Here is a 143,324-nt window from a genome sequence, read left to right on the forward strand (position 1 = left end):
CGCCGTCTAGGGGATTTTCCAGGCAAGAATACTGGAGTGGGCTGCCATTTCCTTCTCCAGGGGATCTTCCCAATCCAGGAATCGAACCCGGGTCTCCTGCATTGCAGACAGACGCTTTACCGTCTGAGCTACCAGGGAAGCCCAGAGTACTACGTAGTTAGCAGTAAATACCTACTGAACTTTAAAATTTTAGATGTCCCGACTCTGTGGGAAATGACCACCAAAGATGAAACACTTGGACCTAAGAGTGTTTCTTTTCATGAGTTTTAAATTATGCAAATCAAGGTATAACTTACTAAAGCCATCAACAGTCTAGTTTGAAATCCTTAAAAAGCTGGTTTCTAGTCCATTTTCCTAAAGTACCCCCAAATCACCTGCCATATTTCTACACCCCTACCATGACTTTCTCCACTTCAATATATCAGAACTTTAGCCTCACTCATTACCTACTTCTGAGCTCTTTTACTTCAAAAATAGCTGACTTTAGAGAAATAACTTGGATCTTGATACTGTTTCAAACCAATAACTACAGATTTTATTATCCATTTCATTATTTTTGCATTCATAGTATGTGTCCATTTATTCATTGTATCCATTGTTCACAGATGTCTTTGCTTCTGCAGCTGGATTAGGAACACCACATGAACAATAGTTACCATTTATCATCCTTCTTCTAGTACCTAGCACACACTCATAATCTATTAGGTACTCAAATATAGGTGGAATTAATCATGAATAAATTAATACATTCTTTGCACAAGGAATGGTTTAATAATTCCAAAAAAATAGAGAAGCTTCTTTCATCGTGGTCTTCTTGGTTTGCAAATGACAGTCAGGAACCAGGGACCTGGGCCTGGATGGGAACAAGGAGGAAGCCCTAGAAAACCATTTATTCCTGGGGCTCTGGTCAGTTTTATTTGTAAATGGGAAGGGAGGAAAATAACATGAAGTGGAGGCACGAGGAAGAAGAACTGAAGAATTCCCGAGTGAGGAGCGGAGTTCTGGAATGACTCCACCACAGGCCTGCTCCCTGCCTCATGCCAGGTGACAGCCTGTCATCCAGTAGGAGAGGGGCCGGCCGGCACAGTGCAACCTCCATTTTACCCTGTGAAGAGAAAGAAGAGTGGTTCTTGCTTCCTACTTGGCAGCTGCTTCTTAACACATGACCCAGCGTTACGTGAGTATTCCATACAGAGCAACGCCCAGAAACCCCTTCATTCCCAGCTCTCTACTGGGTCCTCCTGTGGCCCATCTGATTCTTCCTTTAATTTCTGTCATCCATAGTGTTTGCTCCTTCCCGCTACTTAGAATACTTCCACATTTTCAAATCCTCAACTCCTTCTGAAGGGGGGAGCACTTTTTAACAGGGCTTACTAAAAAATAAATAAATAAATAGTAACTTACAGAGTTACTAAAAAAAAAAATCCCAGGTGTAACTATTGACTTTCCCTTCAGAAAGGGTCAGCCCTAACAGTCATCAATGCCCCCTACTCTCTCCCTCTCTCTATTTTTTGGTAAAGTTGCTATGTGCATTCATTAAAAAAAAAATTATTTATTTGGCTGTGCTGGGTCTTAGTTGCGGCATGTGGGATCCAGTTCCCTGATGAGGGATCGAACCTGGGCCCCCTGCTTTGGGAGTGTGGAGTCTTAGCCACTGGACCACGAGGGAAGCCCCAGTGCCCCTTATTTTGCATGGTGTTTTTGGAGCATGCAGGCTTCCCTGGTGGCTCAGGTGATAAGGAATCCGCCTGCAATGCAGGAGACCCAGGTTTGATCCCAGGGTAGGGAGGATCCCCTGGAGAAGGGAATGGCAAACCACTCTAGTATTCTTGCTTGGAGAATTCCATGGACAGAGGAACCTGGCGGGCTACAGTGCATGGGGTTGCAAAGAGTCGGACATGACTAACACTTCACTTCACTTTGGAGCATGCAAGGCACTTAACTCCCGTTTTCAGTTTCCGGTAGAGGCAGCCATTTACATTGTTTATATATCCAGTTTGAGGCTTAGAAATGTTAAATAATCAACTCAACATCCACCATAGTTAAGCTGGATCTGCAACACTCATCCAGCTGATGAACAATACTTTTTTTTTTATAGAAATGTTGCTGCCAGTTATGGAGAGAGGGTCCCATGGCAGCCATATTTATGTTGCTTAATTGCTTCCATCCCACAGTCCGTGGGGTTGCTGAGGGTCGGACATGACTGAACGACTTCACTTTCATGCATTGGAGAAGAAAATGGCAACCCACTCCAGTGTTCTTGCCTGGAGAATCCCAGGGACAGGGGAGCCTGGTGGGCTGCCGTCTATGGGGTCACACAGAGTCGGACACGACTGAAGTGACTTAGCAGCAACAGCAGCAGCTACAGCTGAATGGAGCTGGGTCACCAGGTCCAAGTTGAACCCAACAGATCCTCTATCTGGATTAGGACTAAGCCTTGTGGGTCTCCATGGTCATTTAGGACATTAGCCCATAGATTCAGGGCAGACATAGTCTTTCTGGTGGACTGTAGATTAGAGAAAGCTGGTCTGCAGAGGGAGTAGTGAGGCCAAGGCACCGAGAGAAGCAAAAACCTGCCACGGAAAGTCCCCAGCCCTGCTTCCATCCCTTTCCTGAGGCCTAACTGCACCCCTCGTGTGGGCCCAGCAAGACACCTTGTCCTCTCAGCCTAAATCCACCGCCCCCCCCCCCAACACACCCCTACTCCCAGCTAGCTAAAGTCATTCTGTTACTGCAACCAAAAGAGTTTTGCTGGATATAGCATCAAAGAAAGAGCTAGATAGATCCCTGCTGCTGCTACTGCTGCTAAGTCGCTTCAGTCGTGTCCGACTCTGTGTGACACCACAGACAGCAGCCCACCAGGCTCCCCGTCCCTGGGATTCTCCAGGCAAGAACACTGGAATAGGTTGCCATTTCCTTCTCCAATACATGAAGGGGAAAAGAGAAAGTGAAGTCGCTCAGTCATGTCTGACTCTTAGCGACCCCATGGACCAGGCTCCTCCAGCCATGGGATTTTCCAGGCAAGAGTACTGGAGTGGGGTGCCTATCCCAGGTGCTACTGAGTCAGAGTTCCTGCCACAGCCCCCATTTTTCTAGACTGTAGAGAAAGTCCTGACCTACTGTCTCCTTCTCTGTCACCACATCTTTCTTAAGGCTCTGCCCACTAACTTCGTCCCAAAGTGACCTCCTCACCAGTTCTTCATCCCCCCCGCTCCGGACACAATCTTTTTTGCACAGTTGATAATTGCGAGAAGATTGGGGCTCAGCAGTTCTGAAAGAAGAGGAGAAAGAGAATATCCATGAAAGTGCCGGGGACAGTCCCAAAGACTGGCTGTTCCTGCAAGGCACCTCCCACCCAGAGGCTGAGAACTTCCAGTGGAGGCATGGCCTCCTTCTCAGAGGCCCATCTGGGCATCCATACAATGGCTGGTGGAGGTTCGGGGTGGCTGGGGAGTAGGGGCAGGAGGGTCAGGAGGACAGAGATTTGGGTCTGTTTACTGCCATACTCCCTAGTGGATGGTGGTTCACCCCAAGTGTGGAGGTTTCTAGGGAAAGAAGAAGCCAAAACAGGCTGCACAGAGAGCAAGGTGAAGTCCTGCCAAGAAGTGAGGCTCTTCAGGTGAAGAGCCGAGGGCCATTCATCAGAGTTCAAAGGAGGAGATGAGGTCTCCTCCTCATCACAGAGTCATGGACCTGTGGAATCTTCTGGACTAGCCCTGAGGTGGGGACTTTGCACTTGACCTTCGGTCAGACCATTAGCCAAGGACAGCACTGCTTGCTGACAAGAGCTGAGCCTTCAGGGCCATCAGTGTGGCATTTGGCACTGGTTCTATGAGCCTCAGTTTGCTCATCTGTAAAGTGGGGATCATATTCGTCTCTATCACATAGCAAGTTGGGTAAAATGAGCCATGTGTGCAAAGTACTGAGTATGTAATACACTCAATAAATGTTGGCTGCTGCACTGCTCTGCTCTACTGACTGTGCAGAGCCTTTGTGGATCCTGAGAGCACCCTGCAGAACCTCCTGTGGGCATCCAGGGACACAGTCACACCCCTTGCTCAGTAAAGGAATTCGCTGATTCCTTGAGCCATCCCTCTGGGGGCGTTCCCGGGCTGTGCATGGGAAGGGAAGTCCCGTGAGTAGAGCCTGGTCATCTCTCTCACCTCTCCCACCCTGGGGCCCCTGCCAGACCTTGACAGTCCACTTGGCAATTGTTTTCCGTGTGACTCTGGTAATCGTTGCACCAGTAGTGGCTGTTGATCTGGAAGATGCCATAGTCAAAGCTGCCATCTGTGTTTTCATTTACCTTTGTTATGTTGAAATCACTCTCTACGAAAGCCAGGCACAGCCCTTAGAACAGGGAGAAGAGGGTTTTCAGAGGGGGTGGCCAAGCTGAGGGAGAAGGAAGACGGAGGAGAAAGGGATGAGGAATCAGAAGAAAGGAACAAGGACAGAGGCTAGATGGGGCTGGCAGCCCAGAAGCATCCATCAGCTTCTCCTCTCATTTTTCAGTCCGTTCAGCCAGCCACCCATCAGTACAACCACTCATGCATCCCTCGGTCCATCCAGCCTTTCTGCACTTAATGATCACCTACTGTGTGCTAGAAGCTGTGCAAAGCTCAGGGAGGGACATTTAGCTGGGTCAAATGCAGATGCTGCCTTCAAGGAGCCTATAGAGTAAGAATGAAACTATGGACCTAAAAACCCACAAGGCAAAATAAAAGGAGAGAGTGTTGTAAGGCAGATATGTGCACAAATTCTGGGCCGAAAGGAGCTATCTCTATTGTGGAGCGGGATAAAGCCTTTGCACTGGCTGTTCGCTCTGCCTGGAATGCTCTTCCCCCAGACGTTTGGGGGACTGGATCCTTTTCTCTATTCAGCACTTCTCAAAGTCACCTCCTCAGAGAGGCCTTCCTTGACTTCCCCTTCTACAACAGTGTCACCCATCACTCCCCCTGACTTATTCTTCTGCATAGCATTATCACCACCGGGAGGCACTTCATATATTTGTATGTTTTTTGCTGCCTCTTCTCCTAGGATGTGAATTCTGTAAGAGAAGGAGCTATGTTGAAATCTGCACCCCCAGCACCTAAAATCATTCCTGGGACATAGTAAGTGCTCAGTTAATAATGGTTGAACAAATATGGAATGTTGGGAAAGCCTTCTTGGAGAGAGCTGCTTTGTTCACTTGACTTTGAAAAAACAAATAAGGGAAGAAAGAAAGATGGCCACCAAGGGCACGACCATGGGAAGAGGGAGGAGGGAGTGAGAAAATGTCACTCACAGTCAGTCAGGGAGTAGCCCTCAAACCCATCCAAGTCCTCCTGGTGCAGCACCTTGGCCAAGTCACAGCGGCCGATGAGGCTGGCTTGATCCACAGCAACGAGGCAGCTGACCAAGGAGATGAGCAGTGGGCTTGTCATCCTTGGAGGGGAGGAGGCACGGTGGAGGGTGAGCGGCGCAGGCCCTGCGGGTCCTGGAGTCTCCCAGACTGCCTGCTGGTCTTCTCCCGGGGAATCTGGAGAGGGCAGCCAAATGTCCTCCTCACTCACTGCTCCCCTCCTGGCTATTTCTCTTTCCTTTCATGTATTATTCTATAAATACTTTGTTTGTTTTTTTTTGGTCTCCTCTTTGGTTTTTTATTCCCAATTTAAAATTAACAGTGCTGGGGCATGTCAAATAGACATGTGAGCTGGCCTAAAGGGGTACCCACTAGCCAAATCTGGAATAACATTTTTGAGGTAACAACTTGACTGAGATATAATTGACAATATATAATTCATACTATACACTTAATTCAGTTAAAGTGTGTAATTCAATCATTTTCAGATAGCAGAAAATCATTTTCAGAATGCAGTACTGTGTGACTCTCACCACAGTCAACTTTATGCTGTTTTCATCAACCCAAAAAGAAACCTCATATCCATTAGTTGTGACTCCCTCTTCCACTTCCCTCCAGACTCTGGCAACCACTAACCTACTTTCTGGGCTTCCCAGGTGGAGCTAGTTGTAAAGAACCCGCCTGCCAATGCAGGAGACATAAACGATGCGAGTTCGATCCCTGGGTGGGGAAGATCCCCTGGAGGAGGGCATGGCAACGCACTCCAGCACTCTTTGCCTGGAGAATCCCATGGACAGAGGAGCCTGATGGGCTACAGTCCAGAGGGTCTCAAAGAGTTGGACACTACTCAAGTGACTTAGCATGCACGCATGCAATCTGCTTTTTATTTCTATAGATTTTCCTGTTCTGAGCATTTCATAGACATGAAGTCATACAATATCTGGTCTTTTGCATTTGACATCTTTCACTTAATGTTTTCAAGGTTCATCCATGTCATAGAATGTACCAGTATTTATTCCTTTTTCATGGCTGAATACCCTTGAATGGTGGCCCACTCCAGTATACTTGCCTGGAGAATCCCATGGATGGAGGATCCTGGCAGGGCTACCATCAGTCCATGGAGTCACAAGAGTTGGGCATGACTGAGTGACTAAACCATGGCTGAATAATATTACATTGTAGGGATATATCACAATTTGTTTATGTATTCATCAGTTTATGGACATTTGAGTTGTTTCTATTTTTTGGTTGTTGGGGAATAGTGCTCCTGTGAACATTCATGTACAAGTTTTTGTGTGGACAAATATTTCCATTCCTATGAATATATACCAAACAGTGGAATTGCTGCATCACATGGTGACTTAAAGTGTAAACTTTTGAGGAACTGCTAAACTTCCAAAGTGGCTATACCAATTTACATTCCAGTCAACCATGTATGAAGATTCCAACTTCTCCACATCCTCACCAATAGTTATTAACTGTCTTTTTGAGCAAAGCTGTCCTAATGGGTGTGAAGTGGTATCACATTGTGGTTTTGATTTGCCTTTGCCTGATGGCTAATAATGTTGATTGTCTTTTCACATGGTAATTGGCCATTTGTATGACTGGCAAAATGTCTTTTCATATCCTTTGCCCACTTTTTCAGCTGGGTTTTTTGTCTTTTCATTATTGAGTTGTAAGTGTTCTTTATATATTCTGAACCTTATCAGATATGTAATTTGCAAATATTTCCCCACATTCTATGGGTCACTTTTCACTCTCCTGATGGTATTTCTTTGAAACACAAAAGTTTTAAATTTTGATGAAGACCGATTTATGTGTTTTTTTCTTTTGTTGCATGTGTTTTGGTATCATATCTGTATCATATCTGTGAAACCAAAGAATAACGGTTTCCATGATAATCTAGAACAGTTTGGCCATCAAAATAAATGATGATAGTTATTACCTGTGATAACCTTCACTCTATCAAATGATGATAACCCATTGAGTGAGACAGGAATCCATGAGTTCATAACAGTAATAGATAGACAAATAGGTACTTAATGGGGATCAAGGCGGGGCGGGGGGGGGGGGGGCGCTCTTTCTGACAAGAAAATGCTGACTGATAAATGTGGAGGTAAGCATGAAGTTGAAAATCACCATCCTGAAACCATCATAGATTGATCTGAGCAAGAAAGAATCAACAGTGGGTGCATTTAGAGGGAGTGGGAAGCTTAGTGAAGAACTGAGTATGTTCATGGTCCTAACGTGTCTCCCCACAGATTGCATCTTAGTTGCATGAGAAAAACAGTAGCAATACAGTGGAGAAACCAGACAGCATTTTGACTTCAGTCATATTGAGTGAAGTAAGTCACAGTAGCAATACAGTGGAGAAACCAGACAGCATTTTGACTTCAGTCATATTGAGTGAAGTAAGTCAGAGAAGGGGAAATATCTTATGATATCTGTTATACGCAGAATCTAAAAAGAAATGATAAAAATGAACTTATTTACAAAACAGATACAGCTCACAGACTTAGAGAAAGAACTTATGGTTACCAGGGGGGAAGGATGGTGGGGGGCGGGGGTGCAGAAAGGGATAGTTAGGGAAGTTGAGATGAACATATACATACATATACACTGCTATATTTAAAACAGATAACCAACAAAGGCCTACTGTATAGCACAGGGAACTCTGCTCAATGTAATACACAAGAGGGGAATTTGGGGGAGAATGGATACATGTCCCTTTGCTGGAAATGGAGAAGGAGGAAGGGAAAACGTCTTGCCCTGTGATCATACTGCTGCTGTCTTGTTTAGACCCTAAGTTGTGTTCAACTCTTTGCAACCCCATGGACTTAGCCCATCAGGCTCCTTCATCCATGGGATTTCCCAGGCAAGAATACTGGAGTGGCTTGTCCTTTTCTCCTCCAGGGGATCTTCCTGACTCAGGAATAGAACCCATGTCTCCTGCATTGGCAGGCGGACTCTTGACCACTACACCACCTAGGAAGCCTCGCGTGTGTAGGGGGGTTTCCTTAACTAGGTGTATGTTCCTGAAGGTTCCTCCATCCACTGGCTTCATGAGTCTGGCAGTTTCTTGGACAAGATGGCTACCCTGACAGTCTGTCTCCTCACGAATGTTTTATTCTATCTCCTGAGACTCATTCCTTAGCAGCCTGAGCTTGGGACCATTCTTTTGCTTCTCTCTCCCACCCTAGAGTTGCCAGATTTAGTAAATAAAATCACAGCATGTCCTGTTACGTTAGAATTTCAAACAAACAATGGTTATTTTTTTAGTATAAGTGCATCTCATACAACCTTACTTGGCCCTGACTCAGTAGGATCCTTCAGAGACAGATATCACTGAGCCTTGGAAAGCAGGGAGCTCCATCTCTGCCTCTGAAAGCCCCTCTTGGGGTTCTCCAGGGAAGATGGTGGTTTGGGCAGGTACACCCCAACCTCCCCTCCTGAAGCTTACCTCTCACCTATACCTTGCTGACCCCAGGTCCCAGCCTGCCCAGGGCTTTCCGTGAGAATCTATAGAACAATGCCTTTTGGGTGGGAGCCTCCTCTTCCTCATGGACTATCCTTTAGCCCCGCCCAGCTCACTGCTCTCCATGTTCTAAAGAAGATGGGAGCCCTCAGTCACCCCCGCCTTCTGGAACCCCAGTTCTGTGATGTCATCACTCTCCTGGAAATACTCTGGTCTTAACCTTGCAAACTGGCTCAGTCTTGAGGCAGAAGCGGCAGGTGGGCCTGGAGGGATTGGTGACAGCTGTGATGAGGACCACTGGTGGGACAGGGTAGAGAGGGCGCATTGTTTGGTCTGACCACCTCCCTTCCCTCTGGGCACAGTAACACCTTTGAGGGAACTCCTTCCCCTATGGGTTTTAGGCAGTCTGCTGGTCACAGAGCCCTGCCCTCCAGGTGAGAGGATTTGTTCGTGCCCCAACCCGTGTATCTTGAACTGAAACTAAGTGGTGAGGCTCAGCTTCTCACAGGAAGCCTTCAGGTGTGGTGCCTGAGGCTGCTTGGAATCTCATGGATACAGCCCATCTGAGCGAATAAGCCTCCTTGAACAAGGAGCAGAGTCCAGACTGGACTCTTGTCCAGCATCCACCACTTCTGCAGCCTAAACTCACTTTTGCCCTTACTGCAACCCTGTGATTCAATAAATGTCCTTTCTTGTATAAACACATTTGAGTTGAGTTTCTGTCACCCATACAACCAAAAGAGACCTGCTTAGTACAGGTAGGATGGAGTTAACCATCCATGGAATGGTGACCTGACAACCTGTCACCTCCCCATGAAGGACACACATCTTAGTATCATTTGTCACCAAGGAAGTCTAGGAGACATTTCCACCAACTATAGCAAAAAGGAAGGGCTTCCCAGGTCGAGCTAGTGGCTTAAAAAAAAAAACCGCTTGCCTGCTAATGTAGGAAACATAAGACACAGGTTCGATCCTTGGATTGGGAAGATCCCCTGGAGGAGGCCACGGCAATCCACTCCAGTATTCTTGCCTGGAGAATCCCATGGACAGAGGAGCCTGGCAGGCTACAGTCCATGGGGTTGCAAAGAGTCAGGCATGACTGAAGCAACTTAGCAGCAGAAGCATAGCAAAAAGGAGGCAAGAGAAACTTTTGTTACTGATGCTCACTTCACCCTTGAGACAGGGTGATAGAGTCTACCAGAAAGGAAGTAGGAGGAGTTTTCTAAGTGGGCAGTGATGCCCTGTACCCTCGGCCTCTGGACTCGTCTCCCTAGCGGGGCAGCAGCGCATTGCGTCTTAGGATGTAAAGACAGCAGAAACTCTGTTGTTCAGTTGCTCAGTCGTGTCCGACTCTTTTCGACCCCATGGACTGCAGTACGCCAGGCTTCCCTGTCCTTCACCATCTCCTGGAGCTTGCTCAAATTCATGTCCATTGAGTCAGTGATGCCATCCAACCATCTCATCCTCTATCATCCCCTTCTCCTCCTGTCTTCAATCTTTCCCAGCATCAGAGTCTTTTCTAATGAGTCGGCTCTTTGCATCAGGTGGCCAAAGTTTTGGAGCTTCAGCATCAGTCCTTCCAATGAATATTCGGGACTGACTTTCTTTAGGATTGACTGGTTTGATCTCCTTGCAGTCCAAGGGACTCTCAAGAATCTTCTCCAGCACCACATCTTGAAAGCATCAATTCTGAAGCTCTGGTGGGGATTGTACCCTGGGAGGAGGGCATTCTCTGGCTATCACTTTATGCAGTACCATTTGTGGCCAAAACGGATGACCTAGATAACTTCAGATGATCCAAGTAACCTCACCTGTGCAGAATTAGAGCCCTGGGTGACAGGAAAGGCTTCCAGGACCACATGCTGGGAATTGGACCTGCAGGCAAGGGTCTCCTTGCAACATGAAGTCTTAGAGGAAATGATGGCAGCACTCACAAGGGGACCATAGGGACCCTCCAGCCCCACTCACCCCCAACCATGGCACACATGACCCCTGGATGGATTCCTACCCATTCAAGGAACTGGCACATCCAACCTAGGACCCATGAATAAAGTCTGAAAGTAGTATCCTGGGGCAAGAAGACATGGCCTCCACGTATCACTTGTCTAAATAAACATGTTCAAGTTATAAATCAAGCGACTTCACTTTCACTTTTCACTTTCATGCACTGGAGAAGGAAATGGCAACCCACTCCAGTGTTCTTGCCTGGAGAATCCCAGGGACGGGGGAGCCTGGTGGGCTGCCATCTATGGGGTCGCACAGAGTCGGACACAACTGAAGCAACTTAGCAGCAGTAGCAGCAGCAACAAGCTATTAAATAAAATATTTTCTATCCTCATATTCTGACAAACATTCCTTAAAGGAATAAAATTTTAAAATGTGTATAAAGCTGTGTGTGTGTGTGTGCTCAGTTGGGTCTGAGTCTGCGGATCCAGGGACTGTAGCCCGCCAGGCTCCTCTGTCCATGGAATTTTCCAGGCAAGAATACTGGAGTGGATTGCTATTTCCTACTCCAGAGGATCTTCCTGACCCAGGGCTTGAACCATGTCTCTTGCACCTCATGCATTAGAAGGTGAATTCTTTACCACTAACGTTGCCTGGGAAGCCCATATGAAGCTACGGCTTATATTAATATATGACTGAAAGTTAGCAAAATGTCAAAGATCAATGAATTTAATTTTTATTCCACATGTCTGGATGCTCTGTTAATGGACTAATAATGTTGGGATGAATAATAAGTGTATACATAATTCATAAAGGATTAAAATCTTTCATGAAATTTATTTTCTTATCTTCCTTTCAGCACAAACACTAGTTATATTACTATGATCAACTTTTAAATATATTTAAGAATTAAAAGCATAATTATATTCAAAGTATATGACTTTAAATATATTTTCATCAAAAATATAAATTTATGTAGAAAATGTACTAATTTTTTCTGTTTTCCAAAAAGTTAGTTTCTTCAAAACATTAAAAACTATCTAGTAATTTGAAAGTCAAGGGCTTTTCTGGTGGCTCTGTGGTAGAGAAGCCACCTGCCAATCCAGGAGACACAGGTTCGATCCCTGGTCCGGGAAGATCCCACATGCTATGGAGCAGCCAAGCCTGTGCACCATGACTACTGAGCCTGCGCTCTGCAGCCTGGGAGCTGTAACTACTGAGCCGTGTGCCACAACTAGTGAACCTTCCACACCTTAAAGCCTGTGCTCCCCAATAAGAGAAGCCACCGCAAGGAGGAGTCTGTGCATCGCAACCAGAGAGTAGCCCCCGCTTGCTGAGACTGCAGAAAAGGCCGAGCAATAACAAAGACCCAGCACAGTAAAAATAAATAAATAAAATTATTTTCTTAAAAGTCAAAATACAAATTAGAATGACTGTATATTAAATTTTTATTACAAAATTACAGAGATCCATTTTATTTCACTCTTTGAAAGTTTAACTACACTTTACTAAGTAACTTTGAATTTTAAAATTTAACTTAAATTTTATATAAGTTATAAATGTAATTTAAAACTTAAAGTAACTTTTCAAATTAAAATGTCAAAATTCATAAGTCTAGCATTTAATGTCCATCTTGTTGTCAATGTAAAGAATTAGTATTATATTATGTCTAAAGTTTAGACATATATGAAAACGTAAGAGTAACGTGTAATGTGAGTTTTGCAATATTACAAACATTTCCTCAGCTTTTTACAGCTGAGGTAAATATTGTACTAATTCATGGATACTTCCAGAACCAAGAATAGGAACACAAAAATAAGAAACTGTACACTCAGCACTACTAGCAAATGATATCTCATTGTGTTCAAATCTATTGCCTTCAGGCTACCTGGGAGGGAAGCTCTGAAGAGTTAATTTATTAGTCTTTTCTCTTACCTAAATACTTTTCCGCTCAAAGCCTCTCTCAACTTCAGAATAGTGCCTCGCAAGAGCCCAAACATAAAACAGGAGCTATATTGTAACATTCACCAAAACATAAAACAGGAGCTATATTGTAACATTCAATAAAGCTTTAAAAATGGTCCCTATAAAAATATCTTAAAAAAGGCTGTCATCACACAGTTGGAAGTCCTCCAAATCCTGAGCAGAAAGGCATGTGGAAAACGGTGAAACCGAAAAGGATGGAAAGGATGGATGTGGATGACAAAGATCAGAGACAAACTGGGAAAAGACAACAAAGCTGAAAAAGGTGAGTTTGCAGACCTGACATGAAAAGGCAGTCACCAGTGAGACACAGTCAAACCAGACGTTCATAACCGAATTTTAAAATTTATTTATTTGTGTATTTTTGTTTGCGCTGTCCTCACTGCGTGTGTGGGCTTTCTCTAGTCGCAGCGAGTTGGGGCTGTTCTCTGGTTGCGGGATGCGGATTTCTCGTGGAGGTGGCTTCTCTTGTGGAGCACAGGCTTTAGGTACACGGGCTTCAGCAGCTGCCCTGTGGCATGTGGAATCTTCCCAGACTAGGGATCAAACCTGTGTACCCTGCATTGGCAGACCGATTCTTATCCACTGGACCACCAGAGAAGTCCAAGACTGAGTTTTTTATTTTATTTTTAGGCTGTACTTTACCTCACAGAAAAGTATACCTTCTCAAACACTTCAGGAATAGTTACAAAACTGATTATAAACTAGGCTAAAACTACTACCTCAAATTGTCCCAAAAGGAGGAATTATATCAGCTCCATACTCTGGCTACAATTTAAAAACCTCAATTTCTTATAACTTTAAAAGAAACACATACACAGACACACAGACACTTTCTCCCCTGCATAATTATTGGGTCATTGGCAAATTATTAATAAAATCTAGAGTAACAGCTTTCTAAAATGAAAATGACATTAATATATCGTGTCTGAAATTTATTTAGAAGTAAATTCATAGTCTTAACTGCTTTTATTCAAGTAAAACAAATTTGAGTGTTTGACTTAAGAAGTTAGAAAAATTAGAAGAAAAACTTTCCCAAGGAAAACAGAAGGAAGCAAAGCATAAGAATAAAAGCATAATATATTTAATTGAGGGATTCCCTAGTGGCTCAGATGGTAAAGAATCTGTCTGCAATGAGATAGACCCGGGTTTGGTCCCTGGGTGGAGAAGATCCCCTGGAGAAGGGAATGGCTACTCACTCCAGTGTTCTTGCCTGGAGAATTCCATGGACAGAGGAGCCTGGAGAGCTACAGTTCATGGGGTCACAAAGAGTCGGACACGACTGAGTGACTAACACTTTTACACTTTCATATCGAATCAGATTCAGGGGAAATGTTGGGTGACAAATTAAAAATAGAGTTAAGAAACAGCAACGAGAGAACATGCATATCATGTGTCCCACTTTGGACTTTGGATTCTTCTCTGTGGCACTACTGCGGTGTAAGCTAAATCCTTCAAAGTTTCTGGAGTGAATTCCTTGCAAGGACAGGTCACTCTGAAGCTACAGGTCACCACAAAACTCAGTAGGTTGATTATCCAAGAAGGTAGAATAACTGAAGGTTCTAAAGCTTTGTTACTTCAAAATCATTGCCAAACATTTTCTCTCATAAAATCATGTTCTGACTCAAGAAGGCCTCCAGTGGGACAGAGGTACCGTTGCCGGAGGCTGGCCTTGAGAGCATGGGTAACAGAAGAAGACTTCCGTTTCTGCTCAGGAAAGTGCAAAGGAAGCTTCTAGATTGCACTGTAAAACACAAGATGAATCAAATACATGCCTTAAAAAAAATCAAGTAGGGACCTCAGTGAGCTCATAAGCTGGAGTAATTAACATTTCTTTACTTACTTGGCTGCACCGGGTCTTAGTTGTGGTATGATGGATCTTTGATCTTCTTTTCAGCATGTGGGTTCTTTTAGTTGTGGCATGCAAACTTAATTGCGGCTTGTGGAATCTAGTTCCCTGACCAGGGACTGAACCTGGGCCACCTACATTGGGAGTGTGGCGTCTTAGCCACTGGACCACCAGGGAGGTCCCTGAGTAATTAATAGACTGGAGAAAATTCCACAGTGGTCCACACCGAACACACCAATCACATAATTCAAAAAGTAACATGCCACCCTAATGATCAGTCCTCTGAGAAATTAATCCACTGAACTAAAATCTGCCTGTGTCCACCTTCTCTGCTCAATCTCAGCGCCCATGTGTGATCCACACAGCATGTACCCTCCTGCATGGAGTGGCCTTTGAAGCCAAACCAGCCAAAGTTTCTGGCAAAGAACTGGGCTCAGCTAATTTCATGTATAGGTAAAGCCTGGGACCACATCATTGCATGTTTTACTGTTCTCATGAATGAGCATCTACTTGGGACTTATCTATTATTTTATTACTTTCCTCCTGTTTCTTTTCTATATGATAGTTAGGGCATAATGCTGCTTTTTAAATTTACCATCACTCTGAATGGATAAACACGTCAATGAAAAGAGAACTATTGGTTAATTCGTTGAATGGATAAATGTCAAAATAATTATGCTGAGTAAAAGAAGCCAGACCAAAAAAAGTATATACTGATTTCATTTATAGAAAACTCTCAAAAATGTGGACTAATCTATATATATTTTTTAATTCTAGAAAACATGGGGGGAATTCCCTGGTGGTTCAGTGTTTAGGGCTCCACACTTCCACTGCCGGGAGCAAAGGTTTGATCTCTGGTCAGGGAACTAAGATCCCACATGCCTTGTGGCATGGTCAAAAAGATAAATAAATAAAAACTTTTAAAAATTATAGAAAGCAGGAAGCAATCATTAGTTGCTTGGGGACGGGGTAGAAAGGGGGACAAGGAAATTTGGGGGGAGTGATGGAGATGTTTACCATCTCGATTGTGATGATGGGCATGGAAATGCACATAAATCAAAAATTATCAAATTGCACCCTACAAATATGTCATTTATTGGCATCAAAGACTTGGCAGGCTATGGGGTCACAAAGAGTCGGACGTGACTTAGCGACTGAACAACAACCTCAATAAAGTGCTTAAAATCTTTAAAAACTATTATCATTATACAAAATGTATTTTATGACGGAGGAGTTATGGGTCTGTCATGGTTGAAACCCCCAGCATCAGGAAAATTCAGAAATGGGGGAAAGTTTTTCCCACACTCCGATTTTCAGGCCAACTCTCTGTGCAAGTTACCCAGTGGCCACTAGGGGCCAGCAACGACCCATGTACAGGAAGTGGGGCTGCAGGGGTACCAAGTTAATTGATTGATTCATTAATCAATCCATGGGGTCCTAAAGAGTCTCATATGACTGAGAAACTGAACAACAACAACAACAAAATTATTTACTAGCTGTACTTTTTCTTTTGTATTAGCTGCATATTCTCAATACATCTCAGGAACTGGCTGCTGTCTGCCCCCTGGGGAAGGTACAGCAGGCATTGGTCCTGCTGTAGATGTCCAGAGAGCAGCCAGCCTGTCAGGTACAGGGTGGGAGCCACAGGTAAGAGGATGAGAGGGAAGAGGGAAGTGGCAGGGCTCACTCTAGGAAAGCAATTGGAGCAGCAGGCTGTACACCACTTGGCCAACACATGCAGGCAGCATGGATAGGGAGCACCAGCAGGTTGCAGGGTTCAACCATTCAGGTCGGACTGGGGCAGAACTCCAGTGCCCAGGGGGAGAAAGGCAGGACCCTCATCCTCATAGTGGGCAGGTGACCAAGGCTAGAACTCAGGCCAAGGATCAAACTCAGAAGCCCTGGGATTTACCTGGTGGTTCGCTGGCTAAGACTCTGCACTCCCAATGCAGGGGGCGGGGGTTCGATCCCTGGTCGAGGAATTAAAACCCACATGCCACAACTAAGACCTGGCACAGCCAAGTAAATCAATAACAAGTATATATATTTGTTTAATCAGAAGCACTGAGTGGTAACTAGGCTTAAATTGGGGTTGAGAGGAATGGAAAACGCCAAGTATCACTGGCTCAAACAGAGTAGAAGCTCATTTCTCTCTCATGTTAAGAGACCCCCAGGGAGTCAGTCTACTACCAACAGGGTGCCCCATAGTGCAAAGGAGATGAAAAAGAGAGAGGCTCTAGTTTCCCCTGTCTTGTTCTCCTATCTTCAGTCATGACTTTGCTCCTTGGCCCAAAATGGCTGCTAGGACTCAGCCTTTCCTTGCCATATTCCAGGTAACAAGAAAGGAGAAATACAGTTTCCTTTTTTAGAGCATTTCCTAGAACTATGCAGACTACTTCACTTACATTCTATTGGCCAGAACCAGACCTAGCTGCGAATGACAAAGGGAAATACAGTCTTAGTTTCACACATTCACGGATGGGCCCAGCTAAAAATCAGACAGTCTATAAGTGAAAATCAGAGAACATGTTTCAGGGACTCAAATTATGATATAAGGCAGAAGTGAGCAGGGGGCTCACCCTTAGACCCGAGTGCTAGGGTGTAGCTGTTTCCATGTCTGCTGCCCTAGGTCCCAGGGCTTGGGTGGAATGGGGTCACATGAATTCAGGTGCGGGGAGGGAGGAGGTGTTGAGCCCAGCCACAGGGCCTCACTGTCCCTGAGTACCTGCCACTGCAGCAACAGTGGGCCTTTGCCAGCTAAGTGCAGCATCAGCCCTGGAGGAATTGTCTGCTCATTGTCAAGGACAGGCACAGACTCAAAGGCCAATAACTGCTTGATGCTGTGAAAGGAATTCTCAAGATGAGTCCAAGAGTCACAGACTGCCTTCTCCCAGGAGGCGGCGATGTGGTTGAGGACAACTGCCTTTTTTTTTCTTTACTTAAAAAATAATTTTTAAAAATTTACTATGGAATAAATGGACAAAGAAAAGTACACAAATCGTAAGTGATCTTCACACACACACACAACGAACACACCTAAGCACCCAGCATCCAGATCAAGAAGTAGAACCTTACCATAACCACAGAAAACCTGAAGGGTCCCTTCCAGTGACTCCGCATTCGCCCTCCTCCCACCTCCACCCTTCCCCCGCCACACCCTTTAGTATCCACCCCTATCATTAGCATTTAAAAATCTCTCTGGGAGATTCCATAGTTAATATTGAGAATCACTGCTTTTGTAAAAACAGTTCTCTAACTTGGCTGTTCATTAGAATCACTGGGATAGAAAAGGGAACATAAACAGCTGCTGGAAGGCAGTGTGGCACAGTGGGGAAACCTGGGGACCAGACAGACCTGCCAGTTATCAGCTGTGTGAGCTTGACTGAGTCCCTCCACCTCTCTTACCTGTGAAATGAGGATAGCATCATCCCATGCCCAACAGAGCTGAGGCTGAGAGACAGAGGATGTAAGCATGGGCAGATGTAGGGTCCAAATATGGTAGGTACAATTGTCATTTTTATTAAAGGTGAGCAGCCCCAGGAAAATTGAAAGCCCTTCTTTCTGTATGCAGATGGGACTCCATCTGGGGATGGTGGAGACAGGCTATGTTGATAAGAGGGTCAACAGGTTGGTAAGAAGCCCGGGTCTTTCTAGGGAGTCCAGGAAAATTCCACAGGCAGCAGAGATTCCAAGCAAAAGCCAGTGAGAGGTGGCCCCCGGTTAGCACAACTGCAACAGCACCGGGGACCAGCAACTGTAGACGAACTTGGGCTAAACTAACCCCTCTCCTTCAGCAAGATGAGCAAGGAGCTGACTGGCTGCAGGCTGACTCTGAGAGCTGCTTATGGAAAAAAATGCAATGTTGTTGAGCACCTGCTTTGTGCCAGACGTTGCACATTCATGTCTTTCATCTCATGAGGTGGACAAACTCATCCCATTAATCTTTTTTTTTTTTTTTTTTAAGATTTATTTGTTTATGGCTGCGCTGGGTCTTCATTGCTGAGTGAGGGCTTTCTCCAGTCTCGGTGAGCGGGGACTACTCTTTTTGCAGTGCTTCTCATTGGGGTGCCCGGTGCCCAGGCGTGGCATGTGGAATTCTCCAGGACCAGGGACGGGACTCCTGTCTCCTGCATGGGCAGGCAGATTCTTAACCACTGGACTACCAGGGAAGCCCGCATCCCATCTTGAGGACCCTGAGGCTTAGGGCAGCAGCGACTGCCTAACTCACAGAACCCAGCTGTCACCAAGAGGCTGGGACCTGCCTCTCCACTGGGCTGCGTCACCCCTATGGGTGAGGTGTGCACACAAATGACCTGTGAATACCTTGATTAGATGCTCATTTCTCTTTTTCTCTTGAAATGAAAAGTATATGACTTTTTAAGCTGATGACTTTATCTCTTTTTTGGTACTTATTACAAGATATAATATTCACTTTAGAACATATAGGAAATACAGATAAAAATATTAAAATATCTTACACAGAGATGAGCACATCTATGTTTCACACCTATTGTTCACCTGTGTGAGTCTGTGTGCATGTGTGTGTGTATAGGCAGAAATTTACCAAAAAGGAGTCATGAGGGATACTCTGTTAGATAATTTGCTTCTCTTCACTTAACAATACAGTTGACCTTGAACAGCACAGGTTTCAACTGCGCGGGTTCATTATTGCAGATTTTTTTCAAAACAAGGCAGGTTCCGTATCTGTGGATATGGAGGGCTGGTTGTGGGACTTCAGCATCTGGGGATTTTTGTATCTGAAGCAGGTTCTGGAACCAATTCCCTATGGAAATGGAGGGACGACTGCAAACAGTGGGCCTATTTCTATGTCATCGAATATTTTTCTCCAACAGTGGCTCTTGTTAGAAGCCTCAAGTAAAGCTTAACAAATATTCATGTCTGGGTTCCACTCTCAGGGAGATTTAATTGACCCTGGATGGGGTTGGTTCATGGGACTTTTAAGACTCCCCAGGGGGTTCCAATGTGCAGTCAAGCTGGAGCGCTCCTTGCCACAGCCTCACTTTCCCATGGTGGCCTTGCATTTTCTTTACTGAAGGGATATGCTGTAATTTGACCAACTCCCTTCCTTGGACATTCACTTTGGTTCCATTTTTTTCAATATTAGAAACCAGGAGTTAGCAAACGTTTTCTGTAAAGGGCCGAATAATGTTTTAGCCTTTATAGGCTATAAGGTGTCCGTTTGACCCTGCCTTTGTAGCACAAAGGCAGCTACAGACAATGCATAAAAGGAGTGTGGCTGTGTTCCAATAAAACTTTATTTACAAAAACAAGCAGTGGCCAATTTAGCCTCGGAGCCATAGTTTGCTGGATCCTGCTATAAGCAGTGCTGTAGTGAGTATCTTTGAAGCTACACCTTCTAGCATAAAATGACTATTTTCTTGGGATGGTGATACCATTTACTTTGAGAAGTAAGACCCTTTCCAAATAAAACTTGAACTAGAAGTCATATAAACAACAGGTAAGAGGGGCATCTTGTTAGTTACATATATTTTATAAATTCAAATGTACATTTTCTTTTTAAAAAGTCGGGGTTGTAGATCATAGTTATTTTTGGTTTTGTTTCTGATCAGCACCTGTGGCATTCAAGTCAAAGTTTTGTAGAACCAACCAAATGTCTCTATGAAACCGTAGTGCTCCATGAGGAATACAGTTTGAAAACCATTGCAATGTGATCAATTCTTGGAAATATAGCTGGTGGAAGGCCTGAACCATTTCAAAGCAGCTTATGGAGACTTCCCTGGCAGTTCAGTGGTTAAGACTTGTCTTCCAATGCTGGAGGTGCAGGTTCCATCCCTGGTCAGGGAGCTGAGATCCCACATACCTTGCAGTCAAAAAACCAAAACATAAAACAGAATAAATATTGTAACAAATTCAATAAAGATTTTAAAAATGGTCCACATTTAAAAAAATCTTAAAAAAAAATAATAAAAGCAGCTTGTGTATGTCATTTCAGCTGTCAAATGACCCTGAAGAAAAAGACCAAAAAAAAGACATGTTTCTAACATTCAAACAGGTGTGAACAGCTTCCTGTTGTTCAATTGGCTTTGCAGGGTGAATGTTTTAGACACTGGTTCCTAGTGTGGTATGAATCACTTCCTTCCCTATCTCATTCCTTTCAATGATTTGTAGAAGGTTCTCCAAGGTTCTCCCATTGCACATGCTCATTATGGCTTTTGGAAACATCAATAAAATGATCATCTTATTCTCTTTTTCCTTCTAGTCTTACTGAGATATAATTGACACACAGCACTGCCTAAGTTTAAGGTATACAGCATAGTGATCTGACTTACATACATCATGAAATGATTATCACAGTAAGTTTAGTGAACATCCATCATCTCACATAGATACAAAAGAAAAAAAGAAAAAAAAAACTTTCCTTGTGATGAGAACTCTTAGAATTTATCCTCTTAACAACTTTCACATATAACACACAGCAGTGTTAGTTATATTTATAATGTTGTAACTACATCTTTAGTACTTCATTATCTGTTTTTTTAAAATATTTTTTTAATATTGTGTGTGTGTGTGTGTTTTAAATATTTGCCAGGTCTTAGCTGTGGCATGTAGGATCTATTTTCTGACTAGAGATCATACTCAGGCCCCCAACAATGGAAATGTGGATTCTTATCCACTGGACCACGAGGCAAGTCCCCTCCTTGCCCACTCTTCAACCTTCTCTCTCGACACTCCACAGCGCTGCAGCCTCACCCCGGGTCCCTGTGACCACAGCCCTGGGCTCCCTCAGGTTTCAGAGCCGCAGCAGAGGCTGCTTCCCCTGCAGATTGCTCTTCCTGCCCCTTCTGTCTGAATTTTCCTATGTACCTTTTCTGACTCAGTTCTCCTGTCACTGTTTCCCTTAGCACATCATACAGAACTGTAAGTGGCCAAGATCACTGTGCCCAGACAGTGGGAAGGGGTGGCTGACTCATGTGGGATGCCGTGGGGTTCTTCCACTTGACCCCAAAGCAGCCCTGGTCCTCCCCTTCTCCTCTCCACAGTCTGCGCTATTCCCCACAGCATCTGAGCTAAACAGGGAACCACCGACTCCCTAGAGCCTTGTCATTAGGAGCTGGCATTTTGCTGCAAGCCCCCTGTTGTGATGACTGGCATTGAAGCTGGTGCCAAATGGGCAACCCAGAAGGATCTTTCTCTTCCTTTTTTCCTTCCTCCAGGCTTGTTCTTTAGGCTTGAGAAGCCAGATGCTTTGGGGTTTAATTACACGCTGCAGTTAGAAGCACAGAATGTCAGAGCTGGAAAGGAAGAACCTTATTATAAATAATCGCTGCCAGCATTTATTGAACACTTACTCTGTGCCAGGCCCTGTGCCAGGCCTGTTTCCAGGCATTACCTCGCTTACCCTTCCCAACAATTCCGGGAGGCAGAAACCATCATCACCCTTATTCTTCAGGGAAGGAAACAAAAGGTTTTCGGGAGATTACAGGGCATTTCCCAAACTGTGCTGAGTGGTACACAGTGGCAAAAAAAAAAAAAGTTTATTCGGGTTTTTCCACAAGATGGTATGGAAAAGTCCAAATGAACTATTTGGCCAACCCATATTAGTTGCTGGTGAGGAAAAAAGCATCCCACTGTTACACAGCACAACCTGCAGGAAAGTCACAATGCACATCAGTATTCTAAAGGCTCTGAGAAGTCCTGTAGTGAAGAAACCTCTTGGGGTCAGTGTCACTTCTGTGGGCACCTCGCTGGGACTGCTGATCCAGAACACAGTTTGGGGAATGCAGATCTTCCCCTTGCTTCTCATCTTACAAATGGGGTAAGAAAGGCCTAAGATGATGGCATCTGGTCCCATCACCTCATGGCAAATAGGTGGGGAAACAATGGAAACAGTGACAGACTTTATTTTCTTGGGCTCCAAAATCACTGCAGATGGTGACTACAGCCATGAAATTAAAAGACACTTGCTCCTTGGAAGAAAAGCTATGACCAACCTAGACAGCATATTAAAAAGCAGAGACATTACTTTGCCAACAAAGGTCCGTCTAGTCAAAGCTATGGTTTTTCCAGCAGTCATGGATGGATGTGAGAGTTGGACCATAGAGAAGGCTGAGTATCAAAGAAGTGATACTTTTGAACTGTGGTGTTGGAGAAGACTTGAGAATCCCTTAGACAGCAAGAAGATCAAACCAGTCCAAACTGTGCTGAGTGGTACACAGGAGTTAAAAAAAAAAAAAAGGTTTGTTCAGTTTTTTGTTAGTATCGATTGCCAGGTGGACCTATCCGAACTAAAATATTTAAATCCAAAGGTATTTTAGATTGTCAACCTTTCCAAAAAGGTTAATAAAGTGCTCCCTGCGTTTTATCAATTCTATCAAAACTATCAATCAAACTATCAAAACTATCAGTCCTAAAGGAAATCAATCATGAATATTCATTGGAAGGACTGATGCTGAAGTTGAAACTCCAATACTTTGGCCACCTAATGCAAAGAACTGACTCATTAGAAAAGGTCCTGATTCTGGGAAAGATTGAAAGCAGGAGGAGAAGGGGACAACAGAGGATGAGATGGTTGGATGGCATCACTGACTGAATGGACATGAGTTTGAGCAAGTTCTGGAAGTTGGTGAAGAACAGGGAAGCCTGGTGTGCTGCAGTCCATGGGGTCACAAAGAGTCAGACATGATTGAGTGACTGAATAACATCAACAAGAAAGGCCTGGGTAATGCTTGAGGTACAGACCAGGCACAGATTTTGGGCCCCATGCTCTCTGCACATCCACCCCACCCCTTCCAGGAAAGAGAGAGTGGAGAAACGCAAACCATGACCCATCTGGCACCACTTCCTGTTTTTATAAATAAAGTTTTATTGAAAATGATCAGATTCAGCTCCATTGATTTACAGATGAGCCAATCAAAGCCCAGAGAGGATAAGTGATCTGTCAAAGGTCATGTAGACAATTAAGGGCAGAAATAGATTCTAGATCTAAAACCAGAAATAGATCTCCAAAAACCAGGTATTCTCTGACACACAAATCAGACAGGTGGCAGGAAGTGACGTGTGAAGTTCCTGATACCTGTGACATCTGCTCACAAGTTCTCCACTGTACAGTACTTAAAAAAATACTTCCCGCTTTCTGCTATGGCACGAACACCCCCTAAGGCATTTCTCTCACTGCTTTGGGCAAAGCCACCTTTGCATGAACAGTCAGGCTCCTCTGTCCTCCACTCTGTGTGCATGAACAGAGTAGGGGCCAACCTCGAAATCTCTGGAGGGGCAAAGGCTGAACAGGGCAGTCCATGTTTATTTAAATTCTGTACCAGATGCAGGAAATCATTATTAACTTCCCCTCTGCCAATGTGAAACGTGAGATCATTTGGACAGGACCTGGGCATAAGGCAACCTTTGCCCGCTCCAGGAAGAGTTTGCCAAATGAATGACTGGCATAAACAGGAGCCCCAGGGCAGCTGTTTGAAACCACTTCAGAAAATAAATTCCTTTCAAGGGTTCTTGGGCCTCCCTGAAACAAGCCATGGTACAAGAGTCACCTATTGATATTTCGTGCGTGTGTAGTCATATACAGATGTGAGAGGTGGACCATAAAGAAGGCTGAGCACCAAAGAACTGATTTCAAACTGTGGTGCTGGAGAAGACTCTTGAGAGTCCCTTGGGCAGCAAGGAGATCAAACCAGTCAGTATAAAGGAAATCAACCCCGAATATTCATTGTAAGGACTGATGCTGAAGCTGAAGCTCCAATACTTTGGTTACCAGATGCAAAGAGCTAACTCACTAGAAAAGACCCGGATGCTAGGAAAGATGGAAGACCGGAGGAGAAGGAGATGACAGAGGATGAGATGGTTGGATGGCATCACCGACTCAATGGACATAGTTTGAGCAAACTCCAAGAGGTACTGAAGGACTGGGAAGCCTGGTGTGCTGCAGTCCACGGGATTGCAAAGCGTCAGACACGACTGAGCAACAACTGAACAACATGTTCATCTGTACAGTTGAATATGCAAATAAAATCATTCTGACCTCTTCATTAAAATGCAGGGAGCACTTTAGTAACCTTTTGGAAAGGTTGACAATGTAAAATACCTTTGGATTTAAACATTTTAGTTCGGATAGGTCCACCTGGCAAGTGATACTAATTGGGGAGGTTTGATTAATCTCTGAATCTAGGGGAGGAGGTGTCTCACCAATCTTGGATGGCCAAGGCAGGCCTGAGAACTAAAGGTTCATCTAGAAACAGCTGCGGGGACAACAGTGGCCTCTGGGTGGAGGTTCTTCCTGGGGCAGCCAGACTGCCCAGATGGCCTTTCCAGATCTGGGAGAGGCAGGCTTGTCACTGAGGTGGAGGGTAAAAATAGTGCTGTGTGGGAGGCAGCTGGGCCCAGAGGCACTGGCTTCCTGGTTCTAGGGCAGGAGACAGCCCGCAGACAGGCACCGTCTTGGGCTCCTGAGTCCTGGGGCCTGGATGAGGGGGGAGTTTTTCTCCAATATCAAAGCACACTCCTATATTCACCATTCATCCCCCTGCCCTCCCTGCCCCCATGAGCAAACAAATTGCTGGAACTGGAATGAGCTTGGGCTGGGTTATAAGGTAGCTAAGGGCTGAAATTCTGGCTGTGTCAGTTACCAGCTCTGTGACCTCAGGCAAGAATTTTCTCCTTTCTGAGCTTCCATTTTCTCATCTATCCAAAGAGGCTCATGGTTTCTCTCGGTAAGGCTTGCTGTGAAGATTAAATAACAATTTCTACTATCCTGCAGCCTCATTCTTCTGTCTCTCTCCCTTCCACCAGGTGCTCACCTTCCTGCACATGCTTTTTCTTTTTTTCTTTTTGACTCCACCTTGTGGCATGTAGGATCCTAGTTCCCGGACCAGGGATGGAATCCACACCCCCGTGCATTGCAAGCGTGGAGTCCTGACCACTAGGACGCAAGGGAAGTCCCTCCAGCACCTTCTTCAAGAGTGGCTCTGAGGCAAGCTAACCGCATGTCATGAGGACACTCAAGCAGCCCCTCGAGAAGGTCTACACAGCCGGGAACTGAGCCTTCGAGACAACAGCTGTGTTGAAGAATCACGTTAGAAGTCAATCCTCTACCCCCCACCATGGAGCTTTTATGTGACTGTGACCCCAGCCAACCCCTTGACTACAACCTCATGAGAGACCCCAACCCAGAACCACTCAGCTAAGCAGCTTCTGGTTCCCTGGCCCTCAGAAACTATTGCAAGATAATAAATATTTGCTAAATTTGAGGGTGATTTGTGATGCAGAGATAAATAAGTAACGTACTTACCTTTCAGGGTTATTGTATGAATTAAGAGTTAACGCAGGACTGCCCTAGTGAGTGACTCAGTGGTACAGAATCCGCCTGCCAAAGCAGGATCCCTGATCTGGGGAGATCGATCCCACATGCCACGGAGCAGCAAGGCCCGAGCCCCACAACTACTGAAGCCCAGGCGCCTAGAGCCTGTGCATTGCAACAAGAGAAGCCACCGCAATGAGCAGCCCGTGTCCCACGGCTAGGGAGCAGGCCCCACTCACTGCAGCAGAGGAACAAAGCCTGTGCAGCAGTGAAGACCCAGCACAGCCAACAATTAATTAGTTAATAATAAAAAGAATTGAGGGCCCAAAAGAGCTTAAAAAAAAAAGTTAATGCAAGGAGTTCCCTGGTGGTCCAGTGGTTAGAGCTCTGAGCGTTCACTGCAAGGGCACAGGTTCAGTCCCTGAACAGGGCACTAACATCCCACAAGCTACATGGTGTGGCTTAAAAAAAAAAAAAGCCAATCAAATGGCAACCAGACTTTCTGGGACCAGTGCCTCCAGAAAGGGCAGAAGGAGGGAGTACCTGGCTGGGTCCAGGCTAGGTAGGTCCCCACTCCTGAACTCTGGGGAGGAGTCTGACACACTGAATATACAGACAGTGGCCAGACTGTATATAAAAACAGTGCTCTGACTCACTACCTATAGCAACAGCCCAGGAAGCCAAATCACAGCCCTTGTAGCAACCAGCCCCAAACGGCCAGACATGGATCAATAACAAGCTTCTCTAATTTTGCCCCAACTTTCAACATAGTACAAATTGGAGAAAGTTAAATATGCTCCCCTAACCAATCACACGGGACGCCCCCCATCTAGTCTGCCCACCTACACCTTTTCCAAGGCAGCAGTCTCCAATCAGGGCATATATGAAGGCTACCATCACCACCCCCCGCCGCCCCCACTATAAAGCTTTCCCACTCCTCTGCCTGCCTCTGTGTGTCTGTCAAACTCAAGTAAATATGGCTGACTTCCTCGCTGCAGCAAACTCTGGAAAAATAGAATGCTCATTCTCCTTTGGGTGATCTTTGCTTATTTCCACAAGACCAAGTTCTCTCTCTCCCTTCCTTCTCCCAGGTCACAGACGTCTTTCTCTCCCACCAGGTGTCCAGAGAAAGCTGCTCAGGGATGATGGGGGACAGTTACAATTGAATGTAGCTTTGGATGTGGTATATACACACAATGGAATATTACTCAGCCATCAAAAAGAATGAAATAATTCTATTTGCAGCAACATTGATTGATCTAGAGATTATGATATGATATCTATGACATCCCTTATAAGTAGAATCTAAAAAGAAATGATACAAATTAACTTACAGACAAAAAAGAAACAGACTCACAGACTTTGTGAAGGAGCTTGATTGCAGAGTGGGAGAAAGATGGGGGGAAAGGAGAGTAGGGAGTTTGGGATGGACACGTACATGCTGCTATATTTAAAATGGATAACCAACAAGGACCTACTGTATAGCACACGGAACCCTTCTCAATGTTATGTGGCAGCCTGGATGGGAGGGGAGTTTAGGGGAGAAAGGACACGTGTAAATGTATGGCTGAGTCCCTTCGCTGTTTACCTGAAACTATCACATTATTAGTCAGCTATACCCCAATATAAAATAAAAAGTTAAAAAAAATACTGTATGATATACACATGGAATCTAAAATAGATGATACAAACCAATATATTTACAAAACAGAAACAGACTCACAGATGTAGAGACCAGACTTGGGGGGGTAGAGGAGAGAAGGAATGGGAATTTGGGATTAGCAGACACAAACTACTATATAGAGGATGGATAAACAAAAAGGTCCTACTGTATAGCACAGGGAACTATATTCAACATTCTGTGACAAACCATAATGTGAATGAATATGAAAAAGAATATATTATATATATATGTATAACTGAGTCACTTTGCTGTACAGAAGAAATTAACACAACATTGTAAATCAACTAATTTCAATAAAATTAAAAAAAGAAAAGTGTAGCTTTGGAACAGGATAGATCTAGGCTCAAATTGTGACTCTGATGCTTAACTAGTTGTGTGGGCTTAAGGAAGTCAACCACTCTGAGCCTCTATTTCCTCACATCAAGGATATAGTCACTGTAAGAATTCAGTGAGGGACTCCCTGGAGGTCCAGTGGTTAAGGTTCTGCACTTCCACCACATGGGGTATAGGTTTGATCCCTGGTTGGGGAACTAAGATCCCACATGCATGCTGAATGGTGTGGTCCAAAAATAAAAAACATTCATTCACTGAGGTAATATATTTGATGCACTGAGCATACAGCAGGTGGTTAATAAAGGAAAGGGCAGACTTCATAGATGGCACAAGTGGTAAAGAATCTGCTTGCCAATATAGGAGACATAAGAGACACAGGTTCGATCCCTGGGTCGGGAAGATCCCCTGGAGGAGGAAATGGTAACCCACTCCAGTATTTCTCACCTGGAAGATTCCATGGACAGAGGAGCCTGATAGGCTACAGTCCATGGGATTGCAAAGAGTCGGGCACACAGAAAAGGCCAGCCGTCAGCCTCCTCACAGCCTCTTCCTGAAGTAGGCAGGACCCCGTGCCTCATCTTTACTTACCCTCCCCCACCTTTCTGCGCATCTGGCAGCTTGACTGACCAGCTGGATGGAGTCAGTCATGGGCTAAGTCCAGGGTACATCAAAGGTCAGAGGTTTGTCTCAGAAGAAGGATGGACAAAGGGCATAAAAGTATTTCTCCAACTGGTCAAAAGCAGAAGAGAAAGTGTCCAGGCCGGATACCGTTCTCATTCTGTTCTGTCCTGGCCCTGAGGGGTAGTCAGGGCAGGGAGACCCCTGCCCAGAAAACTCTGAGTGCCCTTGTGCCAGACTGTGTTCCTAGGACTGTGGAGGTGATCTGGGTGTTTCTCTAATTTCTCCTCTGTGTGTGTGTATGTGTGTCTATGCATATGTGTCAGTTTCATCTTTAAAATGAAAAATTCACTAGCTTCGCAGGACACAGACACACAAATTAGTGTTCTGCTAATAATGAGGGGGTAATTTTGAGATGCTCACCTGCTGGAGACAGCCTGAATTCCCTCCCTCCAATTTGCCAGGCTCTTTCTTTCCATCCATGTTTCTCTCCTTCTCCTGCCATCCCTGGAATCCAAGCCTCCAGCCAGCCATCTTTTGCCTAGACTGTTGCAACAAGTCCTAAAGGCTTTCCATTTTTTCTTTTGATTCAACAACCAAAGAATACAAGGGTGAGAAATTATCCCCTATCCCCTGAATTCACACAATGATTTTTTAAATATTGACAATGACCAGGCCTGGGAGCAACGCACTCTTTCTCCCAGTGGAAGACTGGAGTGGAAACTGGTACATTTCTGGAGGGCAATTTAGTCAGATGTAATTTACTGATTCTGCAGGTCCATTTTTCAAAATATGATAGAAATAAAAAATTACAGGTCCTGTACAAAGATTTCTCACCAAGTTCTTTATGGTAATATTGTTTCTGATGAAAGAGAAAGAAGAAAGAAAACAGGGAAAGAAGGAACAGAAACAAATCCAATATCCAAAAATAGAGACTTTGGCTCAATAAATTGTAACAGTATAACAGTCTATACTTTGAAACACAACTCCTTCTCTGAAAATGATATCGCAGACCAGTAATTCTCAAAGTCAGTCCAGGAAGAGCAGAAAGAGCATTTGTTTGAAATGCACAGATTTACCGATTGGGAAACTCTGGGCTGGGCCCAGGAATCTGGGTTTTAATAAGCTCCTGTTGTAGATGAATATTTATCACCACGAAAGAATAAACTGTTAAATGACAAAGGATTACAAAACAGCGTGTATGAACAGTGCACCCTTATTCTGAATACATATCTAGAAACATAGAAAAAGGCCAGAAGATTTTGAAGCAAGGCGGTAATATGGACACTCCCTGGGTAGTAGCATTATGAGTTTTTAGATTTTTTCCGTTTTCCGAATGTGTACGTTCTAACTAGTTTACAGTAATGTGGCTTTGTAACAAGGAATACAGAAAAAACGCAATAACCTATTTTTAAGTTAAGAAAAACCACGTGGGGAGGGGTGGGGACGAGGTGGGAAGGAGGCCGAGAGTACTCCTCATATTCATGGTGGAGGCGAGGCCGGGACGACCTGAGTCGGGGCAGTGGGGTTTGGCGGCCACCCACGGCCACGGCCCAGTGAGGGGGGGAGGGGGGATACGGCGCAGAGGAAAGGAAAGGCTGCGCTGCGGGGAGAGGATGCGGGGCGGTGTTCTCTGCAACTCCTCTGACATCTGGGAAGGCTTACCATGACCTCAGTAAAGAGCGGAGAAGAGATTTACGGCAGACTTCAGGAAGAACTTAACTGCAGAGGGCATCAAATCCCAGAAGGGGCTCCTTGGGGCGATTTTTTCCGGCTGGAGCAGACCAAGGATGCCTTGAGGGTGTCGAGCTTCGCCGACTGAGGGCGGGGCTGCCCTGATCTCCCGACCCTTCCAACCTTGGGACACAGGCGGAGATGGGATCGCTGCGGGATCTCCCACCTCGGCTTGGATGCGGCCGGGCCTGGGGGAGCTGAGGGGGAAGGCAGGAAGGAGAGGGGGCGGGGCCGTTGCTAGGGGAGGGGCGGCTGGGCGGGCGCCGAGCGCAGTCGGTGCCTAGAGGCGCGCTGGGCTCTGCGGCTCCAGCTCGCGCGAAGCCTGTTGCTCGCCTCTCCGGGCCGCCGCTTCCCGCCAGGTGCCCCGGGGCCGGCGGCCGGAGGGGGTGAGGCGCGCCGGCAGCCCCCAGCCCTCTCCCTCTCCCCGCGCTTCTCCTAGAGCGGGCTTCTAGAGCGCCGACGCCGGAGAGCCTTCCAGTGCGCCCCGGACTGCGCGCCGAGACCCCCCGGGCGCCGAGCGGCGATGAACTCGACCTTCCTGAACCACAGCGGCCTGGAGACAGCGGGTGGCTTGGGCGGCGGCGGCGGCGGGGCTGCGCTGGGGAACCGCAGCCACGGGCTGGGCACGTGGCTGGGCTGCTGCCCCGGGGGCGCGCCGCTGTCCGCCAGCGACGGCGTCCCCGCGGGGCTGGCACCGGACGAGCGCAGCCTGTGGGTGTCGCGCGTGGCGCAGATCGCCGTGCTCTGCGTGCTCTCGCTCACTGTGATCTTCGGCGTCTTCTTCCTGGGCTGCAACCTGCTCATCAAGTCCGAAAGCATGATTAACTTTCTGATGCAGGAGCGCCGGCCTTCCAAGGACGTGGGCGCTGCCATCCTGGGGCTGTACTGAGCGCCGCCTCTGCCCGCCCTCGTCAGCGCGACTGGAAGACCGAGGAGAGCCCAGGACCCTAGATCCTCCTTCCCGAGCTCTGCCGCCGCCTTCGGGAGGGCAGCTCGAGGGGCTCCCCCCATCCCCGACCCGCAAAGCGCCACGGGGCGCCCACCCCCAGGACACTGCAGGACTCCAGGCGGCGGCGCGGGAAGGGACTTCCACACCAGACTGCGTGCGGTCCAGCCTTGGTGGGCAGGATGGGGGTTTTTACACTGTTTTGTTTTGTTTTTTAAGCTCTGGACTGGGTGGTGGGAGAGGCTGTGGGAAGCAGCTTGGGGCTGAGGTCACTCGCGTGGGAATTTTGTGTGTATGTAGGTGGGGTGGGGTGGGGGCCAGTTCCGAGCAGCATGGCGAGGTGGGGGAGAGTGCAGTTGTGGATGAATCTGAGTCACTGAGCTTGTTGGGCTTGTTGGCCTGATTTCGCATTTGAGAAGAGATCTTATAATAAAGCTACAGCCGTCGGGGGCTTCCTCTGTGGGATGTTGTGTGTATGTTGAGGCGTTTGTTGGCGGCGAGGGCGGTGTGTAACCTAGGAGCACGTTAAGCAGGTCACAGGACGCCTGGCCTCCGGACTGGGCAGCTATGGGGGATGGTCGGGGTCTCCTGAGACCCCACTCCAAAGCCGGGAACGGGGGGTGGGAGGGAAGTGCCCGTTTTCTACTGCTGCCAGCCCGGGCAGGCAGGTCCTGCAAGGACGGCTGGACAGCTGGCGAGGTAAATTGAATCACTGGGAAATTTGAATCTATTCTGTGAGATGGAAAAAATAAATAAATCAACGACTTGAATTCAAAAGGGAGAAAATAGCAAAAACAATACATCAGGAGAGTGGACAAATGAAATGTAATTGGTGTGTGGGGAGAGGTCTAGATGGAGGTAAAATTTTCATGATAGGGCCAAAAGCCCCAGTTCAGGGCTTGTTTGACTCACGCTTGTAGAGGGTAGGTGAGCAGATTCTGAAGATTTGCCTTTGCAGTGTGGGGAGGGAGGGTGTGGGGGAAGGGGGATGTGAACTTGGGAGAGGGTGTTGTGGTTTGAAGGACCCAGGATGTCTATTTATTTATTAAAAAATTTTTTTGGCTGCAGCCCTTGGCATAGGGTGGGACCATAATTCCCCCAGCCAGGGATTGAACCCACACCCCCTGCACTAGAAGGTGGAGTCTTAACCACTGGACCGCTGGTGAAGTCCACACCCATGATGTTTAAAAGGGAGCAGATGGCCTCCAATGCAGCTGGGTTCGGAGAATTTGGAACCTGCCATTATGAGATTTCCCCTGCTGCCTAGAACCCTGGCATCTCTTACAGGTGCAGAATTTCCATAAAGCCACGTTAAGCAGTTAGAACCTTGGCACTCACCGGCCAAGGGGGAATGAGTGGCTCTACTGTCTGCAAGTGTCTGGTCTGGGGAAGAACTGAGCCTGGGGTCGCAGGGACAGGAGAGAAAGCTGGGCTTTGTGGCCCATGTATCCCCCTGAACCCTAGTGCCAGCCCGACTCAGGCACCCTGGTGCTTGGAAGATTTGAGGGGAGGGCTCTAGTTGATTTCTCTCTCTCTCTTCTCCCTTTCACCATGTGTGGAAGTAAAGATGAGTGAGATGGAAGGGGACTGAAGCCTTACTTGGCTTTGGGAAGAAATGTATAGGGCACGACTGAAGCAACTTAGCACACACACACACACACACACACACACACACACACACACACACACAGGGCACAAGGCCTCATGTCTTCAGTACTAGTTCCGTACGAGATTGGGGGAGGGCAGGGTATCTCAACAAAACGGTAGATGCTCACTGATTATGAAGGACCCAGTATGTTCCTGGTCCTGAGCCCTCCTGTGTAACCACAGTCATCAGCATCAGGATATGTCGCCTTCCCACCCACCCCCACCCCACCACCCCAATCTCAGACCTAGGAGAGTTCAAGTTCATCCAATTAGGCCAATCCAGTAGAGGCTAGGGGCCAGAAACTATTTATAAAGGATAGTTTATAAATAGTTTTGATCTATACTTTTGGATGGATCAAATTTGGATGGCTCCATTTGATCCACAATGTGGAGAATGTTCTGTTGTTGATGGCTTGGGGTGATTTGCAGGCCTGATCTGGGAAGAGCAGCCTTGAGTGATGGGGGCAACCTGAGTATGTAGCTTTTTGTAGCACAGGTGCCTGGAGCCCAGGGTGATGAGATGACCTGGAGAATGTGGTTCAGAGAGCTGCAGGCATTCGTGGGAAACCCAAATGACCGGAAAACGGCAGTTTCAGGAGGGACACTGAAACTTAGTTTTCTGGCTGACCAAGTTGGAGCAAACAACTATGAGAACTTCCCTCTAATGAAATGGATCTACGCCTAGGGCAAGAGGAGGGGATTTGAGAGTTAAGTTTCCTGAATTTGCTGAAAAAAGAAAGCCTTAGTGGGGAAGCTTTGCAGGATTTTCTCACTGTAAAGAAGAAAAAGGACAACGAAGACATCCCTACCAACATGCCTGTTTGTCCCCTCCATGACTGGCATGCCCCTGTGCACAAGTAGGGACACACAAAGCCAGGCTCAAGCCCCAAAGAGAAAAACAGCAAGTGTGAGTGGCGTCCTGGGAAGGAGTGGAGGGTAGATCTCATTTTTTGTCCATCTCAGTTCTCCTGAAGCCCTGATGCCCTGCAGTGTGTTTACCAGAGTTGTCTTATATAAACCTCGGGGGCGGGCACACTTAGTTACGTAAGAGGAAGCATCATGCTCTGGGGGAAAAGCAGGACTAGATCAGAATCCTGAGGCTGGGGCACGGGGTGCTGGATCAAGAAGGGGTCTAGCTCTCCAATGCTGTCCCCCCACTCCCCATCTCTGGGCAGAGAAAGATCTTCCAACAAAGTCTGCCCAAGTTTGAGGGGCCAGGTCTCTGGGGATCCTGGGTTCAGAAAAGAAGTCCTGGACTATTCTTTGAAATTCTAGTCACCCTGCTTCCTAGCCCTGAGACTCTGGGGAAGTAACTCGACCTCTCTGTGCCTTAGTTTTCCTTAGTTTCCTCTGTGCCTTAGTTTCCATTTGTAAAGTGGAAGCCAGGGACTTCCCTGGGGGTCCAGTGGTTAAGAGTCTGCCAGCCAATGCAGAGGGACACAAGTTCCATCCCTGGTCTGGAAAGATTCCATATGCCTCAGGGTAGTTTGGCCCATGTGCTCCAACCACTGAAGCCCACACACCCTAGAGCCTGTGCTTCGCAACAAGAGAAGCCACCGCAATGAGAAGCCTGCACACCACAACTGGAGAGTAGCCTCTGCTCAGGGCAACTAGAGAAAGCCCACGGGCAGCAAGGAAGACCCAGTGCAAGCAAAAATAAATAATAAATAAATAAACATAAAATGGAAGCCATAGAGCCCATAGCTCCCATGAGATGATGAGTTTAGGTAGCCAACATTGTGCCTAGCACGGAATAAATAGCAAATAAAGATAATTACTGTGACTGTCGTGATTTAGGGTATGAACGCTTCCCCAGCAAGATATATTTGGTTCTCTGAAAAGGGATCCTGGACAGAAATCCAGGATCTACAATGTAATTTGTTGTTTTCAAAGCACTCTCCTAAGCAGGATAAAAACAATGTATCACATGTCTAGCCTGCAGAGCAAGCACTGAGCGCCCACCCCGCAGAGGACGGTTTCATCACTGCTCCATTTTGCATGCTCTTGTTTGCTGTCCACAATAGCGTGGTGAGTAAGAGCAAACACTCTCCCGTGCGCCAGTTTAAAGAGTGGAAACTAAGGTTCTGTTTAAGGACCTTGCCCCAGTTCATCCTTTGTACCCGTGTCTACTGGGAATCTCCAGGGCCAGGTACTGTGCAGGCACCAGGGTGAGCAAGTGGGTAGCAGAGCTGGAGTCTAGCCTGGCCTGCAGCCCTGGAAGCCCCAGATTCTTGCTGCACTCCTCAGGGCAGCTAGCCCTCGGGTACTAAGCTAAGGGTCTCGGGGATGAGGTCAGACCTTTCACTTTCCTCCTTCCTTTGAGTCAGGGCTGGACTCTTTGGGGTCAGTTACGCCCTCACTAGTACGAGAGGTCCCCTGGAGTGGGAGACAGTAGGAAGGGCTTACATCACAGCATCCACTTATCTTCCCACTTGTTTGTCTGAATCACATTCACACAGAGCCAGGCTGGGCTGGCTTCCAGGAGTTGCCCTGCCTGATCTCTCCCGAGACACCCACTCGGCAGCAGACCAAGAGCAATCTGGAGTGTTAGGGAGGTTTAGAAGGGAGAGGGAAACATGAGAAGTGGTGGACACAGACAAAAAAAGGCCACAGCCAGCATTCCAGTGTTGGGGGAAAAGGGGTGTGTGTGTAGTTTATATTGCATTGGCCAAAAATTTCATTTGGGTTTTCCATAAGATTGTATGAAAAACCCAAACGAACTTTTTGGTCAACTCAATGCAAAGGAATTTAGTAGGATCTCTGAGTAGCATCCCTTGAATGCAGCTCACAGTCCTCTCTTGTCAATCAAGATCTAACCAAGTACATGGGATGTCCAGACCCTGAACCCCAGCTCAGGCCATGCCAAACCAGGCAAGTGTCCAGGACTCTGAGTGGGCAGCTGAAAAGTGAGGGGGCTTTCCTGAGGCAGTACCTGCTCACCCCTGCAGCTCCATGGTGTAACACAACTCCATCACTACACTACCCTTGAGGATCACAGCTGTCTTCTCTGTGTATGTATTTTCTGTGGCAGCAAGCATGATGCTTTATTTTGTTTAGGGACATCACAAAACTGGGTTGAACTGAAGACACAGCCTCTGCTTTCAAAGAGTGTCATGGCTCATATGGATCAAAGACATATAATCAAATAAACAAAACACAAGGCGGGTGAGCGCTCACTTCAGTTAGATGCAAATAAAATTTCACAGTGATGATTCCCCTTTTAGGTGCTAATATTGCCATTTAGTGAAGATCTTCCACATGCCAGGAATAGTGTGGAGCACTTTTCATATTTGATCTCATAATCCTTTCTGATTTTTTCATAACCCAGATCTAATCATTCCTGCAAGGCAGAGATTGCTGTCATCTCTGCTTAAGAGAACAAGGCTCAAATTGTTTAGGTCATTCCTCTGAAACCACAGTTAAGAATCCATAGAACCAGGGACTTTCCTGGTGGCCCAGTGGCCAAGACTCTGGGCTTTCAATGCACAGGCCCTGAGCTCAGTCTCTCGTCAGGGAGCTAGATCCCACATGCCACACAACTCAGAGTTTGCGTGCTACAACTAAGACCCAGCACATCTAAATAAATAAATCTTTTTAAAAAAAGAATTTATAGAACCAGAGTCCAAATTCAAATCTGGTGGTGGTGGTTTAGTTGCTAAGTCATGTCCAACTCTTGTGATCCCACAGATTGTAGTCCACCAGACTCCTCTGTCCATGGGATTTCTCAAACAATAATACTGAAATGGGTTGCCAATTCCTTCTCCAGGGGACCTTCCTGACCCACGGATCAAATCTGGGTCTCCTGCATGGCAGGTGGATTCTTTACTGACTGAGCCACCAGGAAAGTGGTGGTAAATTCAAGTCTATCAAGATCAAAAGATATTTGACAGGTTAAAGGATAGTTTGGGAGTTTGGGATAGACATGTACCCACTGCTATATTTAAAATGGAAACAAACAAGGACCTACTGTATGGCACATGTAACTCTGCTCAGTGTTATGTGGCTGCCTGGATGGGAGGGGAGTTTGGGGGAGAATGGATACTTGTATATGTATGGCTGAGTCCCTTCACTGTTTATCTGAAGTTACCACAACATTGTTAATTAGCTATACCCCAATACAAAATTAAAAAAATTTTAAAGAAAGATATTTGGAAGGTGAAGAGCTGGCATATTTCAAGATTTTGATTAAAATTCTGAAATTAAAACATGCCTTGATTTTTCTGTTTCATTGTTCGGGATATGAGGATTTTCGTGAGCACTTCGTACTTTTGTTTGTTGCAGAATGTGATGGTGACTCCTTAGTCAAGAACTAGTATTGTTACTGATGATGAAAATAAGGAGGAAGTAATGAATGACTCACGACCATCATTAAACATTAAGTTGGCAAGGAAAGCTACCCAAGACACTAAGAGTACAAAGAGAAAGAGGGTTAGGTCTTAATGGTGCCCTAGATACTCACTCCAGCCAGCTCTATGTCATCATAAACATCAGGATAGTAAAGCAAATCCATAGCATTGCTGGGAAACAGAAGGGGTGTCCTCATGGACTAGAAACCACAAAGATCTCCTGGGAGATAGGTGGCAGGTTAGGTCATGTTGAAAGGGGTGCCCACAACCCACAGATCATGCAAGATAAGGTCTGCCACCAAAGAGGGGAACAGCTCTAGGGGTGCCCCACACTGGGCGGCACGGGCAAGGGAAACAAGAGGACACTCTTGGGGTACTGCAGAGGTTGCAATCAGAAGAATCAGCCCCCTCTCTCCTTGTCCCAGCATTTCTTGCGATCAGAGGCAAGTCTGAGGCTTTGTCATTCACAGGACACTAGGGACAATACAGAAAAGGAGACTTTTTTTTTTTTTATGGCCATGGTGAGCTTAAGATATACTGATCTGTGAAGTTTAGAAGAGGTTTGCAATGACAGTCAGAGGGCATATCTGCCCCCAAGACTGCTCTGGGTCCTTGATGCCGTGGCCCATCTATGCTGAAACCTGCCTTGTTATACTCCTGACTGCATACTCAGAATATGAGATGCTTCTAAAAGTGTGGTTTTACATTAATTTTTCTGCAATGTATGTATTGGCAGTCACATGTGTACTTTCCCAGAAGAGTGATCTGTAAAGTGATCCAATGAAATGCCATGGAAATGAAACCTGGAATGAGGTTGCCATGGTAACAAAACTGTTTCTAAAAGGCCACATCACCTTGGGGAAACAGTGAGCTCCCATCAAAGACTTGAAGTTTAGAGGCCAAATCACAAACTTTACCATCAGGGCCGGGTGCTCTTTCAGTTTCTTTTCGCCTCTCCTTTTTTCTTTTCTTTTCTTACCATCCCCAAAGACAATGGACTTAAATTTTGAAGACTTGGATTCAAGCTCTGGTTGTATCATTAGTAAGTCATGAGAATCAGGTATCTGAGGGCCCTGAAGAGGTACGAGGAAGTGGGCTGCTGGCGCTCCTTTCTATTGACCTGTCATGTGACCTTGAACAAGTCATTCTATCTGTTCCTGGGTTTTCTCCCATGCAAAGTGAGTGGCTGGACTCTAAGATCATTCCAACTCTTTTCTCTCTCTCCCATGACACTCTGCCTTGACGGGCAACTGATCTCTCAAGTAAATTACTCTATAGGTCAGAGGAGCTGTCTGTGGTGCTGAACATCTGTCCGTTGAGCTCCTGGGTCACATCTTGTTGTCAATAGATCCTGGTTATTCTCAGCACTTCTAGGGTCTGGTGGACTCAGGAGGCCTCTATCAGGAGTTGGGAGACCTGCTCGCAGCTGGAGAGAGACTCCAGAGAGTCTTGGTGTTCAGAGAGCACTGGAAGAGGAATCTGGAGAGGGTCCTAGCCTGATTCTGGTATTTGCTGTCAGTGGATTTTTTATGAAGTCACACCTTCTCTGTGGACCTTTATTTTCTCATCAGTGAAGCTAAGATGGGGACTAAGATGATCCCTAACACCTGATGGGCCCAGAAGCTTGCCTGGGCTACCGGGGAGAGGACAGCCCATAAAGATTCAACCCTTCCCCATCTGTCCCAAGGCTCGGGATTCTCTAGTGGGGCTGAGGATGAGGAACAAAGCACACTCCCTTGTTAGGAACATATGTTCTTTCATCTGGAAGAAAAGACAGGCAGTGAGCAGATGTAGCATTTACATTTTCTCAAGTGACAACTGAACACTGAGGATGATTAGTGCTTGTTATGTGTCAAAACTATAATAAAATCTCCAACTTATATCCTCTGCCTACTTATCTGATCATCTTTCCAGAGTCTGCTTCACTCTACAGTAGCACAGGATGAAAGAGACAAAGAAAGGAAAGCTCAAAGCGAGCTCACCCTCTAAGGGACACAGACACCACAATTTGGTCTGAAACACCTTGTGTTTTTCACTCTTCAATGCCCCCACTTGTCAACATAAAGGGATGGTTGGGAGCGTGGAGTCCATAATCAAGAAGGGCCCTTGATACAAGCCCTGCTTCTGCTCCTTATTAGCTATAAGACACGCTTTCCAAACTTCTGTTTCTTCATTGGTAAAATGGGGGTTAATGCCACAAACCTCTAAGTGTTGTTCAAGGGATTAACTAACATCATTTATGAAAATGATTAGCAAGCACAGTGTCAGCACACATTGAAAGTTATTGTCTTGATTATTTATAGCAGCATAAAAAGCTACCCCCAAAACTTGATGGTTTAAAATGACCCCTGTTTTGGGACTTCCCTGATGGTCCAGTGGTTAGGAATACATCTTGCAATGCAGCGAACAGGGGTTCTACCCCTGGTCAGGGAACTAAAATCCCACATACCATGTGGCACCTGAACCCACACTACTGAACCCACATGCCACAACTAAGATTCAATGCAGCTCAATAAATAAATACCAAAAATAAAATAATTGCATTATCTTTCATGGTTCTGTGGGTTGACTGGGCATCCGCGGGTCAGCTGGGAAGTTCCTCAACTGCATGTGACATCAGCAGGAGCTGCAGCCATCTAGGGGTCGTCTGGCTAGAGTGTCCAAGTCGGTGCCTTGGTGGGGACAGATGGAAGTCAGGGGTCAGCTGGGATGGCTGAGATGGGATGGGACTTCTCTTCTTTCCTAATAGGCTCATGGCATCTTCTTTTCCATGTGGTTTCTCCACATGGTCTCTACAGCAGGATGGCTGTACTTATTATTGACACATAGCAGCTTTCTTCCCAAGAATGTAGAAGCAGAAGATTTCAAGCCCTCATAAGCCTTAGGCTCAGAATTGGCATATTTTACGCCACATCCTACTTATCAGTCTGAGTTCCAGGGCCAGTCCAGATCCACTGTGGGAGAAGAGACTATATAAGGGCATCAAATCTGGGAGGCACGGCTCATTGGTGGATGTTTTCGGAAACCAACTAGTACATTGATCAATAAATGATTTTTGTTATTGAAATTCCAAGTATGCCACTACCTTATCTCGTTCTCAGATATATCACCTCTTACTGGGTTTGCAGAGTCATTGAACAAGTATTTGTTAAGTGTATCATCTATAGTCATGTGGTTACCGCCCTAACTAGTCCCCTAGGACATGCATCACATTTCTGCTTCTCACTTATCACCCCACAGGCCTAGGACAGGGCTCTGCATACAGCAGGTATTAAATAAAGGCTTCACTTTGTTGGATATTAATATTTTATCAACTTTATTTTGGTTAATATTTTGTGTATCTTTTTTTTTCAATCCTTTCTTTGCAGGTTTCTCTGGCAATATATTTTAGGTTAATAAAATACAGCTGGATTAAAACATATATGATCTTTTTACTGGTGTGTTTTCTCTGGTTTCATTTCTTGTGATAACCAATCTATTTGGATTTATTTCTATCATCTTACTTAGTGTTCTGTTTTCATTACTCTTTTTATTTGCTTCCTTTCCCCCCTTCCTTTCATGCCTTCTACTGGGTTGGAAGTTATGCATTTTATTCCTGTTCTTATAGCAGTTACCTTCAATTTTAAATAGCATCTTTGATGAAAGAGTCTAAAATTAATATCTCTGTCTTCATCCTGGACAAAACAAAGACTTCAAATGTTTGATTACCTCACCCATCTACCAAGTTTTCTTCTCTAGTATTTTATTTCCACCCTATTTTTTTAATTCTCCCCAAAGTAGTCAGAAATATGTCTCTTTTTTTTGGCCACACTATATAGCTTGTAGGATTGTATCAGGGATTGAATCAGTGCCCTTGGCAGTGAAAGCACAGAGTCCTGACCACTGGACTGCCAGGGAATCCCCACAAATATGCCTTTTTATTTTTAAAACTACATACAGTGAAATTTATGGGTTTTTTGGTGTATAGTACGAGTTCTGACAAATGATTCAAGTTGTGTAACCACCAACACAACCAAGATACAGAACAGTTGTACCAAACACACATCCTCCTCATGCTGCCTCCCTCCCTCAACACCTGACAATCACTGATTCATTCCCTGTCCCTAAGGTTTTTCTTTTCCAGAATGTCACATCAGTGGAATCATATGATTATGTGGCCTTTTCAGTCTGGCCAATCACACTTAGCTCACTGCATCCACATTGCTCCGTGCATCAGCAGTTCACTCGTTTTTATTGTTGAGTAGTATTCTACTACATGGACTTATCAAAGACTGTTTCAATCAAATCTTGATTTGCATCTGTCTTCCGCTGAAGTACACTTGGGGTGTATCAGTATTTGGTGATTATGAATAAATTCAATATAAACAATCATGTACAGGTTTTGGATGTGTGGATGAGTGAAGCTTCCTTTTCCCTTCTCAGTACCTAGGAGTGTTGGGTCTTATAGACTGTGGGGTCATAAATGTTTTCAGCTCTGCAAGAGGCTGCCCAGCTGTTTCTCACACTGGCTGTCACGTTTTGCGTTCCCATCAGGAATGTGTGAGCGTTCTGGCTGCTCTTCATTCTCACAGCACTTGGTAATGTCAGCGTTTTATTTGTTGCTTTTGTATTTTGTTTCTTTGTATGTGTGTTCTTTCTAGTATGTAGGTTGAGATATCTCACTGTGAGTTAAATTAGTATTTTCTAAGGAAGGATGGTGTTGAAAATCTTGTCATAGGGTCGTTTACCATCTGAATATCTTCTTTAGAGAAGTGTGTCTTGCTCATTTTTTAAAGTTGGGCTGTTGGTTTTCATTATTAATTTTTGAGCGTTCATGGTAGATGCGTGATTTGTGAATATTTTCTCCCAGCCTAGGCCTTGCCTTTTCATTAACAGAGTCTCTCAGAGTTCCACACCTCTCCCATCCATTGCCCACTCTCACCCCTACTGTGCCCCCAGTACCTAGTTAGTGCCTGTGTAGTAGGAACACCACAAATACCTGTTGAGTGGATGATGCAATGAGTGAATGGGGGAGCTGAGCCTTCTGGTTACTAAGGAGGTGATTCACTTTGGTCCAGGTTTACATCACTTAGGTCTATTGCGTTTTAAAAAAATAGAATTTCCTTAAAGTTAATTTTTACTGAAGTATAGAAGACTCTTGAGAAGCCCTTGGGCAGCAAGGAGATCAAACCAGTCAATCCTAAAGGAAATCAACCTTATGTATTCATTGGAAGAACTGATGCTGAAGCTGAAGCTCCAATACTTTGGCCACCTGATGCGAAGAGCTGACTCATTGGAAAAGACCCTGATGCTGGGAAAGATTGAGGGCAGGAGGAGAAGGGGGCAACAGAGGATAAGATGGTTGGATGGCATCACTGACTCAATGGACATGAGTCTGAGCAAGCTCCAGGAGATAGTGAAGGACAGGGAACCCTGGCGTGCTGCAGTCCATGGGGTCACAAAGAGTCGGACACAACTGAGTGACTAAACAATAGCTGCTTTACAGTGTTAAGGTAGTTTCTGCTGTACAGCAAAGTGAACCCGCTACACGTATACATGTATCCCCTCTTTTTTTGATTTCCCTCCTATTGCCTTCTCTCTCTGGTTCTCTGTTCTACAAGTGGCTTCCTGACCTTTATTTTGGTTTCCCTGGTCTCCTGACTCCAAGAAAGGGAGCTACTAGAGCATGAGTCGGAGAAGGCGATGGCACCCCACTCCAGTGCTCTTGCCTGCAAAATCCCATGGCTGGAGGAGCTTGGTAGGCTGCAGTCCATGGGGTCGCTAAGAGTCGGACACGACTGAGCGACTTCACTTTCACTTTTCACTTTCATACACCGGAGAAGGAAATGGCAACCCACTCCAGTATTCTTGCCTGGAGAATCCCAGGGATGGAGGAGCCTGGTGGGCTGCTGTCTATGGGGTTGCACAGAGTCAGTCACGACTGAAGTGACTTAGCAGCAGCAGCAGAGCATGAGTAGTAGTCCAGTGACTGAAAAGGCAGCCTCCATACCTTCCATCCTGAGTTTAGAAGTGGCATTTTGGTTGCTCCTCATTGAATTTGGTCAGTCCTGAGAGACTGGCCACTTTTGAGTGTCCTGGGCAAATAGGGCCTAGGACCTAGGGACCCTTCCTAGGGTCCTGACCCTACTGAAGCCAGGACCTTGGTGAGTACTCTGAAGTCCACCCTGTAAAGTCCTGCCTGAGGGCCCAGCCAACACTTCTTGGAAGGCCTTACTCTTGCATTCTCTTCCCTGCTCAGTCCAGAAGGCGGGGTGTGTGTGTGTGTGTGTGTGTGTGTGTGCGCAGAAGGCGGGGTGTGTGTGTGTGCGTGCACGCACACGTGTATGTGTGCAGAAGGCGGGGGGTGTGTGTGTGTGCGTGCGCACCCCAGAGTGGAAAGATTGGCTTCTGGGGACCTCCAGGGGATGAAAGGACTTTCCACAGGTAGGAAGATATAAAGGGAACAGAAAAATTTTGCAGGTGGAAAGTGGGATGGCAAAGGAGAAAGCTGAAACCAAACGAGGGCTCAGGAAATACTCTGGCTTAATCCCTTCTCACCATAATTCAGTGTAACAGAACTGCTATCCATGGGGGCTGGGAGACAAGTCCAAATGCAGCACAGCCTTCTTGACTCTAGAGATAGAGCCAATTTGTCTCTTTTCTTTGTTCCCAGAAGAAAGATGAGGAACCTGTCCTTTCTTCAGGGTTTTTAGCGCAGCCTGATCTATAGGATCTGATAGTCAGTGGCCATCAGAGTCAATGGCTCTTGAGCACTACCAGACAAAGAGAAATAATCTTAGAAGTAGGGGTGGGTGTGGGGTGCTACTAGTGGATTTGGTTTTTTTCCAAAAAGAAAGCAGGATACTTTTCCTTTTGATCCAAACCTCTTCTTAAAAATTTAAATATTAGAGGTCACGCACTTTGCTGCCTGCCCTTAGTCCATCTGTCCACCTGTCTGCTGGTAGGAAGCAGATGATGCTTCTGTTGCTAAGATACCCTCTGCTCTCATCTTCCCGTCAGCTCCTGATGCTGCTCTCTGACCACACTTAGGTGCCCCCCTTGCATTCCTGATACTGACTCCCTTGTCCTAGGATGCTCTGCCTGTGGAGGAGAGTCTTGGTCAGATTTTGTTAAGCTGTTCTGCATGGATATGTGGAGACCTCTTGTCTCTGCACTGGACTTGACTTTGGTAAAGCATTTCCCATCTCACTTGACTCACTCAGTCTTCTATTGGTTCTTCAAGGTAGACTGTACATTCACTTCTGGGGAAACAAGGAAGAGGGGGTGGAGTGAGCTAGATCCCAATCATGTGTGGAATCTTCATGGACTGGACTCAGTCTTCAGGCAGGCTCAAACTCCCTGGAGCCCCTCACTTCCCAGGATGTTGGGTCCACCCCTTGTCCCCATCCCACAACCTCCGGGAGGCAGGGAGAACTCTGGGCCACCGGAAGTGGGTGGTGGGAGGGACGATGCACTGATGGCCCAGCCCTCACCCCTGAGCTGACGCATCCCCTGCAGGACACTGAGGGCGCTCTGCAGCCAGGCCTCATCTTTAAGGCTCCTTCCAGCTCCCCCTTCCAAGTGTTCTTGGCTGAGTCAAGCTCTGAGACGCCTTGGTTTCTGCCGTCAGCATTTCCTTCAGTTCAAGAATAAAAGGAAGCCATCCTCTGAGTCCCCACGCCTGTCTCCCACCCCCAGTCTTCTTTGCTAGTTCCTGCTGTTGCGACTGTCAGGAGTGGATTTTTGGGTAATTGTTGCCATGGAGACCCTGTCTTGAGCTATTGGGCAAATGCATCCCATCTTTATCCTTATTTGGTATGTGATAGGAATGCGGGTAAACGGTGAGGCTGAAGGTGCTTCACCTCTCTCCTCTGCCATGGAAGTTGGTTTACCTGGGCCCAAACTTCTTGGTAGCCTGTACCCCATCCCTGCCTTCTTCAAGGTCCCTTGAAGGCCAGTTGCTGCCAAAGGAAAGAAAGTTCTGGGCAGCTGAGGACAAGGAGGCCTGCTCTCCAAGGGTTGAATGGGATGGTCCAGATCTGGTGAGCTCTGGCAGCAACTGATCTCCAAAGCAGCGGCCCAGGCTCCTGGAGCCATCATCCCCTTGGGGAATTAAGCCTGAGCTCCTAGTACCTTCTTCCAAGAGATGAAGCCTGTCTAAAAGTCGAGGAATCACTCACCTTGACCCCAGCTCCAACCCACTGCCATAATCCTCACCACGCACGCCTACCCCGCTGCGGCACCCAGGCTTAGCACCTCGCCTCCGCTTCCCCCAGCGCCCGGCCTCCCACGTGCAGATGACTGGATCACCAGCACTATTTTTATCACATCTCTTTCCTATTCAAATGTGGCCTCGTCTCCTCGTCGCTTTTTCCACCCAGTACAGACTTGACTTGCATTGAAGGGCTTTCATCAATTCCTTCCTCTCCCACCAAACTAACCAGCCCTTTATGTCCTCTCTGCCTCACCCCTCCTCACCTCGGCTCCCTGCTCTCTGTAGTTCCAAGTCAGTTCTCCGAGGGCAGCCTCTTCCACCCCCTGCCCTTCCCCGCCCACACACTGCCTTTTCCCAGGTTCTGTCCTCCCCCAGTGACTTTCTCTGACTCTCACTGGGAATCCATCACCTTCTTCAAGACCCTACCTTAGCATCCTTTCTCCATCACGGTTCATTGCACAGCTGCTGCTAAAAAGGCTTGAGTGTTGGGATGGGGGCAGGGGGTACCAAGACAGAAAGGCGTGTTGAAGAGAGCAGGAGGGTGGTATCACGTCCCACCAGCACTGTCAGCTACACAGGCTACTCCAGGGCTGCGGTCCAACAGGAGCCAAGAGATGGAAAACATATGGCCGCCCCCTCGGTGTCTACGCAGATTTGACAAGCTTCCCAATGAAGGCTTCATTGTTACCCAACAGTCACGGAACAAGGGAAGCAAGAACGCCTGTAAGGCAGAATTCTGGCCTCGTGTGGGGAGACTTCTGTTTACGTTGCTACACAGGAGGGAACAGGATCTGAGTTAGAACAGAGCAGGAGCTGGTGAACAGCAGATTCTGCTCTGGGACGAATCTTGCGGACTGTTCTTCAGTTTTCCCTTGAAGGTTAAAGTGGATCCTCCTGTGAATGAGGAGGGTCACTTACTTGTCTTCCTCCCACTCTCCATTTATAATATGATTCAGACTGGATTTTTCTTGCCTTGCTGATGAGGTTCATGAGGCATGGAAAGATGATTCTAAATTGTGCAGTGCCTCGTCTGCTGTGAGCAGCAGCATCTGGGTTCCCAGACTAGCAGGGGAGTTCTGCCCCTCTACTAACCCCTGCCCCCAGAAGATTCCTAGTCTGATGGTAGAGACACAGCCCCTGTCCTGAAGAGCTCTGAGTCAGTTGGCAAGGGGTGGGGCAGGAGGGATCACACACACACACACACACACACACACACACACACACACACACACACAGAGCTATGCTCAAATGATACATCTAACCAAGAACAGCTGGAAGAAAATGTTAGCAAAAGCAAGGAATCGCAAAGGTAGGCAGGATGACGATGTTAAGATCTGGTCTGGAAGGCTTCCTGGAGGAGGTGAGTGCTGAAGGAATGGTTTGATGACGAGGAGAAGGGATTCCAAGAGAAGAAGGCAAGCATGCGTGGCCTGAGACATCTACAGAGGACAGATGGGTGTGTGTCTTTTAATGAGTTTGGTTCAGAAATCAAGTCCTTCCAAGCTCTACTCTGAAGCTTGATGAGATAAAAAATTGGGGTGGGAGGCTCAAGGCCTACTTGAGTTAATGTTTATTGTGTGCTAGCTTTGCAGGTAGCATCTTATAATGTAAATATTAATAGCTTGGGAGGCAAGAACAGAGACAGACAAAGGCATGGCTTTGGTCTTGTATAGGATTTCCTTCTGAGCCTTCAGTGAGACAGAAACCCAATGTAAACCTGCTTAAGTAGGAAAGGGGTTTCCTGGCTCATGAAATTAGGAGGTTTTGAGGGCTCAATCCAGGGGCTTACCTGACATTGTCCTCTTCCTCCCCTTTCTCCATGTCTCTCTCCCAACCCTCTCAGCTTTGCTTTCCTCTTGGAGGGCTTTGTTCAGGCAGCCTCTCCACATGGCTGGAATTCAAGCTCCAGGTTAAGATGCCTTGCTCCCACAGAGCCAGTGATTGGTTAGAATTAGTGCTCAAGGGGCCATGCCGGTCTGAGTTTGTTCCTTCTGAAAGTCTTTCCCAGAAGTCCCTTCCAGCAATTTCTTCCCATCTCCTACTGACCAGAACGGGGTGACATGATTTACCCCTAACTGCAAGAAAACCTGGAGACTACAGTATTTTCTACCGGGCTTCCACTAAAAGTAGGGTTTTGTTAGTGAGAATCAAGGGGAGAGAGGACATTGGTCTGTGAGCCAGCACTGTCTGCAGGAATACCAAGGAAGATTCCAATTGGCTCCAATTGATCATGTGGTCATTCTTGAACCAACCCACTAAGGCCCATGGATAGAGTTCTCCAGTTGGCTGGGCTACTTCAGGTGCTTGCCCCCTGCTGGAGAAGGCAGCCCTGGCGGCATCCTGTGGAACAGACTTTTCCATATGAAGGGGAGATATGCCCCCGGCTGAAGGGGATACTGGCTTGTAGTCTGAAGAGGGGATGCTGGGCAAATCAACAACATATGCCCATGACAGGAATTCTCCAGTATAGAAAGAAAATATACCAAAAAATAGCTTTAGAAAGAAAAAATAGCTTCAGGAATCTCCTTCCCCTGACATAATATATGCAAAGTTATATTGCAGGAACCAAATATAGCCATGCTGAGAAAAATGGTTTAGAAAGACATCCTGGTGCAAGTGAACTTGGAGTTCGGGTGTGAAGGAGCTGACAGCTAGAGAGGAGAAGGGAGGTTAAAAGCCCAGAAGGATAAGTGCTACGCAGAGGCCAGGAACAGAGTTGCCTGGGAGGGAAGGCAGGGCGGACAGCCCACCCTGCGGCCGTGGAGGCTGGAGTTCCTCCCTGCCTGTACCTGGGCCCCAGAAACCTGAAGGCTTCCCTTTCCTCCTGAGTCAGTGTCTGGCTTTCACACAGCCCTAATGAGCATCGTCTTGGCCTGGGAGGGTGGGCAGAGGGGAATGGGGAAGACCCCCAGTGCTAAGTTCCAGGGGAGAGGAGGGAGGTGGCTCTGATACGGGAGCAAGTGTCTAACACAGTTAAGTGACTGTGGTGGATTTCCCTGGTGAACCACTGGTGGTTCAGCGGGTAAGAATCTGCCTGCCAACGCAGGCGACGTGAGTTTGACCCCCGGGCCAGGAAGGTGCCACGGGCCGCAGAGGAAGTTCACGCGCCTGTGCCCCACAGCCCAGGAGCCACGACGATCAAAGTCCGCACGCCCTAGAGCCCAGGCTCTGCAACAAGAGAAGCCACCTCAATGAGAAGCCTGCGCACCACAGCTTGAGAAAAAGCCTGTGCAGCAAAGACGACCAGCACAGCCAAACACAAATAAATCATCTTTTCTTAAAAAGTGATTATGGGACTTCCCGGGTGGTCCAGTGGCTGACTTTGCCTTTCAAGGCAGCAGGTGTGGGTTCAATCCCTCGTCAGGGAGCTAAGATTCTACAGGCCATAGGTGGCTAAAAAACGAAAACATAAAACACACGCGATACTGTAACAAATTCAATAAAGACTTTAAAAATGGTCCACATCAAAAATCTAAAATAAGAGAAGTGATTATATAGTCATATTCAAGGGCTATGCCAGTTACCAGACACATCCCAGGAGGCTTTGCTGGCAGCTCGACAATTCACTGTTAAACCTGGGATCTGGGGCCGGCTGGTGCGGCAGCAGGGCGAGGAGCCCAGGCACAGACAGCTGGGGTGGAAATCTTTAAGGATGAAAATGATGGGTAAGAAACTTGCTGTTTCCATGGAAACTGACTCTGGGAGGATGAGACATCGTCTAATGGGTAACCCGAGGGGAGAATGCCACCCACCACCAGGCTTTCACTGTGGGTGGCAAGCAGGCACCTCTGGAAGCCACCGTTTCAGCTGTGTTTGTGGGCTCTGTCCACCTCTGTCTGCATCCTCTTAGGGACAGCACTATCTGGCAATGTGTGTGCCAGTTCACATCACTCTCCAAGGGACCTGGGGAGATACCCCCAATCAGAGAAGACCTGGCACGGCTTCCGCCACCCTGGGTTAGCTGTGCGTGGCAAGAGTACGGCAGAGCACCAGGTCATGGGACCTAGCTGGGGTAAACGCCACAGACAAGGGTTAGGACAAGCTGGCAAGGCGAGAATGCCCATGGCAGGGGTGAAATGGCATGAGCACTGGACTGGGAGCAGGGCACCTCCACTCTGATTTCAGATGCTATATTACCAGCTGGCTGAGTGACCCCCTGGCACGTCACTCTCTCCCAGAAGGTCCCTAAGACCCCATTCAGCTCCACTTTTCCTCTGTTCTTGGATTTGGAACCTGACAGTTTGGATCTCATCAGCCCCTCATCTCAGCACCACCCACCATGGCACAGGCTGTCCTCCCCCCAGAGACCAGCCCAGGCTCTTCTGAGGCTGTCGCACAGGCTCTGAGGCAGGCAAGACGCTGCGGCAGCCCCCGTGCCCCAGGCCTATGCTGCATGGGGCCACCTTGCCCCTGAGCTTGGGGTGTCTGAGCATGCAGACAGATGTTCCCATAGCTCCTGGTTGCCCCCGCATGCTCCCAGAGATGGGTTTCATAAGCTGCCTGTTGCAATTATGCTTCCATTTCCAATAGGTGCTATTTTAATTGGACCTTTCCCTGGGATGAGTGTGAAGGAAAAAGCAATTTGCGGTGAGGGACTTTGGCTCTGGCCCTGAACATACACGGAAGGATTCAATTTTCTTTCCCCTACCCCTTCTTCTTTCTCTCCCCTCCTCTCCATCTCCTCCCTCCTAGCCCTTCCACTCCTCCTCTGCCATCCCCATCCCATCCTCTTCATCCATGCGGGGCAGCAGAGTGTGATGGGGGTCTCATGGGCAGGGAAGAGACCCCAAGAATCCTTCTAGCAGCAAGGAAAACAAAAGGAAAGTGGTTCAGGCACTGCTACCAGCTCGTGCAGGCTCTCTCAGAAACACTGACAAATACTGGAAGGCTGTCAATTAAGGCAAAAGACCCCAAGTTCCTACAGTAAGACAGTGACTTCTGGCTTGTGTTTAGCCCATGCCTCCTCCAGAGGCCCCATCTTATGGCTCTGGGATATGGTTTCCTCTTGGACACGTACTGTTCATTCCAGTTTCAATCAATATTCATTAAGTGTGTACTGTGTGCCGAGAGGCAGGGTACGAAGGCGGGCAGAGTCATGAGCCTGTTCTCTGGCACCACGTCTGGCCCCAGCAAGCCCTCAACCCCAAGCCTGAGCCCGTCACAGAGATACTCGTGCTTGTTTCAGGATATAACCCTTTCATACGACTCCTTCTGCTGAGACTTTCCTCCCAGGCTGCATCTGGTCAAGTCATGCAGCTGAGATTCAGCTCAAATGCCCCTTCCTGTGTCTCAGATGAGTAGACACTACCCGGTACCTACGGTAACAGAGTTTGTGTGTTTTACTGTTGTGAGTTAGACGTGCATGTTATTGCAGAGGAGTTTGGCAGACTATGGGGTTAGTTAGGTGGCTCAGTGGTAAAGAATTCACCTGCCAAGCAGGAGACGCAGGTTCGATCCCTGGGTCGGGAAGATCCCCTGGAGAAGGAAATGGCAACCCACTCCAGTATTCTTGCCTGGAGAATCCCATCATGGAGCCTGGAAGGCTACAACCCATGGAGTTGCCAAGAGTCAGACATGACTAAGAAACTAACCAACAACGAAGCAACATGGCTGACTGTACTATCCAAAGAAGGCCACACACATGGCTTGACCCCTCCTACCTGTTCTTCTTAACACTGTGACCAACACCACCCCCTCTGAGAGGCAGTGGGGGCTTGTGCCTGCCACTGCCCAAGGAGCAGGGAGGAACCGATGGCGTGGGACTTCTGAGGCTCGGCCATAAATAAGTACTGCTCCACCAGGCTCTTTCCCTTGGGCTGCTCACTCTTGGAACCCAGCCACCATGCTGAGGAAGCCCTGGCTGCATGCAGAGGCCCCAAGAAGGTGTTCTAGCGGACAGCTTCAGCCAAGGAGTTCAGCAGACACCAAGCATCAGACCTGAGAGCGAATCGTCGGATGATTCCCTCCCCCGGCCCTGGAACCTCCCAGCTGAAGCCTCAGACATCACGGAGCATCCCAACCACGCCCTGTCCTAGTCTTTAGAAACGGTGAGGGCGTTGTTAAGTCCCTATGATTGTTTACTTCAGACTTTAAGCTTTTTATTTTGTATTGGAGTATAGCCGATTAACAACGTTGTGTTAGTTTCATATGAGCAGCAAAGGGACTCAGCCACACACATACATGCATCCGTTCTCCCCTTAACCCCTCTCCCATCCAGGCTGGCATGTAACACGGAGTCGAGTTCCACATGCTATACAAAAGTTCCTTGATGGCTATCCATTTTGAACACAGCAGTGTTGTCTGTTCATTTTTAAATCTTTATGTATTTATTTGGCTGCACCAGGTCTTAGTTGCGGCATGCAGGATCTTCAGAACTAGATGTGGGATCTAGTTCTCTGACCGGGGACCAAACCCAGGTTCCCTTTATTGGGAGCACAGACTCTTAGCCACTGGACCACCAGGGAAGTCTCTAAGCCCCTATGTTTTGTGGTGACACATTATTTGAAACTAATGCAGGTGGGACGTTGTGAATCACATTTGTACTCCAAGGCCCAGCTCCATGACTGGGTACATAGCAGGTGCCCAATGAGTGTTTACTGAATGAATGAATCCATGAATTTCAGCAGGTGACAATTCCAGTCTAACCTTTCAACCATCACTCCCACCTCTCCTACCTCCTCTCCCCAGAGTTCTGCTGTTCCTGGGGGACCTATGCAGTCCCAAGCCTGCCCTGGATGACATCGGAGCCCTGAATCGATAACCCCCGCAGCCCACTGCAGCTCCAGCAGTCCTTTAAGCTACTCGGAGTTGGAGCTGCTGGTGCTTGCAGCCCAGAGCATCCTCACTGATCCACGTGATTGATCGTCCTGTCCTCACCACAGTTCTAAGCAGGTCATTATTACCATCCCCATTCGACACACAAGGACACTGAAGCTGAGAGAGAGCATAAGCAAGTGACGGGTGTGGTGCGCTTAGTTGCTCAGTTGTGTCTGACTCTTTGCGACCCCACGGGTTGTAGACCATCAGGCTTCTCTGCCCATGGGATTCTCCAGTCGAGAATACTGGAGTGGGATGTTAAAACGGCACAATACTAGGGTTGAGCTTTTTTTTTCCCCTCCTTAAGTGAATATCCCAGGCCTTCTACATCGTTAGTTAACGGCTATTGCCTCCAAATAGATGATCTCAGAAAATTCGTTTCAATGTGTTTTCTCGTTCAAGAAGGTGGCCATGGTTTCCCATTCCGGAATTCTGCTCTGGGGGCTGCCTGCCAAGGGTCTCCCAGGGCCTCTGTGCTGAGCTCCCTGAAAGAGGCCGCTCCCTGCCACAGCAGTGAAGGAGGGGAAGAAATGGTTTCCTAGACACTGACTGTGTGCCCACCCAGGCATACTGCAACAAGAACTCAGACAACATGAAGGAGCATTCAGGACTTTCTCTTTAGAAGTTCACCACCAGACGGAGAGAGGTCTGAGGGTCAGCAATGATTACTCTCTGTTCCTATGGAGGTCCCAGCTCCCCAACCCGTTGCCCCATCCTTGCACAGGCCCCGGTGTGAGAAACTCTTAGCAGAGCAGAGAAGTGACCAACTCAAGCTTTTACCAGATAAAACTCTGATATCTGGGACTTCCCTAGTGGTCCATTGGCTAGGACTCTGTGCTTCCAGTGCAGGGGGCTGGGTTTGATTCCTGGTCAGGAAATTGGATCCCTCACGCCACAGTTAAAGATCAAAGATCTCGTGTGCTGCAACTAAGACCTGGTGCAGCTAAAGGCATTTTTTTTTTTAAGTTTATCTAACACTACTACAGATTTTGGCTGATCATGGTAAAGGCTAACTTTGGAAAGGGATGGAGGACTCAGAATCCCAAACTGACAGCCTGAGTAAAGTGCTGAGGATCATGAATGAATGAATATCTATTTCCCAATTCTCTGACACAAACTGGGTCCAACATTTCAGTTCAATCCTGACTTCCAGATTTAACGTCAGACCCCACAGGTTAAGGGTTCTGTCTCACAGGCCTGCTCCCCCCCTCAGATGCCAATTGCAATGGAGTGCCCAGGATATCGGCACTTCTATCCAGCTTGGCTGGAATGAGTCACAGAACTTTGGAAAATTCTGGACACAGTAGTGTCCCCGCCACCCCCCATCCACAGTTCCACCTCCCATGGTTTCAATTAACTCTGTTCAACCACAGTCTAAAATCATTAAATGGAAAGTTCCAGAAATAAACAACTCATAAGTTTAAACTGCATGCAAAAAAAAAAAAAAACAAAAAAAAAAAAAACCTGCCAGCAGGTCCCAGGAGGAGTGGAGCCAGAGGATCTGCCCAAGCTGTCTTAGGTGAAAGAATATGCAGCCACGGCCTTGGGTTGGAAGGGGGAAGAGGGGTGGCAACACCTTCCTTAGGCACAGCCCACACCGAGCGTCTGTCCACCCAGGACTCAGCTCCACTGCAGGCTTCTTGAGCCTCGGAGCAGCAACCACTCCTCAGATGGGCCCTGAGCTGACGCACGAGAGCTGTGACCCTAACAGGCAGCCCTCCCAGCAGCACTCCCTCACTGCCTTTGACAGTCACAGGCTGATGGATGTTGCTGTTGTTTAGTCATTGACAAGATCTCTGAGATCCCATGGAACATAGCCTGCCAGGCTCCTCTGTCCATGGGATTTTCCAGGCAAGAACACTGGAGTCGGTTGCCATGTCCTCCTCCAGGGGATCTTCCCAACCCAGGGATTGAACCCAAGTCTCCTGCACTGGCAACCCTTCAAATTCCCCATATCCAGGCTACAACCCCAGCCAGTTAAATCATAATGGATTGGGGTAAGACCCCCACACAGGTGTCTTTAAAAGGTCTGGAGAGAATTCCAACATGGAGCAAAAGTTGAGAGCCCACTGCCAGTGAGCTGTGGGGATGAGGCGGGGAGGTGCACACAACGGAGGTTTCATGGTGGGGGGACTACCGATGGCACCCAAGGGGGCCAAGGACTGCAGAATCCTCTGCCGCCCCCCTTCCCCGGCTCCAATATGCTTTATGACATGAACAGACGCAGAGAGAGGGGAAGGGGCTGACACACCGGGGAGCATTTGCCGCATCTGTTCGTAACACACCCATGTGCTGTGCCCTAGAAATTATATGAACTGAGATCTCAGAAGGTACTGCTGGCCATACCCTGAGAGCAACAAGCGCCAAGCCGCTGCTCAGCAGTAATTTCTATAAGGAAACAAACTAAATCTGAAGATGATTCCTCCTCTTGCAAATGCACCAGGCCTAAGGCAGAGTGGAGTGCTGGGCAGACCAGCCGGAAAGGCTTATGTCTCCCCCTAGTGGAAAGATTGAGTACAGCTCCCATTCACCACTTCCAGACCAGAGAGTTCAAGAGTTACTCAGTCCCGTCTGACTCTTAGCGACCCCATGGATGGCAGCCTACCAGGCTCCGGCGTCCATGGGATTTTCCAGACGAGAGTACTGGAGTGGGCTGCCATTGCCTTCTCTTTCCAGGAGGTCCTCCTCAAATTCTCCACCCCTGCCCTCTAAATTAGGAAAATATTTCAGAGCAGAGAACCTGCCATGTAAGGTGCACCAAATGTGCTACAGCTCTTTACCCAGGCTGCCCCAGTCTCCTGCATCATGTTCCGAGCATGGGAGGCAGGCAGGCAGGCGCCATGGTTATGTGCTTGGGCTGTGAAGTCAGAGGGGCCGGTTCCTCCAGGACTCCTTGTGGGGCTTTGTGAAAGTCACTGAAGCTCAGCCTCTTGATCTGCACAAATGGAAGGACTCTCAACCTAACTGATAAGGTTTCTGAAGATTACACAGGTGACCCAGAAACCAACCATGTTCAACTTACAATAAGGGCCACAGGGAAGCAAGCAGTCGTCAAGGTCTAGGCCCTCCTCTGAGCAAGTACGACATCCTACCCCTCAACAGACTAAACAGGCCATGCTTCTCTCCTCGCTGGGCCTCCTGTGCCTCCAGGCCAAGTCAGGGACCCCTCAGAGCCTTCCTGCGGGGTTTCACAACGTGCACGTGAGTGTCCTTTTCTTGGCACTGACATTCTGCTGAATTGTTCCTAGTTTTCACTTCTTTATTCACTTATTTTCTCTAACTCTCCTCAAATCTTTCCTGGAATAAGACAGAAACCAATTAAGACTTTATTTTGGACCTGGTAAGTTTGCTTTCCACTCACATATGCTGAATTAGTTCAGCAAGTTTTCAAATGCTCTAGTCTTTAGGAGAAAAGCTTCCAAGACACACATCAGAATAACTTTAGAGATATAAAAATATTCTAATTCAGAAGGCCCAAGGTAGGCCTGAGTAATCTGTAATTTTTTAAAAGTTCCCCCGCTGCCACTAAGGCAACCAACCCCAACTTTGGTCTTGGAACAGTGTTTCGGAATCTCTGGCTTGAGAGAAAAAGGGGGCCATTAGTTATAAAGATGAATGTCAAACTCCTTTACAAAATGTCATTTTCTAAATAAAATACATGGCAACTTTATTCAATTGATGTGTTTCAAAAACAAGGAGCATAAAGCCAAATTTGCAAGTCAAACCCATTTAAACTCATCAGGGTGAAGGTCTTAAGAGAAAACCCAACAGAGAAGCCTTCTATAAAACCAAGACTCTCCTACTTACTTGGTCTTGGGAGTTTGGCTTTTCTTAAGATGATCACACCTGGAGTAAACATCCGTGGAACGAAAGTTATTTCCAAGTTTCTGGACAACCCACCTCTCTTAAACCACAACAGGAACACCAAAATTCTTTACAAGATCCCAGAGGCTGCTGCTGGAGCTTATGTTAAGAATTCACCCCGTCTCCACTAGAGGGCGCTCCTTCCCTGCTCTGGGACCCTTCCCTGTACTCAGGACTGCGGAGACAGAGCACCCAGTTAGGCACAAGGGTGCTTCTCCCATCACTGAAAGCCAAGCATGGGAGGACACGAGGGCTCAGCGCCCCAGGACCTTACGACATACGGTGGCTGCTGTTCCTTACCCCACCAGCAGTGAAGACCCACAAACTCTCTCCTCCATTTGTATTACAAAGAAGGAAGAATGGCACTGAAGGTGCAGACCTTACTTCTGGTTCATTGAGGCCAACAATCACTTGTGGAGGCCAAGTGTGGAAATACACCGGTGTACACTGCAAACAGATGTCACGTCAGCCACCAGAGGGCAGAGGGTGGGGGGAGCTTCTGCCTCCCCTGAGTTCAAGTCCAAATGGCTCAGCTGCTCCTTGCATATCTTCCAAAGTGCACCGTCTGCTGGGATCCTCGAGTGCCCAGGCTCACAGCCAAGTCTGTGCAGTTTAAAGACCCATTTTGTGGACTGGTAAGAAGCCTGTGCTGGGTCCCTGGGATGACAGGGGTGCTGACGTGAGGGACATTTCACACTGGGCCTCCCCGTGTCACAGGTAGGTCGGAAGATGCACCCACCCCCGTCTGTCCACCAGGCCAGTCTTCATGCTGGTAGGGCCCTCAGCCTTTTATGAAGGGACTCTGATCAGAGTCCCCTTTCCTCGGAAACTCAGGGCCCGTTTAGCCCAGACGAGCAGGAGCAATGGAGATCCAACCAAAAGTGTGAAAACAGTACCCAGAAAACTCATTTAAAAATCTGTGACAATTAAGAAACCTTTCCCCAAAAGGGATCTATGCCACAGATGTACCTGGAAAGACAATACTGCTACAGAGACAGGTGGAGGGTAAAAAAGGGAGGTGGATGAGAACACACAGAAAAGAGAAAAGAGGAGGGAAAGGTGACAGAAGATAGTCCAAATGACAAGCAACAAAGACAGGAAGTAGCTAGGGCAAGATGTTCAAAGGTGGGGTTAATACCGACCAGGTTCATAGTTTCTCTGGGAAATTCTGAGTGATATTTCTGTCTTTCCCTACTGGGCCTATGGCTGGGAGGGCCTGTGATAGATGAAAAAATATGCTAACCAGGTCTTTCTGGTATTTTCACTGATGACTCTCTTTGAACAGGCTGGCTTTACAATAAATTTCGCAACACGTTGGGTATTGGTGCAGCCTTAATCCAGGGTTGGTCAGAGAAGAAAAAAGGTGCTGGTCCCTTAAGAGAGTCTTACAAGGACATACACACCAGGAGCATCCCTAGGGTGGCATCCGCCCTCACTGGCTGGACAGAATGGGGGCTTGACTGGCAGCTGCTAATATATTTCAAGAAAAGGAAAACAGTCTATTATTAATTAGTGACGCTAAAACTCGAGATGAGATTGCAATAGACGAATCACTAACCTCTGTTCACAGCTACTTTCTAAGGGGCAAAGGCCCAGGCTCTAGTCTTAAAAGTCAACTGTTCTATTAACTGCTGAAAACAAATCAGTGACTAGGGTCTTCAGTTTCAAGACAGACCAGGGAGTAACAGTGGCCTTACTTTATAAAGGAGAAACACCCAGCGACCGTGATGTGGAAAATCTTATTTGCTGTCAGCAACAGCGCCCATGCCTCTGCTTCCTCTAGGTGGCGGCTTCCAGGTAAGGATGACAAGTATTAGCAGTCAGCCATCTGCAGATCATCTGGGGGTGGGGGGTTGGGGTGGGCACAGTGGCTAGTAGCAAGAGCATATGAATCCACCTACTATAGTGAGTGTAGAGAAAGAAGGCCCCTTTCCCCCTCCTGTCTGCTTCTGTTCCAGACCGCCTACTAGGAGTCAGAAAGGGTGGAGGACGACAGAGCATGGAGTCTCGTCTGCAAGCTTGAGTAGCTTCCCAGGCGCCTATCAGCTACAAGGACAGAACTGCCAAGGCCACTCTCTTCCTCCCCTTTTCCTCCTCCTCCCTCACCCTGGCTTCACTTCCTTCCCCCAGTGAGAGCGAGCGAGCGTGAGCAAGAGAACTGGTACTTCATTTCCTAAGCACCGCGTGTCTTGGCAGCATGAGCTTTCCCTCCAAGACGTCACAAGAAACAGAGGTCTGAAACTCCCACCAGCCCACAGGTCACAATTATTTCCGAGGGCTCTTCACAGTTAAGATGGGGACACACATTCCAGAGGGCAGCCCCGGGGCCCCCCCTCTTTCACGCACACACACTCACGCACACTCTCACGCCCTGGGACCGGCATCCAGCTGCGGGGCCTGGCCAGCTCAGGTCAGGTACTGCACCACGAGGAACATGACCGCACAGGTGAGCAGCATCCCACCGATCATGAAGTACTTGTCCTGGAAGGCCCTCTTCTCGATGAGCCGCATCACCGTGTTGGACAGGCCGAGCATGTTGGCGATGTCGAGGATCTTCTTCTGGGTCCCCTGGGGCAGACAAGAGAACGGAAAACCGTGATCACCTCCTTGTGCCAAGGTTGGTGAATGTCATCATGAACTGCGATGGACCAACAGTCTCTTGGTCACGCCCAAAGTATACAAGCAGCAGCAACCAGACATAGATCAGGCTCCTTCAATCAAGGTCGCAGAGCAAAACAAGGGGGACAGGGAAGTCTTTTCCACAAACGTGCTGGAACAAATGGTTGGATAATGGGCATCTTGCGCACAGAGCATATATACACACATATACATAAACATGGGCTTCCCTTGTAGCTCAGTCGGTAAAGAATCTGCCTGCAGTGCAGAAGACCCGGGTTCAATCCCTGGGTGGGGAAGATCCCCAGGAGAAGGAAATGGCAACCCACCCCAGTATCTTTGCCTGGAAAATCCCATGGACTGAGGAGCCTGATGGGCTGCAAAGAGTCGGGCAAGCCGGACTCTTGAAGGGAGAGACTAACACTTCACTTTATATGTGTATGTCCAAATGTGTAATACACAAGAACGTGTGTTAAAAAATGATCACTGCTTCATATTATACACAAAAATTTCATCATGAAGTTAAACATACAAGCTAAAACTATAGGCTTCTAGAAGAAAACAGGAGAATATCCCCAAACCGGAAATAACCCAGGTGCATATCAACAAGCGGATGGATTAACAATGTATGTTCTGTGCACGATGGGATACTGATGCACAATAAAAAGGACCCAACGACACCATGTAATGACATGAAAGAGCCTGGAACACTCCTGAGAGGAAGGAGGCACACACGCAAGAGTAATGCGAACATCAACATTAAGTTCAGTAACAGTCAAAACTAATTTATGATGATATAACAAGAGTGGTTGCCTAGGGGGGTGGTGTGGGGTGGGGGGCAGGAGCAAACTAACCTGGAAAGGGTGCAGGAGCTTTTTCAGGGGTGATAAAAATGGTCTATGTCTCGACAGCAGGGAGAGTTACAAAGGTGTATGTAGGCATCTGTCAAAACTCCATGACCTGTACAAGTTAAGATCTGCACACCTCACTGTATGCACATCATACCTCCACAAAGAAGTTCTAAATTAGAATATTTTATATTTAAAAAGAAAAAATGGGCTTCCCTGGTGGCTCAGATGGTAAGAATTGGCCTGCAATACAGGAGACCAGGATTTGATCCTGGGGCCGGGAAGATGCTCTGGAAAAGGAAATGGCAACCCACTCTAGTATTCTTGTCCATGGACAGAGAAGCCTGGTGAACCACAGTCCATGGGGTTGCAAAGAGTCAGACACGACTGAGCAACTAACACTTTCACTTTTCATATTGAAAAATGAAAGGCAACATCAAAGAAACTTTTCCTCTGCTCCCTGGGTCTAAGATGCTTGCTATCAGTCTGTGCGCACTGTGGACACCTCAAGAACTCTGCTGAGCAGAGCCTATGTCCACGTTCAGGAGAGGGTCTGAAGCAGGCAAGGTGGAGCCAGAGAAACACAGCTGCCAGACCCCAGTACCACGACCTGAAACCCCACATATACATGTCACTGCCCACCACCCAAAACAAAAGGGTATTTTATTCCTAAACCAACAGTCCATACCACCCAGGCTGCCCTTTCTCCCTGCTTTCTAATTTTCATTTTTAAGCATATTTAATTTTATATGAAGTAATAGATGAATGCTGGGTGGACCTCAACTTACACGTCACCCATTGTATTTGTATGGAGGCATCTAACCTAAGGTCCCGTGTCTACTTAAGTGAACACAGTATCAGGCAACTGAGAGAAGAGGCTCTCAGGTCAAACTTCATCTCTGCCAGAGGAGGTCAGAGACACGTTTTCGCCACAACAGTGATGATCAGCATTAGACTCTCACTCAAGACTCTGCTTAGCTATGAAAGAAGAGATTATTCCATCACTCTATGAAATTCAAATATCAACTTCAAAAATCACTGGAAAGTTAACATGCATCTCAAAAACACTACTCATTTTCTACCACCAATTTCCCCAAATCAAGGTCTGGCTCCTTCATGCTTCCTATGTTCTTTTCAAATGGTTTAGGCAGAAGCTTGCCAGGCAGAAGCTTGCCTGACAGAAGTGGGGCAGGTAGAAGGAATCGGTACAGCAGATCTGCAGAGGAAACAGATCAGAAACCTCACACTCCAACCCCTGACTGCCCACCCGCCAGGCTTCCCAGCGCTTCATCTCTGGGGACGGTGTTAGGGCAGTTGTTTGGGCTCTTTGGTGACACCAGACTTCGGTAGGAACCTGACATCTGCTTTAACAATAAGCTCTGAGCCCTACCAGGTTGACGCTGAGTGTTGAGGCTATGAGTCTCATCCTAAAAAAGAGTTTGACTGTTTTTCTGAGACATGGGGAGGAAGCCAGCAGCTTTCTGAAGAAAGGGAGGATTAACCCTCATGTATTAGCTTAGACTGGGGTTCCCTGATGGCGCAGTGGGTAAAGAATCCGCCTGCAATACAGGAGACAGAGGAGATGCGGGTTCGATCCCTGGGTCGGGAAGATCCCCTGGAGGAGGAAATGAGGAAATGACAACCCACTCCGGTATTCTTGCCTGAAAAAAAACTGGACAGAGGAAACTGGTGGGCTACAGTTCATGGGGTCACAAAGAGTCAGACAGGACTGAGCAACTAAACACACACACACATCAGCTTAGATGACTGCAGGTGGCTGTCCTGAAAGGGGGCGCCCGTGGAGCTGTCAGAGACCACGCTTCCAGACTGTCTGAAGCGCTGCGACCATCAGCAAGATAAGTGTCACTCGAGGCCTGCCTGACCTCCTCCCAGGTAAAGGTGGTAGGCGATGCTCAGAAACATACTAAAGTCCTGCAGAGCTGACAGGCTCAACATGGTCCAACAAAAACTAAGATAAAGCTCACACTTCCGAGTGACTGCTTCTCACAGCTCAGGGGCTGGGAGGGCTCTGTGCACAAGGGACCACACCCTGATAACAAGCACAGTTCACACCCCATTATCCACCAGGGTTGATACAGGAAAAGGGCTGAGGCTGAAACATCATGACTGACATCAGAGGCTGTGTAATGTTTCTGTAAACCACTCCCTAGAGGTCTGAGTCTCAGCCAATGGGGCAGGGTTTCTAGGAATACCTGTTACTAAAGAGAATGAAGCAGAGTCACTGGGGGTCACTAGCCTGTGCTCCAGAAGCCACTGCCAATCAACCCGGGCAGCCCTAAGACCCTCCCCTGGGGGGCTTCAGCTACTGCACAACAGAGGTCTCGGCCCACCACAGGGGCTGCACGGCAAATACCCAAGAGTGAGTGAGACGCCAAGTAAAGCCGTGTCTTCCTTCTTCTGAGAGTGAATTCTATCACAGAATTTCTTGGCCCATTACTGCTTCCTCTCACAGTGGCAGTCACTTTCTGTTCAGTTCAGGAAATGGAAAAACACCTGGATACTGAGAGATGCCACATTATGGTTCACTGTAAACACAGTAAATACCTACTGGCAAAGGGAATTCGGCTACTTTTGGACTCATAATAATCCACTTCCAGCAAAAAGGATCCCAAACTCAAAGGCTCTGTCTCACCATCACAGCATCACAGTTCAGGGCTACGTGACCAAAAGGTAAATGCAGGTTCCACACTGCTGGCTAAAGTCAAAACACAAGGCCTTCTCCCTGTCCCCCCGAAAGGGCCCCCACCTTCAGGGTCACTCTCTGGGCCCTCAGTCCCTCCAGAATACTGTGCCCGCCTCCAATGAGGTCATCCATGCCGTGGTGAATTTTCTGGAGGGAGGAGTTAAACTGCAGTGATTCATCCATTGGTATGGTGGTGTCAGAGTCCTGTGAAAGAAACGCAGGCACTTGATTAACGTTGCTGCTGCTCAGCTCCTGGTGTCCCCACCTCAACTGACCACTCTGCCTCTTGGTCAAGCTCAAGCTGGAAGAACTGCCAGAGGAAATGGTTCAAGAATCAAAGGAACCTGACGGAGACTAAAAAGCAAAGCGGAGATCTGGGGCAGCCTCTGTTCACTCAGAGGAAGTACAATTCTCAGACTTCTCAGTCTCCAAATGGGTTCCACCACACAAGTTTGTTCATCCCTGCCTCCTCTGCATCATTCCCCCAACTCAGGAAAAAATTTTTTATTTTACTTTTTGATGTGGACCATTTTTAAAGTCTTTTATTGAATTTGTTATAATATTGCTTGCTTCATGCTTTGGTTATCAAACTCACTCCCGCTGCACTGGAAGGCAAAGTCTTAACCACTGGACCCCCAGGGAAGTCCTGGAAATACTACACTCCCTAGGCTTCTCCTAAAGGTTGTCTCTAACTCCTTACTAACCTGCCTTCTTCCGATTGTTCCTTTACCTGGTTTCCCCTTGGTGCAGTGGGAGGTTTGCTTTTGCCCTTTGGCTATTTTATCTGTAGCTTATTCCTCCCTCCGATTAGACAGACAGACTACGGACAGCAGAGACTGGTTTCTATTAAAGGCCCAACAGTGTTCACAATGGGACTATCCACCTGAGCAGGGAAGAAAAGTCTGTAAAATTGAAGGGAGGAAAGAACTAATACTGATCAATGCTTTCCACTTCGCAAACTCTTCATTCTAAGCTCGCTTAGGCCCCACTCTAAGCTTATGCTGTAGTTATGGTATTATCCTTGTTTTAGATGAAGAAACAGAAGCCCAGAGACATGGAATGACTTTAAGACCCCGCCAGTGAGACGTCCAGAGGGGCACAAATCCCCATGCTGGGTAACTGTCCTGTAGGAAGAAACATCAAAACCAATGCCAGCGCTCCACTTTCACCCTGCAAGCGGGAAGGACACAGACGCATGGCACGGCCAGTCACTGCCCTGTCCTCTTTCCAGTTCCCTGACCCTTAAAAACCCTTCTGCCAAGCAGTACCACTTTTACCACTTTCTGTCATCATGAAGAAGTTAAACCACCTTTTCTTCACTGCTCAAGTTCACAATCTTTTTTCAGGTATATATTTTCAATCCCCATGCTGCTAACATGGGAGTTTCTCAGGAGTAGGAGTCAAGGTTTTTAATTTAAACACACTTTACTTTCAGCACCTTAAATAGCATCCTGCACAAGCTGATGCTTGGTGGGTGAAGACCCCAGTGTTTGGGTACAGCTGATAGGCTGTTATTTCTCAGAAAAATGTACTATAGCTCATGATCATAAAAAGACCAGGAAGAAGTTCATTCAGCCAGATAATTTTTATTAAGGGCCCACTGTATGCACAGCATCACACTAGGCTGGTAAGATGTAAAGTAATTTGGAGCCATCATCCCTGGCCTAAAAAAGCCCTATAACCAATGCCACAGCTATCAAAAGCCCACACAACACCTTAAATGTGTCATATAGCTCCCTACTCTTTTGAAAAGAGGCTCTGCTTACTGACCAACACATATTTGTTGACCTTTTGAATTGTTAATCATTACTACCTGACTGCTTACATCAGAGAAACCAAACTATGCCGGCATATTCTGAAGCACCTGGGGAAATTTACTGCATGTGTGGACACAGCAAAGAAGGTTCAACATCTTCAAAGTGGGAACTCATTTGAATTCTGAGGATGGGCTTAGAAAGCGTAAGTCCTCTCTAGAAAATGAACCTCTGTAAGAAAACAAAAAACCAACCAAAGAAAAAGCCCCTGAGACCCATCTTATTTGGTGGAATACATTATGGAGGACACAGGAAAAGCCAGTAATGTTCTATAGCCACGTGTGAGAAATGATCCCATTGAGACCAAAGGACAGGGACATGGGTATCCTAGGAAATCAAACATGCAAACCAACAGGCAACTTTCAAACGGGCTCAAGTCAAGTAGTCCCTCTCAAATGAAATACCTGTTAACAAATCCCTCCTAACTGCCGCTCAGACTAGGGGCAAAAGCATTTTAACGCATTAAACACTGGAACTACACACACACATACACACACACACTGCTGCTGCTGCTGCTGAGTCGCTTCAGTCGTGTCCACCTCTGTGTGACCCCATAGACAGCAGCCTACCAGGCTCCCCCGTCCCTGGGATTCTCCAGGCAAGAACACTGGAGTGGGTTGCCATTTCCTTCTCCAATGCATGCAAGTGAAAAGTGAAAGGGAAGTCGCTCAGTCGTGTCTGACTCTTCGAAACCCCATGGATGCAGCCCACCAGGCTCCTCCATCCCTGGGATTTTCCAGGCAAGAGTACTAGAGTGGGGTGCCATCGCCTTCTCCACACACACACACCAGCAAGGGGCAAAAACATTTTAACGCATCCAACACTGGAACTGCATGCATGCACACGGGCACACACATGCAAAAACATTTTAACACATCCAACACTGGAACTGCACACACGCGCGTGCACACATACACACACAGAGACAATGCCTGAAGGCAGCTTTGAAATGCTGCCCTCACTACAAATCGTCTAAGTTCTCATTATCCTTCTTGATCTGATCAAGAAAATGTTTCCACCATGGGAAAGTCGACTACTCTGCATCGACCAGTCAAACCAGGTAATTTTCACCTCTGCCTGTTCCCTCAATTTAACGACTTCCTCTGAGGGTTTTTGTGACAGAAAAAGGGATGCAAGCAGTGTTTTGGTCTAGTCTCCGTGGCAACGCAGAGTCAGCCATTACTACCAGTTGCTCTCCTCCCATCCCATCGGTCTGCTTCAGGGCCCCCCAGAGGGCTCCTGTCAAGAGTCCTGAGCTCCAGCTCCAACCAATCGCCCAGTCCCTGCCAATCCCGCCCAGGCACCGGGCTTACGTTTGTGGTGAAGGTGCGAGACAGAAGCTCCTCTCGCTGTCTCTCCTGCTGCTCCCGTGCATACCGCCGGTGCTGGAAATTTCGAAGAGCAGTCTGCAAGTGTTGGACGTCGTACTTTAACTGGTCGACACGGCTGGAAATGACAGAAATATTAAATTCCAGGAGCCCAGAGGAGTACAACTGGAGGCTGCTGGACTTTGTCTTCAGGGAGGAAGACAATTCCTTACTTCCCCCTGTACCCCTCCATGCTATCCACCCCCCCCGGCCCCAAATAATCTGATTTGATCAATGATGTTGAAAGTGAAAAGGGAGCCTGTAGTTAAATCAGGATGGTAGCAAATGAGATTCCAGCAGCTTTCCTTAACTATCTGCTGGTCTCTGATTCTGGATGCATGACAGGGAACAGGTGACAGGAAGCAGGTTCGATGACCTTTTCCTGACCTTCTAGGGATTATATTGCTCTCCTGGAAGAAGCCCAAGGCATCTGTGGAGTAGAGCATCAATGAAGTTTCATAAACATTTTGGAAAGAGGCTGGGGTGGAGATGGTGAGAGTGGTTTCACTTTGATTTCATGGGGGTGTATCAAACATTAGATCAGTATTTCATTACAAATACACTGACTGGAGTGATTAAGAGCAAGATAATTCAACCCAAGAATGAAGTGGGAATCAAAAAGCAGAGTGAAACTCCCTGGTGGCATTAGGTTTCAAGTGGCCATGGGTCTGGTCAGAAAAACAGTGCTGGGGGCAAAATTTCAAAATGACACCAACAAGGAGAGGAGACACCAGGCTTCTGAGCTGCTAACCTCACCGGGTTTTTATTCTTTAACTGAAGCAGGGGTGATGTACAATATTACATAAGTTACAGGTATACAATAGGGTGATTCACAAGTTTTAAAGGTTATAATCTATTTACAGTTACTATAAAATATTGGCTATATTCCCTGTGGTGTACAACACAGGCTTTTCATTCTGAGGGAGAATCATGCAAATAGAATTGTGGTCTTTAGGGGACTTTATCTTTGCATAGTCTTACAGTTGTTCAACGTGTAAATGGATTTTCAGAATATTTGATGACCTCTCCGGGAGGAAGGCCTGGCAGGGTAAGAGCACTCACAGTTTGGCATTCTGTCTTTTGTGGGGGGGCTCCTTGCTGGACAAAATCTCCAGACGCTCTAGTTGGCTGAATATCTGGTCTATGCTTGCTTGGATTTCATTTTCTACTACTGCACAAAAGAAAAAAAAGAATAATTACTAGAAAAGAGACAGTGAACTTAAATTAGAATGATAAACATTTTTTTTATATCCAATAAACTCAAAAATATATCTTGCAAAAGAATAAAAATGCACTGAGAACAGAAAAAAATTCAAATTATACTAAGTGACTTTCTAAATGTTTTTATATATATACATATATATGCGTATATACATATATATATACACACACGTATATGTAGGTGTTAATGCCATAACAATGTTATTTTAAAAAAAACAACCTAAAGATAAATCTATAGAAATAAATTTCCTGCCTTTAAAATAAAATGAACATTCAACGATTGCCCAAATAAATATTTTCAACAAAATGCAGTATTTTCTGATATAGAATGAGGCCTCTTTTCCTTAGAGATTATTCTCAGATATGGGTTATAAATAACTAGTAAAAAAAAGACTGCCAAATGAATCCTCTACAGAAAATAATGAGGTTAAAAAAAAAGCACACAGGGAAAAGATTAGTAGGTGAAAAACAGAGGCGCATTCCCTTAAGAATAGGCCGATTCTAGAGTCACCAGAATAGACAAAATACCAACAGGGAAGGCCCACGAAAGAATCCACAGAGGTAATAATATGATAAATACAGTCATTCTCCTTAGCCCCTTTACTAAACAGTCAAAATGGCCTCTTTTCCATTTCTAATCATGTATCAATGAGATTGCTGGAAAGCCAAAGTCGACGGTCAGAAGCTAAACTATGCACAGAAAAAGGCATCCAGACTGCCTTGTGTCCAATAAGGAAGTGACGGTAGAGACAGAAGTGTTGCTGCTTAGAGGAGCCCAGAGCCAACAAACAGCTCAGAACAAGGCAGGGCACAGGACCGAGAGAAGAGGTGCTTGGGAGCAGCAGAAAGCAGACTTGAGAAAGCAGGAGAAGGGGCCCAGCGCCAGCGCAGGAGCGAGAGGAGACGACCTCGGCAGTGGTGGGAGGGGCCAGCGGGGTCTGTGTGATGGACTCAGAAAAAGCACTTTTTCTTTTTCTTTTGGCCACGCCACGTTGGCATGTGGGATCTTAGTTCCCTGACCAGGGATCGAACCAGTACCCCCCTGCGTGGGAAACATGGTGTCTTAACCAAGGGACCACCAGGGAAGTTTCAGGACTTTTTCTCATAACAGAAAAGAAACTAAAACACAAACAGCAGCACTCTTCTCAAATGAAATCATGGTGTGGGAACTGAACTAATTAATATTGCCCTTCGCTTCTGAATAATCCTCCTAGAAAGCTGCAGAATTCTCAGCTCAAGAAGAAACGCCCAGTTCCAGTTAAACATCTCTGAATCTTTATGGACCACATTCCTCTACGGACAGGGTAATTAGATTAAGACAGATGGAGGCAAGTACTCCCATTCCCATCGGGCCCTGTCAGGTTGAGTGGAGGGGTAATGGGGGATAAGACTTGTGGGATTCCAGAGGGCACGGTCAGGGAAACCAGTGACTTTGCCATAGGGTTTTTCTGTCCACCCTCATAACAGAAATCATTCCACGCTGACTCCTTCAGCCCCTGAGGCAGAAACACAGTCAGGAAACCCAGCCCATTAGCAGCGTGTCATCAGAGACAGGACTCTGGTCTCCGTAGTTAATTACTCACAGTGCAGAGCCTGCTTGTCTGCCGTCTCCAGGCGTCCCATGTGAGACTGGATTTCATGGACATGCCTATCAAAGGGAGAGGGAGGAAATGAGTGAGACATGCGTAATCAACAGTGCTTCGGTCAGGAAAGACAATTTTTCTAATGCCAGCATAGAACTGATCTAAATGGACAGTGTCGCTGAACTGTGAAATTTGTATGTGGCACTTCAGGTCACATGTTTTGGCACGGTTTCTACTATTTTAACGTTAAATATTAATAACAAGGCAGACAAGCGGCATTTAGTGAGCGCTCACTGCATCTGAGACGTTCTGCAAGGTCAAAAACCCTATGAGGAAAGGACTATTATCACCCTCTTTTTGTAAATAAGACAACCAAAGCCCAGAAAGGTTACGTAACTTGTTCAAGGTCACACACCAAGTGATAAACCTCCATGTGGACCCGGCCAATCCCACTCTCTGTTCTTTGACCCAATGTGCTGAGCGCTGCTCTGTACTAGAGAGAGTCAAAGGGCAAGAGAGATAGAATTCTTGTCCTTGAGAAACAGTATAATTAGGAACGACAGGCCAGATACACGCGAAAAGTCCCAAGAAGATTTAAGAGAACACTAACACGCACAAGCGTAAACAAAAAGAAAGATCTGAGCAGCAGTGCTATGCAAAGGCAAAGAATACAGAAGACTGAGCTGGGGGCAGCTCTGTGGGCAAAGGGAGTTCAAAATGTGATTTGGTGAAGGAAAATGTGGAGAAAACAACGTGCAAAAATGCCTGCGAGGCCTGTTCTGTGGGTGACCAGCAGGCTGGCCTGCCTGAGAGTTGGGGTCAGAGAGGAGAAGGGCAGGAGGCGGATTAGTGGGAGGGAGCCATCAGAGGAAGGCCCAGAGAAACAGGGATCTCCTGTTTGGTAACCCTCCTCCCTGGCAACAGGAGGCAATTTGGAAACGCAGCACTGTACCTGGGCCCTCTGGCCGGTCCTGACACCAGGCCCAGGGCAATTCCCGATGGCTTCCCAGGGCTTGGCCAAAGTCACCCTCCGAGCCCTTCTGAGCAGTCCTCTGTGATAAACCCTGGGGATGTTTTCATCCTACCCAAAAACTGCCTCCTGGGGCTTCTGGTCTCTTCACAGAGAGTCACAGGGCCTTGAAGAAATGTTAGCAACCATCCTCCACTGTGAGCACCACAAACTGTGACCCCATATTTACCAACGCAAGCCAGGAGCCTAAATTTGGCTTGAACTTGCCTCGAGTCTTTTCCAGGGCTTCCCTGCGGTCTTGAAACATGACCCATGGCTCCAGAAGCAAGGGCAGACCCTCAGAGGTTCCTGGGCAGACCCAAGGTCCTGACAGACAACCAGAAATCACTCCTAGAGTCTGAGGGATGAGGTCGCTACCTCAGGAAGGTAAGTCCAGACGCTTTAGAATGGAGACACATGGAGATACGGAGGCAGATGAAGGACAGCAACTTGAAGAAACTGGTGTCTGGATCAGGAAACGATGGGAACAGCCAGACAGCACTGAACGGCAGTGCTGATGGAAAAGAGAACGAGGACTTTCCTGAAGGCCTGATGTGGGCAGTGAGGCAAATTTCTAATGGAAGCGGGGAAGGAACGGACTGCAATAGATGCTGACGGCTCAGCTTGTTAACCGTGACACCCCATATAACACACAAAGGTAAACTCAAGGCGTGCCTATTATGACTGCAGGTTAAATAAGGATTCCTTAAACAAGACAAAACCCAAAACTACCCCCAAACCCCACAAATCACAAAAGAAAAGACTGACAGATCTGACCACATTAAAAAACAAAAACAAAACCTTTTTACACCAAAGGCACATCTGGAAAAAAAAAAAAAGAGAAACTGGAAGCCACCTGCAGCAGATAACAAAGGAATATGTTTGAATCTATAAGGAACTCCTACAAATAGGAAAAATAAAATGTAACAGTTTTTAAAATGGGCAAAGGGCAACTGAGAGAAAAGGAAATCCAAATGGACAAAAAATATATGAAGAAACACTCTTCTAGTAATCAGGAAAATGCATATTGAAAGTAATAACATCACATTTCTCCCGTGTGATTGACAAATATTTTAAACTTTAAGGATGAGGGACCCCTGGCAGGCATAACAATGGTACCCAAGGGATCCTGGGGAAGATTTCCAGGTTCTATCACAGGACTGCCTTTGGCTCTGTGTTCTGTTCTGGTATTTTTTAAAAAATCAACTTACGGCTATGAAATCTGCACAAAATTCTGCACTCCAGTGACTGGTTAGGATATTGAAACACAAAGCAAATACGAGCGTTTTTCATTTAGACTGTGGTGTTGGAGAAGACTCTTGAGAGTCCCTAGGACTGCAAGGAGATCCAACCAGTCCATTCTAAAGGAGATCAGTCCTGGGTATTCATTGGAAGGACTGATGTTGAAGCTGAAACTCCAATACTTTGGCCACCTGATGCAAAGAGCTGACTCATTTGAAAAGACCTTGATGCTGGGAAAGATTGAGGGCAGGAGAAGGGGACGATAGAGGATGAGATGGTGGGATGGCATCACCAACTCCATGGACATGGGTTTGGGTAAACTCTGGGAGCTGGAGGTGGACAGGGAGGCCTGATGTGCTGCGATTCATGGGGTCGTAAAGAGTCTTGACAGGACTGAGCGACTGAACTAAAATGAATACAATAAAATTTGTCGAGGATAAAAAGCGTTTTAAGATTTTTAAAAAAAATCAAATGCACAACAAAGAATGGCATTCAGGTTTGGGTCACTTGCTAAAGAAACCCTACCAAGTCAAGATTTCCCCCAGTGGGAGATGAGCAAGATGACTGGGAAAGTTTAGAAGTCAAGTTGCAAAGAGGAACAGCCAAAAGAGCTAGTGATAATGATCCTTTGAGAAAAGAAAGGAAAAAACAACTATATTAAAATGGGGCAGCTGGGGCTCTTCAAGTATCTAGAGATGACAGGAAGAGGAGTGGGCTTGTTCTCTGTTGCTGCTCCTTAAGGGAGTGCGTGCATGGGTGCTCAGTTGCTTTAGTCGTGTCTAACTCTCTGTGATCCAATGGACTATAGCCTGCCATGCTTCCCTGTCCATGAGATTTCCCAGGCAAGAATACTAGAGTGGGTTACCATGCCCTCCTCCAGGGGATCTCCCTGACCTAGGGATTGAACCCAGATCTCCTGCACTGCTGGCAGATTCTTTACCACTGAGCCACCAGGGAAGACCCCCCCCTCCTTAAGGGAGCCCCAGAACCAAAGGGTACAAATTTCAAGATGACAGATGTCAGTTGAACACAGGGGGAAAAAACGAGAACAAACTCTAGAAGAAGAGGGAAAAAAAGGACTCTGGCATGTTTACACACAGAATACATGAACTGTCTTGGGCTTTATAAAGGGTCTTCCTGATCAAAGTGAACTGAAATGGAAGATCTTGCCAGGCACTTTCAATTTTTAAATTGCACGACAGCAGCAGGAGAGATGATGTCGATAGCAAGGAAACCCTATAGCCGCTCACCAGCTGGTTTTTACTATTTTCTAAGTGAAAATGGATATTAAATTGCAGCGAAACATGACTTTTCCCAACCAATCTCTTTTTGCTTTACATCAACTAGAAGAGATAAGAGCCAATAAAGTGATACCGATCTCCACACGCCAGGCCTGAGGAAATAAATGAAAACAACAGAGCAAGGATGAATGGCAGTGCGAGAACTACCACATGCCAAGTGGCAAATCTGTTTTACATGGAACTGGGAATCCAGACAACACATTTGAAGCCAATAAGGAACAGCTGATATGCAAATCTGACATGGGAATGTGGACACTAGAAATCAGAAGTCCTAGCCTTGACTAGTGTGGGGTTCATGGTGGGAGTGGGTGAAAACACAGCCAAGCAGATACCCAGTAGCAAATAAACAATTGTCAACGTTGCTGAGTTTTTTTTTAATGTCTGTAGATCTAGGAAGCAATTTTTTAAAAAATAAAGCTTGTTTATTTGGCTGCATCGAGTCTTGGTTGCATGGGCTCACAGACCTTCCAGTTATGAAGTGTGGGCTTAGCTGCTCCACAGCACATGGCATCTTAGTGCCCCAACCAGAGATCGAACCCACATCCCCGGCATTGCAAGGCAGACTCTAAATCACTGGACCACCAGGGAGGTCCCTAGGAAGAATTTTAAAACAGAACTGCTTTTTAGAAGTCCATGGAGGGACTTTCCTGGTAGTTCAGTGGCTAAGATGCCACACTCCCCAGTGCAGGAGGCCGGAGTTTGATCCCTGGCCAGACACCTAGATCTCACATGCTGCAACTAAGAGTTCACACAACTAAGAGTTTACATGCAGCAACGAAGATCGAAGAGCCCATGTGCACAACCAAATTAAAAAAAAAAATTTTTTTTTAAGTCCATGGAACTACCTGACGCCCATCATATACACCCACTTTGCACATATACTGTTTCTGCCTAACTTGAGCGGGAAACAGGGTTTTAGAGTTAACAGATGTGAGTTGAAGTTAAAGTTCCACTATGCAGTAGCTGAGGGGCACTGAACAAGTTCATTTAATTCCTTGGTGCCTTAGTGTTCTCAACTCTAAAATGGGGCACTGATAATCATAATTATTTAAGGGGTCATAGATCCAAAGGCAACATGAATCTGCTGCGGTACACCACACAGCACCATAGGGAAGTCTGTTGTTTTTACTTCGCTTGGTTTATTTAAAAGTAGTGGAACCATCTGGGCACTTTCACCTCACCCACTTTGCCTTCACTATATTTAGCCTCTCATCAGAAGGCAAAATCAAAAAAAAAAAAAAAAAAAGGAAAAACTGGTCTTGAGATAAGGTAACAGTCTTTAAACCCAGCTGTTCATCAAAATCACCTGGAGAGCTTGTTTAAAAATAGAGCTTCTTGTGCTCGAAACCTATTGAATCAGAATCTCTAGTGATAATAAGGTCCAGGGCACTGAATGATCCTGGACAAATATGGGCACCTTTACAAGCACTGCAATCTCAAAAATAGAAGCCTGGCTATTAGCTCCTACACAGTATTGTTTAAGTGTAAAATGTTTACCCTGCTTTTCATCTGTTTTTTTCCCCCAATGTTCAGGCATTTTTAAGATAAATGCAACTTTAAAATGCTGATGTAATTCCAATGTACTTTCAGGGACACAGCAAGAGATAACCACAAACTGGTTTCAAAGTTCCAGTAAAATTAATATGCTCAGTTACTGTTGTATCAGTTCAGCTGCAATCATTAATTTCTGCAACTCCAAAAGTCAACTGCGGATATGCACAGGATTCTGTTTCCTTTTTAAGACAATCACCAGTGTTATGGAACTGAAAGGAGACTTACAGTTTAATCCGCCCCAGACTTTTATTTTATAGGTGAGGAAAACAAGGTGATGAGGTCTAGAACCAGAATCCTCAGTCCTGTTTCAGTCCTTGAGGGGAAAGGAGGCAGATCAGAACATACTGCGCCACTAATAATAATCATGAGGATACTGATGAATACACTGCGGCACAAACCAATTTCCGGAGGGCAGGGCTGCACTGTCTGCACCGGGAGCAGTGCCTAACACAGAGCAGGTGGTCAACCGATACCACCGAATAAACGAATGACTACATAGCAGGCCTAGCAGTGGCCAGTCAAATCTTGTCCCTTGTCTGTTTTTGTAAATCACATCCATTTGTTTACACACTGTCTACAGGCTGCTTGTGCACTAATAATAGCTGAGCTGAATAGCTGCCACAGAGACCATATGGCCTGTAAGACCTAAAATATTTACCATCTGGCTCTTGACAGGAAAAGTTGGTGAGCTCTGCTATAGAGTCTAAGGGTCTACAGAGCTTGAGGGTAGGTCGTTGGAGGCCTGCATAGGTAAGGAGTTCATCTATGCTCCACAAATCTTGTTTGGGACACCGTTTAGAATTCCTCCTCTAAGCTGACATATAATTGAGCTTCTGAGTTTACTCTGTGATCAGCTACCTGCTGCACCAGTAACAGGTAGCATGAGACACTATGAACAAAATTCTTCTTAAAAATAACCTGGGTTGCAAGCTCCTTAGGACTATCCTTTAACCAAATTAGCTAACCAGATGACACTGTACACAAGATCAATTTCAAAGCACTACTCAGTCCACTAAGCCTGGTTATTGTAAAAGATCTGCCCTTTCTTAGTGACATGGGCACAATTTCCTGGTTCATTTCTTTTCCAATTGACTCACAGATCCAGTTTTTAAAGTCCCTTGTCTGTTTTTGTCCCTTGTCTGTCCTTCCTATAATTTTTACATGAGAATAGGGCTCATATAATAGTGTAAGACCAATTCTGTCATTTCAATACTATTACCAAGTAGGCTGGAGAAGGCAATGGCACCCTACTCCAGTACTCTTGCCTGGAAAATCCCATGGACGGAGGAGCCTGGTGGGCTGCAGTCCATGGGGCCGCTGAGAGTCGGACACGACTGAGCGACTTCACTCTCACTTTTCACTTTCCTGCATTGGAGAAGGAAATGGCAACCCACTCCTGTGTTCTTGCCTGGAGAATCCCAGGGACAGGGGAGCCTGCTGGGCTGGTGTCTATGGGGTCGCACAGAGTCGGACACGACTGAAGCGACTTAGCAGCAGCAGCAGCAGCACAAAGTAGGCTCTCCATTTTCACCTGCCTAAACCAAACGCTGAATCAATAAAGTAAAAGGAAGTAGAAAATAAAACAGTAACTTAATGAAACATAAATGAAACACAAAAGTAGAAAATGAAACAAGAGGATCATCTCCCTCTTATTCTAGTGCTCTAAAGTATTTCTTTTATTGTGAATTCATTAAAGAGAGGTGGGTTCCCAGTTTCTTTCTTTCCCGGGCCTTAGGGGTGTGATTTTAAGAATTTTCATCAGCACAAAACTACACTGTAAGTTGAAAGGTGTGAGAACAGGACAGGGATAAGTAGGTATATATTCCGAAAAAAATCTGAAAAGAGAGACTCATACAGACATTTGTACACCAGTGTTCTCAGCAGTATTATTTACAATAGTCAAAAGGTGGAACCAACCCAAGTGCCCATCAGTAGAGAAATGTTTAACAAAACTGTGTGTGTGTGTGTGTGTGTGTGTAACTCTGCAAAAGAATATTATCCAGCCATAAAAGGAGCAACAGATACATGCTATGACACAGATGAACCTTGGAAACCTTATGCTAAATGAAATAAGGCAGACATGAAAGGACAAATATATTATTCTACTATATGAGATATCTAGATGTCTAGAATAGGAAAATTCACAAACAGAAAGTAGAACAGGTTACCAGGGACCTGGGGAGAATTGGGGAAGTACTGCTTAATGGGTACATGAGTTTCTGTTTGGGATAATGAAAAAGTTCACGAAATAGATAACAATGGTTACACAACACTGTGAATGTACTTAATGCCGCTGAGATGTATGCTCAGAAATGAGTATCATTTTAAATAGTAAACTACATGATACTGGTAACTTAATTCAAAAATAAACGGTTAGCTTTAAAAAGGTAAACTTCATGTTATTTACGTTTGACCATAATAAAAGATAATTCCTAAAAAATTTCCTCCCAAACAGGATAGGTATGACCTTATTTCCCTATTCAATTACATATTTCGGCAAAGTCCAAAAACGCAGGGCAGTTTGAATAAGGAACACTACCAAGGAATTTTATGAGACGCTAAACCAAAATTCAACTTCCTTAAAGGTAACCTGGAACCAGATATTTGGAGCAATTTCTTTTATCAGAAAAATATGGTCTTTTGGTGTACACCGAAATCAGAACAAAAGAGAAAATAAAAATCACAGCGTAGTAGCAACAAGGTTTGGGCCAATCAAAAGAAAGAACTAATATCATTTAGGGGCTGTGAGTCATTAATTAAACGTTTTCTGACGACCTTAGACCAGTGATGGATCCTTCTAAGTTGCTTAAGGAGATCCTGTTGGTAATGTTCATTTACCTTCCATCTCATGGTACCCCATGTTAGACCTTTTTTCGAACACCCTGGCTCTCCAACTAAACCGTAAACGCCTACGTGCAGGGGCCCTCAGTCCCCACCGGTTCTAGCAATCCGGACACAAGAGTTGGCTGGAGCTGGACGATGTGAGACTCTCCCTTCACCTAGTCTACCCAACAGCTAGTCACGGCCTTGGAGATCCCGGAAGGCATCCGGCCCAATGTCGCCGGCACCAGGTCGGACCCTCCGGCCGCCGCAGACCTGGGCATCACGGCCAAAGACTGAGCCCTTCCGAGCTGGTCCCACGGCAGCGCCCGGACGGAAGGACTAGGCCTCCATTCTGGCAGACGACCGAGGCCCCAGCCCAGGGGTCTAGGGCTCGCCCAGCCTGGCTTCGTCCCAGCCCGTGCCCGCCGCGTCCCTCACTTGTGCGTTTGCTGGTACAGCGGCTCCATGTTGCCGGCCCCGCCGGGTCCCGCTCCGGCTTCCACGAAACACGTCCTCACAGCCCCCCTTCCGGCTTCCGGCTTCCGGTCACAGGACCCTCCTCCCCTGCCCGCTAGGGCTGTCCCAACGCGCGCCACCCTGGTGGCGCCTGCGAGAAGGGAGAAAGGGAACGAGTAAGGAGGCCTGAAGAAGGCTAAGTGTAATCAGAGGTTCTGCCTCAGATGAGGGACGAGGAGGTATAGGTTTTGGCAAGAGACTGTCTGCAGCTTCGAGTCAGGCATTGGTAAGGGCAGTCTCAATGTATCGGCTTGGGGTCCTCAGAGCAAGGTTGGAGGTCAGCGGACCACAGCTTTTCTTTGCTGGAGACAGGCTGGAGGGTTGCTGCTTGGCTTCGTGTTATTTAATTGTGTGTCTGGAGATTTCTCTTTTCGCTGGAGTCTCTGGTGCAAGCATCTGCTGTCTTGCCTCCCCCCGTCCCCCCCATTCATCTAATAAAACCCGGAGTAAATGAGCGGTTACCATGTATCGCATATGCTGTGGGGCAAACCGGTTCTTCTTGTCTTCAAAGAGGTCTCCGTATAGGAAAGGAAATAAGATGTGTGCACAAATAAACGTCTAAGGGTAGACGGTCTAAAGAGATCAAGCGAGTTAGAGTTGGCTCCAATGGGAGATTCAGGAAAGACAATGTAGGAGGTGATATGTGACTTAGGACTTGAAGGATTTGGACACTTGAAGGATTCGGACACCACGTAGACCTAATCCGTTTCCATCCTCCCATACTTATCTACAGTTCCTCCCAAGGGAGGTGATGTTCCTCTTCCTTTGACAAGTTGATGCTTCTATTTTCCTGTATCCTGGATCCCACCCAGTTTTGTGTCCCAAGAGACTGTCCACCCATGTACATTCTTTCCTTAACACTTGCCCATTTATTCTAATATTTATTTCTTAATGATTACCTACTGTTACCAGGCACAGATATTGGGGCGGGGGATGAAAGACAAGTAAGACACTATCCTAAAAAAGCAGATTAGAATGATCCCAGTCACTCAAGGAAGACTTAGAAAAAATTAAAACTAGCGCTCCAAAGTGTAGGACCCCCTGAGATCCAGGGACTTTGCTTGCCTAGGCCCCTAGGATAATGTTGTGTGGTAGAATAAAGAGGGTTTCTTTTTCTTTCTTTTTTTTTTTTTTTTTTTGCTACTGTAAAGGAAAAAATTGATTAAAAGGTGGAGTCTAATTCTTCTGAGTGACTTCCTTGACCAACAGAATGTAGTAAAAGAGAAATTCTAGGATTTCCAAGGTCAAGTCATAGGAAGCCTGGCAGCTTCTACTCACCCCTTTAAAGGAGCACTCACTTTGGTGATCCTGAGCCACCTTGGTAAAAGTTTGACTCCTCTGAGGCCATCATGCTGAAAAAACCATGTCTATGTGTAGTCTAGTCAACATGCCCAGCTGAGCCCACTCTTTCAGCAAAGGCACCAGACCTGTAAGTGAAACTATCTTGTCCCCTCAATAGTAGCCTGTTCATGGGCTGACTCCTACCTAATGACCTCTATAGACCTCTGTAGACTTCACATGGAACAGAAGAACTGCCCAACTGAGGCTATGCCTGAATAGGAAATCAAGAGATAAAGTAAAATTGATGATATTTTAAGCCACTGAATTTTGGGGTTGTTTGTTTTTCAGGAAGAGATGCTCGACCTCAAAAAGTTTGTCAGCCAGTTAGAGAGGGTACAGGGATTATGGAAAGGTAACAGCGCAAGACAATGTATGAATGTGTAATGAGTAGTGAAGACAATCACGTATGTCATAATGTAGGGAAGGAAGAGATTCCTTTCAGTTCGATGATGAAGGAAGACTTTGCAGAATAGATGAGATTTCAGTTGAACCTTGAAGTACAAGAAGGATTAAGATGTTTGGAGAAGCAGGCATAGAGGGCTCTTGGCAAGCAGAGAAGTAAAGTTCAAAAGCTGTAGGTAGTCCCAGGCAGTCTGTGTGGTTCCTCTTGGCTAGAGCAGAGAAAGATGCTGCAGACAGGAAAGACGTTTTGCTTCCATCTTGTGGAACATCTGGAGGGCTTTGAGCCTTGGGAGAAAATGAAAGTGAAAGTGTTAGTTGCTCAGTCATGTCCGACTCTTTGCAACTGCATGGACGAAGCCCATCAGGCTCCTCTGTCCATGGAATTCTCCAGACAAGAATACTAGAGTGGGTTGCCATTCCCTTCTCCAGGGATCTTCCTGAGCCAGGGGTCAAACCCAGGTCTCCTGCATTGCAGTCAGATTCTTTACCATCTGAGCCACCAGGGGAGCCTTGGGTAATGGAATAAGATAATATTTCAGAAAAATCAGTATGATGACTTCATGCTCTCTCCTTTTATCTGAACTTTAAGAGGTGTCCTACTGTTCTACAGCTCCAGAATTTGGTAAACTAGCCTACGGTCAGCCTGTTTGTTCCCTTCGTGGTGTGATAAACTTCAATACTCTATTGAAGTTTGTGTATCTGTTTATTTATTTAGGCTGTGCTGCACACATGCTCCTTTCTAGCTGTGGTGTGTGAGCTTCTCATTGTGGTGGCTTCTCTCATTGCAGAGCACAGGCTCTCGGCACACCGGCTTTAGTAGTTGCATGCCGGGTCAGTAGGTGTGGTGCACAGGCTTAGTTGCTCTCTGGCATGTGGGATCTTTCCGGACCAGGGATCGAATCTGTGTCCTGTGCATTGGCAGGCAGATTCTTAACCCCTGGACCACCAGGGGAGTCCGTGAAGAGTATTTTTGATCTGTCCAATTTGACGAAACGTAATTATTTTCTCAGAAACCATGAATCTGTTGTGTCTCGCTGGTCAATTAGATGGAATAGAACAGCTCTGTTATCCTTTTTATCAAACCATCCCTGCTCCCTATACTCCCCCTACTCTGGTCTCTACCCTGCTCCTAGTGTTCCTTCTGATCTTGTTGTCTCCTAAGCCCCCTTCCCCCTGCTGTCTATCTCACCTGTACCAATATTCATTCAGCACCTCGCACAATTAGCACCAGCTTTGAATGTCTCACTTACCAAACCTAAGAGCCTGTTGAGAGGCCTTCATTTCCCTCCCCTTTCCAATCATTCTCTTCAGTGTTGAGCCTTTTGATAGCTCCCTGGTGCCTCAGGAACACCACAATAAATTCTTATCTTGGCAGACAGAGCCCTGCTTACTGGTTACATCTATGGCCACGTTCCCCATCCTGACTACGGTAATTGTAGTTCTCCCCTGAAGTGCCTTTGTGTCCTCTGGCCTTTGCACGCACTGTTCCCTATGCTTCAAACACCCTTCCTTCTGCCTCAAGCCTGATGAAATCATTCAAGTTTCATTCTGGTTTCACCTCTCTTGGGGAGTGCCCCTGACACCTGTGCTGGATCAGGACTCTTCCCCTGTACTCCTGTGGCACCTGGTGCTCTTTCTCAGCACTTTTCACATGTATCTCAATTCTCTGCCCACCAGCCCAAGGGCAGGAGTTGTATCTTTCATCCTTGTATCTTCCTAGAATCAAATCAATAACTGGTATAAGGTACATGCATGCTCAGTCGTGTCCAACTGTTTGTGACCACATGGATTGTAGCCCGCCAGGCTCCTCTGTCCATGGGCTTTCTTAGGCAAGAATTCTGGAGTGGGTTGCCATATCCTTCTCCAGAGGATCTTCCCTACCCAGGGATCAAACCCACACCTGCTGCATGAGCAAGCAGATTCTTTACCACTGGCCACATGAGAAGCCCTGACTGCTATAAAGTAGGTGCTTGTTAATGTTAATACCTTGAAATAAACTCCATTTAATCAACTCATTCTTCTAATTATGGGCTTTCCTGGTGGCTCAGATGGTAAAGTGTCTGCCTGGGTCAGGAAGATCCCCTGGAGAAAGACACGGCAACCCACACCAGTATTCTTGCCTGGAAAATCCCATGGATGGAGGAGCCTGGTAGGCTACAGTCCATGGGGTTGCAAAGAGTCAGACATGACTAGAGACTTCACTTCTATTTATTCCATCTGCCTGCCATTTCAGAAGCTCAGAATTGTCTGAAAGTTGACTTTTAGGCAATTATAAACAGTCTGCCCCAGAGGAGCCATTCCTGCTGAAAGACTCATCACTTGAAATTGGTGCAGAGTACTAAACAAAATACCTCCTCTTAAGGCACTTTCACAACAGTTTCTCATTCTGTGCTTGTCACCACCCGGTTGGAGGCAGGACAGGCATCACCATCCTGGTTTTCTAGACAAGCATCTTGAGCTTCAGAGGTTAACTTGCTTGCCTAAACTGACTGTGGGAGAGGGGAACTAGGTCCAGGCTGTGGTCTCACACTGCCCTCCAAGCTCTGTCACTCTGCCTTTTTGACTCAAAGAGGGCCTTGCACAGATAAGTAAAACACCTCTGAAGGATTCTGCTTTGGACAGCAACAAAACCCTAGTCACCACCCCCTCAAAGCCGGAGAAACATAATCTCATCGCCTCTGGGTTTTCTCCCCAGCCCCTCCGATTAAAGCTGAGCAGACAGGATGACATTTCTGAATTCAGAAGCTGCAGAGAGTTGAGAAAAACAAGCATCTGCGGCCCCTTCCAGGACCCACCAGGTGGAGGAGATGTTGCCCCGGGTCCTATAGGAGGTGGGGAGAGTTCTCCAGGAAGCTGCCCTACAGAGAGAGTCCATCAGCAAATTGTCTCCTGTAGCCATAACAGCCAGGAGCAAGGTTGAGGGGAGTGGGGTTTGGTCCTAGGAGAGCCACTGTATTGTAAACAGGATAAAAGGGGCTGCAAAGCCCCACTTATCACTGACTAATGTGCCCCCAGGTCATTGGGGAGCTGGACCCCCACCAGCAGCCCTGAGGGAGTGAAAGAGAATTCCCGATTAACCCCATCACCTGTGAGTGGAGCCGGGGCAAAGGTCTGCCTTTCCTCTTACTAAGTGATTTCCGTGGTGGCATTCGTGGAGCTCTACATGGTTTCTAGGAAGCCCCTTCCGAGACTGGAGAAACATCTTCTGAGCCCCATGCTCTCAGGGGCCACCTGGAGCAGGGTGCATGTGGGGGCATCTTTGGAAGGTGAGGAAGTCAGAGGAAGGCAGAGGTAGCTGGAGGCTGGGAGCAGTTTCAGGGGAGAGTGGTGGTCTCTTTGCCACTGTGGGGGAGAAGGAGAATTGGGGATCAGCACATGGAGCAATGGGTTGGCTTAATTTAGACTTGAGAGATTGACCAAGGGCTTGGTCTCTCTGGGCTGTAAGGATTTCATTCATTCCTTACAACCCCTTTTGTGTGCAGGTATCTTAAGTCATAGAGGAGAAAACTGAGGTTCAGAGAGGTTAAGTGTCCAAAGTAAACAGTAGGTAAGTGACCAGCTGAGACCTGAACTCAGGCCCTGCATCACTGACTCTCAGTGAGGGCACTTCAGTGTTGGTTGGACCCGATGTACTGCCTCCACGTTTAAGTGTGAAGACTTCCAAAGGATGCTTAGATGAAGTGAGTTCACCTTTCCTCTGAACGTACTCTGCCCCTCCAGGGAGCCTTCCTTGGTCTCTGCCTCTTCTTTTCAGACCCCCATTTTCCTGGACCCTTGAGCATGGGATAGAAAAAGTTAAGAGTTTGATACAGAAAGCCCAAGTTTGATTTTCCAGCTCAGATGACCTTTTGGCCAAATCAATCAATTCCTGTGAGCCTCAGTTTCTTTATCTCTTAGCTGGGGACACTAATATCCACCCTTGGTATTTCACCAGGTAGAAGGAGGATGGAATGAGATGGGCTGTTCACACGGTTTGAGTGTTAATTTCATAGTGGTTGTTGTGGAACTTCCTGAGTGAATTTCTTGCCTCCAGTTTTCACCCCCTTGCCCACCTGCCTCTCCAGGAATATCGCCTTCAGATTCACCTGCTTAAAATATAACCTTGTGCATGTCTCCTACTCAGGAACCATCAGTGACACCCTGCTACTTCTTCCTGGATCTGGTGCTTACCTTTCAGAACTGGCTTACCTCCCACTCCCAAACCTGAAGCCTCTGCTCCCCTGCCCCACCTTGGGCTCAAGTCACGGATCCTACTTGGGGTGTCTAAACATTCTCTGTGTTCTCATACCTGTGGGCCTGGGCTGGCTCCTTGAAGAGATTTGTCCGCTCTTCCAAGTTGGCTCAACTCCCAACTACTCCTCCGGCAGGCTTCCTGACCACCCATCCTGTCTCACCCTCTCCACTCTCTTGTCTTTATCATTCTCTGTGACTTCGTATTCACCTCCTGGGAGTGTTGGCTTTTCATGTCTCGACATTAGATCATAAACTTCTTGAGGACAAAGACCTGCTTGCGTCTTTCAAGTAAGGTGCTCAACTGATCGCAGAGAGACAGCGAGCTAAAGAGGATGTCTTCAGGAATTCTACAAGTCAAGAGTGAGTGGCCTACCTGACCCAGGAGCCCCTTGAGCAGTGGTGCTTTGAGAATCTGGCTTCCTGGAGGGCTGAAGGTGCATCTGTGAGTTGGCTCGAGACATGGCAGGCCAGGTAGAGGTGGGGGTTGTTTCTGGCAGGTGGCCATTTTGTGGGACCTGGCCAAGAGGACCAGCCTGGACCTCTATTCTACAGCCCCACAGGGCTTGCTCTGAGCATACAGGAGCCTCTGTGTCATCCCCTTTCATATCCATCATTCAGTGAGTCCTCAGGGTTTCAGGGGTGGAGTAGGAAGCAGGAATAGATAACCAATGAACTGATGACCATTCAGCCTGCTTATCTTCCTAGAGAGAAACCAAGGCCCCAAGACAGGTGTGACCTGCCCACATCACAGAGAGGTCAAAGCCCAGCTGGGGTTGGAACTTGCATGTCCTGACTCCAACTCCCGATCTCACACTAGCTCCTGGGCAACACACACAGGTCAAGGCCCTGCAGACAAAGATTCCAGAAGTAAAGTCCTGGGAACCAGCCCCCCCATCGCAATTGCACTCAACCTGCCAGGAAGTGGAGTAGGCCCACCCAGATGGAAAAGTTTCCAAGAAGGAATCTCTAAGCCCCACTCCAATGCCCCCAAACCTTCCACACCTTGGTTCATCCTATCTGGTTTTTTTTTCTCCCCTTGAAAGGAAAGTGGAGTCACTGTAGCCCAAGCCACTTGGTCCAGGGCTACCCTGTCCAATACACTAGCTACACATGGCTATTGGGCATTTGAAGTGTGGTCAGTGCAAAGCAGCTTGTGCTGTGAGTGTAAGATATCAACTGGCTTTCAGAAACTTAGTACAAAACAATGCCAAGTACTGCAATACTTTTTTACATTGATTCATGTTGAAATGATAAAGTTTTGGGTGTCTCGGTTTCAATAAAATATACTATTAAAATGAACTTGACCTGTTTCTTTTTCCTTCTTTATTATCACTTCTAGACTATTTAAATATGTAGGGACCTGGTAGTCCAGTGGCTAAGACTCCATGCTCCCAATGCAGGGGGCTTGGGTTTGATCTCTGGTTATAGAACTATTTCCCATATGCCACAATTAAGAAAAAAACAAAGATCCTGTATAATCAACTAAGGGTTTCTGTGGTGGCTCAGTGGTAAAGAATCCAACTGCCAATGCAGGAGATGTGGGTTTGATCCCTGGATTGGGAAGATCCCTTGGAGAATGAAATGGCAACCCACTCCAGTATTCTTGCCTAGAGAATTCCATGGACAGACGAGACTGGCGGGCTACAGTCCATGGGATCACAAAAGAGTCATTCACGACTTAGCGACTAAACAACAACAGGATCAGCTAAAGATCTCAAATGCCGCAACAAAGATGGGAGATCCTGTGTGCCTCAGCTAAGACCTGGCACAGCAAATAAATGAATCGAATAAATTAATATTTAAAAACCTCACTAGCCCACATTTGCAGTTTGTGCCGCGTTTCTATTGGACGGCGCTGATCTAGAGGGTGCCCTTTGGCTTCCCTAGGAGACTGCAGGCTCCTGAAGGCAGAGAGCTGATTTGGTAGTTCTTCGTCTACACAACACACCCCCTCCCAGCCTGGCATCCCAGGCCTGGCATACGCTGATGCACAGATTGGGTCCCCAGTTCTCCAGAGCGGACACCCCTCCATATGGGCTCCTCTGAGGTCCCCTAGATCCAGAGAATCTCAGAGATGGGGTATGAGGGCAGTCAAGGCAGGCTTCCTGGTGGAGGTGAAGGGGGCTTCAGGACAGGATGAGGCAAGCCAGGCACACAATGTAAGGGGGCACTCACTCTCAGGGTGGGGCAGGAATGACCCCAGGAACCCTGCTTGCCACTCGCCCTGCTCCCAGCTCTGTCAGGCTCCAACATGGTCCCTCCAGGAGGACCCGAGTGGGATTGCCACAGAGGTCTGCAGCTGAGCTCCCTGCAGTCCCACGGTGGTCCTAATAGCCCCCATCTCCCAAGGGCAAAACCTCACTCAACAGCCACCTCCCTCCCTGGCCTCAAAGAAGCTGGATCAAGCCCAGGCTCCTCAGTAGCCAGGGCCTCCTTGTCCTACCTCCAGTGCCTTCAGGAGACAAGCTGCATTAATGGCGATAATTTTGCAGCTTTGAAAGGGAAGCACCCAAAACCCAGAGGCCTGGGGCTGGAGGAGCCCTCTGAGGAGAGGGCCAGATGGCAGGCGTCCCTCAGAGGCCTCAGTCCTGCTGCAGGCCATGGGGCCAACGTGTCCCGACACCGACAGGCCTCCTCGCACAAGCCAGACCTCACAGAGTGAGGAGGGGAAGAGGGGGCTCGACAGGAGGGTTGGGGGCTCATCCATCAAGAACCGTCAAACAGCGGGGCCACAGGCCTGCCTGAACATTTGGCTTTTTTAAAGGGGCCTTCTGCAGCTCCCCCCCACACCCCCCAAACCTTAGCCTCCTGGAATCAAGCACATTCCACTGGTGGGGGATTAAGGGGTCGGGCAACCCAGGCTGGGCTGCCCCCACCCCACTCCTTCCTGCTCACCCACAGAGCAGGGACCCATCTCCTGTCCCCCTCCCCCCAAGCCAGAGCTGCGGTTAAGGGGCCCAGGGCAAGATCAAAATTGGTGGGGCCTTGTTGTCTGCCCCTGCTTTTAAGAAAATAGCACACAAATTGAGAGGTGATCTTGACTCTCTTTTCTTTTTTTAAATCAGGAGAGTTGACTGGCACTGGGTGGCAGGGGCGGGAGTTTCTCCAAACCCTTGTTCAGGCCAAGTGAGTGAGAACGGTCCCTCAGATGAGAGAGCAAAGGACCACCAATCTAACATCTGCACCTGGGTCGCCCTCCTGACCCTCCAGGCGTCAGCTGGCCTGCCTGGCCAGAGCCTGCCTGGCGGGTGAGACAAGAGGATGGACTTCCCTTCTCTCCTTTCTTCCTAATGAGCCCCTGACTGGGGGACTGTAGTCCTGACTACAGCAGGGCCAAGAAACACCACCCCCCTAGCCTTGCCAGTTGCTCACTGAAGCATCAGAAAGGCCTAGGTTCAAATCCTGACCCAACCCCCTCCTGCTCCTTGAATTCTCTGAGCCCCATTTCCTTAGTAGTGCTCCTAGTGAGCTACTGGTATAGTGGAACGTTATCTGGCTTTGCAACCAGAGAGATGTGCATTGGGCCAGTGGCTAGCTGCGCATCCTTGGATAAGTCACTTGACTACTCTGACCTTCATTTTCCTTAAGAGAGTTTTGCAAGAATTCAGTGAAATCACACATTTGAAAGTAACTGGGGCACAGAGTGAGAGTGGAAGGGAGCTCAAGAGGGAGGGGATATACATATCAATTCAGTTCAGTTCAGTCACTCAGTCACGTCCCACACTTTGCGACCCCATGGACAGCAGCATGCTGAGCCTCCCTGTCCATCGCCAACTCCCGGAGTTTACTCAAACTCATGTCCATTGAGTCAGTGATGCCATTCAACCATCTCATCCCCTGTCATCCCCTTCTTCTCCTGCCCTCAATCTTTCTCAGCATCACGGTCTTTTCAAATGAGTCAGCTCTTCGCATCAGGTGGCCAAAGTATTGGAGTTTCAGCTTCAACATTAGTCCTTCCAATGAATATTCAGGACTGATCTCCTTTAGGATGGACTGGTTGGATCTCCTTGCAGCCCAAGGGACTCTCAAGAGTCTTCTCCAACACCACAGTTCAAAAAGCATCAATTCTTCGGCGCTCAGCTTTCTTTATAGTTCACCTCTCACATCCATACGTGACTACTATAAAAACCATAGCCTTGACTAGAAGGACCTTTGTTGGCAAAGTAATGTCCCTGCTTTTTAATAAGCTCTCTAGGTTGGTCATAATTTTTCTTCCAAGGAGTAAGTGTCTTTTTATTTCATGGCTGCAGTCACCATCTGCAGTGATTTTGGAGCCCCCCAAAATAAAGTCTGACACTATTTCCATTGTTTCTCCATCTATTTGCCATGAAGTGATGGGACCAGGTGCCATGATCTTTGTTTTCTGAATGTTGAGTTTTAAGCCAACCTTTTCACTCTCCTCTTTCACTTTGATCAAGAGGCTCTTTAGTTTTTCTTCACTTTCTGCCATAACGGTGGTGTCATCTGCATATCTGAGGTTATTGATATTTCTCCTGGCAATCTTGATTCCAGCTTGTGCTTCATCCAGCCGAGGGTTTCTCATGGTGTGTTCCCTGGTGGCTCAGATGGTAAAGCGTCTGTCTACAATGTGGGAGACCCAGGTTCGAGCCCTGGGTTGGGAAGATCCCCTGGAGAAGGAAATGGCAATCCACTCCAGTACTATTGCCTGGAAAATCCCATGGACAGAGAAGCCTGGTAGGCTACAGCCTGTCGGGTCGCAAAGAGTCGGGCATGACTGAACAACTACACTACTCCGCATATAAGTTAAATAAGCAGGGTGACAATATACAGCCTTGACGTACTCCTTTTCCTATTTGGATCCAGTCTGTTGTTCCACGTCCAGTTCTAACTGTTGCTTCCTGACCTGCATACAGATTTCTCAAGAGGCAGGTCAGGTGGTCTGGTATTCCCATCTCTTTCAGAATTTTCTACAGTTTATTGTGATCCACACAGTCAAAGGCTATGGCATAGTCAATAAAGCAGAAATAAATGTTTTTCTAGAACTCTCTTGCTTTTTCGATGATCCAGCAGATGTTGACAATTTGATCTCTGGTTCCTCTGCCTTTTCTAAATCCAGCTTGAATATCTGGAAGTTCACAGTTCGCATATTGCTGAAGCCTGGCTTGGAGAATTTTGAGCATTGCTTTACTAGCATGTGAGATGAGTGCAATTGTGTGGTAGTTTGAGCATTCTCTGGCCTTGCCTTTCTTTGGGATTGGAATGAAAACTGACCTTTTCCAGTCCTGTGGCCACAGCTGAATTTTCCAAATTTGCTGACATATTGAGTGCAGCACTTTCACAGCATCATCTTTCAGGATTTGAAATAGCTCCACTGGAATTCCATCACCTCCACTAGCTTTGTTCATAGCGATGCTTCCTAAGGCCCACTTGACTTCACATTCCAGGATGTCTGGCTCTAGGTGAGTGATCACACCATCGTGATTATCTGAGTGGTGAAGATCTTCTTTGTATAGTTCTTCTGTGTATTCTTGCCACTTCTTAATATCTTCTGCTTCTGTTAGGTCAGTATGTTTTTCAGTATGAAAAGGATATACATATACATACAGCTGATTTACTTTGTTGTATGGCAGAAACTGACACAACATTGTAAAAGAATTACACTCCAATAAACAAGAATAACATAATATATATACATATATATAAAGAGATTACCTGGCACAATACATAGTGAGTTTTGCCATCAGGTGGAATTCATCCTTCTGCTTCCTGCCCTCCACCTTCCCTTGGTATGTTCACAATATAGGTCTGATCACACTTATCACCCCAACCACAGTGCAGCTGTGGCATAGTTCTACGCTGGGCTCCCACGTGGTGGGCTCCAGGCAGGACCATGTGACAGTACCTAGTACACAGGCAATGTTCAGGCAATGCTCTTCTTTTTATCCCTTTGAGAGGTAGCATTGCATATTAGCTTAGAACATAACTCTGCAGCCCAAGTTCAAATCCGGGCTCTGCCACTTACTAGCTGTGCAATCTCAGGCCAGTTGCTTAACTTCCCTGTGCCTCAGCCTCCTCATTTGTATAGTGGGCATAATGATACCACCTTCCTCATAGTGTTGTTGTTGAGATTTTTTATGATTTTTTTCTTATGTGGATCATTTTTTTAAGTCTTTATTGAATTTATTACAATATTGCTTCTGTTTTATGTTTTGCTTTTTTGGCTGTGAGGCATGTGGGATCTTGAGGTCCCCAACCAGGGACTGCCCCTCCTGCATGAGAAGGCAAAGTCTTAACCACTGGACCACCAGGGAAGTCCCTGTTGTGGGGTTTAAATAGGTAATAATTATAAAAGGCATGCGATACATGCTACAGGGATGTTCTGTCAAATGAAATTTACTGACCCCAGTTCAGGCCTTTTTGCAGAAACTGTCCTATTCAGGGAAGTCCCTTCTGTCCCTGTGTCTGTTTTCTTACAGGATGGAGAGGGAGTCGAGCTCTAGAAGGGGCTGGGTGAAAGCTTTGGCTTGGCCTCAGGTCCTGGCCTCCCACCCCACCCATCAGTGCTGGGCAGAAGCCAGGACCTGCAGCTCCTTCCCTGGGCTGGTGTTCTCCAGAGTAGGGGCTGGGCGGGGCTGGAAAAGCTGCTTCTTGCAATTCAGGAAGAGACCGACAGGCAGGGAAGGCGTTCGTACCCGCCCAGTGGTCAGCACAAAGGTGGCTGCAGGAGGGGCTTCCTCTCCAGGAGGAAGGGAGAAGGTCAGCGGCCTGCATCCGGCCCTGCCCGTTCCTCCCAGCTGCTGTGGAAAGATGTCCTAGCCACCTCGTCATTGCTGGGAGGGGTCTTCCCTTCACACGAGGGCAGGCCCCTTAGAGGACCCTGGTCTGCAGGGCTGGGCACACACAGGCACGCATACACATACACACATACACACACACACACACACGCACACACAGTCCTGGGGTTGTGGGATGAAGCAACCAGTTGTTGACCTGGCCATCTGCTTGACGTTCCCAGGCTGCAAGGCCCCACAATCCGGATGCAAGATACGCAGTTGGGAATGATGGCTCAGCTGTCAGTGCTCATTGCCCAAGAGGTCAAGGTCATGGGTCAATCCTTAGATAGGACCATGGGTTTCCCTCTCTTAGCCACAGATGTCACCCTACACCAGAGTCTGCTCTCTCACACATGTGCAACAGGTCCAAGAGGGGCCCCCTCAAGACTCAGCAGAAGGAGAAAACTCTCTCCTTGCTACTCCCTACTCTGGCTGGGTGGGTGGTTGTGGGGGGTGGTTATTCCAAGAATCGTCTTCGCAGGAGATGCTGGGATGCAGGCTATCAAGGAAGGTCATCTCACTAGGACCTCTGTGGCTTTGCCCATTATCCAAGTGGCCATGGAGGCTTTGGGACACCTGGAGACCAGCTCCCAGATCCCAGAGCTGGTTCCTTCGTCCACGAGGGACGGGGTGGGTGGGTCCTGCTCTGCATGTTGAGAGGGGACTCCAAGGAAACACAAGTGCCTCACCTCCATGGGAGAAGCAGAATTCTGGGGAAAGGGCTGTTTCTGAGATCTTTGCTATGAAGATCACCATTTTCCTGGCTGCCCCAGGCACAGCTCAGGGCTATGTTTATGTGGAGGCTTTGTGCCAGTCTCCTGAGTTTGAGACATCATGCTTCTTCAATGCCCTCTGAACTTGACTGAGGATAAAACGTGAACTAGAAGAGCAGATGCTAGAATCAAAATGTGGTGAGAGACAGTGAGTTCTATCCATCCGTCTGTCCATCCATTCTTCCATCTGCTGAGCACCTACAGTAAGCCAGACTTGGTCTTGGGTGCTGGAGATCCAGAAGTGAAGAAGCCACGATCCTTGCTTTCAAATTGTTTTCCAGTGAGGAAGACAACATTGATTAGGGTAGAAGTACCTGGAAGCCCTGCCTGAAGTGGCTCAGATAACAAGGAAAACTTATCTCACCTGGGAAGAAGGCCAGAGGGAGGAGGCTCTGGGATTGGTCAATTTAGGGACTCAGTGATGTCATTGAGAACTTGAATTAAAAAAATTTTTTCCACCTGACTCCCCTCCAAGAGCCAGTCAGTTCACCTCGTGGTGTCAGAATGGCTGCCACACACCCAGGTACTGCAGGCCAATACTGTAAAGAACTGAAGCATAAGAGGAACAGTTTCTTGAGTCCCTTTTCACAAGAGAGGAGACTTTTCCCACAAGCCCCAACAGAAATCGCCTTCAACTCTCATTGGCTGCCACTTTGTCACCTGCCCAGAGATGACCACACCTGGCTTAGGCGAATCAAGATTTACTCCAGAGGTAGAGATCCCCTTCCTTAGGGAGGATGGCTGTCTCACCAGAACTCAGGTTCTCTTTACCAAGAAGGGGGAGCTGGCTACCCATAGTATCTTTTGGCAACCAGACAAAAAAATCCTAGCACTTTGTGATTCTTCCTCTACCCCAGCAGCAGCTTGGGAAACCCATCTCTGCCTTTCTCAGCTCCCTGGTCTGTTTATTTTTCTCTAAACTGACTGCTTGGCCACAAACTGCTCTTTGTTTGTTGTTAAAACTTGGCCGTGTGAAAACTTCCTGTCACAATGTTCTCTCTATCTCAGTCTTACAACACACACACACGCACGCACACACACACACACTACCTAGGTGTCCGTTGGATTACTCTAAATCCTACATCTATATAAGGAACACGCCTATTTTGGTGCATTGCCCCCTGCCCAGTTTAGACAGCACCATCCATTTCTGACAAGGTTTGCACAGGCAGGCATCTCTGAGCCACATTTCTTCATAAGCAATTCACAGCCAAAGACTGGGCTTGATCTAAAGCAAAGGAAAAATGACATCTAACCTCATGTGTTCCATGTGATCCGTTCAGCGGGGAAGCTGCTTAGCCAGGTGGGCCCATAGCAGGCACCGGAAGGAATCTCAGTGGTAGAAGCCCTGCTCCATCTAGCCCAGAGACAGTGCATGGCAGCAGGACATTGCAAAGAAAACCCAAAGATTTGTTGCAAACGACTCAACCCTTTTACCTCACTGCCATAAGCAGCAAGCACAAGCAGACAGACACCAGCCTAGTGTAGTCCATGGGATGCTACTGTTGCCTTCTGGTTCCTCGTTATAGGACATCGAAGAGAACCTTCCCATGGCAGTCAAGCACACTAGGTACAAAATCAAGCTCTTGATGCAAACCTACTGGCTGTGTGACAGGGGCCGTGCCTACCTTGAGACCCCGCCCCCCCTCACTCCCCTTCCCTGCCTTAACTCCAGCCACTCTGGCCTTCATGCTTTTCTTGAAATGTACCAGGCCTGTTCCCTCTACCTCAAATGCGCTCTTCCTATCATAGTTCAGAAGCCAGCTTTTCAGAGAAACCTTCCTTGAGCACCTAGATAATAAAGAAGTCCTTCTAACTTTCTTTGTCTTATTTTAATTGCATTATAGCTAATCAGAAAATACATTCTTTCTAGGCTTTCTTCTTTCTTATCTGCCTCTCCCCACTATAATAAAAGCCTCATGAGGGCCAGACCCTTGACTCTCTTGGTCCCTGGAATACAGAGCTTGACCTGCAGATAGTGGTCAACAATGAATGAATTAATGATATCTCCTGCCGGGATCACTTTTCTGAGATGAAATGAACCAAAACAAACCAAACCAAAAACAACAACAAAAATGAATAAACATAAGTCTCCTTCCAAGTGCTGGAGAGAGATTAGCTACCACTGTAGTTTTCCCCACCCTGCAACACTGATCATGCAGAAGTGAGCTGACAGAAGAAGGTGGAAGACTGACTCATCACTGCTTCTCCTTCTCCTCTAAGGGTGATGGCACTTCACGGGGCTGGAGAAATAGAAGATGAGGGGAAGACGTGGGAAGGAAGCATCTCTAATGGTGATCATGCCTACACACTCCAGGCACGGTGCTGTGTGTGTGACATGCAGATCGGTGTGCCCACTTTACAGATGAGAGCTCTGAGTCTCATGAAGGTCAAGAGACTTATTCAAGGTCCCTGAACTCAAAGAAGGTGGAGTTGAGGTTGCGTGCATACTCAGTTCCTCACTCGTGTCCAGCTCTTTGCAATCCCATGGATTGTAACCTGGCCAGTCTCCTCTGTACACTGGATTTTCCAGGCAAGAATACTGGAGTGGGTTGGCATTTTCTCCTCCAGGGGATCTTCCCAACCCAGGGATCGAAAGGAGTAGAAGTTATACATTAGCAATCACTCCCATTTCCTCCTCCACCTGATTCTAGGCAACCACTGCTCTATTTTCTGCATCTATAGATTTTTTTCTATCCTAGCCATTTCATATAAATGGAATCATACAATAGGTGGTATTTCGTGACATGACCTGTATTCTTGTACTCAGCAGGATGTTTTCAAGGCTCACCATGTTCCAGCACATGTTTGTACTTCTTTTTCTGATGGCCTAATAATATCCATCATATGGATGGACCATGTTCGTTTATCCATTCACCAGTTGGTGGACTCTGATTTGTTTCCAGGTCCCCACTATTATGAATAATGCTGCTAAGAATATTCTTGTACACGTTTTTGCATAGACATATGTTTCCGTTCTCTTGGGTAAATACCCAGGAGTGTAATTGCTGAGTCAAATGGTAACTCTGTGTTTAACATTTTGAGGAATCATCAAAGTATTTTCTAAAGCAGCTGCATCATTTTATGTTCCCACCAGCACTGGAGGAGGGTTACAATGCGTAAGGGATGCAGGGTGCTGTTATTATTACTGTTAAACTGTACAGTTGGCTAGAGCATCCTGAATTTTGAGGTTCTACAAGGCAAAAAAAACCCCAGCATGACTTTTTTTTTAAACTTTTTATTTTATATTAGAGTATAGCCGGTTAACAATGTTGTGATCATTTAAGGTGGGCAGCAAAGGGACTCAGCCATACATACACATGCATCCATACTCCCCTCCCATGCAGGCTGCCACATTACATGCAGCAGAGTTCCCTGCGCTGCACAGGAGGTCCTGGTTGGTTACCCATCTTAAACACAGCAGTGTGTACATGAACATGGCTTTTATTTTTGTGTCAGTTGTCTCTCCCCTTCACGGCCTCCTTACCTTCCTCTTTGCCCTAATCTCTAACTCTCCTCCAATCCTGTTGTCCCCACGATTCTCACCTTTGCCCTGCTCACACATCACGTGGTGGCTGAAGGCCCTGGTGGACTGGAGATGAAACCAGGCTTCATGAAAACAGCCGTGGGCATGGGCCATGGCCAGAGTGGAAGGAGAGCAGCTGAGCAGCCCACTCCCTGCGGAACCCTTGAACTCGGCAGTGCAAACCCTTGGCATAGCAGGCCAAGGCACCCCATGGGAATTATTTAAAGTGTACAACTTTTAAATCACTATCACTAAGATTTCAGTTAAGAGCTTGAAACTTTTACTGTGTACATTTGTGACATTGAAGGTGGAGCTAGCAGTAAAGAACCCATCCTCCAATGTAGGAGATGCAGGTTCACTCTCTGGGTCAGGAAGATCCCCTGCAGAAGGAAACGGCCACCCACTCCAGTATTTTTGCCTGAGAAATCCCATGGACAGAGGAGCCTGGCAGGCCACAGTCTGTGGGGTCACAGAGTCAAACACGACTGAAGCGACTTAGCATGCATACATTTGTTGGCTGGGGGAGGGTGGGGAGGTGGTAAAAGTCCTTTCCCACATTTGTCTGGGGTTATCTCAGGGAGGTCACAGTACTGTCCAAGGCTGAACAGTGTGGAGAAGTATTGGTCCTTGGGTGGGTGGAATGGAGAAGGTGTGGCTTAGGGAGGTCCTGGCCCCAGTGACCAGTTCTCTGATGATGTCTGCGCTCTCTCTGAGGCATTAATGCAGCCTCCTCCAGGAAGTCCTTAGATCCTACTCTCCAAGGTACTTTCTGTAAAAAGAGGAGAACACATTGGTGGAGACCATGCTCTCCTTCCTGGTGAGCAGGCCCCACTCAGGGGTGGACACTGGGTGTGTAGGACCCACCTCTCTTTTCCCCTCTAGAAAGTTCACAGTGAGAATCCAGCACACGGTGGGCAAGGAGCCCTTTGGTTCAGGCAGTGGAAGAAGAGGCCCAAGAGGTCCCGGGCTATTTCATTGCTGAGCAGTCAGTAAAGGGAAATATTCCCTGAGCCTAGCTGAGGAAAGGGCTTCCCTGGTGGCTCAGAAGGTAAACCATCTGCTTGCCATGCAGGAGATCTGGTTCGATCCCTGGAACGGGAAGATCCCCTGAAGAAGGGAATGGCAACCCACTCCAGTATTCTTGCCTGGAGAATTGAATCCCATGGACAGAGGGGCCTAGCAGGATACAGTCTGTGGGCTTTGCAAAGTCAGTGCTGAGTGACTAAGCACACATCTGAGAAAAGCCATTTCACTAAATGCCAACAGAAGCTTACTACAAAGTTCCTCAATCCTACACATGTCCAAGGATGGGTGACACGCTGACAAATCTGTAGCTCAACATGCTGGCTCATGGTGACCCTAGTTTATGGCAGCCCTGGGTGGGCCCTTCTGGGGTTCCAGATGCCTATGTCCTGTGGGTATAGGTGGCTCCAGGTGGCTCCAGGTGTCAATTGCACCAGGCAAAGGGAGTCCTGGGTTTCTAGGTGAAGCTGGCTCTGGCTAATAATGGTAACCTCTGATTCTAGGCATCACTGGCCTGTTAATGACCCTGGGAAGCAATGGCTTTAGCCATTGGGAGTCCTAGGCAACCTGGGTGCTGGTGACCCTGTGGTGTTACTGACAGAGGCCTCATGGTTCTAGGTGCTGGCAGCCTCTGGGACTAAGTGACTGACAAGTCTGTGGACATCAGCCCGTGCTGGTCAGAGAGAAAGGGTAGGGAGCTTAGCCAGAATTGCCCCTGCTCCTGGGGGGCAGCTCCTGAGACTGCATGGTTAAGTCCTGGGCTGCAGGGCTAAGTGGAGCGATTTGGAAGCATTTCATCAGGGACCGACCCTGTGCACAAGTTATTGTAAGGCACTGATGGGGCGGGGCCAGGGGTGGGGTGGGGTGGGGGAGCATCCCAGCCAGCAGCCTCACACTGACCGGTGGCTGAACCCGGGCTGGGCTCCCTGCCCTGGAAGCAGAGCGATGCCTGGGGACGAATGGCCCCGCGTCCCCTCGACCTGGCCCCGTGGGAGCCTGAGGCGACCTCCCAGTGGGCTCTGCCGAGGTCCCGGAAGGGGCTGCGGCTGAGGAAGGTGGGACCCAACAGGTCCGGGCAGGTCTGCTCCGCCGAGGCCGGGCCCTCTCCCGGGTGGCTGGGGCACCCCCCCGGAGCGAGCACGTCCCGCGTGCGGGCTCCTGCCCGGGAGGCCTGGCTAATGACCCCGCGCATTCCGGCCTGCATGGACCCGAGAATTGGCTGAGGGCAGGCCCATTAGCTGGAATTCTCCCAACTGCTCACACATCAGAGTGGAAAAGAGGGGGTAGAAGTGAAAAGTTGAAAAAGAGCTAATTATCGCTTTTATCAGAGCGGGTGGGTTGATGGGTCCTGCCCGAGGGCAGCTGGGGCTGCATTAAAGATTAAACGCCAGGTAGAGGGGAGCGGGGCTCGTCATTCCACAGGAGGGAGGCCGGCGGGCCGCCCCGTGGAGACCTGGTGGCAGGCGGCGGCCTTAGATCTGTCAGCCGAGCCCCCGGTCCCAGCGCCCACCATGGCCGCATTCCACCAGGGGACCCTGGCGGCGCCCAGCGCTTCTGCCCGGCCTCTGGGGGGAGGGCAGCTGCGGTCCCTCCAGGGACGCGGGGTCGAGGCAAGTCTAATTATCCAATTGGTAGGTTTCCTGGCACCTGTCTTAAAGAGACTTAAATGATTCCTGCTCATCACCCAGTGACCTTAAGTGTGGAACCTCCAAGGACTCAGGGTCAGGGAGTCTGATCCTCCTTGTTATTACAGAGCCAGAGCCCAGGGCCCAGAGAGGAAAAGGGACTAGCAGTCAGGTTACCTTGCGGTTAGTTCCATGTGGTTGTAAGGTCCTCAAGGATCCTCATCCTTGCATGTTTTTTTAAAGAAAATATTTATTTGTTTGGCTTTACTTGTGGCAGGCAGGATCTTTCCTTGCAGCACATGGATTGTGAAGGCTTCGTTGCTCCACCGAATGTGGGATATTTGTTCCTGGACCAGGGATTGAACCTGCATACCTTGCTTTGCAAGGCAGATTCTTAACCACTGGACCATCAGGGAAGTTCCAGGACTACATCTCTAATTCTCTTAATACCTAAAGTATGGGAGTTATGGGAACTGGGGTGATTAGCTTAGAGTAATTAAGGCCAGCATGACTTCATTATGCCATTGAACCCTACAGCGTCTGGGACATGCTGGGTGTTCAGTGAGCATTTGTTGCTTGTGTGGATGATAAAAAGTTTGTACCTGGAGCTGCCCTGGTGGCTCAGTGGTAAAGAATCCAGCTGCCAATGTAGGAGACATGGGTTTGATTCCTGATGTGGGAAAACCCGCAACTAAGCCCATGCGCCACAACAATTAAGCCTGTGCTCTAGAGCCCGGATCTGCGACTGCTGAAGCCCATGCACCCTAGAGCCCATGCTCTGCAACAAGAGAAGCCCCCGTAGTGAGAAGCCCAGGCACCACAGCTAGAGAGTAGTTCCAGCTTGCTGCAAATAGCGAAAAGCCTGAGCAGCAATGAAGACCCAGCACAGCCAATAAATCTTTTTTCAAAAAAAAAACATTTGTACTTAAGACGTGTGATGATCATTTGGAATATTCTCCAAATCTTGGGGGCTCACTCACTGGCCATGAAGAGTGGATGTAGGTGAGAACCATGGTCTGGAGTCACGAGAACAAACCAAGCTACCAGTGGGGAGTGAGTAGCTGGATGCCACAGGCAGACTAACTGCAGACAGTTGGTGTCAAGGCAGTAAGCCTTGCCAATCCTGCTGTGCTGGTCTTCACTGTGTGTGTTGGCAAAGATGTCCACTAAGCCACCTCCACCCCCACAGAGACCCTGGGAGCATGATGTCCCCTATCTGGCCCCACTGGGGATCCACAGCTCCATTTGGCCAACTGGGCTCTGAGGATCTGCCCTTGCCCCTTGCTTCTTTCTGTCCTCCTAGCCTCTAGAAGTCAGAGCCTTTCCAGTTTGGTTTCTTCAGGCTTCTAACCTCAACTTCAAACTTGATACTGTTCTTACCTCTCCCCATGGTGAGTAAATCCTACAAATGACATGTAGGTAAAAACCTGTCCAAGTCAAACAGACCCTGGCCTTCCCAGCATTTCCCATACACTGTTACACTGATGTGATCTAGACCAGGCTAGGAGATTCCCTATGAATGCCATGTAGAGGGAATGAAAGAGTCTGAGCAAGAATAGATAGAAAGGATCTGGGGTTCATAAAGGACCACAAGCTGAAGGTACGCTGGCCCCATGGGTCTTCTGAGAGTCAAGCCAACAGGATGCTGGATTGCTAGGAAAGATTTGAAGGTAGCAACCTGCTCTTCACTGTCAGGTGCTTCCTCAAAAAAGCTCAGCTAGTTCTCCTAGCCCATATAACATCTTCAACAGGCCACTTACCACAGTGCTAATTAATCTTTTGATTAATTGTATAAATATTTGATTATCTACCTCTTCCACTAAATTGCAAACTCCATGACTACCAGGATTGTGTCTTTTTATTCACCCCTGAACCCCACCTAGCACCTGGCTTGGCACATTGCAAGACTGAATATATATGTGTTGAAGGAGAGAGGGGAGGAGAGAGGGAGGGATGGGGAAGAACTTTTTCAGAACTTTCTCCTTCCAAGAAAAGAAGCTCACAGTCCAGTGTCGGGGAGTGAGAGAGAGGTGGACGCGCATTTGCCCACAATGCAGTGTGGTTGGTGCAAATGGAAAAGAAAATACAGCCTGATGGTGGGAGCTCATAGGAGAGAGTGATTCACTCTGGGAGCGGTGGAAGTTTTCTATAACTGAGTCTTTAAGGCGGATCAGGATGAGTCAGGTGGACAAAGGGAGGAGGGTCATTCTCAGCAGGACTGGATGGGAAAGGCACAGAGGTGGGAAAATGAACCACATTCAGGAAGAGGTGAGGTGACTCAGCTGAATGGGGCATGGGACACTTCAAGCGGGGCCTGAAGACCTAGACTGGGAGGGTAGGGGAGGTTGAGGAACTCACCTCAAGAAAAACAGCCAAGGATTTCAAGCAGGGGTGTGACATGACCAGCTACCAACAAGTGTAAATGAAGGGACTCTGAAACTCTGAGGACCGAAATCAACTTTCACTAAACACAGAGACCATTTTGGGACTTTCCTGGTGGTCCACCGGTTAAGACTCCACTTTTCCAGTATACGGAGAAGACAATGGCAACCCACTCCAGTACTCTTGCCTGGCAAATCCCATGGACAGAGGAGCCTGGTAGGCTGCAGTCCATGGGGTCGCTAGGAGTCGGACACTACTGAGCGATTTCACTTTCATGCATTGGAGAAGGAAATGGTAACCCACTCCAGTGTTCTTGCCTGGAGAATCCCAGAAACAGCAGAGCCTGGTGGGCTGCTGTCTATGGGGTCGCACAGAGTCGGTTATGACTGAAGTGACTTAGTAGCAGCAGCAGCTTCCAATATAGGGGCCGTAGGTTTGATCACTGGTCAGGGAACAAAGATCCCTCAGGCTAAGTGGTGCAGCCAAATTTAATAAATAAAGAAAAATAGAGATCATTTTGTTTAGAGCCAAGAAAGCTCCGGGGCCCTGAGGCCCCTGCAGAGGGTGATCCTTTGGCTTGTGTGAACAGAGCTCAAAGAAGGGCTGGAACCTGGCAGCAGGGTGAGATGGGGCCACATGAGGATGTTTTGGAGGGAAAGCTGTTGGGCCAGGTGGAAAGGGAGACCTTTCCTGGCAATTTCCCCCTGGCGTTCTCTACAGGCAAACTGACATCCTCTTGACTGACCTGACGGACTGGGGCAGGAGAAGATTTGAGGTGCCCAGACGAGATCCTGCCCCTGCTTGGGTACCCGTGGGAAACATCTCAGCTCTTGGGCAGTACAGCTGGGAACTCTGCAGAGGGTGGGGAGATCAGGGTGCAGTGTCCCTACCCTGCATACCTGGACACCGAAGACCTTGGATTGAGTTTTGGGTCAGTCACCTTCCACCTGTGACCTCAGCAAGGTGGCCTTCACCTCTCTGAACCTTGGGCTCCTCATCTGCAAACTGGGGTGACGAATCCCTGTTCACCCTGTGAGCTATTATTGGAGGGTCTCCTGTCTCTCCTTTCTTCATGCTCTATGGTGGAGACCAAGCAACTTGAACTCCCACCCTGCTTTCCCCCTCTAGCTGTGTGATGCTGAGCAGGTCGCTTCCCATCTCTGTGCCTCAGTTGCCTTACCTATACAGCAGTGACAGCGGTGTCTACACCAGGGGGCAGTTGCGGGAATTAAGACGCAGCCTGCAGAGGCCCGACATACCACCAACACTGAAAGTGCGCATCAAAGGGGTCATTTGTCTTCTTTCCCGCCTCACGATCAGCCCCCTCCTCAAGCTCAGCCCCCTCCCATTCCTCTGCTCCACTTTTGTCTCTTTCTGGGAGCTTCTCCCAGATTCCCCAGGGCTCCCTGGGGCTGTGGAGGTCCCCAGAGCTTGGGCCTGAGGAAGGCAGGCTTGTGGGTGAGGTTTGAGGAGTTCTGAGCAGAGAAGCCTTTTCATACTGTTCATGGTGCTCTCAAGGCAAGAATACTGAAGTGGTTTGCCATTCTCTTCTCCAAATCACTGCAGGTGGTGACTGCAGCCGTGAAATTAATAGACGCTTGCCCCTTGGAAGAAAAGCTATGACCAACCTAGACAGCATATTAAAAAGCAGAGACATTATTTTGCCAACAAAGGTCCATCTAATCAAAGCTGTGGTTTTTCCAGTAGTCGCGTATGGATGTGAGAATTGGACTACAGAGAAAGCTGAGCGCTGAAGAATTGATGCTTTTGAACTGTGGTGTTGGAGAAGACTTTTGAGAGTTCCTTGAACTGCAAGGAGATAAAACTAGTCAATCCTAAAGGAAATCAGTCCTGAATACTCATTGGAAGGACTGATAGTGAAGCTGAAACTCCAATACTTTGGGGGCACAAAGAGTCGGACACGACTGAGCGACTGAACTGAACTGACCAGAGAAGCCACACCTATGGCTGAAGGAACTGGACCCCAACACAAGTGCTAGGACTGGTGGCTCTGCTGGGAGCCTTCCAGGCACAGGATTCCAAGATTCTGGGACTCTTCTCAGACTGAGAAACCAAGACACAGTCCTCAGCGTGGTTCCATCTGTCATAGGACACTGGGCTGGGAGTCTACACCAGGACAAGGAGGCTGAGCTTCTAAGACCTCCAGTTCCCTGAAGTCTGGAGCACAGCCCAAGAGGGACCACTCCTCCTGGTGCCCCGCCCCCTCCCAACTCCAGCCGCAACCTCTGACAGGCAGGAATCCTGGAAAGCCCACCTGGGGAACTCACAGACTCGCATTCTTCCTCCCAAAGCTTCCTCCAGCTGGGCAGCCCCTGCCCCTCGCGGAGCATTTTGGGCAGAGCTGGGAAACCACAAAAATGTTAAGCTGAGATGAAGGAACGTAATGGGCTCTAATCTGAATTGACAGTAGCGTGATTAGCCAGCCCAGGGCTGCAGGAGCCAGGACAGCAAGGAGGGAAGGGGAGAGAGGAGGAGGAGGAGGAACGGAGGACAAAGACAGAGAGCAGCCACAGGCAGGGCCTCAGGGAGGGAGACTGGTGGGGCTGACTGACGTGGTGTGAGAGGGGCTACCCAGGAATCTGGAGGACAGAGTCTTACAACAACAGCAATGATAATAATAGTAGTGGCAGCTAATGCTTCTTTGGAGCGGCAACAGCCCAGACTCTGTTCTAAGCTCTTGTATTAACGAATGTCATCCTCACGATGTAGGTAAGGTGTTACTATTACTACCCCATTGTACAGATGATGGAGAAATTATGCAACAGAAAAGCCCATCAATAAAGAACACCCATCCTAACTACAAGGCTAGGGTCTGGCTGCTCACAGAGGCCATCTTTTTCCATTTGAAGGTCAGAAGTCAAAGACCTACCTCAGGAGTCAGTATGCAGCTACCACGTACTAGGCTGTGTGGGGGCCCCTGTGCAGGGTCTGGGAAGGATTTGTGCTCATAACCATCCCCCAGGCATGAATAATGGGGGCCAAGGGAGAACAGGGAGAGGAAGGAGCAGGAACACAGAGATCAGAGGTCTTCCTGAGCCCTTAGGGGTTGAAGGTCAGAGGTTCATGTAGTCAACCAGGAGCTGGAGGCCATGGCCAGTAACATCTGCTGAAACCATGATGAAATGGTAGGTTAAGACATGACTCCCACTTGGGACGTTCCTGGCAGTCCAGTGGTTAAGACTCTGTGAATCCACTTCAGAGGATACAGGTTTGATCCCTGGTCAGGGAACTTAGATCCCACATGCCCTGGCAGTGCAACCAAAAAAATAAAAGCTCTAACTCCCACTTTCTACAGAGGAGAGAGGGGACATGGTAACCAGCATGGCTTCCCTAGGGTCAAGGTGGTTCCTCTCTGGCCCCCAGCCAGTGGAGACATGCTGATCCCCTCCTGAGGGAAGCACTTCCTGTTGGGCTAAGGCTATCCCACCCTTCAGGGCCTGATTCTGAAGGGAGCACCCTTGAGTGAGGAGTGCACCCCCGCCCCATCCTGCATCTTGATGGGGTCACCTCCTGACCATCTGACCTCCCTGGAAATCAGATGTTCACACTTTTATTGATGCCATCATGGGTTCTACGTCTGGGACACAGAGAAGGTTTCGGTTTTGCTTAGTGAGCTCTCCTGAGATGGAGGAAATGGTTTCCTTCCTGTTGCAGGGGAGACCTAAGCAGGCAAGCAGAGAACATTTGAGGTGGTGGGGGCTCTGCTTTGGGGCTAGCATGTGGCTAAGAGGCCGCCTGGGGGGAGGCAGTGTCAAACTCTGATCTTGTGACCTCATGAAGGTTCCTTAACCTGTGTACACCTCAGTGTTCTCATCTGTGAAATGGGGACAGTGATTGTAGCACCTCGCTCCTGGGAGGGTGTTTGTGAGGATGAGGAGTTCATTTGTGCATCGTTCATGCTCACAGCACTGGTTCAAATTGCTATGCTTTGTACCGCCTTGGGCCTGCGGCTGGGAGGGGACAGAATCCTTTCTCTTCCCAGCTTGGGAAGGTCTCCTGGTCTATGAAGTGAGGTGAAACAACCTGCGCAACCGTCCCCTGATCAGACAGCTCAGATTGGTTTTGGTGTTGTGTCTGAGGAGGAGCAGATTCTAGAAGAGCCATGGCCTCCCCGCAAACACGGCACCCTGAACTCAGACCTTCTCTGGGCTTTCCTGCCCCTGGGGCTGGATCCTCATAAACCAAACCACACTGCAGCAGCACCTAGTTGCTGTTGCCAGGAGACCCCCAGACACCCAGGAGTGTATCAGAGTCAATGGCAGCATGAGGGCCCCTTCTCCCTAGCCCCTGCCAATGGCAGCAATCATAACTGGGGAATAATAACAGCAGTGGTGGGCTTCGCTGGTGGTCCCGTGATTAAGAAGCTGCCTGCCAATGCAGGGGACACGGGTTCCACCCCTAGTCCGGGAAGACCCCACGCGCTGCAGAGCAACTGGGCCCGTGTGGCGCAGCTACTGAGGTCATGCTCTAGAGCCCGGGAGCCGTACCTACTGAAGCCTGAGTGCGCGTGCTCTGCAACAAGCAAAGCCTCTGCAATGAGAAGCCCTCCTGCAGCAACTGGAGGGTTGCCTCCGCTTGCTGCAACTAGGGAAAAGCCCGCGTAGCAACAAAGACCCAGCACAGCCATAAATAAATAAATAAAATTAAACAAAAGCAGTGGCTGCTATACATTAAACACATCCTGTGTGCCAAGCACTTTCTAGAGACACCCTGTAATGCTCCCGATGACCCTGCAAGGTTGGTTTTATCACCCCATGCCGTAACATTTCTGCTGACACCTGCATCCCCCATCCCCCCAAACCCTCATTTGGCCAAGACCCTGCGAAGCTTCAGGCTGAAGCTGGGCTATCACTCATCTGCAGAGTCTCGTCTCAATTCCCCTCAGCAGGTCTGCTCACATCACCGACACGGTTCCCATCAGCAGCCTGTACTTACCCCTTGTTAACCCTCCTCACACTTAATGTTTATTCCATTTTAAATTGTACTCATTTAGGGGGTAAGCAATGCATTCACATGACTCAGAATCCAAAAGACACAACAAGGGATGCAGAGGAAAAGTCCTCCTGCTCTCCTACCCGTTTCCCCACCACTGAGTTCAGCCGCCTGGGGCCCAGGGCTGTCAGCTTCATCACACCGAATAGTGATGACTTGTTTATCTGTCTTCCGTGCTTTAGGAACTGGGCCTGCCTTGTTAACTGCTTCATCCCCAGGGTCTGGCACAGTGCCTGGCATATAGTAGAAGTTCTGTGTATGTAATCTCTCTGTCTCTCTTCAAGAGATACCAATAGAGAGATTTTTGTTTTTGTTTTCATGAATGAGACTTCGAGAAGAAAGTTAACTTGGCTGTTTGGCTCTAACTCCCAAGGCAGTACTTACCCAAAGACTCTGTTTATTTGACTTTTTTTTCTCTTGGCGATGCCACATGGCTTATGGGATTTTAGTTTTCTGACCGGGGATTGAACCCAGGCCCTCAGCAGTGAGAATGTGGAGTTCTAACCAGTGGACCTTGAGGGAATCCTCTGCTTATCTGATTTATAAAGATCACCTATCCCTTCTTGGATATTTGACCATCCTCTGTGAAATGATTTTATTTTTTTAAGTTTAATTTTTAAATTGTAACAGAACTAGAACCCCTCAATAAATTTTCACAAAACAAAGAACCATGATTCAGGAAACAGCAGGTCATCACACTTCAGAATTCCCCCCCGATCCTGCCCAGTGCTGGCCCCAGTGTCATAACCCCAGGATGTTATTGCTGCAGCTGCTGCTGCTCACCGTGGGCCTCAGCCTCCTCATCTGTAAAATGGGAAAGGGCCCATTAGGTCTGAAGTTCTAGGGATTTTTGATATCGTCTCTATTTTTACCCCTTATGGCTGATGCTGCTTTGTGCCACCATTAAATGAAATGATAGCCGTAAAAGCCTTTTAAAACTATTTATTTGTTTCTTTATTTTGGGAGGCTGTGCTGGGTCTTCGTTGCTGTGTGAGTCCTTTCTCTAGTTGTGGTGAGCAGGGGCTACTACTCTTTGTTGCAGTGCGGGGACACTGCAGTGCTTGGCGTTTCTTGTTGCAGACCACAGGCTCTAGGGTGTGCAGGTTCAGCAGCTGCAGCTCCTGGGCTCTAGACTGAGGGCTCAGGAGTTGTGGCGCACAGGCTTAGCTACCCCGAGGCATTTGGGATCCTCCCCGGATGAGGGATCGGACCCACGTTCCCTGCATTGGCAGATGGACTTGTGTCCATTGTACCACCAGGGAAGTCCTATGAAAGCCTTTTGATTAAAACTAATATTTGATACCAAGACAACACATGCATGACACGGGTCAGGACCAGCCGATCTGCCCATGTCCCTAGCTCTGGCCCAGGTCAAGGGTCAAGCACACCCAGCCACCCGTCCTCCGAAGAGCTGGAGGGAGAAACAGGAAGGAGAAATTGATCCTGGGGAAGCAGGTGGAGCAGAGCCTGAGGACCACCGAGGGAGGTCCCGGCACCATGATTACCCCGGGACTGGCAGGTGGCTTTGCATCTGGATCAGCTCATGCCCTGCCTGGGGACTCAGCGAGCAGCCCTCGTCTTGTTCAGGTTTCTGAATGGCCTTGTTCCTGGTGGTTGAGGCAGCCAGGAAGTCCAAGGGTTGGGGAGGGGAGGCAAGAGGGAATGAGGGGAAGGAAAAGGAGGAGAGGAAAAGGCAGGGAGCTTGGCTAGTGAAGAGTCAGTGTATCAAGGAGGCACATGGTGCCAGGAAGCCTGCTGCTGCAGAGGGAAAATGAACTGGGGAACAGTACAGAGTGCAAGATTCAGACCTTCATTTGTTCATCTGTTCATTCACTCATCCAGTAAAATGAAGGATGTTCATGTTGTGATAATTGCTATTCAAGATACAAGTGTAGGCAAAATGCTAAGAAAATGTGAAAAAAAAAAGGAGCAAATAACTGTTGGGTGGGAGGCAGGAGTGGGGAAGTTAGGAAGCAGGCACATTTCACTGAAGATATTTAGGTCAAGCCATGAAAAAAGCAAAGGAAAAAACCAGCTCCCAAGTCCTCCCCAGCTCTGTGGCCCATTTCTTCCCAGACCTCTAAATCCCAGGCGGGTTGTCACCCTCACTGGGTTTGAGCCTAAGCCCTGCTATATACTTGCTGTGTGACCTCAGGGAAGTGACCTAACCTCTCTGAGCCTCCGTTTCTCAGCTGTATTGTAGGGATGACACCAACTTGGAGGGTTGTCATGAGATTTAAATATGACAGTGCATGAGAGTCACTTTGAAGTGACTGGCCTCTGTAGAGAACACACTCAAAATGACCCGCTGCTGATGTATAGTCAGTATCAGCAGCCACATCAACTTCGTTCTCCCACATCTGGGCCTCTGTCTTTGGGCAGAGAGGAAAGCAGAGGCTGTTCCCATCATCCCCCATCACAGGCCCCCCACCCCTCCACCAGCCCTTGGGGAAATATGAGAAGCAGAGCTTGAGGATCTAATGTGTGCCCCCCCACGCCCCTTAATCCTTCCTGAACTTGGGGGGTTGGGTGCGGGGTGGGGGCGGCACCGCCGTAACACCTGCGCGGCTCTGACATCTCCTGCCTCTGGGCAGAGAAAGCAATTTCAGAAATGACATGTTGCCAACAAGCAGAAATCAGCTTCTGAATTAAAATGTGTCGGCGTCAGGTGACCCTGGGCTTGGAGGGCTGGCTGCACGAAGACAGCTGAGATTAGGGCCTGTCAGCCAGGGGAGGGGCTGTGCGGGAAGGGGTGCGGGGACCCCAGGGGCTACCTGTGGCCGCCCTGGACTTGTTCGGACAGGGGGGCAGGAATTCGGACCCTGGGTCAGTTCTCCTGCGGCTGTGACGAGCTACAGCCTCGCCAGTGTCCACTCTCCTCTGTGGTGGGGGCGGGGCGGGTGAGTCCAGGCTCAGCTCCCCTGGGACCCGCTCCAGCGTAAACACACTAATGGGCCTGAGAGAGCCAGAGAGGAATGTGGGCCCCACAGCCCCTGGGGACTCGAGGACGACGGATGGGAGTAGAGGGGATAAGACACCCAAGAGGCAGTGAGGCTGTGCTCTGCAGGTATGCAGGGAGGAGAGGGAGAGGGAAGGAGAGGAACATGAAAGAGAGGAGGCCCAAGGGAGAGGGAGGAAGATGCCACCGGGCACTCTGGATCCTGGCAATTCCCCGATGCCACCTACTCCCTGGTGCCCAGGCCTTTGCACGTCCTACACTGTGGGAAAATATACATGATGAAGCTGTTTCATTTCCAGCCCTACTATTTACTGTAAGGCTTTGAGCATGATGGGGAGCCTCTCTGAGCTTTGGTTTCCTCCTCTATAAAATGAGCTCATGGGGACTTCCCTGGTGGTCCAGTGGTTAAGAATATGCCTTCTAATACAGGGGACTCAGGTTTGATCCCTGGTCAGAGAGCTAAGATCCCACCTGCCTTGGAGCAACCAAGCCTGCATGGCAGAACTGCTGAGCCCACACAACACAACTAGAGAGTCTGTGGGCTGCAACAAAAGATCCTGCATGACGCAATCAACATCCCACGTGCCGCAACTAAGACCCAACACAATCCAATAAATAAAAATAAAATGAGATCACCGTTGTATGCACCCCTAGGGTTGCCATATCAGTTAAATGAGATGGTCTGCGGAGATGACACTAGAGTTTCAGTGCAATCAGGCACCTCTCACAGTGCTTAATCTCCAGGGATCTTTTTCCTTGTCTGTCTCCTTATCTGCAGCTCCCTGAAGGCTGGGAGTGAGTCTTGGCACCACAGCGCCTCAGCACATGCCTGGTACACTGTAGGCAGCCAGTCAGTGTTTGCTGAGCAAGTGATTCCATGAAGGGACCAGGTGTGAGGCGTGTAAGTAAAGAGCGGGAAATGAAAGGGAAGGGTCTAAGTAGGCAGGGGACCCCGTTGCCACTCTCCCTCCAGTGTCCCCACTCCAATCAGAGGTCATCCCTCTGACCTTTCTAGAGCAAGGCATAGGCGTGATATGCTTGCTGGCCAGATAGTGACCCTATTTCCCCAATGGAAATAGGACCTAGGGGATCATTCCACCTGTCTTTAGGAGTCAGGGGGCAGAGTCATTGACCTTGGGCCCATTTGAGGGGGTCACCTCCTGGACTTGGGGTCACCACAGTCATGTTCCACAGCTCTGGGGACCAAGCAAGGATGGAATGGGGTTGGCAGGGGTGAGGGGCCCTCAGGGGCAGCAAAGAGGGAGGCTGAGGCTCACCTTCTCTCTAAGGTGAGAAGCAGATTGGGGAAGCTGGAGCAAGGCTGTCTCATGATTTCAGGAGAGAAAATCTCCCTCCCTGACTCCCCACCAACACTGCTCTAAACATCTTCCCCACTTGCTACAGGAATTCCACCAGGAGAAGGCATGGCTTTTCACCATGTGCTCAGAGCTAAGTCATCAGAGAAGAAATCCAGGACTGGAGAAGATTATAGAAGGCAATGGGTATGCACTCAGGCAAGTCAAAGGCCTGAGTTTGAACTCCAGCTCTGCCACTCACGCAGTGAATGTTTTGAGCTCCCTAACCTCAGTTTCCTCATCTATAAAATGGGGATATCACTTCTTACCATGCAGAGTGGAGAAGCTCTACTTTATGAAGAATGCCAACTAAAAAATACATAAGGGATGATGGAATTTAAAAAAATCATCACTTGCAATTGATTTGGTCAAGGATTATCACCAATGGATGCTGAAACTATCGGGGAAAATGTTGCTGGGAAACAAGATGGTCTCAGAATCTTCAAGTATCAACTCCCACAGATGAGTCATGACCCACAAAAGGAAAAGGTAACTTTGTATGGGAGAGAGCTGGAGGAAACCACCTTAACCAGGTGATGAAATTGAGCATCGCAAGTAAAGCTGACAAACCGCAGTACCTGACAGCACTCACAGAGAGGGGCGCACACCACCAAGCTGTCCTCTTGCCAAAACGTTTAATCAGAATCCAGTTATAAGGAAACAATCAGACAGCTCTCAGTTGAGAGGCATTCTTCAAGACACCCAGCCTGGACTCTTCATAATATCAGTATTGTGAAAGCAAAGCAGGCAAGGAGACTATTCTAGAAGAGAGGGAGCTAGAGAGACGTGGCAACAAAATCCAATGCCCAATTCTTGAGTGGATCTTGGACCAGGGGAAAAAAAGCTATGAAGGATATTTTGAGGGGCAACTGGAGAAATTTGAATGGGGATTATGTATTAGACAATCTTGTGTCAATGTTAAATCTCTCCGATGTGATTATGGCCTTGTCGTTCTTTTGGAGAACATGTGATAAAGTATTTAAATGCCTCAGTGTCTACAGTGTCCTCACATGTGGATCAACAAAATAAATATACATGTATTTATATATTTATTTATACATGGATTTAACTAGAGAGAGAGAAAATACGGCCAAATGCTTTTAAAAGAGGGTCTACCCATCTGGTGATTGACTCTGCAAGTCCTGATCCCCAGGGAAAGTAGTGGCCCCGAGCAGCTAAGGGTGGAGGGGCCCAAGGGCCTGTTTGGGAGCTGGTTTGGGGGCTAGAAAAGTGAAAGGCTCCGATATGAGTGGGAAGAGGCTGAAGGCAGTATAGGGTAGACAGAAGACAGGGTTTAGAGGCTATGACCTGGGTCTGCAGTGAGTCACTTAACCATTTTGTGCCTCAGGTTCCCTCTCTGTATAAAGGGAAGAAAGGCGCCTGCCTCGTGAGGCCCAAGTGAGGAAACAGGTGAGAAATCCTTCGGTGGGCTGGAGCCTGCTGCTGTGGGTGTGGACACGCCTGTCACTACTCTGGGCCCAAGAACACACAGGAACAGGAACACGTTAAGACAGGCAGGAGTGTGGACCTCACTCTGCCTCCCTCCCTGGGCACCCCGTGTGGATCCCAGAAGGCTGAAGAGCCAGGGCAGGCAGGGCCAAGCCTTCTCTGCCGCCCTTTGTTCTGAAAGGGGCCTCCTCTCCCATCAGACCTCCAGCAGTAGCTGGTGGAAGACACACATTTGCACATCCCAAAGCATGCTGGGAAGGCAGAGGCCAGGGAGGGACTTGAGGCCAACGTGTCAGTGCCTGAAACCATTGCACGGCCTTGTGTCTTGTGTCTCTTATGGGACCACAAGTCCCTGAAGGCTCCTGCTCTGCCTTAGCTTGCCCCCACCCCGCCCTGCATGGCTGGCTACAGGCTTGGGCCCTAGAAATACCTGTCATCTCCAGGAGGGCACCGGGGCTCTGGCCTGGTCCTACTTGGTGTGTAACCTTTGGTGGGTCACCTCCTTCCTCTGGGCCTCGGCTGACCCAGGATCCATACAATGGGACGATCCATCTCTCTGCTCCCTCCTTCCAAGGGCAGGCAACAGCGCAGAGGCAAGAAGTCATACTTTGCACACATATGTGTGTCTGAGTCCTTTTGCTGTTTACCTGAAACTATCACAACATTGCTAATTGGCTGTGCCTCAATACAAAGTACATGTTTTTTAAAAAAGAACTCATCCTTTGGCGTTCATGCACTCTGTGTTCTAATCCTGATGCCGTTGCTTGTCATTAGAAGCCTTCACCCCTCACAGCCTCTGTTACCTTGACCATGAGATGGGGGTGGTCATGTCCAACACCCAAGGTCATTGCTATAAAGTGAAACAAAATAGGTACCAACAGCTGACATGTGGTTTATTGATTTATTGTCTCTCTCTCCCACTAGAGGTGCAGCCCCACAAGGCAGGTACTTCGTCCCCTTCCCTTACACCCCAGCACCCCAGATGGTGCCTGGCGCTCAATGGGAGCTCCCTAAACCACCACTGACTGCCTGGATGGACAGAACGGGTGGTTGATACGTGACGCTCCCACTGTGGTTCTCAAATGTGCTGAGACATAAAGCATTCAAAGTTCATGACTGTTGAGAAAGGAAATTCGGGGAAGCAAGAAGTAATCTTCAGGGCTGGTCTGTCTGTCTGTCTGCTGACCAGCAGAGGACACCAGAGAAGCTGGGTTTATCCAAACCAGGGACAGACATGATGTGCCCACAAGAGCCAGCAACATGCATGAGTGAGGTGTGTGTGCTGAGGTGTACTTGGCAAACTAGGGAACCCCCATGTATCCTGTCTAATGGGCTCCCTCTCTCCAGTAGACTGTGGGCAGGGTAGGAATGAAGGACCAGCATGCCAGTGCAGCTGATTTTACAAAAGCAGCCAGAAATCCAAAGGAAAACCAATCATTTGTAAAGGAAAAACACAGGGACTTCCCTGGCAGTCCAATGGTTAAGACTCTGTGCTTCCAGCGCAGGGGGCAAGGGTTCGATCCCTGATGGGGGAACTAAGACCCCACAGGTTGTGCAGTGTGGCCAAAAAAAAAAAAAAAAGAAAAGAAAAATACAAACGAGAGCAAATAAAACCCATCTTTGGGCTGGGAGGGGCCCTCAGTACAGCCAAACCCTCTCAGGTGGTGTGGGCAAAGGGAGGGAGGACCTGGTGGAGCCCCGGGAGTAGCCTCCATGGGGTCCTCAACTCTCCAGGCCCCTCAGGCAGTCCCAACCCCTGAGACACAGAAAATGCTGACATGCTGTCCAGATCCAAGAGGCAGGGTCACACAAGCCTGGGGAAGCAGCCACTTCCCTGGGTTCTTGGGCTCCGGGTGTATCCAGACTTTGGGGCTCCCAGGTCCAGGATAGATCAGCTCCCGTCACTTGGCCCATGTCGACGCTCAGGAAATATTCAGTGAAAGGACCTCTTCAGTGTGACTTCCAGCACAGCCCTCCATCTCTCCGTGGCATATGCAAAATGGGTCGTGATGTGGTCGCACCTACCTCGTAGGGATAATGGGGGAGTGAGGGAGACTAGAGGGACCAAAGCCGTTCCGGAGATCAAAAGTGCTTTACAAATACCAAGTGTGGTCATCCTTGTTATCATTATTATCAGAAGCAGGACAGTTTTTCCAGAGCAGAAGAAGGGGCCTGGGACCTGGAAGAGCCGAGAATTTACAACGACTTCACAAGGAGGATCGGATGAAGCCCGTCGGAGTTCATGATCAGAGAAGATGCTGCTCACCAGCTCCAGGACAGAGCCAGCCAAGGGACATGGAGTCCACCAGATCTCTTCCCTGGCCACCTGGTGTCCAGTTCGTGGGGACCCCAATCACACCAGCTGGATTTCCCCAGATACACACAGGCTTCCAGCAGAATACACAACCCCCACACATGCTGCCCATAAAATATAGAAACTATATAAATAACATAAATATTCTGTCATATATATCTTAGCTATATAAATTATTTTCTTTTGCCCTAAAAACTTTATATATATGCGAGGTAGACAAAAAATACCCTGTGAATGTTTCCCTTAATGCTATAGAATGAGTGGTTAGCGGCCACTGGTCCCAGGGGCCCCAGTTGGGCTGAGATGGACCTTTAGGGGCAACTGGAAGAGAAAGGAGTGGGAGCATGGAAGGAGGAGAGGAGAGACAGCTGGACAGCGAGGACCTGAGAGGCTGAGGGGCCCTGAACCGCATCATCCTAGGCTTGGTCAGTGTTACTGGCCAGCCGTGGCCTCAGTCCTTCAGGGTCTATCTACCCTTTATCTTCCTGCCACCCCTGCACTGCTGGCAGTGGGCCTGGGGTGCAAATGGCATGTCGGAGGATCAGGCCCCCTCTTCCTGCTGCCTCATGCCTCGGGCTGAGCCATGGTAGAGACAGAGCTGGGGTCTCAGAGAAGGATGGACTGGGCAGGCAGAGAGAGAATCTTCATGCAATGGGGGTGTGGAGGGAACTGGGGAGACAGCCCTTTCTCCTTCTCTTCCTGCCAAGATGCGGGCCTGCTGCTCGGGTCAGCAAAGTCACTCTGGGGAGAGGTCTCAGGTCAGTAGGGCTTCTCATCAGAGCCTCTGCAGCCAAAGATCCTTCCAGCATCCCTCAGGAGGCTGCATGATCCACCGAAGACAGGGCAGGCCCTCGGAGATCACAGGGAGCCCCCAGGGGCTGCTTCCTGGGGCTTGCACAGACGGTTTCTCAGCACTTGGCCAATTCCGAAGTTTCCTGTCCAGGCAAAGGGTCAGCAACTCTGGGTTCAGGGAGAAAGGAAGCTGACAGAGGGCGCGGCAGGGCCAGCAGAGCAGCCAAGGGCGTCCCGAAGGAGGTCACTTCCTCCCGGCTGGCATCGGGCCCTGCTCTGGGAAAGCACACAGCTTCCAGCGAAGTGACCCCTGCAAGGTCTGCATCCTGATCCAGAGAGGTGTGTGCAGCTGAATGAGAGCCCTCAGCCTGGCAGGTCCCAGGGGCGTGCCTGCAAGTTGGAGTGGGTAGTACCAATTCCTCTCGCCTCCCTCCCAGGGCCTTAGTAGGTAGCCCTGGAAATGTCCACAGTATCAGAAGGAATTAGCAGCCACTTCTCTTCCTCAGGTAAGAGCCCAGGTGGGGGGACCCTTAGTAAATGAAAGGGGCCCCCAATGAGCCCAGCTTAGCAAACACTTCCCATGTTCATAACTCCCGCCCAAGCAAAAGCCTTAATTAGATGAGTAGCTGTAGTAGAAATGTAACTGAATCAAAACTCATAACCAACTCTCGTATATCATAAATGCCAGCTGTGCAGGGCCTCACCACACAGGGCGACCCTGGCTACAGGGAGTTGACCCAAGTGGGCTCATGGGAAACTGAGGGGGTCTCTGTCTCCCTGGGCAACCTCGGTATACTATCTGAGCCTCACCCTGGGGACTGGCTCTTCTACTGGGCTCGCGTCCACTGGTGTTTTTACTGAGCAGGGCTGGTTGGGTGTGGATTACTCAGCTCTCAAGGTGAGAATGAGGGCTGGTGGAGGCATACTTTAAAAACCAAATCACAAGGATCCAGGGCACATATCTGACTCCTGCTTTCCTTTCTCCAGACCAGCAGCTCCTACCACCTGGCCTTTCCTTCCATCTCTAGCACAGCAAAGCTCCAGGGTACAGAAATGAAGGTATATGACCCCCGGGGTTGACTATCACCTGGGTAGGGCCTGAGGGCTGACCTGACCCATCCCAGCCAGACTCCAGCCTTAGCTTCCAGCTGACCCTGCCTCCCTGGGCCTTCTTGGCTGAGAAGATCACTTCCCAACCTCCGGCTGGCTTTAGGCCACTAATCCCAGGATTCGTGATGGCGAGATGTACTCTTTCTCCTCTCTAAAACCTCAGTCCTGCCCTCCTCTGGGTCTCCCTTAGTTCTCTCTACATCCTTTCCGCTCTGCCTTCCTGCTCCAAGTCCTCAACCAGGCTGGGGACCCTCAGGTTCAGGGGTGGGGCTCTCCTTGCTGAGAGCTGAGAGAGGGGAAGACTGATGGGAGCCAATGGGGAGAGGGGCATGAGTGCGCTGGCACGCACGTGGGTGATCATGTGCATGGCACGTGCTTCTGCCTGGGTCGGCGGGAGCGCGGTGGGAGGGGGAGCGGCCGGACAGCTGGGCGGCCTGGAGGTGGCCCGGTGCCATGGGAGGTCCTGGCAGCGCCTGGCTGGCACACTGGGCAGTGGGCCTAGTGCTTACAGGTGTAAACAAGCTCCTCCCGCACACACTGCTGGCACTCCACATAGCAGCACCACTGCACCTGGCAGTGGCAAGAGAAGGCCGCCAGGCGGCTCTGGGTGTCGTAGCCCCGCCCGCAGCACAGGCTGCTGCAGCTGGCCTCGCGGGAGCACACCCTGCCCCCTGTGCCAGGCGAGTACTTGCTGGGCCGGCAGAAACTGGGGGAGTCCTCCATGTAGACCAGGTCCCCGGGCCGCGGCGCCGGGCCCTGGGTGGGGCTGCCTGGTCTGGCCGGTGCCCACAGCTCCAGGCGGCCCAAGGCCTCATTGGTGGCACTGGACACCTTGACGGCTGAGTCGTAGCGCAGCTTCAGCACCTGGCCTGTCTCGCGGAACGGGGACAGCTGCTTCCAGCAGGTGCGCACGGCGCAGGAGCCAGACACGCCATGGCACTTACACGTGGTCCGGAGGCCACTCTTCACGGCCTGCGAGGAGAGGCAGGAGGGAGGCGTGGTCAGGGGCCTCCAGGCTGCAGCCCCCGGAGCACCAGCTGTGGCCGGGGAGCCACAGGAGGATGGGAGAGAGACAGGGGAGGTCCACATGGGGCGGGCAGCTAAAACTCAAGCTGGCCCACGTGGCACATTAGGGCAAACTAGCTCTAGGCGCCCCTTCTCCTGGGCAGAGACAGTCCTCACACTTTGGTGAGAGCAGCGGGGGCTGGATCTCACCCCCAGCACTTCCCCTGGCCCAAAGTTCCTGTGGAGCAGACAGCTTGCACAACTGAACACAGCAGCCCTGGTTTATACCAACTCAGTGATGAGAACACAGGACACAGAACTCAGTCTCTTAAAGAAATAGAGCCCGAGCTTCTCCCAGCTTCCCGGTCCCAACAGACCTGGATACTTTTTACACTCCAGTCTTTCCACTGCTGTGTGACCTCAGCTAAGGCCCTTCCCCTCTCTGGGCCTTCTCTGTCTTCCCATCTGTAAAAGGGAGGAGGGCCAGGGGATGTACCAGATCAGTTTTCAAACAGCATTGGCTCCTAGGGCCTCCAGGAAGGGCAGTGCTTGGAATGGAGACCCTCCTCCAAACACGTTCCTGCCTCACCAAGCCAGGCTCCCACCTGCTGCCCATCAGCCTATGATGCCCAGGACTCTTCCCCACTGCCTGGTACTTGACAACCATCCAGAGTAGATGCCCGAGGAACACTGGCTGAAAGGATGAGGCTCATCCTGGACCGCCTCTGTGTGTGTCCTGTGGCGGGGAGCGGGGAGGTAGCAGGGGGGGTACTGGCCTCCTAGAGACCCGGCTCCCCTGCTCTGCACCCAGCGATGCACTCACCTTGATGCCCACGTGGGTGTTGTGGGCGTCTGTCCGTGCCCGCAGATCTTTGCTTCCTCTCTTGGGCCCCAGGAAGTTGTTCAGGAACTTGGTGCTATACTTGAGGTTGTCACCACACACGCCCCACTGCCAGGCTTGCCGGCTCTCGAGGCCCGGGGAGTCATCACAGGTGCACCGCTCCATGCGGCCAGCGCTGCAGGCCCGGGCTAGAGTGTGCGTGAGGGCGGCCGCGGACACCGCATACAGGAAGGCCGTCTCCTTGAAACCTGGGTCGGGCCAAGGGGTGGGATTGGGAGGGAGGAGAAGAGTGGGCTCAGGGGCTGTGAGCTGCCCTCTGAGGATAGATGGGCTGGAGGGAGGGGCTGCTGTGGTGAACACGAGGGGCGTGTGACCCCGAGGACACAGTTCAGGGCACTTGCCCTGTCGCCCACCCCTTAAACTCAGGCTGCAAGTTGCTGTCTAAATGGAGCTTCCTGTTCCCTGCAGGGTGTGTGCCCAGGTTCTCAGGGCGGTAGGATGGGGGCTGCTTCTTCTACTGAACAGATGAAAACACAGATGCAGAGAAAAGTGACTTAGGCACCTGGTGAGCACCAAAGCTGGGCTAAACCACTGATCTTGACTCCAAGGTGATGTGTGAGCAAGTTGGACCAACCTGTTTCTGAGCTGGGATCATAAAAGCATCGTGGACTGGGGACAGGGGCCTGGGGAGCAGGAAAGGCAGCCCTCCTCCTCTAGGTTCTCCCCCCAACCCTCCTGCTCCAAGCCTCCTCCTCCCAATTCTCCTCCCTTGGCTCCTTCTCACCCTCCTCCCCACCCTCCTCCCTACCTCTCTTGAGCAGCCCCGTCCTCCCCTCCAGGCTGCAGTTCCAGCGCTCATGCCGGAACTGAAACTGGCACTCGAGCAGGCTGAGGTGCGCGGCGTCCTGCAGGGTCTCAGCCAAGCCTGGCTCCCGCCGACAGAGCTGCTTCTGCCGGCGGGACAACTTTAGGAGGTCGCACTGCTTCAGGTGGGCCCCACCTTGTGCTGGGGCAGCGGTGCCCAGCCCGGGGAAGGGCGTCAGGACCTCCCGCCCGGTCAGTCTAAAGGGAGCAAGAGAAGGGAGACCAGTGACCCTTGGGGGTTGTGATTGAAGGTGAAAGATGACAATCCCTAAGGATGGGGGACAGGTGAGGGGAAGGGGGCCTTCTTGGGGGCTGGATTATTTGGCCTTCTGGGAGGGAGGCTGACCCCACTTTACAGAGGAGGAAATCAAGGTGCTTAAAACAAGGGTGAGTGAAAGATTTCAAACACAAGTTTTCTGGAAGCCAAAGTCTCTGCTCTTCTTATCCACCTTGTTTCCCAAACTTGCTGAATCAGAAAAATCATATGGCATGCTTACTTAAAATAGAGATGCCCAGGACTTTTCTGGTGACTCAGTGGCTAAGACCCCATGCTTCCAACACAGCGGGTATGGGTTCAATCCCTGGTTAGGAGACTATGATCCCACATGCCACATAGTGTGGCAAAAAAAAAAAAAACCTTTTTAATTAAAAAATTTTTTTTCTTTTAAACTCCAAAAAAAATACAGATGCCTAGGATCTATACTTAACAGTTCTGCTTCTCTTGGTCTGGAATAGGGCCTGGGAATCTGTATATTTACCACATTCCCTGGGCAGCATTGAGAATCAGGGCAGTTTGGGAAATGCCGCATGTAGTTATTAGCTGCTTCCAGAAAGGGAGAGCCATGTTGCTAAGAGGGGGTGGCAGAAGGATGTAGCCACTGAGAAGGTGTCCAGCCAATGGCCCTGGCATCCCTCTCCCCCTTACATTAGGTAGCTGCCCAAGTAACACCAGGCCAACCTAACTTGTCTCTACAATCCCCATAGATTTTTAACCATCTGGCCACTCCATGTCTGCTACCAAGAGATACTTGGGGAATACCTGAATGGATGGAAGATTGGGAGGATGGAGAGATGAAGGAAGGGTGGGTGGATGGATGGACAGGTGGATGCAGATGAAGAAGCTGCATTTCCATCCGGCTATCAGCCCCTGACTTCTTCTGCTGTATCTGAAGTCCAGGGATGCTTGAGTCAGGCTGCCACGTTCCAGTGGCTTGACTGTCACTTCCTAGCTGTGTCTTCCAGAAGGACTGATTTTTCTCCTCTGGGAAGTGGAAAGAGTCATCCTCTCCACCTCCTGCACTGCTGGGAGGATTGTATGAAAAGTTACTAACCACAGAGTCTTGGACTTGCTGTTTCACTTTCCCCCTGGCTGGAGTTTCTCAACTCTTTCCTCTTGCAAGATGCTTTACTCTCTAACCTGGCCAGAATCTTCCCATTGTCCAGATAAGGAAACAAAGGTTTTAGGTTTTACAAAGAGGTGCTGACTAGCCCTCTTTTCACCGCAGATCAGCAGCAAGGTGAGGACTACAAATAGAGCTCACCTTCCCTCCCCCCAGAAGCGATCCGTGAGATGTTTCTCCCAGTTCAAGTTATCTGCTGTTTCCTGGACCCTGGTGGCCCTCGGTGTGGGTAGAACATATACATCAATCTGGCAACCAGGATGCAGCCCCTTTCTGGAATATGCTGGCCTTATAACCATGGGAAAAGATCAAAGGTGGAAGCAGGTGCTGGCTCTTAAGCTCCTGCTTGGATGTGACACTTGGCATTTGTGCTCAAGCACCGCCAGCCAAGGCAGGCCCTGTGGCCAGCCCTGAGTGCTCAGAGAAGCTGCATCCCACAGAGCCAAGGGCATGGCTCTCCTGTTTGGAGCCACCTGCCCCAGCCAGGACATCTGGCTGGATGCCACACCCTGCCTGTCTGCCCCAGGGAGGGTGTGGGTCCTGGCCAGGCCCCAAGTGCCCCCAGAGAGTACCCGTAGATTCCAAATGCATCAGGTGCAGCCAACCCAGTGTGGAGCATATCTCTGAAACTCCTGAGTAGAGACAGATGCTATCAGGCTCCTCCCGGCCCAGCCTGGCCCTGGGCTCCCCTCCCAGACAGGGTGAGGGCAGGGACCCGTTAATCATTAATCTGGGGGCAAATGGGTAAATTTCCAGTCCACCAGGTCTACACCCAAACCCCTCCCTGCAGTCTGGCAGGAAACCCTCCTTAGAGCTCGACCCTTGGCAGGTCCAGAGCAGAACCTGCTGTCAACTCCAGCCCAGGAGGCCCCACCCTGACCAGCCTCCAGTGTAGAGGGTAGCTTGGGGGCTGCAGGAGCAAAGGGCACAGCAGCCATCTAGCCCCTCAAATGTCTTCCTCCCCACACCAGCGGCGGGTGTGAAGGACAATTTCTGCTCAGGCAGTTCTTGTGTTTCAGAAATTGGGACCTCCCTTGTAGTAGTGATTGACAGGTAAGAGGACAAGCAGGGAATGCTGGGAATTTTGGGCCAACAGGGCTGCACATCCTTCAAGGTTTGTCTCAAATGACATTTGCATATTATTTTTATATCATTAGACCTATATTATATAACTTATATTCTACTATATTCTACAATATTATCTACCATGGTTTTGGGTTTTTTTGGCTGTGCTGCATGGCTTGTGGGATTTTAGTTTCCAGTCAGGGATTGAAGCTGGTCCCGACAGTGAAAATGCGGAGTCCTTATCCCTGGACCACCAGGGAATTCCCATATCTACCATATTTTGAGTGCTTATTACTAAGTCCCTTAAATTACTCTTGCAGACACCTGCTGGGTTGGCTGCCTACCTGGTATTTCTACCACCATGGTTACCCTGTCAGCCATTTTATACCATGTGACCTTGCTGCTCTGGCCTGTTGATTGGACCACTGAGGATCACATGACCCACGCTGGGCCAATCCATTCTTTCTCTGGGAATTAGGAATTTGGCTTAGAGCACTCAGTTGCTTTCTCTCTTTCTTTGGGTGACTGGGCTTGTAATTCAGGAGATACAGAGAAAGCTGATCCAAAGAGAGAAAAAGTGACTCAAACATAGAGAGAAAAGCAGAAGTAAAAATGGGAGGGAGAATTTCGGGAGCTTTTCAGTCCCTGGCCCCATAGTCTCCCTGTGGTCATCACTGTTCTTGCTTGAGACACTGCTGTCTATAGAACAACATCAAGGCTGGGAGTCAATTTGTCTAATTGAGCATGTTGTCCCTGATCATCACCTCCTGACAGCTATGGAGTACCACACTCCCTGGGCTGTCCTTGTGAGCTCGGCTCAGCAAACACCTTTTCCCCCATCAACAGTTCCTTGTGTTTTTAAATTTCGTGTAATTGGCCCTGTGATTGATGGCCCCAGGAGTCCAGTATAAAGTCGGTTAATTTTATTAGCAGTAATGACACTTAGTAGCGATTAATGGTCAGGAAAGGCAGTCAACCGCACAGGAGCCTCAGGCCACACTGGGCTCTGGTCTGGCCAGGGTTGCTCTCAAAAAGTACCCCCTCACAGCCTCAGGGACCCCCTTAAGGGCCTAGGAAGACAGTTGAGAGACATACCACCCAGTTTCCCTTTTACTGGGTTGGCCAAAAAATTTGTTCAAGTTTTATTGTAAGATGTTATGGAAAAACCCGAACGATCTTTTTGGCCAACCCAATATTTGTTTTCTTTGTTACAGTCTGGGATCATTTTTCCTTTGAAGGAAGAGTACTGTGACATTAAACTTGGAAAATACTTCAACTGGTTTCCTTAAACCATGCTAGTAAACGCTGTAACACATGCCCTACGGATGCCAAGGTATCTGCTAGAGATGGTTTCTTCTTGGACCTCAGGAGAATTATAGGTGTTGGAGGTTCCAGTCTGTTCCAGGGTCCATGGGCATGATCAGTTCTCCTTTAAGAAACCATCCTTTCTGGCACCCCAGGCCTGAGAACCCCATCCACCAGGCCCTTCTGCAAAAATCTCCATCCCCCACGTGTTAATTGAGCTCCTTGAGGTTCAGATGAAAAATCAGAGATCAAGTAAACATTAAGACAAAACCTGTGGTTGTAATGAAGACCCTGCCCCCTGGTCAGGTCAGATGCTATCAACCAAGCAAGTGACCAGTGTTCAGAACTGAAGCACAGAGGATGGATAATCTGTGAACTTGCCAAGTGCCCTTCCAGACTGAGGGACAAGAGTGCCTTCAGCCCTCTGCCTGACTCAAGTGCCCCTGAGCCACACAGGACAACCTCGCCTTCGTCGGTTGTACCTGCTTTGGCCCAGCTGGTCTGTCTCCCCCATTCCTGTTTCCTATTGGGCTCTTTCAGGCTGACTGCAGCCTCTCACGGCCCATTAGGAAAGCAGTGACCCCATGTGACCAGCTCCATTCTCCTCTCCTCTTTGTCCCCAGCCTGCACCCCTCTGCCCTCTGCACCCTCAGCCAATGGCCCTTGGTGCTCAGGATGATAAGACCAGAAGTCCCCACTCACACACAATGAGATGCCATTGGCTTTGACCTCAGAAACTCTCCAGTCACTTCCCAGGCTACCTGTTTCCCTCCAAAGTGGGAAAAAGTCGAGGGTGCCCCTCAGGATTTCATCTCACATCCCACCTTCCCAAGCCCCCCTTGCAATCACCCAGCCTTTCTCACCCCTGCCTCCTTTCGCCTTGTCCAAGGCTCACCCCATCCATAGTTTTGGCTAAAGCTGCTCCATCTAGGGCATTTCCCTGGGGGTCCAGTGGTTAAGAATCCACCTTCCAAGGCAGAGGATGTGGGTTCAATCCCTGGTGAGGGAGCTAGGATCCCACATGCTGTGGAGCAACTAAGCCCAGATGCCACAACTACTGAGCCACACTCTGGAGCCCACACACAGCAGCTAAGACCCGACATAGCCAAGTAAATAAATACATAATTATATTTTGTTTTGTAAAGCTGCTCCATCTGGGATGACCTTGAAGGAAGCAAAAGCAGGTTCTCCCAGGCTTTGGGGGAAGCACTGGTCTAGCATCAACAGGACCCCAGGGACCACCAAACCCATGAGCAGAACTAGAAGTTCTTCCCGGAATGATCACCCACAATCTCCTAGAGTGTGGGGACCCAAGGACCCTCAAGGCTGTTTAGCCCTGGGGAGTCTGGTTCCAGGTCTGCCCTCACTCACTGGTGACCCCAGGGATGTCCTCTCAGCCCCAAGCTCATTCTATACAACAAATACACCTTGTCTAGTGGGAGAGCCAGACCACAGCCAGACTGCCTCGGCTCAAATCCCACTTCTACCTCTTCCTAGCTGTGCCACCTTGGGCAAGGCGCTTCACCTCTTTGTGCCTCGCCTGTGACAGGCAGACATCACAGGACCTTTCACATGGTTGTTGTGAAGACTGGGGTTCCCTGGTGGCTCAGACAGTAAAGAATCCACCTGCAATGCAGGAGATCCAGGTTCCATACCTGTGTCAGGAAGATCCCCTGGAGGAGGGCATGGTTACCCACTCCAGTACTCTTGCCTGGGGAATCCCATGGACAGAGGAGCCTGGCAGGCTACATCCATGGGGTCACAAAGTGTCAGACAGGACTGAGCAGCTAAGCATATTGTGAAGATTAAATGAATTAACATCTGTAAAGCTCTTAGAACAGTGCCTGGCACACAGTAAGCTCCAGGTCATTGGAGCTTACAAGAAGTGTAAGCTTACAAGAACTGTCACTTTTCTTTAAAAAATATATATATATTTGGCTGTCCTGGGTCTTAGTTGTAGCACACAGGATCTTCAGCCTTTGTTGTGGCATGCAAGATCTAGTTCCCTGACCAGGGATTAAACCTGCCCCCCCTGCATTGGGAGCTCCGAGTCTCAGCCATTGACCATCAGGGAAGTCCCATAAGTGTTATTCTTAAGCATCTGCTATGTGCCAGGTGCTGTGCTGGGTGCTGGGACATGCCGTCACAACCTCAAGGTTGTGAGGGACCCCAGACCCCAAGGGGGCAGGGGAAGGAGAAGGCTTTGAACCAGCCCAGCTCCTGGGGGAACCATCAGTAGCTGCTCAGGAACCGGATCAGATCTGCTAACACCATCAGGGTAAAAACCTGACCTCAGCCAGGCTCCTCCTGCCTGCAGTGGGAGGCCTGCGGTGGCGAGGGGGCAGGAGGAAGCTCTCAGGAGCTCGCTGGAGAAGGCCGAGCAGGGGGAGAGCATTTCCCATCACTGGAGGTGCCCGGCTCTGTTCTTCCAACCCCCACCCCCATCCACGTTTCTGCTTGAGAGGGTCCGATGGTTCCAGAGGAGGCCACCCCTAGGATGTGGGTGGGTGAGCAGGTAGGTGCCACAGGACAAGACTGGCGGTTCCCAGGGTGCTGGGTAAGGGCAACCTGTCTGGACCCTTAGCTGGAGGGACCAGGAGGTGTGCCTGGCACCCGGGCCCGTGCCAACTGCAGGCAGTTACCTGGGAACCAGGAAAGCCTTGCCCTGCCTGGAGCATTGGACTTGGCCCTGAAAAACCCTATTAGATCCTGCTGATAACAGGTTTCCGCTGCAGGGCCATTTGCATGGTAAGTGGGCCTTTTGTGCTTTCATCTCAAACATCTCAGCCCACCTCTCCTGCCCTCACTAAGCCCCCCTAAACACACACACTCCCCACCCCAACCCACGCCCTCCACTCCCCACCTCTTCCCTGAAGGGGAGAGTTAGTGAGGGCAGTGTCTGGGCCAGGAAGAGGGCACATGGCTCCAGGCAGTCCTTTTTCAGAACAGTAGGGAGGGGAACCCTCAACACCCCTGGCTCCTCTCCCCTCTGTCATCTGAGGGGCCCCCGAGGTTTATGCTCCTGAGAAGCACCTCCCTCCCTCCATCCTTCACATTCCTCTCTCCTTGACAAGACTCACTGTCACCTCATACCTCCTCCGAGAAGATGTCCTTAGTGAGCAGCCTTAATGGCAAATTTGGCAGGTACCGTTTCCCACCTTTATTCCAAGTCCTGCTCCCCACTCCTTTCACTCACTCATTTATTTAAATTTCAATACTGAGCATCAGCTTCAGGCCAAAGAAAACCAAAAGCCACCAGACTGCTCACTACATCCCTGTCTGGGTCGCAGCCTTCCTTTCCTCCCCAGCTCTCTGCCTCAGAACCTCGAGGACTGAATCAGTACACCTCCCCCCGCCCCACCCTGGAGCCCACCCCAGAGCCTCATCCCCCAGCCCACCCCTGGCTCAGGGAGAAAAGAGCCTGGCCCAGCTGTGGGTTTGTCTCTCCAAGAACCGCTCCACTTCCTGTTTTCCAGGGGATGCCTGCGGAGGATGGCATCATGGACTATGTGCTCAGGAGCTAAGTGGGCAGCAAGCAGCCCGCCCAACCAGCTTGCTTTGCATCTCAACAATCTCGGATATTTAGAGCGTGGCTGGTGCAACATCTGTGGAGGAAATGCTTTCCGCTTCCTCCTCCTGTCTGCCTCCCACTGCACTCAGGCTCAGGCTGGAGATGAGGAGGGGGTCTTGGTCTTCGGCACGTACACTACAAATCAGGTGGCATGGTGGCTATGGAGGGGTGGCCTCCCAGCCCCACACAAGTCTGGGGTGATAAACATCTCCCCTCGTTCCCTGGCTGTGTCCAAACGTACATTATTTGAATCAGTACATTCCAGGACTCGGGAAACCCTTCAGGATCACCTAGTCCAGAAGTTTTGCCCTAATGCCTCCTGGAAGCTACCCCAGAACCTCCTGAGGGCAGGCAGGAAGGGCCAGAGGTTTACCAAGTCGATAGGTCTCTGTTTTGACTTCTCTGGTGCCCTGGAGGTTCATCTAAGGGGTTTTTTTTTTTGTCTCAGATGACCCTGAGTTAATGGCAAGCCTGGGTCTGCACCCCAGGTCTCCTGACTGCTTCTATCAAGACTGAGAGTTTCTGCTTTCCATTTTAATGTAATATTTCAGGGAAACAGAATCAGCCATCATCATAGTAAATGTCCAGGGTGATAGGAACATGAGATGGGTAGGACAGAAGGAATGGAAGCTTGGTCAGGTCTCCTCCTCAGGCCCCCTGGGCAGTTAAAGGGAGAGAAGGACCCTGGTCTAAAAACTGAGTTTCTCTTCAGCCAAGAGTCAAAAATAAAACTTAAAGTGGACCGCCAATTCATACTGAAGTGTGACAGTCTGATATAATAAGGCTAGCGCCTGAGAACACTTTGCTAGATAAGAGAAGCTGAAAGGAGAGAGTCTGGGATCATGAAGAGAGAAAGAGGAAGCCTGGGGTGAGGAAGGGAAGGGGAAGGGAAAAGGGGGGCTGGAAGGCTTAAGATAAACTTCCCCAGCTTCTTGGGTTCACAGGCCCAGCCCTGAGCCAGCGGAGGAGTATTAACAGTTTGGAAGACACAGTGTGGCAACTGCAGAGAAAAGCAAGTAGTCACTGAGGCTGTATCACAATGGGGCAAGCAACACCCCCACCAGCTCTGCCCCAACCATGGGACCTGGCTCATGGGCTGGGTGACTTCTGCCAAGTTTTTTTTAACCATGGTAAGCTGACCAACTAACCAGCTTGGCAGGCTCTTGGGTGGTCACCCTCCTCAATGAGGACAGGCAGGCTCAGGCGGGGCTGCGGGCCCTGAGTGCTTGGCCCCTGGTGAATGCCCCATGTGCAACCGCCTGTGATGAGGACAATTCCATTGTTCGCAGATGCTCCAGGAGATGTCCCAGGCTGCAGGTTCCACGCAGCTTCCATTCGTCTGCAGGCGGGACCCAGGAATGGCCCACGCCCCTCCACACCCCTCCCCTCTAAAGATGGCAGGCACTTCCACCTCATCAACAAACCCTTCCCTGAATAGACCTGGTGAGGGCCAGAGTGGTCAGGACAGCCCCGGGGGATGGATGGAGTTGTAAAAAGCTTCCTTGGGAAGACAGCAGGGTCTTCCAGAGCAGGACCAGAGTAAGCTCCCGCACTGGACTGTCCTGGATGCAGAGCCAACGAGGGCTGTAGCAAAGGGCCCCTCATCTCAGGCCAGGCTCTTGCTTGTCCTCCTGTCTTGGCTAAAGTAATCCAACCTCCATGCCTTTCTTCATGATATAACCACTACCTAGGTTGCCTTCCCCAGTCCACAAAGCCCTCATGGATCCCCGGGACTCATAACCACAGCCTTTTTCAAAACTTGACTCAAAAACGCAGGGAATGGGAAAGGCGATCCTGAGGCCCCATCCAGCTTTAACAGGCTAAGATGTTTGTCTGCCTCTTCCAGAAGTCCTCCTTACTTGCCAGCCCCATCCCACTCTAACCATCCAACTTCTCTGACGTCTCTCAGTTTTTTGGGATTATAGCACCGTTAGTTCTGCATGGTTCACACTTTTTTTTCCTTCCTCCTCAGGGCTGTAGAGAGAGTCTCTCCAAGTAGCCTGTAACCCCCTTAGGAGAGGTCCTGGTTTCTCATCCCCAGAGGTCCCCCAGCCCCAGCCCAACACCTGCTGACTGCATACATCCCTCAGAGGACCAAGCAGAGGGTGTATGTCCAGGCTCTTCCTCAGCTTCTTCCCAGCCCTCCAGGCCCAAGTCACTGGCCTCCCTGCTGTCTCAGTCCCAGGCTGCAGGGGTCACCCAGTGACCCCCAATCCCACCATGAAATCTTCCCAAACTCAAGCCTTGCTCCAGAAGGGCGTGGCTCCGGAGGGCGTGGCTCCGGAAGGGAGTGGCTTTGAAGGAGCTGCCCTGTGGCCACACCCTCCCCAGCCCTCAGACAGGCAACTGGAGTGCGCTCTCGCCAGTACCAGATCTCCAGGCAGTCTGGTTTCAGTCAGTCAGACCCTGACTCCTCCGACTAGCTCAGCCCCTCTGAACCTGTTTCGGGGGACAAGCTATGCTTGGTCAGCCAGAGCCTCCCTTGATACGCAGTGACAACTTGGCCCAGGTATTTCTTTAAAACTCAACCTGCACCTCCTCTCATGATTATGTTCTGGAAGTTTACTGCAGGTTCACAAAATTTCTTCCATGATTCAAGACTCCAGGATGCTCGGACAACTACAGTTTTTTTGGTATGGTTCTGGTGGACTCATGTGGCAGCAAGACTTGACCTAAACCGACATGAGAATACTCATGGTCTTTATCTCAACGCATAGATGTTTTTCTGCAAAAATAATCATGTCTGATTACTGGCTGCTGCCCTCCACATTGCTAAGGATGTTATGTGATACATGGTATATGTATTATCTTTAATATAAAAATAGTATAATACACATCTGGCCTCAAAGGGATGGTCACTATGGGGAAAGTGGAGCTTCTCTGCTCTTACCCTTAAATTAGACTCTTTGGAATTTCCAGGACTGACTGAATATGGTGGTTTGATTTTCTCTTGGCTCTTTGAAAGTCTCCCAGTGAGAGAGTCTGGGCTTGAAGTGTCTGGCCCCGACCCCAGCTCATCTCTGCTGCTCCCAGGATTCCCACGGAAGGTCAGGTGTGGCTGACTTCCAGAGTCTGATGGGGGCTCGCCACTTTGCTTCCTGTTCCTGTCCAGACAGAGGGCAGGTCATGGCCAGGCAGCTTATGCTGAGAGGGCCATGCAGAAATAGCCAATAGACAGGGCAGAGAGGGAGGTTCAGGGGATAAGGAAGGGTCAGCAGAAAGGAAAGGGGACTACCCACCCTGACGCTCACTATGGACCAGGAGGCAATGCTAGGGATTGTGGGGGGAGCTGACCAACAATGGAGTCCCAAGACTTCTGCTTGAAGGATGCTATGCATGAATCCGAAACATGAGCACATAAAAAATTAGGTAACGTACCTAGAGTTGAAGACATGTAGTGCCAGAGATACCTATGACATATGCCAAGTGATAGAGGGTGGAGGACTCAGGTCAGAGCTGCCCAGGTCTCAGCTGGGCATCAGCAGGAGAGAGGGATGAAGAAGTTGGCTCCAGATTCTAACAGACTAGAATTCAAGTCTAGGTGCAGCCCATCAGTAGCTCTGTGACTTTGGGCAAGGCACTTGGCCTGTCTGAGCTTTTCCCCCATATTCACCTCTAAAGGAAGAGAATTCCACCATCACCTACCTCCTGGGATATCATTTGGTTAAATAAGATTATGCACATAGAGGGCATAGGAAGGATTCAAATTATACAATGATTGGGATAAAAGAGGAAGAGAGGAAGCAACAAATGTCAAAAAGATGCTCCTCTACTTGGGATTCTCTAAGACAGATCACTAGATTTCTTGGACTCCATATATGTGGATAGCATTTCAGCACTTATATACACAAAACCCTTATTAACAACCCTACGAGGTAAGGATTAGCCATTTTATAGATGGAAAAACTGAGGTCAGAGCAGCCCACTGACTTGCCCTGGGTCACCGTTAGTAAGTGGTTGGCGGGAGGATTTGCACTCTATCTGTGTGATTCCAAGTCCAGTGCTCCTTACACTAAAGCAGGGCCTTAGGCTGTGTCCCATCCTGCTTAGGCTGATACCAAAGTGAGGGTGACACTCACGGCACCTGGCCCACCTCCTCCTGAGCCCAACTTCTACCTGAGCACACAAGCCTAAAGGCACCAGGACCTCTTTTCTTAGGAGCTTCCAGCCCAGGAGTCCCTCCCCAACCCTTGCTTCTCTTTCCTCTGTTTCCCTCCGTCAGCCTCAGAAACTTCACCACCATCCATGGAGGAGGCTGGTTTGACCTCAGCTCTAGAGCCCAGCTTCTCAAGAGTTAGTGCTGAGCTAGAGACAAGCCAGTCTAAATTCCTTTTCCAAATGCAATGATTCTTATCAGTGATGTTTGGCTTGCAATCTACCACCCCAAAGCAGTAAAATTTCTTCCTTTCTTCTCTCTAACCCTGTTTTTCTCAGGACCCAGTCAATTCCTAGCACTGTTCAAAAAAATCCAAATACATAAAACACTTAGGAATAATTTTTTTAATGTTGGTAAGATCCATACACTGAAAATTACTGAAAGAAATTTTAAAAGCTCCCCTAAGAGAGATACGGCCAGTTTATAAACCAATAGACTCAATATTGTCAGAAGGCAAATTGACTTACAGATTCGGTGCAATCCCCAGCAAAATCCTAGCAGGCCTTCCTACAGATATCAATAAGTTGATACTAAAAGTTATGTGGAAACATAAAGGATCTAGAATGGTCAAAACAATTTTGAAAAAGGACAGAATGTATAGTACTTGGTTTCAAGATTTACCACACAGTGGCAGTCATCAAGACTGTGGTACTGGCCCAAAGATAAGCTTTGTTGTTGGTGTTCAGTTGCAAAGTCATGTCCAACTCTTTGCAACCCCATGGACTGCAGCAGGCCAGGCTTCCCGGTCCTTCACTATCTCCTGGAGTTTGCTCAAGTTCACGCCCATAAGCTTACCAAATAGAACAGAGAGTCCAGAAATAAGCCCTCATATATTGGGTCAATTGATTTGCAATAAAGATGACAATAAAGAAAGGATCACCTTTTGACAAATGGTGCTGTAACAAGTTGATATCTACATTTGTCTATATTTACTGAAAACAGTAAACTTCAATTCTTACCTCACACCATCCATATAAGTTAACCCTCCAACAATCATAGACCTAAGTGTAAGGGCTAAACTGTGAAGTTTCTAGAAGAAAACAGGACAAAATCTTTGCAACCTCTAATGGACAGAAATTTCTTGAATGGGAGAAATGAAAAGCACAAACCATACAAAGAAAAGTTCAAAAACTGTACTTCATCACAATTAAAAACTTCTGTCCCAGGATTTCCCTGGTGGTCCAGTGGTTGAAACTCTGTGCTCCCCATGTAGGGGGTACAGGTTCAGTCACTAGTCAGGGAAGATCCCACATGCTGCATGGCGTGGCCAAAACATGAATAAATAAAATTCCTCTGTCTGGAAAGAGTTTTTAAAAAATTGTGTTCTTTGAAAGGTAACAATAAGAAAAATGAAGAGGCAAGCTACAGACAGGGATAAAATATTGCCAATAAATTCTGATAAAGGACTTAAATCCAAAATATGTAAAGAACCCTTACAACTCAATAATAAGAAGACAAATAACTCAATGAAAAAGATATTCAAATGATGAATGTGCACATAGAAAATGTTCAGCACAGTATTCATCAGTGGAAAAATGCAAATTAAAATCACAATGAGACACCAATACATACCTACTAAAATGGCCAAAACTAAGACTGACAACAGAAAAGAATATGAAGCAACTAGAACTCTCGTACATTACTGTGTAAAGTGGTACAACCACTTTGGAACGCTATTCCACCATTTCTTATAAAGTTAAATATATATACCAGAAGATCCAGAAATCTAGTCCTAGATGTATATCCAAGAGAAATAAAAACATCTGTCCACCAAAAGGGATGTACACGAATGTTCACAGCAGCTTTATTTGGAAGAGCCCCAAACTGAAAACAATCCAAATGTCCATCAACTGGTGAATGAATAAACAAATTGTGGTACACCCAAACAATAGAATACTACTCAGCAAGGAAAACGGAAAGTGCTACTGATACATACCACCATGTGGATAATTTCAAAAACATTATTTTGCACAAAACAATTCAGACTCAAAAGGCTATATACTCTATGATTCCATTTATATGAAATTCTACAATGGGCAAAACTGTCTCAAGCGACAGAAAGCAGGGGAGTGGTGACCTGAGGCTGGTGGAGGAGTGCTGACTGCAAACAAACACGAGGAGTCCTTTGAGATGATGGTACAGTTCCATACAGTAATTGAGGTGGTGCTTACACAGAGGCATACGTTCGTTAAAAACCAAATCGTGCACTTAGAATGCATGCATTTTATTGTGTGTGATGTTGGTTTTGAAAAAAATTAAGGTCGTATCTTGCTTCTGCACAATGACACCTCTACAACCCAAGAAGATAATGAGAATCCCAGCAGCCACCAAGAGTGAGCCCGTACTGAGCTCTTAGTATGTGCCAGGTACCCTGTCAGGCCCTTTCATTCATTGTCTCAAGCCTCACACCAGCCTTTAAGATGGGTATTATCATCACCCAAAGCTCAGAAAGGTGAAGACATGTGCCTGAGGTCACACAGCTGGCAAGAGGCAAAGATTAGCGATCAGTGTTAGTTGCTCAATCGTGTCTGACTCTTTTCCACCCCGTGGAATATAGCCCCCCAGGCTCCTCTGTCCATGGGATTCTCCAGGCAAGGATACTGGAGTGGGTTGCCATTTCCTTCTCCAAGGGATCTTCCTGAGCCAGGAATCGAACCCAGGTCTCCTGCATTGTAGGTGGATTCTTTACCATCTGAGCAACTACTTAAGACTGTGCTTTCCTAAACCTATCTGTACCATCCTTAGACAGGAAAGAAACACAAACAGTGCAGAGGCCACACGTGTGCAAAGCACCACCAGAGTCAACTATAATTTTAACAATTGCATCCACATTAACTATTTCTGGACACAAAATTCATGACTTAAAGACTGAATTGGATGACAAGGCTTATCATATTCTCAGCTCATCACATAATACAGTGAGTATGCATTTATAAAACACCACAGAAGTTAATATTTTCAGAATTCCCAAGCCAACTGAGCCAAAACATGAACTCTTGAGCAATCCTAGATGTCCAAGCCAGAGCCGTCTGGTTAGGGAACCTTAGACCCTCCAGATGCTAAAGACCTTGGAGGCAAGTGACTTGATCATGGACAGCACAGAGGAGTGGTCTGGAGTTAGGACAAACCTTTCTACCTCCCATCTCACTGTCATCAGGCCATCTATGGGAGCAGAGTTCATAGCATCCTATCTCACTGTTGAGGACAGAGGAGAATGTTGGGGCCCCACCCAACCCACAACAGCCAAGAGTGTCTAACAGAGTTAACCGAATAGGAGAGGGAGGCAACCCTCTCCCCACTTCACCCTCTGCAGCTCCTTTACAGCTGTGGCTCTCCTGGAAGACCACATGATATTAGCTCTGGTAGCTAATGCTCTCTGTCAAATGAAGAGCCCCGACTGGCAGCAGGACCTGATTTCTATGCTGCCTCTCCCACTAGCTTGCTGTGTGACACAGAGTGAGTCACTGAAACTTTCTCACCCTCAGTTTCCTTTTGAAAACTATTTACATCCATCCTGTATACCTCAAAAATGGGTCTGAGGATCAGATGACGGAGGGGCTGAATAAGAACATTATTTGTAAACTGTAATACTAATGATAGTAATACTATCAGCAACACCAGAATTAGGTGCCAGACTCATGCAAAAGCACCAGAAGCAGTTGCTGGCTCACTGACTTGGGGATGATGGTCCCTTCATCTGAAAAATAGGAATAATACATGACCTGCTTGAAGCAGGGAGTTAGACCAGAGAAACTTTGGGGGTCACTTCCAACTCTTAAGTCTGATTTGATGATTTTAAAAATCCTAAGAAGATTGGCCTTACCTGTTCTCCTGATGTTTGAATTTTATCAGGATGACAAGACACTTGATCTTATGGTCAGAAATGAGATTTCAAATGCAAATAATCTGGAGAAGGGAGAAGCACATTATCTCTTATTCTTACTACAGTGTGAATGACTGATATAGAGTCCTTCCAGAGAGCAAACTCAAATAGTAGGATGGAAAACCTGGCCTGACTGAGTCACAACAGGCCTTCCTCAGGGAGAATTTAGGCTCATTCCTGTCTGTTCTCTGAGACCAAACACATAACAGCACGAAGCCCCAGTTTTACCTTAATCTCTGAGAATGTGTCTTCCTCCCCAGACTGGGGTTATGGTGGCTTGAGTACATTTTGCCAGCTATGTCCAGTGGAGATCACAACTTGGAAGAGGGACTCACACTCATATGATCCATCTCAGCCCTAGTTCATGCTCGATCTATGATTTCCCTTTTCGTTTCCAAGACTGCCCCATTGCTTACAGCCCTCAAATTCTAACACTGGGCACTGCCACAAACTCCTTTCCCTTCCAACCACACCAGCTTGGGTGGTCTCAGCTTCCTGGAGCCCCTCTCCTCCCATCTCACCTGGCCCTTGCCCTGTCCTCAACCCTTGAGCCCAAGCAAACAAAAGGATTGTGAAAATGAGCTGATATCCAAGAGGCTGCAGGCACCATTTGTCCAATACCCCACTCCATTCCAGCTCAGAAACCCCTGTCAGAGCTGAAATATCAAGACACTCTACCTCATCTCCTCAATAATTAGTAGCATTAGTTGTGTGTTTACTATATGCTATACCCTGTTCAGGCTTCCCTGGTGGCAAAAGAATCTGCCTGCAATGCAGGAGACCCTGGGTCAGGGTCTAAACAACAACAAAGACCTTGTTCTAAGTGCTTTACATGCACTAACTCACATGATTTGCTGTTGTTTAGTCGCTAAGTTGTGTCTGACTGCTTTGCGACTTTAGGGACTATGACCCACCAGGTTCCTTTGTCCACGGAATTTCCCAAGCAAGAATACTGGGGTGGGTTGCTACTATCTTCTCCAGGGGATCAGATGGATTCTTTACTACTGAGCCCCCAGGGAAGCCCGACTCACATGATACTCATATGAAATAAGCACTATTATCCTCATTTTACAGATAAGAAACTGAGGTACAGAGAGGTTAAGTGATTTGGCCAAACTCACACAGTTAGCAAGTAGATGGATCGGGGATTGAACCCAGAGACTGTGCCTGACCATTTTATCCTGTCTGCTGAGGCAGCAACAGTGCCTTTCCAAGCCTGAAATCATTGGGAAACAAAATGAATGTGCAGTGCCCTTGACAGAGAGCAGATAGAGGGGCTCAGTCACACCAAGTTCAGCCCCTTCTTTGTACAAAAGGGGACACTGAGGCCAGAGCCTCAGTGGTCTTCCCAGCAAGCTGAGCCCAGAGCCCTAGGGTCTGGGCTGACATTACTCCCACCCCACCCCCTATATATTTCAAGAGAGGCCATTGCCCACAGCCAAGGCATGTTTTAACCAGGGGTCATGACCTGGAAATTAGCGCACAGCCCTATTCCTGTGAGGGACCTCTCAGACCTTCTCTGACCCTTATTTGCCCCTCCCTGCCAGGTCCATAAGACCAGTCTCTGGCAGGTCACTTGCTTGGTGGTTTATGTTTTTTGGGTTTTGTTGGCTTGCTTGCTTTTGCCTTTGCTTGGGTCAGACTGTAAGCCTCACCTTGATTTGAGTGAGGATCACAAAAAGTGCCATGATTTAAAGAAACAGACTGTATATATTTAGAGCAGACTTTGGGGGGAGGTCAGGAAAGTCCCTTCGCACCCACGACCCCAACTCCTCTACCAAGTCCCTGCAATTCAGGTTCAGAGAAGGAGGGTCAGTTACCCTGTAACTTGCTCTCCAAACACTGCCCGGTCCCACCCATTCTCTCCCCAGATGTCACCCTCAGCTCGGAGCTTCCTTTTCCAATCATATACACCACCTCCCCCTTACTCTCTTCGTCATTCTCCTGAGAATTCACCTGACGCCAGGTCTGAGACTTGGTTGGATTTCCCCCACAGACGGTTCCCTCCTACTCTCCGCACGGTCTGACGGTTCCTCCATCCCTTTTGGATCAGCGCGATCCCCTCCCCCGAACATCCCACCCTACCCATCCATCCAGTCCTCCGGGTCTCAGCTCCGCAGGGCTAAGGCAGAAGGTGTGAAGGGAGCCCCAGGCAAGGATTGGTGGCTGGACAGAGCCCAGGATGGGGACGGACAGGGCACAAGTGAGGATCGGAGAGGACGTCCGAGCGCGGGAGGGACTCCTTGGACGGGCAGGGACAGGGCGCGCTGGGGCGCGCAGGCACCAGGTCCGAGACGCCTGCAGAGTCCCGGAGCTTGAACCGGGATCCGAGATCCGGCTTAGTGGGCAGGATGAGGTCTCGGACAGGACTGGGTGAGAAAAGCGGAGGTGAAGGGGACCAGAGTTCGGACGCTGGAAGGTGCGATTCGGGACCAGTCCGGGAAGCCAGAGGAGTTCTGGGCACTAACTCCCACCCCGAGATGGGGTTGGGTGCTAAGGTCTGAGTTCGAGATCCCGCCAGGGCCGGGGCCAGCGAAAGGGAAAAGTTGGCCTTGTTGAAGCGGGAGGAGGGGGAGGCAGGCGGGCCGGGGCGCGGCGGGCACTGACCCGAAGTAGGCGGCGGCGGCGGCGGCGGGCAGCGCCAGCAGGCAGAGCGCGGCCAGGGCCAGCGCGGGCGGGGGGCGCATGATGCCGGCGGCGCGGAGCCCAGTCGCATCTCCTCGCGCCGCGCAGCGCTCGCAGCGCAGCCACCAGCCGCCCGCAGGGCTTTAAACCCAAGCTGGGCGGAGCGGGGAGGCGGGGAGGGAGCAGCGCTGGCGGCACCCGTCCCCGAGCGGCGAGCCCCCCGCCTCATTGGCCCTGCAGACTTGCCCCGCCCCCCGAGGGTGGGGCCACCTCTCCAGGTCCGCCCCCGCCCCGCCTCCCGGCCCCCTGCCCACCCTCCCCAGGTGAGAGCTCACCTGATGTAGGGCGTGTGGGGGACTGGGCGGTTGAAGGACCCGGGGACTGGAGAGGCAAGGATGGGGATACGAAGCAGGGACCAGGGAGCTTTTGCCTCTCAGGGCGGGGTGGAGGTACCCGCAGGAAGGTACCCGCAGGAAGGGGTAAAAGGAGAGAGGCGCCTGGAGTCTGAGAAGTCGTGTCTCATCCACCCTCCAGCCGGTTGGTGCGGGCCCCTTTGCCCCAGCTCCGCGACACTGAAGGAGGGCCGGCTGTGGACACAGAAAAAATGCAAAGGGTGTCCTGGGACGGGGATACCCATGGTCAGAGCGGAAGCGGGATAAGGGAGCCCAGTTTCTCAACTAGAGTCTGTCGGGGAGGAGGCCTCACTGAGCATTAGCTGATGTTCATGGAACAAAAATCCAAGTTCTCTGGTCAGTGGGGCGGGCAGAGCCTGGGACGGGGTGGGAAGGAACTTACTTTCCAAAGTGCATAGACCCCAGAACTTCTGTCAGACAGGATGGATATGTTCAGTGTTGGGTCATAAAGCTCTGCCCTGCTTATTCTTTTTTTTTTTTTTTTAAGTCTAACCCCAATTCCTGCAGTGAAAGTGCAGTGACCAAGGCAATAGGTGGCTCCCATCTGGGAGGGAGGCACACAACAAATCACCCCATCAAGGTTTAATATGTTTTTGAGAGTATTGAATACTGGGTCAAATCGAGCAAAACAAAACATAACTCACACTGACTGTCAAGATCTGAATGTAAAGTTTCCAAAAAATAACCATGTATGCAGAACATCAGGTGACAGCGACCTTGGCTTTGTGAACACGAAGGCGCTGGGAGACTGGGGGAAGATGGGAGCTGCCATATTAACGTATTAACAGCTGCCATGTTAACGGCTATAGTGAGCCTCTCTGAGCTCAGTTTCCCTGTCAATAAGGGCAGCGGTTAACCGATGATCTTTAACAACTCTGCCAGTGATATCACATCTCACGGTTCTGTGTATTATTGAGGCATACAGTCCAGTGTGGTGGGCAGAGACCTGAATTCAAATCATGAAAATTATAAACCTCAGATAGGAAATGGGGACGATAATAAATAGCTTACAGGATTTTTGTGCAAATAAGAGTGATGCCGTGGGAATTCCCTGAAGGCCCAGTGGTTAGGATTTCCCACTTTGACTGCCAAGAGCACAGCTTCAATCCCTGGTGGGGGAACTAAGATCCTGCAAGCAGCGTGGTGTGGCCAAAAAAGCATAACAAAAAAAGTGATGCCAAATGCCTAACAGGTGCTGGCACTCAATATCAGGGGTTGTTAAAACTGTAGACAAGGTGTGCAGCTTTGCCAGACGGGTGGGAGCCTGGCTAATAGCATCTGCCGATTCTCTGAGGCAAACATTGCCACCGTGGGTGATTTCAAGTTACTGATGTGGCATCATCCTTGATCTAAGGAGTTAGGAAGAGATTTGCTCAGGTGGCTCTGCAAACCAGTTGGAACTGGCTCCAGCATACCACTGGTAAGAACTTGAACCAGGCTCAACGAAGCTCAAGCTGGACCAGTGTGAGTCAGAGAGGAAGAAGGACCCCCACCAGGCTCCAACCACCCCAGTGGGCACCTGAGTTCAGGCAGATGAGGAGAGAGCTGCCCCAGCTGCTCCTCCTGTCCTTATGCCCATGGGCCCCTGCCATATATACACAAGCACACACAAGCAGGCAACTGCCTGGAGCAAGGGTGGGGTGAGGCATACTCTCCCAAAGTGACACATTTTCAATGTTTCAGAAAAGTTACCTGTTGACAGTTAAGGCTGTAAGGCAGGGAAATTGGAGAAAACACTAAAGATTCACCAAGGACATCAGTACCTGGATGCCGAGATACACATGGAAATATTCAGAAAGAAGTTCTCTCTTTTAAAAAAACATTTTATTGAAGTATAGTTGATTTACAATGTTGTATTAATTTCTACTGCACAGCAAAGTAATTCAGTTCTAGATACATGTACATTCTTTTTCATATTCTTTCCGTGATGGTTTATCACAGGGTACTGAATATAGTTCCCTGTAATATATGTGCATGCTAAGTCACTTCAGTCATGTCTGATTCTTTGCAACCCTATGGACTGTAGACTGCCAGGCTCCTCTGTCCGTGAGATTCTCCAGGCAAGAATATTGGAGTGGGTTGTCATTTCCTTCTCCAAGGGATCTTCCCAGCTCAGGGATCAAAACCAAGTCTCCTGTCTCCTGCATTGGCAGGTGAGTCCTTTACTACTAGTGCCATCTGGGAAGCCCCACCTGTACTAATCAGTAGGACCTTGTTTATCCATTCTGTATGTAATAGTTTGCATCTGCTAATCCCAGACTCAGAAGAAAATTCTTGAGCCTCCACCAGTCAGTGCTTAGGATGCCATCCTTGGGCCCAGCACATGTCTCACTGAAGTCTCAGGCCTCCTGTGAGGTTAGTGAGCCATCATTATACCCATTGCACAGATGAGTTAACCAAGGCTCAGGAAACTTAAGTAGGTGGTGCATGTGACCCAGCTGTAAGTAGTGGAAGCAAGAGTTAAGCCCAGCCTAGTGAGACTGTCGCACTGGTTGTGGCTCATGATTGGTCACGGCTGGCTGAGGCCCCGACTCACAGGGGCCTTGGCATAGTTCATCCTTACAGAGTATTACGGGGCTCTAGTCTGGAGGAGGAGATGGCAGTGAAAACAGATCATCTCCACAGCTGGGATATTGTGGGACCCCTGAGGAAGGACACAGGGGCAGCCCTCGGGAGTTAGAGCCTTGACCATAATGATTCGTTCCTCCCACCTCACCCTCTGCCCTGGGAGCTCCTCAAGGCAGGGGGCAGGTGGAGGCCCTGAGTTTTATTTCTTTCTATATCTCCAGGGCCTGGCTCAGGGCCCAGCACATAGTAGGTGCTCGGGTAATATGTGTTGTTGCCAGCAGAGATAGAAATAATAGATTGTGTCATTTTGACACAATGCATGTTCACAGACACACTCCTTCCCATAGTCAGACACATGCCCCATCACACACACACACACATACCCCTTGACACTCTACAACTCAAGTCCAGGCATTCAGTGACACACAGACTCCCCCCACACCTCCCCCATGGCTGTCTAAATTCCTAGGCAGACCCACAGCTGCTCCCGGACCTGCACGTTCACACAGGTATGCAAGAGAAGCATTCTTAGACATCCACGTGCAGCTACCTGTCTCCATGAGCCAGCCCAAGGCAGCCACGGCTTAGGGATGCCGTTCTCCCGCCCCACCCCCCCGCCTCCCCCTCGGTCCGCGCCATCCCCCCCACCGCCCGCACACGCACGCGCACATGCGCACACACTGTGGCGAACAGCTTGTGGAGGCTGTATCCAATCCAGCTCCGCATCTCTTCATCCTCCCCCCAACCCTGCCCCCAGACCAGGCCACCCTTCCTGAAGCAGATCCCCAGGAGCCATTTAGCCTTGTCTGGCCCCAGGTCCCTAGGGCTCCCAAGTCACCAGGCAGAGGCCAGCACTCACACAATCCTCTGAGTTCACCACCTGGCTGTGAGCAAGTGGAAATGAGGAATTCCAGGCTGGCTATCTGCCTCTGATCACCCTCAGGGCTGCGCTGGAAATGGACTCAGCCCAACAGGAAGTGGGTCAGGTGATGCCCCGGGGGCTCCAAGGGAAGGCACCTGTGCCCAGGCCAAGCCCAAGGCATGAGGCATGGCTGCTCAGGAGAGCTGGTGCCAGGGAGGACTCAACAGGACTGGTGTGGGAGTGCTCCCTTGTCCCTCTGCCTGGGCTCCTCCACTCCCTGTGACCCAGCCTTCTTGGCTATGGTCTCATTGTAAATAGTTCTATGCTGACCACTCCCATCCGTCCTATCTGTGCTCTTCTGAACTGGCCTTAATTCTCACTCTATCTCTGATTTGGCTCCAGGGTGCTGTGAGTTATCACATTGGGCATCACTGTCCCCACTCCACAGGAAGGGCACTGAAGTTTAGACAGGTAAGTAATTTCCTCAACATCATGGAATTCACTGGTACTTGGTGGCATATACTTGACCTTTTCAGAGCATCAGACCGAACTAGGACTGCAGCTAACTGGGAAAAGTGGGTCACAGAATCTCACACAGGGGAGACTTACAGCTATGCGTGAAAACAACAGAAAAGATGGGAGAGAAACATATCAAAGTATGTATTAAAAGGTGGGTGCTTTGCAGGCTTCTCTGGTGGCTCAGTGGTAAAGAATTCGTCTGCCAATGCAGGAAATGTGGGTTCAATACTTGGTCCAGGAAGATCCCACGTGCCGGGGAGCAACTAAGTCTGTGCACCACAACTACTGAGCCTCTGCTCTAGAGTCCAGGAACCTCAACCACTGGGCACGTGCCACAAGTACTGAAGCCTGTGTGCCCTAAACCCCAGCTCCACAACAAGGGAAGCCGCCACCTTGAGAGGCCTGCTGCGACTAGACAGTAGCCCCCACTGGCGGCAGCTAGAGCCAAGCCTGTGCAGCAGGGAAGACCCAGCACGGCCAGAAAGGAAAAGTGGGTGCCTTGGACCATTCGGTCCAAAATAGAGGTCATGACTATTATTTTTAAAAAAGTGAGTGCTTTGGAGGCTGTGAGGGTGTGTTTAAAATGTTTTTATCTTCTTTGAATCTTCTAATTTAACATTTATAATGAAAAAAGTTTTCTTCAAAGGGAGAGGCAACAAGGACACAAGAAAAAAATCTCTAATGGTAAAACTTTAAGCCTTGGCAGGAAAGATATTTGGGAGAAAACAAGGGATGTATTCCTGGACATCTCCTATGTCATCCATCCACCTATTTTTCTATAGGAAGGACTCCGGTCCTCTCTGGGGAGCTCCCCCTACCGCTGGCAGAGCACACCCATCCATGGGAATTCCAGTTTGAAACCTTCTTGTCTCTGTTCCTCCCTTGCCTTCTCTGCTCCAGAACAATGCTCTGGGTGGAGGCTGTGTTGTGTGGAAGGTGATACGATGCTTCCTTATCCATGGCCCATCTCAGGCCCTTCTCCAGCCCAAAGGTGTTTGAGCTTAGACAAGGGAGGCTGAATGCAGAGGTAGGCAGAGAAATGGCAATGTGGGTAGACAATCCCAGTTTCAAAGAGCCTGCTCCATTGTCCACATAAATCAACTCAGAATTGTCAGGCGACACATATGCCTGTGCGCTGCCTGGGCAGTGGGGTCACCATGAGTATACATCCCCACCCTCTGGGTTCCCACTTCTAAAAACATTAAAACGCAGTGAGATGACCGGACAAGTAGCGTTGAGCAGCATGCTTTCTGCCTTTGACTATTAAGTACCCCCCTCTAGAGCCACCCCACTGGCAAAGCAATAATGACAGACTCTCCTTTCAGGTGCTTTATAACAGAAAGAGGTTCCAGACAAGCCGCAACTACTAGTACAGTTCAAAAGAAAGAAAACAAAGAAGAGTCAGAGAAAGGCAAGAAGAACAACTTTCTTAGGAAATAGAAAAATCACCCAGTATTGACGATCAATCATATTCTAACGACTGGATTCTGAACAGAGGCACACTTCGTGTATTCTTGTTAGCATGTTTCCATCTGAGTAACTTCTAGCTTCGGAAAGTGAAGGGTAAGAGGAAAGGGTCCCCATTTTGAAGTGCAGAATGTTCAGCTGGTACCTGGAGGAATGCAGTCCCCGGCATAGTTCTAGATGGTGCCCACTTCCTCCTGGTCACATTTGCACAATCATAGGCACAGGTAGGAAGTGCTCGTTAACAAAGTCTTGACTAGGAGATAACTGGACCATAGCGTGTTTTCCTAAAGTTGATATGTAGTTCAGTGGCCCAGAAAGATGTCTTTCCTTAAACTGGGGAGAGACTCAAGTCTTTGTTTACCTCTGGGAAATAGTAAGCTCAGGCTTAACAACACACACACACACCACACACACACACACATACACAATGACTAATTCAATTTTACTACAAAATTTCCTTTTCATAGAAAGCATGATTATATACTATACAATTTAACAAACTTTGAGCATCTGGGAGTAAGAGATGAACTAGGTCCTGTCCCTGAGAAGCACAGTTTGTTGGGAAAGACATGTACATAAATACATATAACATTTTGACATTTCTATTATAAGCATAAACTGGATATTGGGTACTTACTACATGCCAAGCAAATCATAATTGTCCTCTTGAAATCTGGCACTTTCACCTTTATTAAGGAAATTATAATTGGTTTACTAACCTTTTAAAAAATATACATATCCTACCACGGAGAAGGAAATGGCAACCCATTCCAGTGTTCTTGCCTGGAGAATCCCAGGGACGGGGGAGCCTGATGGGCTGCCGTCTATAGGGTCGCACAGAGTGGGACACGACTGAAGCGACTTGGCAGCAGCAGAGACATATTAGCTCATTTCATCCTCACATCATTTCATAGATGAAGAAATGGAGGCACAGAGAGGGTAAGTAACTGCTCAGCTAGTAAACTTGGGATTAGAACCCAAGGAGCAGGTATGTGTTTCATCACTGAGCTGCAGTAAAGAGAAGAAAGTGCTGGGAATTCTCTAGTTATCCAGGGGTTAAGGCTCTGTGATTTCACTGACGAGGGCCTGGGTTCAATACTGGTCAGGGAACTAAGTCCATATGAGAGGACAATCCATTCACTGTTCCAGGAAAGGTGTGTCTGGGGCAATACTGAGATGCAGTAATATTTGAGCTGGGTTTTGCAGAGTGATTCTCTTCAATCCATCTTTCTCCACATTCCAAATGGCACAATTCATTTTAATTTACCACATAAATGTTTGAGAAGGAATCAAGTGTTACCACCATTTGTTGGTATAATTCTAACAGATGAGCCCATGGAGCATCCCTTTGCTATACTGAGCTCACCTTTGGAGTGAGAAGTAGATAGACAGGGTGTTGGGTACTTTCGAATAGGAAATGCTTTTGAGACATGCTGAACCTTGCTGCTTTGTTATTGACTCTGGAATCTCATTTTTAGCCTCAAGCTCCGATGAAATGGCCTATCTCCACCTCTCCCTCTTGGATTTTGCACCCTGGTTGTGCCTGCATTTCTCCTCTTGACCAGGCTTTGTGTCTACCTGCATGTAATACCACATGTCTCCAACAGGGGGTTGCTGACAGCAAAGGGATGGGACAACTGGAAAGATTGAAAAGTTGAATGGAAAGATTCCTGGGTCCTAAGTTAACATTGTCCTTGGTTTCCTCTGTGACCTTGGTTTCCTCATCCATAAAATAAATATACCGCTTCTGTCTGTCTTCCTCACACAACAGTGGTTAGAAATGTGAGGATGAAAATGAATATGGCAGAAGAGGCAGCTCCTGTCACTTTCTCACAGCTCTTGTCTGTTGTTGTTTAGCCACTAAGTCATGTCCAACTCTTTACAACCCCATGCCAGGCTTCCCTGTTCTTCACCATCTCCCAGAGTTTGCTCAAAGTCATGTCCATCAAGTCGATGATGCCATCCAACCATCTCATCCTCTTCTTCTGCCCCCTTCTGCTCCTGTCATCAATTTTCCCCAGCATTAGGGTCTTTTCCAGTAAGTCGGCTCTTCACATCAGGTGGCCAAAGTATTGGAGCTTCAGCTTCAGCATCAGTATTTCCAATGAATATTCAGAGGTGATTTCCTTTATATTGACTGGTTTGATCTCCTTGCTGTCCAAGGGGCTCTCAAGAGTCTTCTCCAGCATCACAATTCAAAAGCATCGGTCCTTCAGCACTCAGCCTTCTTTATGGTCCCACTCTCACACCCGTACATGACTACAGGAAAGACCCATAGCTCCTGTCTAGATGGTTTCAAAACCCCAATCATTCCACAACTACCTGTCAAGCATCACTCATTGTTCCAGGTGCCATACAGCACTCAGAAGTCATTTCTACCTTTGTACAAAAGGACTTTGAGTAAAAGTTTGAAGCAAAGTGTAACCCTGATGGTGAGCAAGGAGGCTCTGGCTCTCCCTGGTGGGCAGTAAAAGCCGCATTTCTTGTCCTGGGAAAGATAACGGGGTATGAAATGGCAGGACTCATCCTGGACACCTACTGTGGTTGGAAACCTGTCCCACCCAGTAACTCATCTCTTCCTCACATAACCCGGAAAACGGAGGCACAGAGAAGGGAAGTGGCCTGCCCCCAAATCTGGATTCCAGGAACCTACTCCACCAGCTCATCCCAGAAAGTGGGGTGGGAAAGGGCAGTGCAGGAAGAGGAGTGACCGGAGCTGGCTGGGAAGGACAGAAAAGGAAGGCCGGGCGTACGGAGCAGAGGGCGGCCGCGGCGGCCAGCCTTCTGCAGGAGCGCCCCCTGCTGGTCACCGGTGCAGCCGGTCGCGGAGGCTGCGGGTGCAAGAGGCTGCTCAGCTCTGGTGGGCTGTTTTCTCTCCCCAGAGTAGAGCAGGGAGGGCCCCGGGGAGTCGCCCCCACCTCCTCACTTAACACATGGCAAACGCAAAGCTCAAAGGAGAAGTGACTTGCTCAAGGGCTCTCAGCGAGCCAGCAGGATACGGGTCTCTTAGACGCCCCGCCTGACACC

General features: G+C 48.5%; 3 protein-coding genes and 1 non-coding gene across 4 annotated transcripts; 1 reads left to right on the top strand and 3 right to left on the bottom strand.

The window, feature by feature from the left end:
* Positions 1–926: 926 nt before the first annotated feature.
* On the bottom strand, positions 927–76,680 carry LOC128064472 (Golgi SNAP receptor complex member 2-like). The gene is made up of 10 exons (XM_052657190.1): positions 76,585–76,680; positions 68,218–68,282; positions 66,476–66,584; positions 65,360–65,492; positions 62,296–62,436; positions 58,527–58,632; positions 5,285–5,518; positions 4,192–4,350; positions 3,193–3,271; positions 927–1,105 (listed from the first exon to the last, which is right to left on the bottom strand). The coding sequence occupies exons 1-10, from the start codon at positions 76,611–76,613 to the stop codon at positions 1,036–1,038; spliced, it is 1,125 nt and encodes a 374-aa protein (XP_052513150.1). The 5' UTR covers positions 76,614–76,680; the 3' UTR covers positions 927–1,035.
* Positions 14,697–14,769, bottom strand: TRNAG-CCC (transfer RNA glycine (anticodon CCC)). Its single transcript has one exon. It is a non-coding gene; the product is annotated as a tRNA-Gly (tRNA).
* Positions 30,775–31,140, top strand: RPRML (reprimo like). The gene has a single exon (XM_052657191.1). The coding sequence runs from the start codon at positions 30,775–30,777 to the stop codon at positions 31,138–31,140; it is 366 nt and encodes a 121-aa protein (XP_052513151.1).
* A 37,571-nt stretch (positions 76,681–114,251) lies between the features above and the next one.
* On the bottom strand, positions 114,252–135,105 carry WNT9B (Wnt family member 9B). Its single transcript, XM_052658635.1, has 7 exons — positions 135,102–135,105; positions 134,804–134,849; positions 134,451–134,609; positions 134,045–134,212; positions 116,408–116,661; positions 115,582–115,847; positions 114,252–114,725 (listed from the first exon to the last, which is right to left on the bottom strand). The coding sequence occupies exons 1-7, from the start codon at positions 135,103–135,105 to the stop codon at positions 114,252–114,254; spliced, it is 1,371 nt and encodes a 456-aa protein (XP_052514595.1).
* Positions 135,106–143,324: the final 8,219 nt, after the last annotated feature.

The sequence above is a fragment of the Budorcas taxicolor genome, chromosome 19, assembly GCF_023091745.1.
Source record: "Budorcas taxicolor isolate Tak-1 chromosome 19, Takin1.1, whole genome shotgun sequence".
Taxonomy (NCBI): Eukaryota; Metazoa; Chordata; class Mammalia; order Artiodactyla; family Bovidae; genus Budorcas; species Budorcas taxicolor.

What these genes read in the sequence shown, in the direction of transcription:
- LOC128064472 (XM_052657190.1), bottom strand. Translation starts at nt 76,613, where the DNA reads ATGGAGCCGCTGTACCAGCAAACGCACAA. An exon ending in AAAAGACAGAATGCCAAACT is followed by an intron (nt 65,493 to 66,475) that starts GTGAGTGCTCTT and finishes TGTCATTTCCAG; the next exon opens with CCGTGTCGACCAGTTAAAGT. An exon ending in GGGCTACTCCCTGACTGACT is followed by an intron (nt 4,351 to 5,284) that starts GTGAGTGACATT and finishes CCCTGTTCTAAG; the next exon opens with GGCTGTGCCTGGCTTTCGTA.
- RPRML (XM_052657191.1), top strand. Translation starts at nt 30,775, where the DNA reads ATGAACTCGACCTTCCTGAACCACAGCGGCCTGGAGACAGCGGGTGGC.
- WNT9B (XM_052658635.1), bottom strand. An exon ending in CCCCACACGCCCTACATCAG is followed by an intron (nt 134,610 to 134,803) that starts GTGAGCTCTCAC and finishes TTGGGTTTAAAG; the next exon opens with CCCTGCGGGCGGCTGGTGGC. An exon ending in GCCGCCGCCGCCTACTTCGG is followed by an intron (nt 134,213 to 134,450) that starts GTCAGTGCCCGC and finishes TTTCTCACCCAG; the next exon opens with TCCTGTCCGAGACCTCATCC.